General features: G+C 56.4%; 4 protein-coding genes across 14 annotated transcripts in view; 2 read left to right on the top strand and 2 right to left on the bottom strand.

Moving 5' to 3' along the window:
• The first annotated feature begins 23009 nt into the window (after window positions 1–23009).
• Window positions 23010–46140, top strand: LOC105464571 (solute carrier family 6 member 19). 3 transcript variants are annotated; one of them, XM_011712569.3, is made up of 14 exons: window positions 24556–26667; window positions 28902–29034; window positions 30737–30877; window positions 32407–32544; window positions 34120–34301; window positions 35169–35279; window positions 35664–35776; window positions 38105–38233; window positions 38336–38492; window positions 40440–40644; window positions 41047–41206; window positions 43073–43235; window positions 43624–43779; window positions 45257–46139. In XM_011712569.3, the coding sequence occupies exons 3-14, from the start codon at window positions 30745–30747 to the stop codon at window positions 45473–45475; spliced, it is 1866 nt and encodes a 621-aa protein (XP_011710871.2). In that variant the 5' UTR covers window positions 24556–26667; window positions 28902–29034; window positions 30737–30744; the 3' UTR covers window positions 45476–46139. The 3 variants fall into 3 exon arrangements, with proteins under 3 accessions (XP_070955227.1, XP_011710870.1, XP_011710871.2); XM_071099126.1 differs by lacking the exons at window positions 24556–26667; window positions 28902–29034 and adding an exon at window positions 23010–23316 and having other exon boundaries at window positions 45257–46140; XM_011712568.3 differs by lacking the exons at window positions 24556–26667; window positions 28902–29034 and adding an exon at window positions 23026–23316 and having other exon boundaries at window positions 43624–45396.
• A 1327-nt stretch (window positions 46141–47467) lies between these two features.
• On the top strand, window positions 47468–67228 carry LOC105464570 (solute carrier family 6 member 18). 4 transcript variants are annotated; one of them, XM_011712567.3, is made up of 12 exons: window positions 47468–47729; window positions 53901–54041; window positions 54412–54549; window positions 56820–57001; window positions 59525–59635; window positions 60624–60736; window positions 61682–61810; window positions 63677–63833; window positions 64537–64741; window positions 65200–65359; window positions 65593–65755; window positions 66933–67228. In XM_011712567.3, the coding sequence occupies exons 1-12, from the start codon at window positions 47570–47572 to the stop codon at window positions 67104–67106; spliced, it is 1833 nt and encodes a 610-aa protein (XP_011710869.2). In that variant the 5' UTR covers window positions 47468–47569; the 3' UTR covers window positions 67107–67228. The 4 variants fall into 4 exon arrangements, with proteins under 4 accessions (XP_011710869.2, XP_070955225.1, XP_070955224.1 ...); XM_071099123.1 differs by lacking the exon at window positions 47468–47729 and adding an exon at window positions 51420–51471; XM_071099125.1 differs by lacking the exon at window positions 47468–47729 and adding an exon at window positions 51550–51569.
• Window positions 67229–74052: 6824 nt separating this feature from the next.
• Window positions 74053–108540, bottom strand: LOC105464568 (telomerase reverse transcriptase). Of its 5 annotated transcripts, none has more exons than XM_011712563.3 (17): window positions 108243–108470; window positions 106785–108138; window positions 105249–105281; window positions 101341–101536; window positions 98987–99167; window positions 98119–98298; window positions 97487–97642; window positions 91382–91477; window positions 90362–90447; window positions 88904–89017; window positions 86859–86930; window positions 84689–84877; window positions 80868–80994; window positions 79295–79356; window positions 76144–76268; window positions 75156–75360; window positions 74053–74696 (listed from the first exon to the last, which is right to left on the bottom strand). In XM_011712563.3, exons 1-17 carry the CDS (start codon window positions 108459–108461, stop codon window positions 74465–74467), a joined length of 3627 nt encoding a protein of 1208 aa, XP_011710865.2. In that variant the 5' UTR covers window positions 108462–108470; the 3' UTR covers window positions 74053–74464. The 5 variants fall into 5 exon arrangements, with proteins under 5 accessions (XP_011710865.2, XP_011710868.2, XP_011710866.2 ...); XM_011712565.3 differs by having other exon boundaries at window positions 74477–74696; window positions 75223–75360; XM_011712566.3 differs by lacking the exon at window positions 105249–105281 and having other exon boundaries at window positions 75223–75360; window positions 108243–108540.
• A 23926-nt stretch (window positions 108541–132466) lies between these two features.
• The window catches only part of LOC105464567 (CLPTM1 like), a 23487-nt gene continuing 17400 nt past the window's right edge, over window positions 132467–138553 (bottom strand). For both annotated transcript variants that reach the window (XM_011712562.3, XM_011712561.3), the window contains exons 12-17: window positions 137969–138051; window positions 137343–137377; window positions 136338–136393; window positions 136209–136253; window positions 135232–135347; window positions 132467–133051 (exon numbers count right to left, since the gene is read on the bottom strand). In XM_011712562.3, the coding sequence (XP_011710864.1) occupies window positions 132967–133051; window positions 135232–135347; window positions 136209–136253; window positions 136338–136393; window positions 137343–137377; window positions 137969–138051 (420 nt within the window). In that variant the 3' untranslated portion in view covers window positions 132467–132966. The remainder of the gene's footprint in view (window positions 133052–135231; window positions 135348–136208; window positions 136254–136337; window positions 136394–137342; window positions 137378–137968; window positions 138052–138553) is intronic.

Raw genomic sequence — 138553 nt, 5'->3', positions numbered from 1 at the left:
AGAGGCTGGGATCAGGAGGCTGGGAGTTGGGGGGCTGGGATTAGGAGGCTGGGATTGGTGAAGCTGGAATTGGGAGGCTAGGATGGAGGAGGCTGGGATGGAGGAGGCTGGGATTGAGGGCACCTGGGTTCCATCTGGTCTCTGCCTTCTCCCTGGCTGCCTGGTTGGTCCCAAGGCCACACTCAGATTTGGAAGGTGATCTGTGTCTCATCCAGGCGTCCAATGTGGCTTCATGTTTCTGTGAGTCATATGCACTAGGCTGCATCTCACATTGTTAAGCAGAGATTTTAACATTCACCCCCTGAACAGAGCATGAAATCAGCATGAGGACTAAACTCAGAAAGAACCTTTCCTGAGGCAAAATCGTGTTTCTAGGAGCCATTTGTTGTGATCTACTTAAACTATCACTGGAATACATGGTAGACACCAAGGAAGGCCCCGGCCCAAACCTGCTGCTGCTGAGGGAGGGGGCGGGGTGAGGCCTGGAAGGGGGGTGGGAAGCACCTCTGAGTTCTGTACCTGGAGCGCCCACCCTGCATCACCCACCTTCATGCACTGTCTTTGTGGCTGTGGAAAGATCCAGCACAATAAGCACCGGGCGACTGAGTCAGGGCCTTAGAAAGGGCGCGGTCTCTGGACTTAGTCGAAGTGAATGTCTCTGCACCGTTGGGTGTCAGACGCCCCAGTGGTTCTCAGTATCGACTGGAGGCTCGACAGAGAAGCGCAATTGTGTCTGCTCTGCTGGTGATGATGAATTACTGAGACATGACTGTCTACACCGACTCCCACTCTCAACAGGGCTGAACACCTGCGGCCACTCCGTGGTCCTGTGAAGGTGCTTGTGGCCACGCTGGGGCCTGGGCGACTCCTCCTGGGCTCCGGCATCACCGAAATAGTGTCAGGGACCTCGATCTCAGGCCTCCAACCTCCAGAACAGTGGGGAAGCAATGTCAGTCACTCACCTAGGCTGTGGCATTTTGTTACAGCGGCCCAAGCTGACCAATGCACCCCCCTCGCCTCGCGGGTGGTAGTAACCGGAATCCATCGTTCCAGCCAGTCGCCTCGTGGCCAGAGGCGTGAGAGGCTGGAGAGGCCGACTGTGGTCAGAGGGACCCTCTGTGTTCTCTTGGCGGGAGAATCAAGCCTTGAAGAAGCTGCGGGGTTGGGGGGCCCTTTGCACGGGGGTCGCTGAGAGTGAGAGCGAGAGCATTGCTCACCACCACCCCCGGGACCTGTGCAGGAGGAAAGGCCCCTGCCCTGGCTCTGGCCCCAGCGTTGACTGAGAACCATCGCCCTGCACCTGAGGCAGGAGAACAGGGAATGGGGGTCACCGAGGGCTAAGGCAGAAGCAGAAGGGCAGCAGGTGTCGCTGGTTCCTGGCTGGATAGGGCGGCACACAGGCCTCAGCCTCCTTCCTGGGATAACAAGACAGGGGTCTCCACCTTAGCTTCTGATTGGCCGCAGGCCAGTCCTTCATAGGGTACAGCCAATCGGAGACTTTGAAAGGGCACCTAGGCGTGTTACCAAATTCTTTTAGCCCAGTACAAACCCTAATGGGGGCTCTGGAGCACTTGCTGGAGTTGGCGTCCCCCCGGGAGTGTATGTTCGCTGCAAAGAATCTGTGCTTTCATTACTCTGTTATTTGTTGTTTTGTGAGTTTTGTTCAGTTCTTTGTTCAACATGCCAGGAACCTGGACTCACAGTCAGGACCTCCCTTCTGGTAGCACACCCAGTAGGGCCTCCTGCCCACCCACAGCGGGGCTCCCGCCACCCCCCAGGTTGCCCACAGCGGGGCTCCCACCGCCCCCCGGGTTGCCCACAGCAGGGCTCCCACCGCCCCCCGGGTTGCCCACGGCAGGTCTCCCACCACCCCCTGGGCCGCCCATGGCAGGGTTCCCACTGCCCACCAGTGCCAAGCCCTTCTGCTCAGGTCGCCTACTCCTGAGTGGGGGGGGACACGGCTCTGGGATCCTATGGCCACAGATCTGTTCCTCACCCCTTTGCTGTAAAATGCGTTTCTTGGTCAGGAACATTGTGTGGGAAATTATAACATCTGAATAAGGCGTTCGGAAAGACTGTGGGCGACAGTGCTGAAGACAGCCCTGGAGTAACGGATGGTGACAAGTCCCAGACAAGCACCCACCCCAGGGAGAATAGCTCTGCCCTGCCCGCCAAAGAAGAGCCCAGTTTTGGCCAGGCGCGGTGGCTCATGCCTGTAATCCCAGCACTTTGGGAAGGCCTAGGCAGGCGGATCATGAGGTCAGGAGTTCGAGACAGTCTGACCAACATGGTGAAATCCTGTCTCTACTAAAAATACATATATTAGCCAGGAGTGGTGTCAGGGGCCTGTAATCCCAGCTACTCAGGAGGCTGAGGCAGGAGAATCACTTGAACCCAGGAAGCGGAGGTTGCAGTGAGCCAAGATGGCTCCATTGTACTCTAGCTTGGGAGACAGAGTGAGACTCTGTCTCAAAAAAAAAAAAAGAAGAGCCCAGTTTCCATCGGCCGCCCCTATGGCTGGGTCCTGCAGTGACGCTGTGACCAGAGCCGCCTCCATGAAATAAAACGCTTGCTTGCTGGGGAGCCCTCGTGTTCTCCCCAACGCCACTGTGGGCACCTGTCCCCAAGCTCTCGCAGGAAGGACGGGGCAGCTGGGAAGGTGGTGTATTGTCTATTCTGACACAGAGAGCCCCAGTGCCCGGGTGGGTCCTCGGTGAGCGTTCACCGGGCGCGGTGTCCTCTAGCCGTGAGCATTGGAGAGGCTGATGTGCGCCTCTAACCCGACAGCCCTGCCATGCCTTTCCAGGGATGCTCCTCCCTCCTTGATGGTCTCGTCAAACAGCCGTCCACGAGTCAGCGTGCATCCACGCTTCTGTCCGTCTCTCCTCCAGTGCAGGCGCGCAACCCACTTACGGTGGACATCCTGCCTCCCCGGGCATGTCCCTTCCCCAGCACCTTCAGGACCACCTGTGCCTGGCATGTGGGCCCTCAAGCTGCTGCAGCCGTACAAAGGCCACCCAGACACCCAGGGGCAAGTAGCACCAGTGTACTGGCAGCCTGCAGCTCACCTGCTGAGCGGGTTAGGATGTGGCACAGGCCATCACCAGAAGGCAGAGGGGCCCTCCAGCCTTGAGCATCCTTCTCGGTAAGAGGTGCAGGGGCAGCCGTTTCTCTTTCACTTCTCACCGTCTCCAGAATAGGAGAAATATCCAGAACTCAGGCCTATGTGTGTTTGTGAGGCCAGAGGTCAGTGAAGCCTTACAAACTCAGGATGTGCTCCTCCTAACCCTCAGGTCTCCTTCTCCTCCTCGCCCGTCCCCTCCTCATTCCTCCCACTGGGATCTCGGAGTCAGAGAGCTGCAGGGGTGGAAGAGATGTGGGGGTCACACGGGCGTCCGCTCGAGCCCTGCCTGGGCGCTGGAGGAGGGCCTGGCCATACTTTCTTTCCTAGAAACTCTCATTCGATTCTCTGAAGGGAGAGAAGGGACAGGAAGGAACAAAAGCCTTGGGTGTTGGCCTAATTCCGTCCCAGGGCAGCCCTCATCTGGCCAGGCTCCCAGCTCCCACTCGCGCCGTGCTTGGCCAATGTTGAACGCACACAACGTGGTGCTCTCTGCTTCATGCCTGGGGACGGATGTCACTCCTATTCCACGTCTTGTCTTTCCACAGGACTCACATACGGACTCACACGGCTCTGTGTGCGAAAGACGACTACACGGTCGTAAATGGGGCAGCCCACCCCAGCTCTCCCTCAGGTGGGGCTCAGTTGAGGGCAGACCAGGCCAGCCAAGCCTGGTCACTGGAGACACCCGGCCCGCTGGAGCCCTATGCAACCCTGACATGCCCAGGACCCCGCTCACCCCACACCCTCGCCCGGGCACCCACTCCCCTGCCTAGAGCGGGGACTTTCCTTGGGGCCTCGGGACCACTGGAGGCAGGCGCGGCCTGTGGGGCCGCGTTTCTTCTCTCCAGAATTCCTGAGTCCAGAGCACACAGGCAGAAGGAGCTGCTCCCCACGTTCCCAGGGCTGCTTCTGCAGGGGCTCAGGAGTAGGGGGCTGGGGGGTTCATCAGAGCGAGTCCCCGGGGGCCAGGCCCAGTCATCTCACTCAAGGCAGCCTGGGCCCGAGGCCCTGACCACTTGCCCTGCACGACACAGGGCCCCCTCCACACCTGGACACAGGGGCCCCACAGGCCATGCCCAAGCTGCCCCCAGCATCGGGAACACAACGCTACGCTGGGAAGTGCCAGCGCCTCACACGTAGGATTGGTGTTGCCTCTCTCTTCTCAATATCCACCCCGATATTTTCCACATTTTCTATATTAAACTGTATTATTTTGTAGTTAGAAAAATGTTTTATTTCTAAAGATGGCAGCTTCTGTCTCTGTACCCATGGAGTTAGAATCAGGAAGAGAATGTGGCTCCCCTCGCGTGGCACCTGTGGTCAGGGTGGGGGCACCCAGCTATAAGCCACGTCATTCGTGTTCAGTCCCCGTCAGTTTCATGAGAAGTGGCAGCCGAGAGGGCAGCCCCGGAGGTGCCACCTGAGCTGACGGTGACACCACGGCGATGCCTGGCTGAGCTCAGGGCGGCAGCACACCCCTCCTCGGGACCGCCCGTGTGGGTGTCCCCTGTAAGGTGGCATTGCCTGGGCCCCTGCCAGGCCACAGTTTTCCAAGGACTCCAGGGCTTGCCCGCAGCACCCGGCCGCAGAGTCCTGCTGGGAAAAGAGCTGAGGCCACAGGGAAGAAACACGACCCCACGGGGCCTCTCCAAGGCCCCGACCACGGGACGCAGAGGAAGCCGGCCTCACATAAGGGTGAGAGGGATGGAGACGGCCATGGGTAGGGCTGCCCCCAGCAGGGCGCACCCAACACTGGACTGTGGGGTCCCCTCCAGAGCCGCCCATCTGGTCCTGAGACTCAGCCCGAGGCTTTGGGTCCACAGCCTGGCTCTAAGGAGAGCCTGTGCCAGGCCTTGGGGAGCCCATTGCTGAGCACTCATGGAAAGCTCCCAGGGTCCCTGAGGCCGATCTCCGTGAAGCCTGGGGTGGTGGGTGGGGGTGGGGAGCAGGGCCCTTCCCGCTGGAGCCTGGAGCCTGTGCTTCTGGGTCCCCTGTGGGGTGGGGACCTCACAGCCGTGCATCCAGGTGCCCTTGTTCTTCCCACATGGAGCTTGTCATAGGTACAGCTGGTGTGCCAGAGTCTGAGGCCCTCTGTCCCAAGAGCCCTCGTTCTCCTGGCTCTAGGTACCAGACCTCCATCTGTGACTCCACCAGGCGCCCACACTTTCCTGGCTATCCCCCGCTCCCAACCCCACCTGCTGGGGCCCTCACAGTCCCTCCACGTCTGTTCCTCCTTCCTCCTCCCCACAGAAGCCCTAGGGATGGTCCTAAAGCCAGACCAGGTGTGAGACACCGTCTCCAGCTCCTGCGTGCTCAGGGTCCCGGGCGGGCTCAGCAGGGTGTCCAGCTGCTGCCTCTCACCCCTTCCCTCCTTCGAAAACACTGCACTGGGTCTGACATCCACCGTACGGGACAGTGGCTGGGCTTCTCTGGCCAGACCGAGGGGCCGCCCCTGCTGGCACTACGGGAGGTCACCCTGCAGCACCCAGGATGCAGGGAGGATGCCACCCAGAGGATCTCCCTTCTTCTTCTGAGGCTTCCCAGGAGCCTGGGGCTCAGCGCAGCCGTAACCCCTTGGAATCCCCCGCTCCTCGGAGCCCGCGCTGCCTCCCCGGGCTTTTCCTGAACACCGTGCCTGCTCATGGTGGGCTCTGGGGCCTTCTGGAAAAGAGGGAGCCCTTGTCTTTTCAGCGCTTCAGAGGCTGAGCTAATTCTTTGCCAACACCCGGGGAGGAGAAGTCGCGTGGCGTCCGAGGGCTGGAGAAGCCGAGCCCCTCCCCGGCCCTGGCCTTGAAGGCGGCTCTGTTCCCGAGCTGGGCACAGAAGCTGTGGTGACTCAGGGTCCACTGTGGGGTCGAGCCTCACCCTGGGCCCAGGAGAGCCATAAGGGACAGCGCTTTGAGGGCTGACCCCACGCAGGTCCTGGGGCCAGGGAGAGGCCACACCTGCACCTGGGTGGTGGAGGGGGAGGGAGGAGCGGCTGCCCCCACTCTGAGCAGACCCTGAAGGAGGATCAGGACAGGCCCTAAGGCACTGTTTCTCCCCCACCCCCATGGCCTTGGGAGAGGGTCCACCCCACTCCCTCCTCTCTCCCACGACCTCTGACCCTCAGCCCCTCCTTCCTCTGGGCCATGCTGGCTGGTAGGCTCCTCACATACCCACAGCGGCAGCTCCACTCTGCCCCTGGGACTTCCCCAGCAGTGACCCTGACCGCTGGACCTTGGCCACCCATCCCAGGCCACACCCCAACCTGGTCCCTCCGAGTGTCCACCAAACCCTGGAAGGGAAACCCTGCTCGCCTGTGCCCGGGGGGCCAGGGTCTGCCCAGAATGCCTTCTCTTTCTCGCTTCTTTCACTAAATGATGTTTTATTTTATTTATATATTTTATTTATTTATTTGTTTGTTTATTTGAGACGGAGTCTCACTCTGTCGCCAGGCTGGAATGCAGTGGCGCCATCTCAGCTCACTGCGACCTCCACCTCCTGGGTTCAAGTGATTCTCCTGTCTCAGCCTACCAAGTAGTTGGGACTACAGGCGCCCATCACCACGCCCGGCTAATTTTTGTATTTTCAGTAGAGACAGGGTTTCACCATGTTGGCCAGGATGGCCTTGATCTCTTGACCTCATGATCTGCCCGTCTTGGCCTCCCAAAGTGCTAGGATTACAGGTGTGAGTCGCCGCTCCTGGCCTGAATGATTTTTTCAGGACCACTCAGGCTTCCGGCCCCAGGCGCCCACGAGGCTTGCCTGTTTCCCACCCAGGAGCCCCCACCCTGCGTGTCCTCTGACAGCCGTGGCGACCTCACCCCAATTGGGCTTCGGCGCTGTGTGCAGAGGTGAGATCTGACCTCAGCCTCCCTCCCGGCCCATCCATCTCAGGTCCCCTCAGCACCCTGGCAGATGTGCCTGAGAACCTTGCTGAAGGGGTGCTAGGGCGGGGGACTCGACTCACGGCCAGAAGAGCTCTCCCCGCTCCCCGCTGCCCCGAGGAAGGGTGTCTGAGCCCTGCCTCTCCCTGGTCCACCCCTCAGGGCAGCAGCTCGGAATGGGACGTCCGGGAAGGCGCTGTGCTCTCGATGAGCTTATCAACACCCCCAGTTCACCTTTGCTCCTCTGCCTGCTGGTGGTTGAGGAAAAGCAAGGAGGAGTTACATTTTAACGTTTGTGATAGCGCAGCAAGCAGCTCCTGCAGACAACTGATGGGGGGAGGGTGACCAGGGAGTCCAGGCTGGCTTGGATAAACCCGGCTCCCGGAGAGCTGTGTCCTGTCGCTAGGCCTGCTCGCCCCAGGGAGGCTGTGGGGCACAGTGAGAAACGTCTCTGGCGTGATTGCTATTGGTGAACTGTGAGTTTCGTTCACCTAATAAAAATGTTCCCCGAAACAATGTTTCCTTGGAAGCACTTCCATTTCAAAATACACCTGCAGGCCGGGCGCGGTGGCTCAAACCTATAATCCCAGCACTTTGGGAGGCCGAGACGGGTGGATCACGAGGTCAGGAGATCGAGACCAACCTGGTGAACATGGTGAAACCCTGTCTCTACTAAAAAATACAAAAAACTAGCCGGGCGCGGTGGCGGGCGCCTGTAGTCCCAGCTACTCGGGAGGCTGAGGCAGGAGAATGGCGTGAACCCGGGAGGCGGAGCTTGCAGTGAGTTGAGATCCGGCCACTGCACTCCAGCCCGGGAGACAGAGCGAGACTCCGTCTCAAAAAAAAAAAAAAAAAAAATACACCTGCAAAGTGCATTGCTTGGCCCATGAAGGTCAATGAGCCTGCAGAAGGGGCAGAGACGAAAGTGGTTTTAATAACACTCCTTGCTGCCGGCAGCAGCACAGGCTCCGTAAACAAGTCAGGCTTTGTTCCTGGGCGTCCGCTGTCATCACATGGGGCAGCTGTGTAAAGACACCAAGGCCAGCTCCCAGGCCAGGCTGCGGACCCCAGATGCACAGACGCTGGGTGGGGGATAGGAGGACAAAATCCACAGGAGACCTGGACAGGGGTGAGGCAGGAATGGAGTAAACCACATGCAGCACCCGGCACCCAGCACCCGGCTCCCGGCACCCGGTACCTGGCACCCAGAACCCAGCACCCAGCACTGTGCTCAGTGAGCCCTGGAGGACACCCAGGCTGGCCCCAGGGAAGAAGGGGAGAGCAGGTGGCTCTGTGGTCAGGGCTGGGCAGAGGCAGGAAGGGACAGGGCCAGTGGCCTTTGGGTAACAGCGAAGCTCCTCCTTGCTTGGTTTTCAAGCTCTGAGATCCCTCAGGGGCTGCTGCAGGGGTGAGGGAGGGGCAAAGGGGCGTGAGGGGGAAACAGGAGACATAAGGGGAGCTCACTGCTCCCCCAACCCTTTCCAGGGCAGCAGATCCCTTCTGACCAGCTGTGTGTGCTCCACCTCCACCTGAGGCTTCCAGTCTGGGCTATTAAATGGGGAGCCCCTGTCCCCACCCCGGCTGCAGCCCCAGGCTCCCGATAGGCTGGGGAGGCTGGAGAGCCCTGGGCAGGCCCACCAAGGGTTCTGCACATCAGGGCGTGGAGATGATGAAGGGCTGGGCGCACGTGGCCCTGGGGTGGGGCAGGAGGAGCACCCAGGGTGCTGAGTGAAGGGGCCTGGATGGGTGGGACACGGGCATCCCAGCCACGGGCAGAAACCTGGAGGCCACAGAGAGAAGACTCACCTGGGGACGAGAGCCACCTGAGGACCCCGCACGGGTGCAGGTGCCAGGCAGGCAGAGCTCCTGGAATGTTCCACAGAGGTCGACCCCACTCTGCCCAGGTTCTCTTCACAGATGCTTGGCAGGGTCACAGCTGCTTCTTGGAAAACCACAGGCCACTGAGAAGACACCTCCTCAGTTGATGGTTAGTCACAAACCGTTGCTCAGAAACCATTTTACAAGATTCTGAGGTGCTTGGAGAAGGAGTGCAGGGACATCCCAGGTGCTGCAGGGTCAGGCTGTGGCCTCGGATGCCCCTTCTTTCCCGTCCACAAACTCAACTTGGCGCCTCCTGGGGCTGGGACTGGCTCCTGAGCCTCCCCTGCACTGGAGGCCCCTGTACACCCTGGGGTCAGGTGGACCGACCTGAGGACCACCCGTGCCCTGGGGTCAGGTGGACGGAGCTGAGGACCACCCGTGCCCTGGGGTCAGGTGGACCGACCTGAGGACCACCCGTGCCCTGGGGTCAGGTGGACCGACCTGAGGACCACCCGTGCCCTGGGATCAGGTGGACGGAGCTGAGGACCACCCGTGCCCTGGGATCAGGTGGACGGAGCTGAGGACCACCCGTGCCCTGGGGTCAGGTGGACGGAGCTGAGGACCACCCGTGCCCTGGGGTCAGGTGGACCGACCTGAGGACCACCCGTGCCCTGGGGTCAGGTGGACGGAGCTGAGGACCACTCATGCTCTGGGGGTCAGGTAGATGGAGGTGAGGACCACTCCCCCTCACCGGGACCCCTGGACGCTGTGCCCACATCCCAGGACCTTTCTTCTGGGCCGTGGAGGCCAGGGATGGCTGAGCTGCTAGTTTGACGATCTGGGTTCATTTGCTGACCAGGCCCTGGGTGGACGCTTGGGCCCTCAGCTGGAAGATGGGGCAGGTCCTGCCTGGGGAGGCTCCCCTGGGAGAGGCTGTTGGGAGGGCCTTAGCCTGGATGGGGCTGTGAGGTGAGCAGGGCCATGGGGCTGGGCTGGGTTGTGGGAAGGAGACCTGGGTTCTGATGCCCCCTTGGCCTCCAGCCTGAGAGGTCTTTTTGTCCCGTTACCTCATCTGTAGAATGAGGGCTGACCCAGCCCGCCCTTTGTCACCAGGTACCTGGAGTGCCTGGAGGATCTGTGGGAAGGGTTCCTCCCCCAACTCCCATGAGGGAGTATTGGCACATACATGTGATGTGTGTGTGCATATGTACACGTGTCAGGATGGAGTTGGCACGTACATGTAATATGCATGTGCATCTGCACACATGCATCAGGATGGAATTTGCACATATGTGTGATGTGTGTGCATCTGCACACATGTTGGGATGGAATTGGCACATACGTGTGACATGCATGTGCATCTGCACACATGTCGGGATGGAATTGGCACATACGTGTGATATGCGTGTGCACCTGCACACATGTCGGGATGGAATTGGCACATATGTGTGATATCCGTGTGCATCTGCACATGTCGGGATGGAATTGGCACACATGTTGGGATGGAATTGGCACAGATGTGTGATATCCGTGTGCATCTGCACGCATGCGTCAGAATGGAAAATGCTGAATTGGCTGTTTCTTGCCCCCATGGATGGTGAAATGAAGATGTTTCTCCTCTCCCTGTGTTTGTTCTGCATTTTCCAAATATGTTACAAAACTGTATTACTTTTATAATCACGAAAGTTACAAAAACACACATTTACACGACTGTTATTTCCCTGACAATAACTAGGGGTGTCCCTTCGCTTTTCCCAGCTGTGCACCGTAGAGCAGAAGGGTTCCACGGATGGGACCGGGGCTTCCAGGCAGGGCTCTGGCTCCCAGGCCTCCAGCCACAAGCTTCAAGCCGGCTGCTTCCAGGCCCAGGGCTTCTGGCCGGGCAGCCTCCCTGGATGTTGTCTCCTCAGGGCAGCCAGGGCCTCATCAGACACACGAGGTCACAGCCCTTCTCTGTGCTTCCGCTGCCACCCGCTGATCTCAGCTGTTATCTTGACACAGAAGAAAGTCAAACTGCAGCCTGTCCCAGCTTATCTCTGGGTTATTTCCGCAAAGATCCACGCTTGGGTAAGCACTGGCTCTCCTGATAACCCAGCAGGAAACACAGCCAGGAATGTGATGCCCGTGGGGGAGGGACAGTGCCGGTGCAAGGCCAGCGTCCCCTGGCAGGCAGGTGCCCAGAGCGCCACACGCACAGGTGTCCTGGGAATTCCCACCCAGGGGCAAGAGGGTCTGGGGCGCGGCCCCTCCTGGGAATGCAGTGGCCCCAGCATGGAGCACCCATGAGTGCCATGGGTGCCAGGGATGGGAGTGTGGGCACTGGCCCCCTCTCTCCCCTTCTGTCCTCTCTCCTCTCCTCTTCCCTCCTTCTCTGTCTCTCTCTCGCAATCTCTCTCTGCCTCTCTGTCTCTGTTTCTCTCTGTCTCTCCATCTGTCTTCCTGTCTCTCTGTCTCTGTCTTGCTATCTGTTTCCCCTGCCCCGGGCCTGCTGCCCTGGTGGGTGAGCAGTCTGCCTCCGCTTCCCTGGAAAGCAAAGGCAGAGGCAAGGGCACCGGTGAAGGTGACCAGGATGAATGTTGGAGATGGAGCTGACCCTGTGGATTTAGCTCCAGGCCTGGGGGAGGTGGGAGGCCTCAGGGTCTCGTGACATAGGAAGCTGCTGCTCAATAACTTGGGCCTTATAAACTCCGCTCCTCCGTGAAAACAAACCACCCCGTTCAGAACAAAGGTTACTGATCCACGATCACGAGGCTCCCCATGGCCGCCCTCTTGGCTGCTGCCTGACGCCAGGTGCTGAGGGACATGAGAGGCACCACCAATGAGCCATCAGCATCCCTGGCACCTTTCCCTGGCTGGGCGTGGGGGGCGTCCGTGCTTTCAGGAGGTCTCTGCCCTGTCCTGGTGGCTGCCCCAGGACGTGGGCACCCCCACCCCCTCCTGCTTTTCTCTCCTGGGCCCAGCCTAGCCTCACACTCATCTTGCTGCACCTGGAAGTTTCCAGAAGAGTTGGAATCAGGGCCTTGGGCCTCCTCAGGGGAGACCTGTGCTTCTCTGTGATGGCTCCAGCCACAACTCGGGTTTGACCACCATGCTCCAGCTGGCAGCTCCTCCAGGGCAGATGCAGGAGCCCTGTGGCCCCACTGGGGTGACGTGAGCCTTGGGGAGGAGCCTCCACTGATAATTCTCAGGCAGGGACGGGTGGGAGGGCTGTGGAGTCCAGGACGCAGCAGGTCCAGTCCTTGTCGGGGCGCTTGACCCTGTGCTGGGGACAGCAGCCCCGCCTTGGCTGGCTGTGAGCAGACAATGGGAGCGGCACAGGAGGACCAAGCCTGGCTTCCTGCTGCTTCCATCTCCTGAAAAGGCCCAGAGGCTCTGAAAGGGCAGTGCCTCCGGGGCGGGCCCCCTCCCCGCCTCCCTACCCAATGGGAGGTCATTCTTCTTCCCTGCAGAGGAGCGAGGACCTGAGCAATGATTCCAATGATTCCCATGTGTGTGTCTCCGCTGGGCTTGGTTCCTGTGAGATGCCCCGGGGCTCCGAAAAGCCAAGGCCAGGGCACGCTGGGACCCCTGTGGGCCTGGTGGCTTCCAGATGCTGCCCCTCAATGAGGGCCTGGCTGAGCAGCCAGGTCATTACCAGGCTGCTGTGCCTGATGAGTCCTCTGCAGACCTGAGGGTCCACCCACCACTCTGGGCTGAAGGCACAGCCGGAGGCCTCTATTGCTCAGCACTGAGAGGTCCTGGCTGGGAGCTGAGGCCTCTGCCAGCAGGCTGAGTGGGAGCTGGGGGTGGCACAGTGGTGGGAGGAGGTGCCCGTCCCCCAGGAGAGGAAGAAGCCAGAGAGTGTGTCCCAATGCAGTGCTGGGCCGGTGTGGGGCTGGGGGGGCTGTGACCCATCCTCGGTGTGCCTGGCCCCTGGCTGTCCATCCTGGCCATGTGGGTGCCTCTGACCATGCCTTCAGGCTCTCCTCCTCCAGCCTTGAGGGTGCTGTGCCTCCTTGTCCCCTTGAAGGAGCAGGTGCTTGGATGCTGGAATGGCTTTGGCCAGCACACTGTGGGCAGGGGTGGTCCATACCGGGTCCCCAGCTCTCCCCCGCCAGCCTCAGCAGCTGTGGACTCTGCAGGTGCTCTGGAGGTGCAGCTGCCTGGAGGGTCTCCGGCCCGTAGGACGTTATCTTGGTCAGATTGGGGATGTTTGTTCCTGCAGCATAGCCTCTCTTGTACCAGCTAAAATGTTGTCTCTTCCAGATGATTTGAAAGATGGAGCATCTTATGTGGGAAACAACTAACACTGACAGGGTGCCCCATTTCAATACAATCCAGGAAGGGTGCCCCATTTCAGTACAATCCGGGAAGGGTGCCCCATGTCAATACAATCCGGGAAGGGTGCCCCATTTCAATACAATCTGAGAGGCACAAACACTACATTGATTAAGGGTCAAATCCCCTTTACAAAGGATTCCAGAAGCTCTTTGGTATATTTCAGCTGTATGTTGTTAAGCTTATGAAATTAGTGAAGGTTTTAAATAAATAATATTACCTACTGCGAGTGAAAGTTCAGTGAATAGAAGATCCCTAATTCCTGCTGGCGGGAGCGTAACTCAGTTTTTTATAGAGAATTCTGTGACGTACGTGTCTACCCTGAAGATAAGGGCAGCCTGTGACCTCATAATTCCCGTCGCAGCAATCAACCCCAAGGACACTGTCGGAAATGTGGATTAAGTCTTATGGTCAAGGAACATAGATTATAAAACCCCAAGTTTATTTGTGGTGAACTGAAGCCAGTGTTGTAAAAATTATGCATGATGGACAAGTTCGGATTATTCCAGGATGGTAAAATTGGTTTAATATTTAACAAACAGTGTGCGGTGGCTTGTGCCTGTAATCCCAGCCCTTTGGGAGACCAAGACAGTGGGTCACCTGAATTCAGGATTTCGAGACCAGCCTGACCAACATGGTGAAACCCTGTCTCTACTAACAATACAAAATTAGCCGGGTGTGGCGGTGGGCGCCCATGATCCCAGCTACTCAGGAGGCTGAGACAGGAGAATCACTTGAACCCAGGAGGTGGAGGTTAGAGTGAGCCAAGATCCCGCCACTGGACCCCAGCCTGGGCAACAGAGGGAGACTCCATCTCAAAAAACCAACCAACCAACAAATAAAAAATCTGTGTAATCACCTCATGAAGATAATGAAGAATGAAGAAGAACAATGTTCGGTTACCTCAAAAATGTCAGAAAGGATTTTATGAAGTTTATCACCATTCATGATAAAAAGCGGAACATCAAGGAGGGTTGAGGGCAATGGGAATTTCTTTTTCAGTGATGAACACATTCCAGGGTTGATCACAGTGACGGTCGCAGGACGACTGAGTTCCCTGAGAGCCCCTGCATCATGGGCTTGAAGTGAGTGGATTCTATGGTGTGAGAATCAATAAAGCTTGTGAAGAAATTAAAAGAAACTCTTAGTAAACTGAGAACAGAAGGAGGAGCCTTGAATCTAAAACGAGCTTGTATGACAGTCTCCCCGGAGGTGGCTCCAGGGGTGACCTGCTGACGGCTTCCCACAGACAGGGGCGAGGCCAGGAGGCTGCCGCGGGGACCCCACCCAGCACTGTGCTGGAAACAAGGTGGCAAGACAAGAAAAACAGAAAAAGCAAAGATGACACAGTGGGAGAGAAGAAATAAAGCTGGCACCTGCAGTTGGCATAATTTTGTATTAAGATATCTTTAAAGGGCTGGGCACGGTGGCTCACGCCTGTAATCCCAGCACTTTGGGAGGCCGAGGTGGGCAGATCATGAGGTCAGGAGATCGAGACCATCCTGGCTAACATAGTGAAATCCCGTCTTTACTAAAAATACAAAAAATTAGCCAGGCGTGGTGGCGGCGCCTGTAGTCCCAGCTACTCGGGAGGCTGCGGCAGGAGAATCGCTTGAACCCGGGAGGCGGAGGTTGCAGTGAGCCGAGATCGTGCCACTGCACTCCAGCCTGGGCGACAGAGTGAGACTCCGTCTCAAAAAAAAAAAAAAAAAAAAGAGGCCGGGTGTGGTGGCTCAAGCCTGTAATCCCAGCACTTTGGGAGGCCGAGATGGGCGGATCACGAGGTCAGGAGATCGAGACCATCCTGGCTAACACGGTGAAACCCCGTCTCTACTAAAAAATACAAAAAACTAGCCGGGCGAGGTGGCGGGCGCCTGTAGTCCCAGCTACTCGGGAGGCTGAGGCAGGAGAACGGGGTAAACCCGGGAGGCGGAGCTTGCAGTGAGCTGAGATCCGGCCACTGCACTCCAGCCTGGGCGACAGAGCGAGACTCCGTCTCAGAAAAAAAAAGAAAAGAAAGAAACTATTTGCTTGGGAACAGGCGTTGTGAGGGGAGTAGGCAGACGCGGTTGGGGGGCTTTAAAGGGAAAATGAGGAGGGTCGCACATGTTGTTGTGGAACAATTCTCCTTGGCGACAGCATCAGCAATGAGGGTGGCATCAGTCCAAGGTTGGACAGGCAGTAAGCGGGCTGATGTCCGCAAAGAAGCATTTTGTGCAAGGTTGTGGGTTTCGCAGTCTTTTCTGTGATTCCTGTTGTCAGGCATTCGGGCGGGAGACCCCTCCCTTCACAGCCTTCTCAGGCTCCAGTTTCAGTGGGTTCAATCCACAGGACCGTGTTTCAAATCTGAGAGCTCTCACATGACGTCCACCAGCCAGGCAGGTTAGGAGACGGACATTTTAAAACAACACTGTTCACAACAGCGTCAAAAGATAAACAACTGGGAATAGATCTAATGAAAGATCTTCAGGACTTCCACACAAAAACTATGAAACATTACCAAAGAAAGAAAGCCTAAATTAATGGAGACATAGACGGTGTTCCTGGTTTGAAAACCTTAGCACTGTAAAGATTTCCACTTACACTGATTTATAGATCTACAGATTCAATTAAATGCATTTCCATTAAAATCCCAGGAGGCTTTTCTCTTTGGAAAGTTACAAGATTGTTACAAAATGTCTGTTCCTGAGAAAAATAAAGTGGAAGGACTTGACCACCAGACACCAAGGCTTATTGGAAGACTACAGGGAATAGGACGGTGTGTTATTGGTGCAAAGTAGACACGAAGATCAATGAACAAAATAGGAAGTGGAAAAGCCGGTGGAACAGGCCTGGACATGGGTGGGAGGCAGGGGCAGCCTGCAGAGGCAGGGGGTGGAAGAGGAAGCTCCAGGACCTGAAGGCGGGCAGAGGTGCTCATGAAGAGCAGATGATTGGTCCTGCTTATACTTGACAGCTTCTGTTCATCAAAAGGGAGGAAAGACTGAGGAGTGGGGGAGAGGTCATGGGGGGAGGAAAGGCTGAGGAGTGGGGGGAGATGTCATGGGAGGAGGAAAGGCTGAGGAGTGGGGGATATGTCATGGGGGAGGAAAGGCTGAGGAGTGGGGGGAGATGTCATGGGGGAGGAAAGGCTGAGGAGTGGGGGATATGTCATGGGGGAGGAAAGGCTGAGCAGTGGGGGATATGTCATGGGGGGAGGAAAGGCTGAGGAGTGGGGGATATGTCATGGGGGAGGAAAGGCTGAGGAGTCGGGGGAGATGTCATGGGGGGAGGAAAGGCTGTGGGGTTGGGGGAGATGTCATGGGGGGAGGAAAGGCTGAGGAGTGGGCCTGTGCTGACCAAGCCAACACCCTGGGAAGCAGCTCCCAGCCGGCAGCAGGTCAGGCCAGGCCTGCGGGAGGACTCTGCAGGGTCAGAGGCCACGCGCAGGGCAGGTAGGGCGCTGCTGGCCCTCAGGGATCATGGCCTTTGCTCTAATGAACACTGAAGGGTTCTGAGCAAGAGGGACTTGGCCACCGCCTGGGGAGTGCAGAGGCCCTGAGAGCTGCTTCCCTGGCCCCTGCCCCACCCTGGAGCCCAGAAGAGGACAGTCCGTCTTTCCCTGCCTCTGAGGAATGAAGATCACGGACAGTCACCTCCCACCTCCTGGGCACGCAGTCGACGGCCTCTGAGACCACACCGGCATCACGGAGGCCCCGTGCTGGTGACCCAGTCTCGGACTCTGCGCAGGAAGCGAGGTCCATGGTCCTTGGCTTGCCTGGTCCCTCCTCTCAGCCGGCAATGGGCAGGGCAGGCCAGCGCTGTGGGGGCTTCGGGAAGCTCAGGCGGTGGTGGTGCTGAGCCCCTCCCAAGGGCTCCCCGTTCCTCAGAGGCAGGGACAGATGAGATGCTCTTCGGTGGGAAGAAAGCTCCCGTGCAGGATCAGAACCAAAGCGGCCCCCCAGGCCCTGTGGTGGGAGCCGCTGCAGGCATCAGGCACTGGTCTTCCATCAGTCATAGCTGTTTCTAGATATTTTCTCAGGGAACAAGCATGGAGTACTTACCTAGGTACAAGGCAGTTGGGTACCGTGGGGGTTGAGTACTGTGGCAGTTAGGTACGTTGGGAGATAGATAGGTACTTTGGGAGTTGGGTACTGTGAGAGTTGAGTACTATGGGAGTTAGGTACAAGGGAGTTAGGCATTGTGAGGGTTAAGCATTGTGTGAGTCAGGTACTGTGGGGGTTTGGTACTATTGTAGTTGGGTACTGTGGGAGTTGGGTGCTGTGGGGGTTGGGTACCATTGTATTTGGGTACTGCGGGATTTGGGTACTGTGGGATTTGAGTACTGTAGTAGTTTGGTATCGAAGGAGTTGTGTACTGTGGGAGTTGGGTATTGTGGGAGCTGGGTACTGTGGAAGTTGGGTACTGTAGGAGTTGGGTACTGTGCAAGTTGGGTACTGAGGCAATTGGGTACTATGGGAGTTGGGTACTGCAGGAGCTGGGTACTGTGGGAGCTGGGTACTGTGGGAGTTGGGTACTACAGGAGTTGGTTACTGCAGGAGTTGGGTACTGTGGGGGTTGGGTACTGTAGGGGTTGGGTACTATTGTAGTTGGGTCCTGTGGGAGTTGGGTACTGTGGGAGTTGGATACTATTGTAGTTGAGTACTGTGGCAGTTGTGTAGTTGGGATTTGGGTACTGTGGCATTTGTATATTGTGGGAGTTGGGTACTGTGGGGGTAGGGTACTGTGGAGGTTGTATACTGTGGGAGTTGGGTTCTGTGGAGGTTGTATACTGTGGGAGTTGGGTACTGTGGGAGTTGGGTTCTGTGGAGGTTGTATACTGTGGGAGTTGGGTACTGTGGGGGTAGGGTACTGTGGGAGTTGGGTACTGTGGGGGTAGGGTACTGTGGAGGTTGTATACTGTGGGAGTTGGGTTCTGTGGAGGTTGTATACTGTGGGAGTTGGGTACTGTGGGGGTAGGGTACTGTGGGAGTTGGGTACTGTGGGGGTAGGGTACTGTGGAGGTTGTATACTGTGGGAGTTGGGTTCTGTGGAGGTTGTATACTGTGGGAGTTGGGTACTGTGGGGGTAGGGTACTGTGGAGGTTGTATACTGTGGGAGTTGGGTTCTGTGGAGGTTGTATACTGTGGGAGTTGGGTACTGTGGGAGTTGGGTTCTGTGGAGGTTGTATACTGTGGGGGTTGGGTACTGTGGGGGTAGGGTACTGTGGGAGTTGGGTACTGTGGGGGTAGGGTACTGTGGAGGTTGTATACTGTGGGAGTTGGGTTCTGTGGAGGTTGTATACTGTGGGAGTTGGGTACTGTGGGGGTAGGGTACTGTGGAGGTTGTATACTGTGGGAGTTGGGTTCTGTGGAGGTTGTATACTGTGGGAGTTGGGTACTGTGGGGGTAGGGTACTGTGGGAGTTGGATACTGTGGGGGTAGGATACTGTGGAGGTTGTATACTGTGGGAGTTGGGTACTGTGGGGGTAGGGTACTGTGGGAGTTGGGTACTGTGGAGGTTGTATACTGTGGGAGTTGGGTACTGTGGAGGTTGTATACTGTGGGAGTTGGGTACTGTGGAGGTTGTATACTGTGGGAGTTGGGTACTGTGGGGGTAGGGTACTGTGGAGGTTGTATACTGTGGGAGTTGGGTTCTGTGGAGGTTGTATACTGTGGGAGTTGGGTACTGTGGGGGTAGGGTACTGTGGGAGTTGAGTACTGTGGGGGTAGGGTACTGTGGAGGTTGTATACTGTGGGAGTTGGGTACTGTGGGGGTAGGGTACTGTGGGAGTTGGGTACTGTGGGGGTAGGGTACTGTGGAGGTTGTATACTGTGGGAGTTGGGTACTGTGGGGGTAGGGTACTGTGGGAGTTGGGTACTGTGGGGGTAGGGTACTGTGGAGGTTGTATACTGTGGGGGTAGGGTACTGTGGGGGTAGGGTACTGTGGGAGTTGGGTACTGTGGGGGTAGGGTACTGTGGAGGTTGTATACTGTGGGAGTTGGGTACTGTGGGGGTAGGGTTCTGTGGAGGTTGTATACTGTGGGAGTTGGGTACTGTGGGGGTTGTATACTGTGGGAGTTGGGTACTGTGGGGGTAGGGTTCTGTGGAGGTTGTATACTGTGGGAGTTGGGTACTGTGGGGGTAGGGTACTGTGGGAGTTGGGTACTGTGGGGGTAGGGTACTGTGGAGGTTGTATACTGTGGGAGTTGGGTACTGTGGGGGTAGGGTACTGTGGGAGTTGGGTACTGTGGGGGTAGGGTACTGTGGAGGTTGTATACTGTGGGAGTTGGGTACTGTGGGGGTAGGGTTCTGTGGAGGTTGTATACTGTGGGAGTTGGGTTCTGTGGGAGTTGTGTACTGTGGGAGTTGGGTGCTCTGAGAACTGGGTACTATGCCTTGTTTTACATATCCGAATGCTGGGCCTGAGGGCACCAAGAATGGTGGGACCAGTGACCCAGCAAATGTGGGTCCAAGTTGGTTTTGGTTGCTACCTAGCAACCTGGTTGCCTCTGCAGAAGTTTCTAGAGGCACTGGGGAGAGGTGGAAGCCCCAAGGCCACTGGCTCCAGGCACCCTTTAAGTTGGGCCCCAAGGCCCCTGGTGAAACTCAGGTGTGTCCGGTGGGGCCCTCCACACACATCTGGGCTCATGCCTCCAATCATCTGTGGTGTGGAGTCTCCCACAAAGCTCGTTCAGAAGACCTGCCCTCAGCCATCCCATGCTCATTCTCCCTTGCTGGTCCTTGGGGTCCAGGAGACACGTCCTCCCCATCTGCAGGCTGTTCTGTCCCCTTCGCCATTCCTGAGTCCCCACTCCAGGCCTGGGCCAGCCACTGACTCTCTCTGTCTGTTTCTGTCTCTGTCTCTTTGTGTCACTGTGTCTCTGTTTCTTCCCCTCTCTCTCTGTCTCTGTGTCTCTGTTTCTCTCTGTGTGTCTCACTGTCTGTCTTGCTCTGTCTGTGTCTTTCTCTCTCCCTGTCTTTCTCTGGTTTTCTCTCTCTGTCTCTCCCTGTCTCTCTTTCTCTCTGTTTGTTCCTCTCTATCTCTGTCTCTCTTTCTGTCTGTCTCTTTCTTCCTCTCTGTCTCTCCCTATCTCTTTTTCTCTGTCTCTGTCTCTCCCTGTCTCTCTTTCTCTGTGTCTTTCTCTCTCTTTTTGTCTGTCTCTGTCTCTTTCTCTATCTCTGTCTCTCTCTGTCTCTCTGTCTTTCTCTGTGTGTCTCTCTGACTCTATCTCTATGTCTCTCTCTGTCTCTGTCTATCCCTGACTCTCTCTGTCTCTGTCTCTCTGTCTTCCTCTCTCTGTCTCTCCCTCTATCTCTGTCTCTCCTTGTCTCTCTTTCTCTGTTTCTGTCTTTCTGTTTTTGTCTCTCTCTGTCTCTCCCTGTCTCTCTGTCTGTCTCTGTCTTTCTCTGTCTCTATCTCTCTGTCTCTGTCTATCCCTAATTCTCTCTGTCTCTGTCTCCCCCAATCTCTCTCTTTGTCTCTGTCTCTCTGTCTCTATCTCTCCCTGTCTCTCTTTATCTGTCTTTCTCTGTCTCTATCTCTCTGTCTCTGTCTCTCTATCTGTCCCTCCCTCTTTCTCTTTTCTCTCTCTGCCTCTCCCTCTCTCTCTCTCTCTGTCTCTCCTTGTCTGTCTTCTTCTGTCTATCTCTGTCTGTCTCCATCTCTCCCTGTTTCTCTTTCTCTGTGCTTTCTGTCTCTCCCTCTCTCTCTGTGTCTCTCCTTGTCTCTCTTTCTCTGTCTGTCTCTGTCTTTCTCTTTCTATGTCTCCCTCTCTCTCTCTCCCCCGTCTCTCTCTGTCTCTTTCTCTGTCTCTGTCTTTCTCTGTCTCTATCTCTCTGTCTCTCCCTGTCTCTGTCTCTCCCTGTGTCTCTTTCTCTGTGTCTGTCTTTCTCTTTTTCTGTCTCTGTCTCTCCGTTCTGTCTCTCCCTATCTCTCTGTCTCTGTCTCTCTTTCTCTGTCTCTCCTTTCTCTGTTTCTCCCTGTCTCTCTCTGTGTCTTTCTCTCTCTTTTTTCGCTGTCTCTCCCTGTCTCTCTGTCTCTGTCTTTGTCTCTCTCTGTCTCTCCCTGTCTCTCTGTCTCTGTCTTTCCCTCTCTCTGTCTCTGTTCCTGTCTCGCTTTCTCTGTCTCTGTCTCTCCTTGTCTCTGTCTCTCCCTCTCTCTGTCTTTGTCCCTGTCTCTCTTTCTCTGTCTCTCCCTGTCTCTCTTTCTCTGTCTCTGTCTTTCTCTCTCTTTCTGTGTCTCTGTCTCTGTCTTTCTCTCTCTCTCTTCCCAGGTCCCCACCCTTCCCTCCAACCTGCACTGTGCTCGGAAGCCAGACGTCCTTAAATGCAAGCGTGATCTCTTCCTTCTGGCCTCCTGCGTCCTAGGGGCAAAGGTCAGGTGCCTAAACGTGCTCATCTCTGAGTGACGGCCCAGCGCCTTCATCTCCATTACTCAGCGAATGTCCAGTGTCGGTGAGCCCGTGGGGGGCGGGAGTGGGGGCGGCCCTGGGCCCTTATCGCCCAGCAGTGCGACTGAGATAAAGGAACCAGGAGGCTAGTGAGAGGGTCCCATGCCCGCCTGCCTGCCGGGAAGGCCCCGGCTGTGGAGGGAGCCGTGTGGGCAGTGGGGGCAGAGGGCCAGCGAGGGCCCCAGGGAGCTGACCCCAGAGGCTGAACGGAGGCGACAGGAGGAAGGCCTGGGGAGGGCAGGGTGTGGCCCCGTCCCTGGCCCCAGGAAGGCCAGTCGGTCGGGGGATTCCAGAGCTTGAGGTCTCCTGGATGGGAGAGACTCGAGGGGAGGCAAGTTGGGGCCCAAATGGGCAGCGCCTGACACAGGAGGGGTCCCCCGACTCCCTGTGTGGAAAACCAGGAGAGAACCCCGCTCTGGCTTTGGAGACACAACCCCCCGGGGTAGGAGCCTCTCCTGAACTCCCCGCAACGTTCCTCCAGCCTCTCCTGGACCCCGTGGTCAGCCCTGTGGCTTCCCTGCATGACCTCTCTGCTGGGGGGCAGGGACGCCATCTCCCCTCACTGTCCCGTGCCTGGCACAGGACTGCCCCCCACGAAGTGCTCCACAGAAGGACAGAAACCCTGCAGTCCCCGAGAAGGCGGGGATCTGGGGTGGCTGCAGTTTCCATGACGCGGGACACTGCGTCCCCGGTGACTCCAGAGGGCCCATGGGGACGAGGCTGCCCCAGAGGGTGGCTCTGGGTCCTGAACCTATGGCTGGGAGCTGGACTTCTCCTGCTCGATGTTCTCCAGCTCAGCCAGGTATGGGATCTGGGCGTCCAGGCTGGGGTTGGGCAGCGTAAGCTATTCATGACGAAGTTCATTACGAACCCCAGAATGAAACTGTGGCCCCGGAGACACAGCCATGGGAACCCCACTCTCAGGTTGATTCAGGCCACAGCCCAAGCAGCCGTGGTTCTGTGGGTACCGGTGAGAAGCCAGGCCCCGTTTAGTGCCCAGAGCCCCGAGGGGCCCAGGGTCTCACTGCCTGGTGTGAGCAGACCAAGTGCTGCCCCGGGGCCCCTGCTCCTGCCGAGCTCCCTGGACTGGGGTGGGGGCCGGGGATGCCTGTGCTCCAGGGAGCGGTGGAGAGGCCCACCTGGCTTCGTGCAGGTGGGGGTGTGCGGCAGCCAGGGGGTCTGACACTGTGGGGCAGAGCCAGCGTCCTGTGTCCTGTTTGTTTGCCTCAGTTCTTCCTCCCTGGGGGCACCGGCTCACCTGTGTGCGTTTGTGCAGGGGGAGGGGTGGCCAGCGCCACAGAGCAGCCTCCGGTTGCCCGACGGCAGTGGGTGGCTCTGCTGGCCCCAGGGCTGGGCGTCTCTGCAGATAAGGCATTAACAGTCCCTCCGCGGACGCACCCTGCAGATCTGCTGACGACTGGCTCCGTTCTGCCCAGGTGCGTGGGGCGAGGTGCCAAAGGTTCTCTATAAAGTGCCCGGCTCCCAGCCCACGGCCACTCGCCCTCCAGCTTCTGCCCTGCCTGCTGTGTGCAGAGCCGTCCAGCGACCACCATGGTGAGGCTCACGCTGCCCAACCCCGGCCTGGACGCCCGGATCCCGTCCCTGGCTGAGCTGGAGACCATCGAGCAGGAGGAGTCCGGCTCCCGGCCCAAGTGGGACAACAAGGCACAGTACATGCTCACCTGCGTGGGCTTCTGCGTGGGCCTGGGCAACGTGTGGCGCTTCCCCTACCTGTGCCAGAGCCACGGAGGAGGTAGGCTGGCCGGGCGGGGCTGTGGGCCAGGCCGTGGCCAGGGAAACTCAGACACACGCAGAGACCCTGGGCGGACGTCCTCCCCAGACCCTCGGCTCCCCAAGCACAGAGGCGAGAGGAGAAGCCGCAGGGCGTGGGGGAGCTGGGGCCCCCACCTGCCCTTGTGCCCAGTTCCTAGGCTGCTGGTGAGGAGATGGGCCTGGCCGGCACGGCCCCAGGGCTTCGTGTGAGGCTCCAAGGAGGACCCCGAGTTCCAGACTGGCAGTCCTGGAAGGTTCTGGCCCGAGGGTGGGGCCGGGGAAAGGTTGCTTCTCCCGGTACAGCCCCTCCTCGGAGGACGCAGGGCCGAGCCCTCCTGGGCATCACCTCTCGTCCCAGCCCCACAGGCGGGCACCTGCCAGTGCAGGAGGCAGAGGAGGTAGCTGGGTTGGGGGCAGGTGACCCTACAGGAGCAGACTGGGTGGCCAGAGCCTGTGGACTTGGGCCTGGAGGCCGGGGAGCCGCTGTGCCCCCCCGACACACAAGCCTGGTGCTCCTCGTTCCTCTGGCTCCTGGGGCCGAGGTGGGCATGGCCGCTGCTAGCATGGAGGTGACATTTGTGCTCCTGCTCAGTGGCCCTGAGCATCTGAGAAGTGGCTCCCAGGCCCGGCAGGGGGCTGCACGTAACACCCCACACTTGGGCTCGGCCTTGGGCTTGGCGAACCCCGAAGCTGCTGCCCCCATAAACCTGCTGCTTTCTCGGTGGAAGGTCCAGAAGGGCCGGGCGCCCTCAGGAAACAGGCTTCCTGCTGCCCTGGGGCCGTTTGTGGTGGGCCGTGGGGGTCTCAGCCTCCATTCAGAGCCTGGTCTCGGTGGGCCCTGTTTTTTCTCACCGTGGAGAGCGTGGGGGTCTCAGCCTCCGTTCAGAGCCCTCCCTCGGCGCGCCCTGTTTTTTCTCACCGTGGAGAGCTGCTGTCTCTCACACGGGCTTTGTGATGGGAAGGTTTTTGTTTTGTTTTGTTTTGTTTTTTTTTTTTGAGACGGAGTCTCACGCTGTTGCCCAGGCTGGAGTGCAGTGGTGCGATCTCGGCTCACTGCAAGCTCCGCCTCCCGGGTTCCCGCCATTCTCCTGCCTCAGCCTCCTGAGTAGCTGGGACTACAGGCGCCCGCCACCGCGCCCGGCTAATTTTTTGTATTTTTTTTAGTAGAGACGGGGTTTCACTGTGGTCTTTTGATCCGCCCGCCTCGGCCTCCCAAAGTGCTGGGATTACAGGCTTGAGCCACCGCGCCCGGCCTGTGATGGGAAGGTTTTTAAAGAAAAACAGAGACGGGCTTTTCCTGAATCCGTTTTGCCTCCAGCGTTGTCGAGGAGTTGATCATGGCCTTGGGGGGCGGGCGCTTCACGAGCCTCCAGTCCAGCCGGCACTTCCCACTGGAGGCAGGGCGGGGTCCTCGGCCACTGCAATGCTATAGTCCCTGACAGTCCCCAAGTCTCAGCTCACCAAAGCCTCAGGGACTTCCTGGCCACTGTCCTCACTCCCTCCCCCAGGGCCCTGTCCTGTGGGGAGGATCCGTGCTCTGACCCACACCCCAAGTTTGTTTAGCTTGGAGGAGAAACTGAGCCACAGGCACTGGGGACGGAGGAGCAGACGTATGCCTCCTGGGAAGGGGAGGGGGTGGGACTGCCCGAGCCTGCCTGGGAAGTTACTTGTCTTTGCACAGACGGGCAAGTTCTAAGATGTAGGTTTGGGTGGGAATCTGATGGGGCTCCCAGCACCTCAGATAGTTCCCACTCTGACACTGAGAGACCAGCCGCTGTGCACGGTGGAGCCTGGGAGTGAGCAGCTTTCAAGCAGCGGATGCTGGCGCCACACCCTGGGCCAAGCTGGGGTGGGCAGGTGCGGGCAGCAGGCAGCGGGCTCCAGGCAGGCAGGCCCAGGTGAGGAGAGTCGAGCTGCTGGGGTGGGCAGGTGTGGGCAGCGGGCTCCGGGCAGGCAGGCCCAGGTGAGGAGGGCCGAGCCGGGCTCTGGGATGTGCTGGGTCTCAGACGGTCCTGTTCCTGGGGTGGACACCAGCAGGCCCTTCTCCCCAGACCCCAGACAAGCTGCCACTGACTTGGCCTTTCTGCTGGGCCACCAAGTCACCTGCTAGACTCTGAGGGCCACTGTCATCTGGGCCCCCATCAGCTGCAACATCACAGGTGGCTCCACAGGGTTCTGGCAGTGCCCCCGGCCTGGAGGAAGCCCGTGCCTTTTGGTCACGCTGTGGGGGCCGACTAGGACCCCACATACCAGACCACCGGCCTAAAAGAGCTGAAGCCTGCGTTGCAGCCGGAGGGACTCAGGCCAGCAGGGCAGGGCCCTGAGAATGGGAGACGGCTCTGCAGGCCACTGGGTTTCCCACCAGGGCACTCGTCTCCTGGTGAATCTAATCGGGGCTGCAGCTCGGCCGCCAGGAAGCTTTCAGGGAGGCAGCTGACAGGACCCGGGGACACAGGGTCCCTGCCTCCGGCTCCGGGGGCCTCGTGAGCGCCAAAACAGTGGAGCAGGCAGCATCCCTGGGAGGCCGCACCCACAGACAGCGCGCCCTCTCTCTGTGCATCTCAGTGAGGGCTCCAGCATGCACGCCGTGTCAGTGACACCAGATTTCCTAATTTATGCGGGTCATCGAGACCAAATCGAGGGGAAGCAGGCAGCCAGGTCCTCCTGGCTTCCCTCCTGGAAGCCTCCTGAGTGTTTGGGATTGTCCTTCGAGGTTGAAAACCATTACACCTCCGAGTCTCCTGTGTCTTAACAGATTTTGCCGTCCTTGGAGAGCCTGTGCCAGTTGGGCAGGCTCAAGGGACCCTTTCCCGAGGAAGGGCATTTCCAAATGCAGCCACCACTCACCTGAGCCAGCTCAAGGGCACGCTGTGCCTGGGCGTTCTCACCTGGGAAACGGGTGTGATGGCAGAGCCCCCCTAGGGCGGTGTTCAGGTGGGGGGCGGGTGTGCAGGAACAGCAACCGAAAGCCGTGAGACGTGGTCAGCCAGGGCTCACCCCACTCACCCCCACCTGGGAGCACCACGTCCCCACGGTGGGGCCCCACAGTGCCAGCGGCCCAGGCAGAGATGCATTCACGCCCCCCTGAGTCTGTCCAGAAACCTTGGCTGCCCCGTGTGTCCCCGTCAGTGGCTGCTGACAGAGCCCACCCCACAGCTGGGGTGGACAGCCCTCAGGGGCTGCCCCCCAGCTCTTCCACACACGGCAGTGACCAGTGACGATGCCCGTGAGAGAGGCGGGAGCCTGAGGAGCCGCCCCTTCCAGGACCGTGTGGCCCCAGCACAGCTGTTTCTGGCTGTTTCTTCTTTGCTGCTCAGCACCTGGCCCCGGGGTCAGCTTTTCCCTGAGTCGGTCTACAGCTATTTCTTAGCAAAAATCCAGGCAGCATTTACTTGGTGCCACAAACACCACCTGCTGGAGAGAGAAAAAAGGGGAAGCTTAGTGCCTGCATGAGAACTGCAGCTCGCTCCTCCCCGCTCCTCCCTCTCCTGGTTTCCCACTCAGGACAGACAGGAGGAACTGTGTGTCTGTGCTCAGTGTCTCTTTCCCTCTGGCTGCTTTCCATCTGGCCACGTCCCCCTTCCCCACCCCATTCTCTCCATTACCTGCTTCCACCTGAGTGAGCCAACGTCTGCAGCGCAGCAGACAGGCCTGGTTTCCAGGGACCTTTGCAACCACATCCAGGCGCCCTGCACTGCCCCATCAGGTGAAGCCACACGGTGTTGTCTGGGCGCCGGCAGCCCTCTCTCCTTCTCTCCTTCCTCTGTGCCTCACCCCACACTAGGAAGAAGTCGCTGGGTTTAAAAGACAAATGTTCATATTCTGGTGGCTTTAATTGTCGAGAATGCTTGGCTTTCCTTCAGTTTCTTGGGGCAGGACGGCCCCCTTCATTGGGAGCAAGGGAGGCCCTGGCTGCCTCCGGGCTGCGTTTGGGGTAGAGTGGGTGTGTGCCCCCCAGTCCTCTCTGTTCACTGCTCCATGCTGAGCCTGAACCCCAGGGGTCGGGGGTTTGAGGGTCTCCTGCCCCAAGGAACTTTCAGAAAGGAGAGCCACCAGGAGCAAGGGCAACAACTGAGACTCTCAGAAGAGGGGACACCCTGGTGGGGTTTTCAAGGCTGAGTAGGAGTTTTCTCAATGGAGATGGAGTGGTAGGAAGACCCAAGCATTTAGGGTTAGGGCATAGTGGAGGGAAGGGAGGAGATGGAGGACGTTTGGGATCATGCACTTGCTTTTTCCCTGGTAATTTTGTCTGGAAGAGTTTCAAATCAAGCTCTTGGGAAAAAAAATTGGAGGAGCGAATCTTTTCTTATTTTAACCCAATGAGCAGGCCCTGCTGAGGTCTTGGGTGTCCCTGCAGGTGAGCCTGCAGCCCCCACCCCCTCCCATAGAGAACCCGCTGGTGGGCGCTTCCTGCACCTGGCCTTGGGGACCGGCTGGTGGGCATCTCCTACACCTGGCTACCATTCCCCTCTGCCTTTCATCTCACGATGAATCCAGCATCCCGGCAGCCCACCCTACACACCTGGCTCTCCTGGAATTCCCCACCTACAGCTCCTGCTTCTGAAGGAACCTGTCCCTGGAGCCCCAGCTCAGAGAGAGGGACCTGTGCACAGGCCAGGACCTGTGTGGGGATAGAGGCCTCAGGCTCCAGAGGGCCCTGTTCCACCCAACAGGCAGGCACCAGGTGGACAGAGGGAGGAGGAGAGAGAAGAGGCTTGTGTTAAACTGGGAGAGGGAGGAGTGAGAAAGGCTGGCAGGGGGCAAGTAGGGAAGTCACGGCTGCCAGTACCTGGCTCCTCCCTCCCGCCTCTACCCACCCCTCCCTTCTCTACCCACCCCTCCCTCCTCTCTCTCTCTCTCTCTCCATGGCCCTGTCTCTATTTCTCTCCTTCTCTGTCTCTTTCTGTTTCTGTCTGTGTGTGTGTCTCTCTCTTTCTCCGTGTCTCTGTCTTCCTCTCTGTGACTGTGTCTCTGTATGTCTGTGTGTGTCTCTGCGTCTCTCCCTGCTTCCCTCTCTGTCTCTATCTCTCTGTGTCTCTGTCTGTGCGTGTGTTTCTGTCTCTCACACACGTCTCCACACGTGCAGTGCCATCCCCTGAGGATGGTAGTTTGGGGTCTGACATGGCCCTGCTGGCTGGGGAGACAGTGGCTGAGCCCGGGAAGGGAGGCAATGGGGAGGGAATGGGGGGAGCTCAGGGTTTAAGAGATTTGGTGGGAGAAGAACAAATAGAACACGTGTGTGGGGAAGGAGAGTGAGGGAGCCTGGCCTGGGGACGGGAGGCTGATGGGGGCTTGGTTCTGCTGGTGGGGCGGGTGCAGGCGGGCGGGTCACACATCCCGTCTGAGAGGCCCCAGGGACACGCAGCGTGAGGAGGGGCTGTTGCTGGGACCCCAGTGTCATGTGAGCAGCCCCACAGCCCTCCCTCTCAGGGTCAGTCACCACGGGACGGAAAGGTGGCCCAGGAGACAGGACCCAGGTTGGGATCAGGCTCATGGGGGTTTAGGACCTGCACACCCCCAGGCCCTTCAGCCACAGCTGTGTTTGGAATTCTTGCGCTGTTGCAGCTGCTGACCCAGGTCCCAAAGGCTGTCGGCTTCGCTGTGCTCACCCCGGCTGCAGCGCGGGCCTTCCGTCCAGCCTGGGGCAGGTGCGACGGGAGCTGCTTCCGCGTCCCCATAGCAGGGTGCTCGGGTTCAGGTAGGAGACGCACTGCGTGGTGTCAGGCCAGCCTCGGAAGTCGGGCCCCGTGGCCTGCACTCCTCTCTCCTGTTCCCTGACCCTCGTCCTTTTCCACCTTTGGGCGAAGGACCCACCGGTGTCCACGCTGCCCTGGCTGGATGGGAGTCCTGCCAAGGTCGTGTCTCTCCTCGCCCTCTGCCAAGCACCTTGGGCACTGTCACGACGCCCAGGAGTGGCTGCAGCTCATCCTGTGTGTGTAGCCTTGGGGCCTTGTGGCTGAGCTGGGAGGCTGTGCGTCCACCCACAGAGGGAGCGGTCAGGGCTGCCTGCTTGGCCGGGCGAGTGGAATTCGTGGGCGCGGCCAGGCCCCTTCTCCGGGTGCTGAGCTCTGAGAGGAAGCCAACCTATGCTTTTCAGCTTTGGTTTTTCGAAAGAGACAGAATTTAAAGACATGAGGAAACGTGAGTGTGAAATCCTTCTAAGCATCTGCGATTTTTCCTGAATCTCTTCTCCCGGTCCCAGGCTGACTCTGAGCCTCTGCATCTGCGATTTTTCCTGAATCTCTTCTCCCAGTCCCAGGCTGACTCTGAGCCTCTACGCCTGATGACCGCAGGAGCCACGTGGCTTCCTCTCAGGATCAGCACATCCCTATCTTTTATCCAGTTCAAACCAATGTTCAAACAAACAACTCTCCAGCCAGTTGAAACACTAAAAGTGGCCCTCGGTTTAGACCATGAGTGATCGCTCTCAGTGCCTGGACAGTCCCACTTTCCTGCTACAGTTCTAGCCCAGACTGAATGGCTACAATTTCACAAAGATTAAATAGCATCATATGTCAAAGGTGGTTTTTCACTGTTCCAAATTAGAGAATTAGCCCCAGAATGATGGCTGAAGCTGTCCTTTTAGGGCAAAGAGGCAGCAGAGCGGAGGTGGGTAGATCCACCATAAGACAAAACTGTTGTCACAGCAGAAGCAGAAATGTCTCAATGTAGTTCTTTTTGCAATTTTTTATTGTTACTGAATACATATATGTAAAATTTGCCATTTTAATCATTTTTACACGTACAGTTCAGTGGTATTAAAGACACTCACAATGCCATGTAACTAGCACCTGGACCCAGGTCCATCTTTAGAACTCTGTCTTAAGAACCAGAACGGTCCCCACTAAACCCTAACACCCCACTGAGGCCACACATGGTTGCCAGAAAACAGTCCCTCCCCACAGGCATGCCAAATCCACAGATCGTTCATTAAGCCAAAGAAGGACGTGGCAGGTGCAGCCGGCACAGGTGGGGCAGGGGCGGGCACGCTGCTGTTGGAAGCCCGTGGCTGGACAGGCAAAAGCAGCTCCTCCGTGGGACTCCTGGACTGCCAGGGGGTGGGCAGGGAGGTCGACTCACAGGCAGTAGCTGTGGTTGCAGGTTGGTCAGTGCACACGGGGGCATGGACCACACCTCGCTTAACGACCACAACGTCCCGAGGTCCCACAGGTGGCCTCAGCCTGTGTGATGGTCAGGAAAGGCCAGCTGCGCAGCAGTGCTTCCAGAATGTGGAGTCAGCTCTGGCCCTGATCCCATGGACTGGCTGCTCCATCTCAGCTCTGTTACCCCCGGTGGGCCAGCCACAGGGGCTGCAGGGTGCTGTGAATGGCTGCTCCTGAGGGAGGCCTTCCTGCTGCCCGGGGCCAGCTCTCAGGCATGGCGGACTTCTCCCGTTGCAGGAGCCTTCATGATCCCGTTCCTCATCCTGTTGGTCCTGGAGGGCATCCCCCTGCTGCACCTGGAGTTCGCCATCGGGCAACGGCTGCGGCGGGGCAGCCTGGGCGTGTGGAGCTCCATCCACCCAGCCCTGAAGGGTATAGGTGAGTGCCTCGGAGCCACTCCACCCGGGCCCAGGGGTCCCCTCTGCCGTGGAGCCATTCCACCTGGGCCCAGGGTTCGCCTTGCCGGTCTTAGCGCCCCTGCTCCGCCTTCCCTGTCTGTGTCTGGTGAAACAAAGGTCCCAGGTTCATCTCCTCTTGGAGGCCTTTGGAAACTCCAGGCCACTCCTGGTCACCAGGAACCAGACAGGCCAGCAGAGGCTGCCCGAGTCCCTGGGAGCCCAGGGCCCAGGAGGGTCCAGACTCTGGACAGCAGAGTGACCCCTCAAGCCCTGCCCAGGGTGGCGCTGCCCAGGGTGGCGCTCAGTGAGAGCCCAGGGCCCAGGAGGGGGCGCCAGCCACTGCCCTCCCAGCCTCCTGTGTCCACTCCCCCACATCTACTGAGGAGGTCCCCAGCACCGACACCCCCAGACATAGTCATTCATTTATAAGCTCTGGGGCCCAGGAGCAGACCCAGTGCAGCCTCACCAAGAGGTCACGGCTCATTAAGGCCTCAGAATATGGGCAGGCGGTAAAAGACGGAGGAGGAAAGGGCAGGGTCCACTCCAGAAAGGGGTTTGAGTCCAGGAAGCACCTGCCCTTCAGAAGCCTGCAGGCCTGAAGCAGAGCCCACACCCTCATGCCGGCCTCTCCCTAGGTCTCTAAGGCCTCCCTCCAGGCCCAGGGCAGTGCCCACGCCCTCTCCTGAGTCTTCAAGACCTCCCTCCTCTCTCTCTCTTCCTCTCTCTCTGTCTCTGTCGCTCTCTCTGTCCCCTCCTATTCTCTCTCTTCCCCCCGCTTCCTCCCCCCACTCTCTCTCCCGCTCTCATTCCCCTCTCTGTCTTTTTTTCTTTCCCCCTCCTATTCTGTCTGTCTCTTCCCTGCTTTCTGTGTCTCTCTCTCTCTTCCCCATCTGTGTCTCTCCCTCCGTCTCTCTTACCCATCTCACACTCACATATTCACAACACACACTTGGTTCTGAGTTTGAAACTTCGGTAAAGCCTGTAGTACACAGCACACTCTCCATCCTGCCTAGTTGTCCCCAAATAATTGAGAAGATTCCCCTCTGCAGTTCCTGCTGTCTCCCCTCTCAGGAGTCCTCCACAGGGAAGGTTTTCTTGAAGCCCACCCACCTGTCCTGGGCACAGGGGCTTCCTGGTTTGGGGCAGGGCCAAGTGGGCAGTCCCCCCAGCCTGTAGGCAGCAACCAGGCTACTGGTACATCAAAAGTTCTCTGCCAAGGCCGTGGCCTGGAGGCACCTGCTGGAGGCTGCACTGGGCAGGTGAGACCCATGCTTGGGGCCAGCCAAGCAGGCATGTGCCAGGAAGGTGTGAGCCGGGAAGGCGTGTACGGGCTGCACCACGGCATCAGCTGCACAATCCCGGCCCGCACTGGGTCTGCCCCTCAGATTCTGGGGCAGCCCCTCCCGGCCGCACCCTGTGCCAGCCCTGGGACCTCCTGCTCAGAGTGGGGACGGGTGGCCAGAGGAGGGCGTGCCTCGGCCCCAAGCCTCAGCAGTAGCCTCCCTGCAGGCCTGGCCTCCATGCTCGTGTCCTTCATGGTGGGCCTGTACTACAACACCATCATCTCGTGGATCATGTGGTACTTCTTCAACTCCTTCCAGGAGCCTCTGCCCTGGAGCGAGTGCCCGCTCAACGAGAACCAGACAGGTGAGCCCCTGCAAGCAGCCCTGTCCGCCTCACCTGTGGGCTGCCATGCCTCTCCTCGCAGGCACATGACCTCACGAAACTCAGGTCAGGCGTGGCAGAAACCAGAGCCCCAAGGCAACAGGGCATCAGAAAATGGCAGCGTGAGAGAAAAGGCCTTCAAAGTGGTGGCTCTTTTGTCGGGGGTGTGGTGGAGGCTGAGGCCCTTGGAGGAAAGTGTGGGAGCCCAGCGGGGGCTGTGCCCACTCTGAGGGCCCGTGGTCACCAGCCTGGAGTCCGGGGCTGCTGGGAGGCTGCTCCCTATTCTCCAGGAAGGGACGTGGTGTCAGGACTGCCGCCTCCCGCCCCATGCATCCCTGCGTTGCTCTGCACAGGTGGGTCTGTCCTGCCCATGTGGGCCCCGCACTGCCCTCTCACCCCGGCCCTTCCAGAACCCTCTTGCCCAGGGAGGGATCGTAGGGGACAGACCCTCTACGTGTGACATGCAGTCAGCTCACGGCGATTCACAAGTGGCCCCGGGGCCTGAATGGCTTGGTCAGCACCGGCTTCTGGTCTGACCAGCGCCCCGGGGCCAGCGGGACTTCCCTGCATGCTGCTGTTCTGTTGAGGCCAGCGAGACGGCCCCTCAGGTCGGAATAAGACAGGTCCTCTCACGTGCAACCCTCACTGCACTCTGGGACTATCGGGGCCCTTTCCTGCCTCTGGGGGTGTGGGGTCCTCTGGAATTAGACCACTTCCTCCTTAGAAGGGTCTCAGGGTGGTTCCACAAGCCCAGAGAGGCCCACGGTGGTGACAGTGTGTGGAGTGGGCAGTTGCAGGCGAGGTCCCCAGCCCAGGAGCACACACGCTCTGAGGCTGCCAGACTTGCACAGAGAAGAGGGAGCAGCGTGAGGCCCAGGGTGCACCTGAACGTTGGGACTGGAGCCTTCTAACCAGTGCACCTGTGTAGGCATGTGTGCTCGTGTGCTCACAAAGGCGTGTGCGTATGTGGGGTGTGCAGGTGTGTGTAGATGGGTATGCAAGGGTGCAGCTGTGCAAGGGTGCAGCTGTGCATGTGTGCTGTGTGTGCACATATGCCTGTGTGTGCAATGTGTGTGCACACATGTGTGTGCACATGAGCATGTGTGCTGTGTGCATGTGCATGTGTGGGGTGTAGAGGTACATGTACCGGATGTGCACGTGAGGATAGTCACGCTTGTGTGCTGTATGTGTACATGCATGTGTATGCATGTGAGCAAGTGTGCCTGTGTGCATGTGTGTGCTGTGTGCATGTGTGTGCTTTGTGTGTCCATGCATGTGCGTGCATGTGAGCACGTGTGTCTGTGTGCACGTGCATGTGTAGGGTGTGGAGGTACATGTACCAGATGTGCACGCGAGGGGGCAGCTGTGCGTGTGTGCTGTGTGTGTGTGTGCTTGTGCATGCACGTGAGCATGTGTGCCTGTGTTCATGTGCGCATGTGGGTGTGTCACTGGTGTCAAGGCCTCTGGAGCAGCTGGCATTTCTTCCAGCTCAGGGCCTTCCATTCTTCTCCCTTGGGGGACCTGCACCCTGAGGTATATGAATGGCCCTCTCCCCAGGGTACGTGGACGAGTGTGCCAGGAGCTCCCCTGTGGACTACTTCTGGTATCGAGTGACGCTCAACATCTCCACGTCCATCAGCGACTCGGGCTCCATCCAGTGGTGGACACTGCTGTGCCTGGCCAGTGCATGGAGCGTCCTGTACATGTGCACCATCCGTGGCATCGAGACCACCGGGAAGGTACTGCGTGGGCCCGGCGAGGCTGCAGGTGCTCCAGAGGGCAGGTGTGGGCAGCCCTGCATCCGGCTGGCTGCACTCTAAAACCCAGCTCTGGGGGTCCCGGGCTCCGCCTTTCCCCAGACCCCACCAAGAGAGCTGCCTTTGCCCTTTGGCTCACTGGCCTGCGCGGGAGGGGCCCTGCCTGCCCTGGGTTTCCTGAAATGACCAGACTTGGGGCCCCAGCAACTTGGCATTGGCCCACACGACATTTAGCGTTGTGTAGGAGTAATACAAACTACTGGAAAGAGACGACGACGACAATGATGATGATAAAGTAGGAAGGTGGAAATGGAAGAGTGAGGCTCCATCTTCCCTACATGGGAATCTTTGGTGCGAGGTCCAGAGCAGCCAGCCCGTTCTCCTGGTGGGCCAGCAGCCTGTGAGGCCCTGACCCCCTCCCAGCTCATCCCATATGCCCCGCCCCCTCAGGCCCGGACCGCTCCCTCCCCAACCCCCATCCCACATGCCCACGGCCTGCAGGCCCTGCCCCCCATCCCCACCCATTCCACATACCCGGCTCCCCGCAGGCCCTGCCCACCAACCCCCACCGGTCCCTCATGCCCCACCCCCCACAGTCCTGGGCCCCCTTCCCCACATGCCTCAACCCCCACAGGCCCGGCCCCCCTCGCACCATTCCACATACCGGACTCTGCAGGCCAGGACCCCATCCCCACCTGTCCCACATGCCCTGCCCCCCACAGGCCTGGCCCCCTCCCCACCCTTCCCACATGCCCCGCCCACCATCCACCTGGCCCCCTTCCCCACATGCCCCGCTCCCCCATGCCCGGCCCCCTCCCTGCCCATCCCACATGCCCCGCCCCCCCGCAGGCCGTGTACATCACCTCCACGCTGCCCTATGTCGTCCTGACCATCTTCCTCATCCGAGGCCTGACGCTGAAGGGCGCTACCAATGGCATCGTCTTCCTCTTCACCCCCAACGTGAGTCCGCAAGGCTGCCTTGGGCCCAGACCCCCGGAGAGGCCTGGCTGCCCTGTGCCCCCGCCAGCCTCAATACCAGCTCTCTCACCCATGGGGACAGGCAGGCTGCTGCCCGACCAGTCCCAGGCCTGAGGAGGTCCACAGGGCCAGCGAGGGCAAGGCCTGTCCCTGGGGCCCAGGGCAGCTCCTGGGGGCGTGGCTTTGGCCCTGTGAGCTGACGGAGTCCCCACAGGGAAGGAACTAGCTGCCACCCCAGGGGGACCGTGGCCTGTCCTGACCACCCCAATAGCCTTGACCCTCCCCAGCCTCCCTGGGACCACACCCTCCCAGGTCCCCATGGCCCCACCCACACCGCGAGTGGCTGAGGGTCTCCATGTGGTGCAGGTCACGGAGCTGGCCAACCCGGTCACCTGGCTGGACGCGGGTGCACAGGTCTTCTACTCCTTCTCCCTGGCCTTCGGGGGTCTCATCTCCTTCTCCAGCTACAACTCTGTGCAGTGAGTGCGGGCATGGCGGGCCTCAGTTTCCCTCTCAGTCCTGGGAGGATCTTGCTGGGAGGATAAAAGACAAGGTGGAAAGTGCTCTGTGGCTGTGTGGCCGGGGCCTCCGAGCCCCGATGGGCCCGTTCCCTCATGCTTAGGGACCATGTGAGCTGAGTCTAGAGTACAGCGTGTGGAGGAGGGGCAGGTCTCCTTTCGAGGATGGCCAGGAACCCGCGGCCTGCAGCTTTCCCCACACCCGTCCCTCCGCAAGCCTGGTGCGGGCCTCTCCTATGCTCTCCCCAGTTCCCTCCTCCATGCCCATATCGCTCCCAGCCCACCCCTGAGCATCCCAGGCCTCCAGACATGTGGCGCCCCCAACGACCTCCACGTCCCTGACCGGTCTGATCTTCCACTGCCCCTTCCCCACATAGCCACTGTGCATACCCTGGAGTCCCCAGCAGCGTCTGGGAGGAGCACAGCTGGTGTCAGTTCATTTCCACTTGCATTTATGAAGCACCTACTGTGTGCCCAACCGGGTGCATCAGGGCCCGCCCTCAGTGACCTGCGGCTCTGCAGGTTGACAAGCAAGCGCAGAAATTGTCCTGTGTGCAGTGACCAGAATTTCAGAGCAGAAGGGGCTGGGGGTGAGGGAAGGACTCCTAGGGGTCAGGGTGGCCCTCCAGGCTGGGAAGGTGCGATTGGAGTCAGACACAGGGGACACTCAGTGCAAGGGGGCAGGGCCTGGGCAGGGGGGGTGGGGCCTGGGTGTGAGGGGCGGGGCTGGGCAGGGAGGGCATAGCTGGAGCATGGCTGGGGCTTGGCAGGTGTAGAGCCCAGGCAGGGAGGGCTGGGGTGCAGAGAGAGGTGCACTTGGAGGCACGTGCAGGATGGGGTTGGGGGCAGAGAGGATGTTGGAGGGACAGGAAGGACCCTGGAGTCATTGTGCGAGCACTGGGTGGAGCGGCTGAGGTGGAACTGAGGGTTTTTTGTGGAGTGGCTGAGGTGGAACTGAGGGTGAATTATTTTTATAACAGCTTTATTCAGAAAACTTGTATACCACACAATTCCCCCATCTGGAGTGCCCAGTTCAATGGTCTTAAGTACATTCACAGAGCTGTGAAGCCAGTCATCACCACTGTCCAGTTCTAGAACATTCCAATCAGCAAAAGCCCCACATATGTGAGCAGCTGCTCCCCAGTGCCCTGTCCTCCTGCCCTGGGTGAGCACTGATGCGCTGTCTGCCTCTGTGGCTGTGCCTGGTCTGGACATTTCCTGCGAATGGCGTGGCCACATTGCCACAGCCTTATGTCTGATCCTTGCATGGGGCACGACATCCTCAAGGCTCGTCCCATCACAGTTGGCGTCAGAGCGCCATTATTGTTTAGGGCTCAGCAATATTTCATGGTGTGCGTGGACTACGGTTTGTGCATCATCCATCTGTGGACATTTTCCACATTTTGGCTATCGTGAGTGATGCTGCTATGAGCCCGTGTACGCACTTTTGTGGATGCACACTTTCATTCTCCTGGGTGTGCACCTAGGAGTGTAGTTGCCGCGTCATATGGGCCTCTGTGTGCAGTCCTTGGAGGAGCTGTCAGGCTGTTTTCCACAGTGGCTGCTCCACTCACATTCCCACCAGTGTGTAGGAAGCTCCAGTTTCCCTATATCTTCACCAACACTTGTTATCATCTGACTTTTGTTTCTGGCCATCCCAGCAGGGATGTGGTGAGGTCTCACTGCAGTTTGATTGGCATTTCCCTGAGGCTAACACATTCGGCTTTTGATGGAAGCATCTGGAAGGATGGTGTCAGCATCAGCCAAAACAGGAAGGGTGGAGTGAACTGGCTGGGTTGGGTCAGAGAGGTTGGGGCTTGAGTTCAGCACACACTGAGCACAGGGTGCCTTTAGGAAATGGTGAGGTCTCAGCGGCCGAGCAACTGGACAGGACGCCTAGGGTGGGGGCTGGGGAGAGCGGGTGTGATGTCTTTGGCCTGGAGCTGTCCCTAGAGGCCTGATGGAAGTTACCGCAGGCATGAGACGGGGAGGGAAGAGACCTGAGCTCTATAACCAGAGTGGTTTGGGGAGTCAGGAGCAGTCAGAGCCCCGGGCAGCCCCTAAGCTGAGACCAGGTCAGCAGGACCAGGCACTGCCCTGGGGCCACCTCTGCATCCCCCGAGCCTGCTCAGAGTGGAGCAGGGGCTCCAGCTGCCTTCCTGTGTCACTCAGTGGCTCAGCCTCTCGCTCCTGGGGCTGGCGCTCTGGGCGGGACGCGGGTGCTGCCCTGTGCTGTGTCCTGACCCGGGGCCTCATCGCCAGCCGCCATGACACTGGTCTTGTCTGCAGCAACAACTGCGAGAGGGACTCGGTGATCGTGTCCATCATCAACGGCTTCACATCGGTGTACGCGGCCATTGTGGTCTACTCCATCATCGGGTTCCGCGCCACACAGCGCTATGATGACTGCTTCAGCACGTGAGTGGCCGTCCCACCACCCAGGTGCCTTGGGATGCGCCTCCAGGAAGCCTCCCGGCCTCCCTGGCCCCAGCAGGCCATCAGCCTCGATCTGACCCACAGGAACATCCTGACCCTCATCAACGGGTTCGACCTGCCTGAAGGCAACGTGACCCAGGAGAACTTTGCGGAGATGCAACGGCAGTGCAACGCCTCCAACCCCGCAGCCTACGCGCAGCTGGTGTTCCAGACCTGCGACATCAACTCCTTCCTCTCGGAGGTAGGCCCGTTTCGGAGCTCGAGGCGGGGAGGGGACACCCCTCGCTGGCACCTCAGAGTCCGGCCACCCCTGGGCCCCTGGCCTGTGGAGGACACAGATGCTGGGCTTCCTCCGGGAGGCCCAGCTCCCACTGTCTGTTCTGCCTGGTGTCCAGGGCTCTTCCGTCTGGGGTGCTGGTGTCTGCCAGGCCATGAGATTTCACTTCTGAGGCTCCTGTTACACTCAGAGGCAGAGGCTCAGAGGCAGGAGCCGGGGAACACCATGGGCTGCCCCTGCATTCTTTCCCATCAAACACACAAAACACTCCCTGGGACCATCTGTAATGTAACAACTTCTATCAACACTGAAAGAGTTTGTGTAGCTGTTTTTGAACTTGTGAGGCCACCAGGACAGGTTTTATTTTGGACCGGCTGGCACGTCTCAGTCACGCTGATACTGAGGATACTCCATGTGACGAGTGCTTTCGCATACTCTTTCCATAGTTAATGAAGTTTAGATGCTGCTACAATTAAAGGTCGACATTTGCTGATTTTAATTATGCAGTTTTCTTTTGGGGAGCCACCCCATATTTTGCGGGCATTAGGCACTTCAGGACCCAGCGCTGCTACTCCAGTGGCCATGGGGAGAAAGCTGGGCAGAGCGAGCCATTTCCGTGCCAGCTGGAGCCAGGCAGAGGGCTCCGCGGCCTCTCTCAACCCTGTTTCACCAACTGCAGGAGGCCTCCAAGTGCAGGATGTGCAGGCAGGAGGGACCCAGCAGGGCCGTCCTGGTCTAAATGTCTTTTTTAAAAGCAACTTTAACGAGGTATAATTATGCACCATGAAATTCACCCATTTGCAGTGCCTTGCACAGCCATGTGCAGCACCCCGTCCGTGCCCGCAAGGTTTCCGTTTGCTGTTGCTCCCCACTCCTGGCAGCCCCAGGCACCCCCTCTGCTGCTCTGCCCACCTGCCTTTTCTAGAAACGCCACAGAAAGAAACCCCGTGGTGCACGATCTTCTGGCAGGGCTGCCCTTGGCAGTGCCATTCTGAGAAGCACCAGAGTTGCTACAGGTCGGCGCCTCCATCCTGGCACCTCCTCCCACCTCCTCCCACCTCCCACCCTGCACTGAAGAGCAGCGTGCCTTGTATGCACGTGCTGCCGCCTGCTTCTGACAATTTCCTTTAAACTCTTCAGAGCCCTCCACAAGCCATGTCCTGCTGTGTAAGGGGTTACTCTTGTCCCTGGAGCTCACATAGATGTGTTAAGCGGCCATGAAGGACCCTGTCTTCGGGTGGGTCCTTGAGTCCTCCCACCTCCAATCCCTGAGCCAGTACCCTGCAGGGCGCCCCACTGAGCTGGGCAGGTCTCTCAGCCTCATGGGTGGAGGTTTGCCTCCCGAGATTCCACGGCCAGGACCGCTGATCACCAGGACCGTGATGGGCCGGGGCCTGGTTCTCGGTGATGGTCTGGGACCAGACACAGGAGCAGAAGGTCAGCCATGGGGCCTCCGGGTGGCTGCACCTTGGTGGTTCTTATCCAAGAGCCTGTCTGTGGTCACAGCCTGCTCTAACTCGGCCGTCGGCCACTTGACTTCCAAGCACGTCCAGGGCATGCATTTATTAACAGGCGACTCATGTAACACCTCGTGTACACGGCTCAGCCGCGCTGGATCAGGGCTGTGTGGGCTGTGAGGTCTCAGAAGCTCCCTGTGTTGGGAGAGCCCGTCTGTGGGCGGAACGGGGCTCTGAGTGCCGCTTGGTGATGGGATCCACTTGCTGGTCGTGATGCATAGTTCAGCTTTTGAAAATACACTTTGGGCCTGAAAGATAAGATCTAGCTATTTCATGACAACTCAGACCTGCCCGCCCCGTGCTGCGTGGCTTGGCGATGCACAAAACCTCGGGCAGGGAGGAGAGGGAGTCCATGGGGGGCAGAGGCCCTGGTGACTGTGTGTCATCCGTGCAGGGTGTGGAGGGCACAGGCCTGGCCTTCATCGTCTTCACCGAGGCCATCACCAAGATGCCAGTGTCCCCACTGTGGTCCGTGCTCTTCTTCACTATGCTCTTCTGCCTGGGGCTGTCATCTATGTTTGGGAACATGGAGGGCGTCACTGTGCCCCTGCAGGACCTCAGAGTCATCCCCCCGAAGTGGCCCAAGGAGGTGCTCACAGGTGCGTGTGCAGTCGGGTGGGGTCCCCATGGCAATGGTGCCACCTGTGGGGTGGCAGCCCCTGGGGTGTGAACAGCTCTGTCCCCTGGCCGTGTGTGCAGCCCCTGGGTATGTGGGCAGCTCAGTCCCCTGGCCGTGTGTGCAGCCCCTGGGTGTGTGGGCAGCTCTGTTCCCCGGCCGTGTGTGCAGCCCTGGGGGTGTGGGCAGCTCTGTTCCCTGGCCGTGTGTGCAGACCCCAGGTGTGTGGGCAGCTCTGTCCCCTGGCCGTGTGTGCAGCCCCTGGGTGTGTGGGCAGCTCTGTTCCCTGGCCGTGTGTGCAGCCCCTGGGTGTGTGGGCAGCTCTGTTCCCCGGCCGTGTGTGCAGCCCTGGGGGTGTCAGCATCTCTGTCCACCCGGCCTGCAGGCATCATCTGCCTGGGAACATTCCTCATTGGCTTCATCTTCACACTGAACTCCGGCCAGTACTGGCTCTCCCTGCTGGACAGCTACGCCGGCTCCATTCCCCTGCTCACCATTGCCTTCTGCGAGATGTTCGCTGTGGTCTACGTGTACGGTGTGGACAGGTAGGGGCCACAGTGGGGACCGGTGCCTCTAATGCAGAAAAGCCAGGTCACAGGGCATTCCTGTGAGGAGGACCCGGGCCGTGTTCAGGGTACAGAGGGAGAGTCTATGACCTGGGGCCTCGGCTGGCCACAGAGGCTGGTGTGCACCTCTCCTGGCGGGAGCAGAGGGCATCAGCAGGGCCCTGGCCCGCCGATAATGGGAGCTCCGTGTTGCTGGAAGCCAGGAAGCCCGGTGGAGCCCAGACCTTGGCGGTGCCCATGCAGAGAGCCAGAGCTGCATGCTCAAGGCCGCTGCAGGGCCCATGGCCAGAGATGCTCCTTGTGTGTGCTGGGGGGTGGGGAGTGCCTTATGTCCCCGGCGCTCCAGGCCTTTCTAGGGACACAGAGGCTCCAGTAGTGTGGTAGAGCCTCAGACAGGGACTCTTGGTCGGAGCCACCACAACTTTAGAAATAATCGGACAAGGCCGGGCACGGTGGCTCACGCCTGTCATCCCAGCATTTTGGGAGGCCAAGGTGGGCAAATCACTTGAGGTCAGCAGTTTGAGACCAGCCTGGCCAACACAGTGAAACCCCATCTCTACCAATAATACAAAAATTAGCCAGGCATGGTGATGCATGCCTGTAATCCCAGCTACTCGGGGGACTGAGGCAGGAGAATGGCTTGAATCCAGGAGGTGTTGAGGGGAGATCACACCACTGCACTCCAGCCTGGGTGACAAAGTGAGGCTCCATCTCAAAAAAAATAAATAAAAGGAGAAGGAGAAGGAGAAGGAGAAGAAGAAGGAGAAGGAGGAGGAGGAGGAGGAGAAGAAGAACAAGAGGAAGAAGAAGAAGAGGAAGAAGAAGAAGAAGATGAAGAAGAAGGAGGAGGAGGAAGAAGAAGAGGAATAAGAAGAGGAAGAAGAAGAAGAGGAAGAAGAAGAAGGAAGAAGAAGAAAAAGAAGAAGGAGGAGGAGGAGGAAGAGGAGGAGGAGAAGAAGAGGAAGAAGAAATAATTGGACAGACTCAGTTAACATTGATCAGGCACAGCCCTGCAGGCTCCTGGCTTGGAAAACCTGTCCTGCGTCCCTGGCAGTGGGGTTTGCAGGACACAAGGGCAGTAAGCTCTTCAGCACTGGATGAGTGAGGACAGAGCTCGCACCAGCCCCGGGGAGCCATGGAGAAGGCTGAGGGACACGGCATGCTGGCCATGCTATTCTAACATCACACAGGTATTGTCAAAGAATGTTTAGGCCTGACGTGTGGGTTAGCTGCAGGCTGGTGCTGCCGGGTGTGAGGTGCATAACCGTCTAAATGTGGGACATGTGGGACCAGCTACTCCTCACATGCTTCTACAGGGACCAAGGGTACTCACCTGCACACTACAGGCCTGGGACCAGCTTCGGTGTAACCTCCCGCCTGCTCCATCCTGATTTCTGCAGACAATAAACTCCTTTGTGCAGAAGAGGGTTCAGCAGAGGACGGGAATTGAGCCGTAGGGTGGGGAAGGTGTGGGGTTTTCCAACTTCAGGGTGCTGCTAAGGAAGGCGAGGCTGCGGGTGTCTGGCGGCACTCCCTCCTCCAACCCCCCATTCTGCACCGGTGACCACCTCAGGCGTGGGTGTGGGCGGGGCACCTCTGACCGTGGGCTTGCCATCGAGCACTGGCTGGTGATGTCATAGGACAAAGACAGCTGCTGGCCGTGCCCACAGACGGCTCTGCTTGAGGAGGCACCCATGGGCAGGAGTGAGGGATGGGGCCCTGGCGAGGGGAGGCTGGGCACCTCGCAGCACGATGCCATCTGTTCAGGTAGCAGAATGCACAGAAAGCTTGGCGAGTTGAAGCCCAGCTGGTAGCAGCAGCGACAGCTGTCTCTGACCTTGGCAGGTTCAATAAGGACATCGAGTTCATGATTGGCCACAAGCCCAACATATTCTGGCAAGTCACGTGGCGCGTGATCAGCCCCCTACTCATGCTGACCATCTTCCTCTTCTTCTTTGTGGTCAAAGTCAGTGAGGAACTGACCTACAGCATCTGGGATCCTGGCTACGTAAGTGCCCAGGCCATCGCCTGGGGTGGGGAGTGGAACGGGAAAGGGGAAAGGAGGACACACATCCACACACATGGCACATGCACACAACACACAGCCACATACATGGGCACACACGCTCACACTCAGGTGCAGTCCAGCCACCACTCCATCAACTTGCTGGTTCCCCCTCCCTGACACCAGCGTGTCATGCCATCCCAGGAGGGAGGTGGGTGGGCTGGGAGTTGGAAGGCAGGGGAAAGAGAAAGCTGGAGGAGCCCCAGGCCAACCTGCCCACCCCACAGGACAGGAGGTAAGAGTCATGGGGCGAGGGGCGAGGGCCCTTTGCCCCAAAGTGAACCCCGCTGGCTCCTGAGGTGCCTACTCACCCATGGGACTCTCTCCCCAGGAGGAATTTCCCAAATCCCAGAAGATCTCCTACCCAAACTGGGTGTACGCGGTGGTGGTGATTGTGGCTGGAGTGCCCTGCCTCACCATCCCCAGCTATGCCATCTACAAGCTCATCAGGAACCGCTGCCAGAAGCCAGGGGATCGTCAGGGGCTGGTGAGCACACTGAGCACAGCCTCCATGAACGGGGACCTGAAGTACTGAGAAGGCTGAGCCCACGGCGTGCCACACACTGGTGTCAGGGAAGGAGGAAATGGCAAGACCTGTGGGGTGGGGGCTGGGCTGCACCTGCATGTGTGTGAGCATGAATGTATCCTCACATGTGTGTGTTTGTATTTTATACACATGCGCCATGTGTGCAGATATGTGTCATGTGTGCATCTACATGTATGGGCACTGAGTGTGCACATGTGTGTATGCATATACATGTGTGCGAGTGTGTTGTACATGTATGTGCCATGTGTGTGGATGTATGTCATGTGTGCATGTACATGTATGGTCACGGTGTGAATGTGCACATATGTATTCATATACATGTGTGCGCGTGTGTACATGTATATTTACTGCCCATGTGTGTGCATGCATGTATATATGGACTACATGCCTGTGTTGTGTGGTGTGCATATGTGTGAACACATGTGTATACATGCACACACATGTGCTTGTATAATGGGTGTCCACATGCATGTGTGCATGTATACCTGTGAGTGTATATACATGCATGCAGTTGTGTGTACGTGTGTTCTGCGTGTGTGTGCATGCATGTACATATGCACATGTGTATATGTGCATGCATGCCTGTGTGACGTGTATATGTGAGCATGTGTACATGGGTGTGTGTTTGTGTATACATGTGTGTTGTGTATAAGTGTATGACACATGCTCATGTGTGTGCATATGCAGGCATGTGTGTATCTGTGCATGCCTGTATGTATGTACACATACAGACAAGTGTGGATATGTGTGCGTACACATTGATGGGACACATGCCTGCCACTCAGGGCCCAGCCGTCCTCTGTGTCCGTCCTTGCCACAGACACAGGATGCATGTGCAGAGGCCTGGGGAGCAGACCACTGGGGATGTGCTGCACCCTGCACATGCCCAGGGGAAGCGGAAGCTGCAGCCGGGGTGGGGGACACCTCCGTGCTTCCTCTCTGTGGATGGCAGGAGACGAAAGCACAGGTTACTGTCTGGGCTCCTGGGAGCAACTTTTGCTGCCCACCCCCACCCATCCCCTTCCCCTTGGTGTTGACCTTTGACCCGGGGGTTCCCAGGGCCCCGTAGCCCTCGATCGGGAGCAGCCTCTCAGAAGCCAGAGTGGGCAGTTGCTGGCGATTCTGAGAAAACTTGGCTGCATCGTCCGGAGCCATGCCTCCAGTCGGCCTCTGCCAAGTCTCTGCGTCCTGGCCATTTCCTGGCTTAATGAATGCCAGCCATTTAATCATTGCTCCTACCATCACAAATAGATGAGCAGTTAAATAAAACTCAACTTGGCATAATTCAAGGCAAATACCACTCTGTGCATTTTCTTCAGAGGACATGAGCTGTGTGAATTTTTAGCCAGCCTTTGGAAAAGATGGGTTACAGGGTAACTCGACCCTGGCACCATCCTTGGGCACTCTATGTGTCCAGGGCACCTTCAAGGACCATGCAGTCCCCAGAAGCCTCCAGCCCCTGCGCCACTCAGTGAAGCCCAGCCTGGCACCTGCTCTGCCCCCATCACGGGATGGGCCCCCGTTGGGGTTCGACGTTTCATCTCAGCCACAGGCAGTTGGCACTTGGGACATCTGCTTCAACGGACAGGTCACCTCTGCTTTCCATGGAAGAATCTGGATGCTTACATTAAACTGATGTTCTGAGAATTCCTATGGGCAGGACTGAAAGCCTGGTGTGTCCTGGTGTGATGTTCCACTCACAGAAACCTGGTCACACTCGTCCCTTCCAGCACCCCATCCAGCGGTGACCGCACACACTGACAGCACCCAGTCCAGCGGTGACTGCACACACTGAATCCTCCTACCAGCCTCTTCCACCCCTGCTGACTGTCACTGGGCCTTGGGATGGGCAAGACTCCACAGCAGCAGAGGTGTGGGGAGGAAACATCACGGCCTCTGCCCCCAGCTGTGATGCCACTGAGGGGCTCGCCTGCTGATGACTTCAACAGGGTCTCACCTCATCTTTTCCTGCTCTTTGGCCCTCAGTCAAGAACATTCCCATCAGTGCCCCATTAATATGCTGCCCTGTGGCACCTGCCAAGGAGGCCAAGCCAGGCGTGCACAGGTGTGCATTGGTGTGCCCCGGTGTGCACAGGTGTGCCCTGGTGTGACCTGGCGTCCACTGGTGTACCCTGGTGTGCCTGCCATAAGATCCTGGGTGGGAGCTCCCATCTCTTCTACATCTCCTGATTCATGCGTTGTTTCGTAGGTTTCAATGTCTCTGTAAATGTGGTAGAAATGCAGGTTTTGTGGGCATAAAGTATACGTTTCTAAATAAATCCCTTCTATTTAATATTCTCACCCTAAAAGTTACTGTTGTCCAGACGTAGAGGGATGAGTGAGCCAGTGACCTCAGAGGGGATGGTGGGGACGGCAGGTCCAGCTCCTGCCTCTGGGGGTCTGGCTTTGGAGGCTGGCTCTGAGGAGGCCATGGCTCAGACCCGTGCCTTCGCAGCGGAGGCCAGTCAGCTCTTCTCATCTTCTCTCCTCACACTTCCTCTCACTCAAATAAGAACCTTCCAGAAATGTGTCCACCTGGGCCCCTGCCCTGGGACTCATGGATTTGGAGTTGTGGCTACACGGTTGAAGGGCGCAGTGTCCAGTGGAACTGGGAAATTGCGGGCCTGGGAGCCCTTGGCCTGTCCCGGGCAGGAGCATCTGCAGGGGGGAGCTCCAGAGTCCAGGGAGCACTGTGGGGAGCTCCTTAGAGCTGAACTCACCCGGTGTCAACTCATCAACCCTCCCCCCACGGGCGGGGGTGCCCCGAGCACAGTAGAGGACTCACCCCTCAGCCCCCTGCCCCCACACACAGTGGGTACCTGTCACCCCGTCCTGCCCAGTGGCCCGAGGGCAGCAGTGGGTGTGAGGGCAGCCCCCGGCCTCCCAAGAGCGGCCGAGAGGATCCCTGCGTGAATCCGGGCTTTGGGCGCGTGCAATCTGATCTGAGCTGTTTCTGACAGTGACGGAGTGAAAATCTACAAGTATCTCAAGATCAAAAGGTTAAATAAAACATAAGAAGAGGTCGGGCGCGGTGGCTCAAGCCTGTAATCCCAGCACTTTGGGAGGCCGCGACGGGCGGATCACGAGGTCAGGAGATTGAGACCATCCTGGCTAATATGGTGAAACCCCGTCTCTACTAAAAATACAAAAAACTAGCCGGGCGAGGTGGTGGGCGCCTGTAGTCCCAGCTACTCGGGAGGCTGAGGCAGGAGAATGGCGTAAACCCGGGAGGCGGAGCTTGCAGTGAGCTGAGATCCGGCCACTGCACGCCAGTGTGGGCGACAAAGCGAGACTCCGTCTCAAAAAAAAAAAAAAAAAAAAAAAAAAAAAAAAAAAAAAAAAACATAAGAAGAAATGTAAAACAATTAAAATATGCCTCAGTCTTGGGAGTCCTGGTGTCCACAACAAAAATCATGAGGCTGTCCTTGCAAATGGTCCTCATGGTGCTGGGGGTGGTGCCAGGCCTGGCATTTGCCTGGAACACAGAGCATGAGAGAAGGAGCAGAGGACGTGGGTGCCAGGGAAGGAGCCCAACGTCGGAGCCAGGGCCTGGGCCCAAGTTACCCATTAACGACGCACCACTGGTTTTCCTTTAAAGAAATGAAAAAAGAAAACTGCAGGGGGGCTGCTTGTGGCTTCCAAACGCCGGCAGAGGCTGGAGACGGCTCTCTGGTGCTGGGTGTGGAGTGAGGCACCACCCTTGCCCTGCAGCCTGGGGCATTCAGTGGCCATGGCTCATGCCCCAGAACCAGACCCAGCCGCCAGCGACCTCGGGGAGGAGAGGCCCAAGTGGGACAACAAGGCCCAGTACTTCCTGAGCTGCATCGGGTTTGCTGTGGGGCTGGGGAACATTTGGCGGTTCCCATACCTGTGCCAGACCTATGGAGGAGGTAAGCACCAGCCTGCGTCCTGGGGCAGACCCCTTAGCAGGGGAGGCCGTCTCCACCCTGACCCGCCAGGCGCCTGCCACGCATCCCCAGTGTTTGGGCAGAGTCGCTCCTCCTGGAAACCAGGGTGCACCACTGCCCACGGCAGAGTCAGTCCCCTCAGGGTCCACTGTGGTCTTCCAGGACCTCAGGGCAGCTTCCTGCCAGGCGTCAGGTTGAGTGGGCCCCCCGCCCGAAACACACTCCAAGCAGTGAATGTCGTCGGTTCTGTTAAGAACACACATCCGCTCTGGGTTTCCTCGCCACAGCCTTGGTGTGTCCAGACAGGTGCTCAGGAGTTTTTCCCGGAGGTTCTTTGCGGGAAGTTGGGGGCCCACCCCTCGCCTCCCTGGCTTTGGTTCTCTGGGAGAGCCCTGCAGGGAGTACCGGGATGTTCGGAACTGTCTGGGTGACTTTACCGACCCTTGGACTCACCACCCCTAGAAGTGCGTTTTTGACTGAAATGGGCTCCCGCATGCCCCGAGCCTCCCCTCACCCTGTGCCTGCTTCTCTTCATGCAGGGGTCACACTTTGCTCTCCATGTGGGGACACAGGAGGTAGGGACAGGCATGAACCACCCCTCTCAGGGAGCCAATGTACAACATCACCCATGGACACCAGAGTCGTCCCCAGGTGCCACGGGCAGGGGCTTCCCAGGCCGCAGAGTCCTCCTCAGGCCAGGCCGGGCTGCTTGGTCAGCCTGTTCCCGGGGCCTCAGCTCCTTTCCTGAGAGCCCTGCACAATTACCCCTTGTTATAAGGTTACTCCTTTAAAGGGTTTTTCCTCCTGGTTAAGACAAGATTCTCAACCTTCAGAAAATGCTGGAAATGCGGACAAACAAAAAACAAAAAGAAACACCCGTCACTGCTGCCCTCGGGGCATTGGGGTCTCAGAGGCTGGAGAGTGCGTGTTGGGCCTTGGATATTCTCATCATGAAAGAGTCCCCTTGAAGGCATTTCTGAAAGCACCAAAGCCCTAAAGTAGAGGACAGAGGCGTCCCTGGCTCCCGGGGCCCTCACTGCCTGGGCTGCGGCTCAGTCTGCTAAGAGTCACTGGAGCTTGCAAGGTTGTGCGGGCAGCAGGCTTCACACAGAGCTGGAAATGCCGGCCAGCGATTTACCCGCCGACGCCTTGTTCGCCAGCGCCTTGCCCGCCAATGCCTTGCCCGTCGACGCCTTGTTTGCCAGCGCCTTGCCCGCCGATGCCTTGCCCGCCGACGCCTTGCCCACCGAAACCCAGTTACCATTGCTAAGCACCTGCAGTGTGTCAAAGTGTCTGGCACTAGCCTCCCTTAAACTCAGCTGCTCCACGCTGGGGCAAAGCTGGGGAGGCCCGCACCTGGGGTGCTGCTGAGGAGGGAGAACAGCCCTGCCCGCCAGCTGCGTGGGGACCTCAGGGCTGCTCCACTCACGAACGACTGTACCATCACCTTCCCGATGCAAGCCACCGGGTCGCACGTCATGGAACATCCAAGTTTATTTAACTTGCACGTTTCCTAAGGGCTGTGTGGTCAGCATTCTCACCCTGTGTGTGAACGTGCCCTTCACTTTGTCTCACTGTGAGGATCACTCATTGATGATTTTGAAAATAAGATATAATTAAGAAGCAGGTACTGTGCAGCTTTTAAAATTTGCATATACTCATGACTACCAAAGGCGAATATTATTTGCTCTCCCATTCATAAGTATTTAACTACATAAATGTTCTCTTCAAAGCTAAGACTTGTAAAGCAACATTGTAACAGAATGTAGCAAAACATTGCGGTAAAGATTTACAGTGATTTTATCACATCTATGACACTTCATGGCACCTGCTTTATTACATATTCGGCGCCTTTAAATCAAAGGAGCGTAGACCCATAAATGCCAAGCAACGGGCTCAGGCCAGCTGCCTGGGACACTCTAACGCTTGTTGTGGTTTAAGGCTTTAGCCCAGGAAGTTTGATGACTAAGCTGGTGGCTCTGGGCTGGCTGTGTCCACACAAGTGAGTTCACTCATCAAGCACGGCCTCCTCCCCACTACCTCCGTGTTCAGCCAGCTTCCATATCCGGTAGGTGCTGTTGAGATCTGTGGATTCTTGCACCAAAAAACGACACTATATTAATTACCATGGCTTTTTCGTAAGTCTCGATGCCTAGTAGTAGAGCAAGGCCTTCTTTTTTATTCTTTGAAATTTTGCCAGCTGCTACTTTTCCTCTGAGCTTTACACCAGGTTTTCAATTTCCAGAAGAGATTCTTCGGCACTGCCTCAGCCCTGCGCTGCTTTCCACACTGCCTGGGGGCAGTTTCCTCCTTGACGGTTTCACCCCGAGGCAGGGCCCAGGCAGTGGGGGCCGGCACGGGAGCACCGTCTCGGTTTCCTTTCTGCCTTCCTGTGGGTCTCTCCACCATGACCCTGGGCATGTCTCTGGTCCCATTCTCAGCAATCCCTGGCCTTTGCCGCTGCTCTGAGCAGAGCCTGCTTCTCCTCTGCATTTGCTCAGTGGCTGGACTGCCGCCTCTGCCTCTCACAGCCTCGGTGCGGTGGGGTGCACATTTCTCCCGATCCTGCGTGGACGACTGGAACAGCAGCCACCTGTTCACAGCCACCTTTCCCATCTTCAGCAGACACCACTGCGTCCTCCATGCTCGTGAACGACTGCGCTAAACTTCACGTAATTGTGAAAACTAGGAGCTGCAGCCTGGGCAACACGGCGAAACCCCGTCTCCATAAAAAAAATATAAAAATTAGCCAGGCGTGCTGGCATCTACTTGTAGCCCTGGCTACCCAGGAGGCTGAGATGGGAGGATGGCTTGAGCTTAGGAGGTCAAGGCTGCAGGGAGCCATGCCTGTGCCGCCGTACTCCAGCCTGGGTGACAGAGCAAGATGCTGTCTCAAAGCAAACACTCAAAAAGGAGTCGTGTAGATACTTACCATGGAGAATCAACCCTTCTTCTTTCTTCAAATTCGGAAAAAAAGCATGGACTCACTGTCTCTTCCTGCACGTTCAACGTAAAGGCTGCCCGGTGAGAGCTGGGTCCACGCAGGCCACATAAAGGCTGCCCAGTGAGAGCTGGGCCCACGCAGGCCATGTAAAGGCTGCCCAGTGAGAGCTGGACCCACGCAGGCCAGGGAAAGTGCCCACCATGCTGGGCTTGGGTTGGCCAACGGAGCCACCACCCCCAGCCGCAACACTCTAGTTGGTTTTTAATTTACATTTATGCCCACGTGGCAGTCTAAATACGGCTTTAAATGCATCTGATGTGCCACAGAGTCGATGTTCCTGTTTCATGAAGATCCTAGCTGTGGCCTCAATCTCATATTCACAGAAACCCCTCCCACCTCTTCTCCCCTAAACACAGCAGATTCAACTTCCCCAAACCAGTAACAGAGAGAAGCTCACTTCTCCCCAAATCTTTCCCTTTGATGATCTCATCAGGGTGGTCTCTGCCAAACTGACCTCAGCCTGGTCACCTGAGGCCCCAGCCCAGGCTCGATGGCCCTCCCCACAGAGCAGGGTCACTGGGACCCGGGGCACCTGCCGGCCTGGAGTCTGCAGTGCTCCCTGGACAGTGGATCCCACATCTGGAACCCGGAGCCCCAACCACTGTGATGCGGTGCCTACACCACCCACGTCTGTCCTCCACCCTGCCACTATGCGCCTGTGGCTGTGAAGCCCCTCCTCCGGGATGGGTGGCTGGTCACACACTGGCTGCGAGACCTCAGGTGCAGGCTGGAGGTCAGGGAGGGGAGAGGGGCTCCACGGTGCAGGTTGGGGGTGGGGGGTAGTGATGTTTTCACAGTGCAGGCTGAAGAGGGGAAAGGTAAGAGGGGCTCTCATGGTTCAGGCTGGAGATGGGGGAGGGAAGCGGGGCTCTCACAGCGCAGGCTAAAGGGAAGGGAAGAAGGGCTCTCGAGGTGCAGGCTGGAGGTGGGGGAAGAGGGACTGGCTTGGGTGTGTCCCCCATTCACACGGGAACCTGGCCTAAGAAAAGCAGGTGTGGGGACTCCCTGCCATGAGCTCCCTGGGGTGCCTGGGTTTTGTTCCCCTTTGCTCCAGGCCCTGGCCACGGCTGTCCCCACTCTCCCAGGAGGCATCTCCGGGTGTCAGGTGCCTCCACCTGAGGCTGAGTCCGTAGACCTCAGCTTCCCCTCTTCAATGCTTGTCTTTCTGCCCCTGTGTAAATGACATGGACAAGAGCCGTCCCACCCCCACATGCTGGCCCTGGAGTCCTGTGCAGAAACCAACGGGGGTGAAGGCTCCCCTCCCGCTCTCGGGCTTCCCTGTTCCCGTGGCAATCACAGAACTTTCTCATGGTGACACAAGCCCAGAGCAAGGTTGTGCTGATGACCTGGAAACGAGCTTGTAGAAGCCGGACCCTGCCTGGCAAAGTGGAGCTGACAGGAGATGCCAGGCGTGGAGGAGCACGGCGTGGAGGAGCAGGGTGGGGAGGAGCGCGGCGTGGAGGAGCGTGGCGTGGAGGAGCATGGCGTGGAGGAGCATGGCGTGGAGGAGCAGAGCGGGGAGGAGCGCGGCGGGGAGGAGCAGGGTGTGAAGGAGCGCAGCGGGGAGGAGCCCGGGGTGGAGGAGAGCGGCGGAGAGGAGCGTGGCGGGGAGGAGGGGATGAGCACAGAGGGGAGGAGCGTGGTGGGGAGGAGCGTGGCAGGGAGGAGCGTGGCAGGGAAGAGCATCGGCAGCCGGCACCCATGTAGGTCAGTCTTAGGGCAGAAGGCCTGAGGTCAGTGCCACCCTGGAGCCTGTGCCAGCACCTGTGCATACGCAGTTGGGGAGGAGTCAGCAGCCCTGGGCGTGGAAGTGGAGCTGCACAGAGATCCGAACTCGTGCACAGAAGGTGACTCGCTTTGGGAACAGTGCAGCTGCCAGCCCGGTGAGGCCACCAGGAGGACCGAGACGCAGCACGCAGACACAGGGGCCTCCTCAGCAGCGTAGGGACGCCCACAGAACCGGAGCCCGGGAGAACCAGCATCCTCCCAGCAGGTCTTGTAGGCAACAGCTGCACTTAGAGGTCAAATTGCAGGAATCGATCATGCCCAGCTCTTTCACTGGGGCCAGGAGGGTCTGTGGACTCCACAGGAAGCCAGCCCTGCTCGAATCCTCAGCACCAGGCCCTGGCACCTTGTCTGCCCTTTCCACTGCGGGTGCCCCAGGCAGAAGGCACAGCCACTCGTCTCTACTGGGTGCTTCTACTGACTCCAGGAAGTAGAGCCGGCCTGTTCCCCCTGCCCTGGGGCCCGTGGGGCCTTCATCCTGCTGTGCCTGTGGGCGACCCCATCGTGGCGCTGGATGGAGATACAGAGGCCTGAGGTGCCAGGAAGTGGGGGGACAGGTCCAGCCCTGATGCAGTTCTCAGGGCCTTGGTTGGAGACAGCACTCTTCTGCAGCATCCCCATGAGTAAAGATGGTTCCAGTTCCCAGGAGAGCCGGCCAGCCGCCCCGGGATCCCCACAGGAACAGAGCAGCCCTCCGCCCTGGGGTCCCTGTGGAACAGAGCAGCTCGCGCCATCTGCGGCATGAAGCTCCAACAAGAGCAGCGTGAAGCCTGGGAGCCAACAGGCGGCCTCACACAAAAGCAGCCAGACCTCCTCCAGTGACGGGGGTGTTTAAAAAACATGCTCAGTCAGCAATTTATTTCTGCAAACTCATGAATTTTCTGAAAATCACGTTAATGAAAGGAGCTGTTTTCCCATGGGGAGGCTGATGGCAGAGGTTTTGAGTGTGATTCTGCCAGGCCCCTGCATGCCTCCTTCCCACAGCGACTGAGTCCCCACTGCCAGCCACAGCAGCCCCCAGGAAAATGTGGGTGCCTCTAATAATGCTGGTCCCTCAGTAAATGCAACACAGGGGTCACATTTAGACCCCAAGTCCTCGTCCAGGGCCGGCTGCCTCCTTTTGGGCCCCCTGCTCCCCTCCAGGGCCCTACCCTCTTGATCAGAGGTCTCAGCAACTGAGCCGAAATCAGAGACAGGGTTTGCAACCCGACAGTGCCCCAAGGGTGTCTCCGCCACCCAAGTGGTGCCCCCAACATTCAGGTTCCTTCTGTCCCTTGAAGACCACAGGTGGCTCCCCCTGGCCTATGCCACAGTCCCTCCCTGCCCTCCAGCCTGGGCAGATACTGAGCACCCCCTCCTCACAGGGGCCTTCCTCATCCCCTACCTCATTGCACTGGTCTTTGAGGGGATCCCCATCTTCCACGTCGAGCTCGCCATCGGCCAGCGACTGCGGAAGGGCAGCGTCGGCGTGTGGACGGCCATCTCCCCGTACCTCAGTGGAGTAGGTAGGCTGCCGTCCTCCCGTGTCCTGACTGCGGCTGCCTGGGACGGGGCAGTGGGGCGGGGGCGGGTCCGTGCCTGTGGTACGCAAGTGGCCAGGCGAAGCTGGCGGGCGGGGTGGCAGGGAGCCCTTGGGTGTGTGTGAGAAGCAGCGGTGACTTGGGGAGAATCAGAAATGGAGACGGTGTGTGCCGGGACATCCCGGAAGGACCTGGAAGCAGCTGGTGTTGCCATTCACGTGTAAGGTGTGAGGGAGGCCTGGCTTTCAGTCGTGCCCCTCAGCATGTGTTATGTTTTTTGTTTTATTCTCACTGCTTCTGGGCAGAGGGAGCTGGGAGGAGCCCCGGGGCCACCTGACATGGTCCCTGTCTGCAGGGCTGGGCTGTGTCACGCTGTCCTTGCTGATCAGCCTGTACTACAACGCCATCGTGGCGTGGGTGCTGTGGTACCTCCTCAACTCCTTCCAGCACCCGCTGCCCTGGAGCTCCTGCCCACCGGATCTCAACAGAACAGGTGAGCTGGGCACCGCCTGCTGTGTGGGTCTGGGCACGGCCGAGAGAGGCATGGGCTGCAGCGTGCCCAGCATCAGGGCAGCTGTGGGCGGTGGATGCTCACTGGGGAGGGCTGGGGAACCAGTCGCTCTGTGTGCACACACACACGCCTTGATCTCCCCAGAGGCACACGTGCAGTCCAGTTCTCATGACCTCCACGCTGCCTTCTGCTTTCCTCCCAGGCCTGGACCACCGAGGTCCCCTTACAGCCGTGTGCATGGCATGGTCATGCAATGGCACTGCTGTTGTTAAATTTAAGACTTTAGGCTGGGCGCAGTGGCTCATGCCTGTTGACCCAGCACTTTGGGAGGCCGAGGTGGGCAGATCACTTGAGGTCAGGAGTTCAAGACCAGCCTGACCGATATGGTGAAAGCCCATCTCTACTCAAAATACAAAAATTAGCCAGGCATGGTGGCGGGCACCTGTAATCCCAGCTAGTCAGGAAGCTGAGACAGAACTGCTTGAACCCGGGAAATAGAGGTTGCAGATAGCCAAGATCACTCCACTGCACTCCAGACCGGGTGACAGAATGAGACTCTGCCTCAGAAAAGAAAAAAAAAAAAAACAGACTTCGGGTCCAGCCTTCAGCCAGGAGCTCCCTCTGGGGAGATCCTCGAGACATGAATGACAGTTATAGTTTCGTTTTTTTTTTTTTTCTTTTCTAAGACAGGGTCTCCCTCTATCGCCCAGGCTGGAGTGCAGTGGTGTGATCACAGCTCACTGCAACCTCCAACTCCTGGCTCAAGTGATTCTCCTACCTCCACTTCCCCAGTAGCTAGGACCACAAGCAAGTGCCTCCATACCCAGCTGATTTTATTTATGTTTTGTAGAGACGGGGTCTCAATATGTTGCCCAGGATGGTCTTGAACCCTTGGGCTCAAGTGATCCTCCTGCTTCAGCCTCCCCAAGTGCTAGGATGACAGGCGTGAGTCACTGCACTCAATTGACAGTTGTATCTTTCAATGACTTGCTCAGAAGCAACTCTGACTTTCTTTCCTTCCTCTCTCTTGCTGACTAAAACTCACGCTGGGCTGGTACTGGATGAAACCAGCCTTGGGGACCAACACTGAGTCTGCACCTGGATGCCCTGGGCCAGAGCTGGGCACTCTGGGGAGGCCAAGAGCCCTGACAGTGACATCAGCCTCCTGGCGCCTCTCTGAGGGTGGGTGGTCCTGCCAGGGTTCCTCCCAGCCACACTCCGGAAGTGGTCTCAGGACAGGCTCTCTGCAGCCCGAGTTCCAGGATGATGGTTTGTGGGTTCCAAATTCCTTCTACCTTGTCCAAGGGTTTCCTTTTGGGGTCACTTAGGCCAGCTCTTCGATTTTCAGGCAGGCCTGGAGGGGTTAAGTCCTCTCTCAATGCACACGGCAGGGCCCTATAATTGCCCTTCCCACATCTGCCCCACGCTCCCCTGAAGGAAAGTTTCCCCAGAAAAGGGCCCGGAGGGGTCAGCTCTGCCCACGCCCTTCTCTCAGTCAAGTGTGGGGCAGGCAGTGCCCACTCAGAGCTGGGCTGTGACAGTGCTCGGGTCAATGACTGGCAGGGCCTTAGAAGGGGACTTGGGGCCAAAGGACAGTGTGAAGGGAGGAGCCTTGTGACATGGGCAGTGGCCTGGTTGGGATACTGGTAATCCTCAGACTTTTCCATGAGTGCCCCCCAACATTTCCCCAGTCAAGTGTCCCAGGAATGGGCTGCAGTGGGTCCTGAGAGATGTCGAGGGAGCCTGCTGCTGTCAGACACTGTCTCTGGCTCCCTGCATCGGCTTGTGGCCCTGTCAAGGAGGAAGTGGGAGTCACAGGACAATCTGCCTGCCTGGCCACAGCCTCACTTTCTCCCCAGGCACCAGTCAGCCACACACTTGACACATGCAGCCACTGTCCGTCCAGTGCCTCTGTGCCATCCTTGGGGGTCTGGGACGGTGGGTGGCAGGAGAAAATGAGGGGACCAGCTTTACACCATGACAGTGATGTCCAAGGGGCTGCAGGCTACCCAGGCTCAGCAGGGCTCATAAACCTTCTCAAAGTAGAGCTTCCTTTTGAGGTTCACTCAGCCTGTTCATTTTCATAGCCACGTCTGTTTCTCCATCTCAGCCCTGGGCCCAGAAAGAAGTGAAAGGGCACCTCAGCCCAAAAGGGCCGTGTTGAGAGCAGCCCAGGGAAATTGAGCTCAAGAGCCACATGGTGAGTGTGCCTATGCCCCATAGCCAGCCTGTGACAGGCTCCCTGGTTGCAGGGTTCGTGGAGGAGTGCCAGGGCAGCAGCGCCGTGAGCTACTTCTGGTATCGGCAGACACTGAACATCGCAGCCGACATCAATGACAGTGGCTCCATCCAGTGGTGGCTGCTTCTCTGCTTGGCAGCCTCCTGGGCAGTCGTGTACATGTGTATCATCAGAGGCATTGAGACTACAGGGAAGGTGAGAGCTGGCAGGGCCTGACCCCCTCTCTTGCTTCCTCTGGCCCCGAGGACCCCTCCCCATCAACCTGTGTTTGCTTTGTGTCTACAAGCTCTTATGAGGGGCATAAACATTTAGGATTGCAATGTCTTCTTAGGGTATTGATCCCATTATCGCTGTGAAGCAGCCTTTTTTTTTTTTTTTTTTTTTTTTGAGACGGAGTCTCGCTCTGTCACCCAGGCTGGAGTGCAGTGGCCGGATCTCAGCTCACTGCAAGCTCCGCCTCCCGGGTTTACGCCATTCTCCGGCCTCAGCCTCCCGAGTAGCTGGGACTACAGGCGCCCGCCACCTCGCCCGGCTAGTTTTTTTGTATTTTTTAGTAGAGACGGGGTTTCACCGTGTTAGCCAGGATGGTCTCGATCTCCTGACCTCGTGATCCACCCGTCTCGGCCTCCCAAAGTGCTGGGATTACAGGCTTGAGCCACTGCGCCCGGCCAAGCAGCCTTTTTTATCCTGGTGATATTCTTGGCTCTGAAATTGACTTTGTTTTAAAACAGCCACTCCAGATTTCTTTGGGCTATGTTAACAGAGTGTACTTTTTTCATCCTTTTTCTTTTAACCTTTTTGTGTCTTTATGTTGAAAGTGTTTTTCTTGTAGACAGCATACAATTGGATCTGGCTTTTTTAACCAATGTGAAAATCTCTGCCTTTTATTTGGGGTGTTTAGAGCATTTACATTTAATGTGATTATTGATATGGTTGGGTTTAGCTCTAACTTCAGATGTATTCCCATTTACCACATCTGTTTTTTATATTCTTGTTCCTCTCTTTCTCTAGGTATTTTTCAGGATCCCGCTCTATCTCCTTGGTTGGTTTAGCTTTAACTGTCTCTTGTTATCCTAGTAACTGCTTTAGAGGTTACAGTCCATGTCTCTAGCCTGTCATGGTCGATCACTAAGTGATCTTGGGGTATTCTATGGTCATTTAAGAATGTCATTGCATTTTATCCCATTTTTCCCTCCCAGGCTTTGCACTATTGTTGTCATACATTTTACTTATAACATGTTATAAACAACAAATGCATTATTGTCAGTTTTGTTTTAAACAAGCAATTATCTTTCAAAGAGGCTTAAATAATGAGAAAAACTGTATGGATGTTCACCCATGTGGTTTCCATTGGAGGCAGCAGAAAGGACCAGTAGAACCTGAGCCTCCTGCTTGCCTGGGCCCCTCAAGCCAGAAGAGTTCTCGTCCTGTATTCTCTGGTGTGTGCTATCATCTCTAGTCTGGTATCACACATGTGTGAATTCTTTTCAAATGATGGCACCCAGTCCACGCACCCTGGACCGTGCCTCCTGACCCACGGGCCTCAGACCCAGGACCCCAGTGCCCCATGCCCTGGGCAGTGTCTCAGCGTACTGAGGTTGTCATTCCTCTTATGTGGAGGGTAGGGGTCTTCATGCTTGAGAGGACTGGAATTACTAAATTAGACAAAGCAGACAGCCAGAAATTCCAAATAATCCTATTATAAAGGTCCTTAAAAATGCATCCCAAGCTGGGCACAGTGGCTCACACCTGTAATCCCAGCACTTTGGGAGGCTAAGGTAGGCAGATCACATGAGGTCAGGAGTTCAAGACCAGCCTCGCCAACATAGTGACACCCCATGTCTACTAAAAATAAAAAAAAATTAGCCAGCCGTGGTGTTGGGAGCCTGTAATCCCAGCTACTTTGGAGGCTGAGGCAGAAGAATCGCCTGAACCCAGACAGCACAGGTTGCAGTGAGCCGAGACTGGGCCACTGCACTCCAGCCTGGGCAAGAGAGCGAGACTCTGTCTCAAAAAAAAAAAAAAAATGCACCCCAGATAATTCTGCAGTCAGTCTGTGTTGGGGGAGCTGAGAACGGGAGTGAGACAGGAGTCTCCACTTGTAGATGCTTTTCCATGTGGACACCTCGTGTGCAGACCCTTGTCCACAGCTGATGGGAGCTGGGAAATAGCTCTATGTGGGCAGAAGGGTCACAGGGTAGGTGCAGCCAGGCAAGGGCATCAGGGTGGGAGGAAGAGGACTCCAGCCACACAGTAGGGCTGAGAGCTTGAGAGAGAACAGGAGGGAGGCCGGAGAGGGGACCAAAGCAGGGAAAGGACACAGTCGGAAACGAGGGTGACCAGGAGAGAGGCAAGTGGTGGCTGGAGGCTTGGGAGAGGGAGGCCAGGGAGGGGCCACGGCTCAGACCCCTCTTCAGGGCCCAGCCCCTGTGCTCAAAGGAGGCCTGACTCTCCAGATATCCAGTGCTCGATCGGGCACAAACGTGTAAACGAATGTGCATGTGACTGTTTCTGGTGAGCCCCAAACCCTCCGAGCTTAGCCTGAGCCTGCACCCCACAATCCCCCAAGGTGCCCCCCAATCCATCCTGGTCGATCCCACACCAGAAGCGGCTACTGTGACCACCAGGGAGGTGTCTGGAGGCTGCCTGCTTCTCTAAGGCTTGTGGACGGACCAGAGGCCATTTCAAGTCTCACCAACTCCCACCTTTTGTTTCAAGGTGATTTACTTCACAGCCTTGTTCCCTTACCTGGTCCTGACCATCTTTGTCATCAGAGGGCTGACCCTGCCGGGGGCCACACAAGGACTAATCTACTTGTTCACTCCCAAAGTAAGTGAGTCTTGGATCAAAGTTCAGGGCTTCCAGCACACACATTTCAGGGCGGTGGCCAGCAGCTCCCTTCCTTACCTGGAGGCGTGAGAGGCCAGGAGCCACACATCCAGCAGCTGTGCTGTCTGGTGGTCAGGGGTGAGGTTGGCCCAGGATGGCGCAGAGGGAGGGGGGCCTTAGGAAAGAGGTCAGGTTTGGAGTGAGCCTGGAGGAGGACCTCGATCTGGGGCAGGTGGACTTTGGCACCTGTGGGACACCAAGTGGACATGGATGTGAGGGGCCAGGGGAGGAGGGCCAGGGTTCAGGGAGAGGCTGACTGGGGACCAGATGTCCCTGCTCTGGGCCTGACACCACCAAGGGCCTTGTCCAGCTGCACACACCCCCCCCCCCCCGGGAGCCACAGGAGCCAGTGCCCGCTCCAGGAGCCTGCACGGCTTCTAGAGCATTCTGTACTATCCAAGATCGTGGCATTGCCTGCCCATTGTCCTGAGGCAGCTTCCGGGGGTTGGTGTGGGAATGGGCACCTGGGTATGGGCATGGCTGCCTGGAGTCCTAGCAGAAGACAGAGGACACCTTCCCAGGTCCCGCAGAAACAGGAAAGCCAGGCTCCGTGCATGGGATCCTTGCCCTCGGGCCTTCAAATCGCCCAGAACTGCCAGGTTAGAGAGGGCACAGTAAACATGCCCAGGCAGGAGCTGCTCAAACCCATCTCCAGCCCCGAAAACCCTGCCAGCTACACTCTCAAGTGGGTCTGACAGCCACCGGCTCATTTGGCCACATCCCGGACAGGGGCCTGGCATCTGCCATGTCCAGAGCTGCCACTCCACACCTGCACACCTGCGTGGTTCTACCCTGTTCCTGGCGTCTGTACAGGTCCCACTTGCTCATGAGTGTCCCCAAAGCCGCCTTGGGAACGTTCTGGAACAGTCAGGGCCACCGGCTGGTGTGGTTTGCCTGCTGAGTGAGACGCTCTCCCTACTCGTTCCAGATGCACATTCTCCAGAACCCCCAGGTGTGGCTGGACGCAGCCACCCAGATATTCTTCTCTCTGTCCCTGGCCTTTGGAGGACACATCGCTTTCGCAAGTTACAACTCGCCCAGGTAGGCAGTCGGGCTCAGGTGTCCAGCCCGAGAAGCTTTGGGGAGATGCCCCAAGCACTTCCTGATCTCAGGATCACACTGTGGATCCCAGGGTGGCCTTGTGTGAACCTGAGATAAGAACCTCATGCCACGGCCTGGGCCCTCGCGGCAGCTCCCAGCACGTCCGGAGCCGGCTGCAGGAAGACGGCCTGGATAATCACACCCAGGAACCAGGGTGTAACTGGGCATGACACCAATCAAAATGCACATGACACATGGGGCCGTAAAAGCCTCGACGGTCACCTGAAATAGACTCAAGGCCCCTTGGTGCCGACGTGAGCGGGTGCTGCTTTTATGATGTCATAATATGCACAGAACCCAACAAAGTGCAATTCCACAGATCATAAAATGCATAGCCCAGTGCACTGTGATGAACCTGAAACAAACCTTATTTCCTGTGGCTGCCAGGATTTCTGCCCCCTTCAGAGGCAGGCAGTTTGCATGAGATGGGAGGGGCAGGTTGGTCCCTGGGCAGTGCTGCCTGCTGGTGGCCTTTAGGGAAGGGAGTGCCAGCTGGGATGCCACTGAAGTTTTAAATGTTTGTGATTGACACCTTACTTCCTTGACCTCACACTGGAGCTGAGCTTGTGTGTGTTTCTCCTTTGGAGATGATTTTCCAAAACGTCTACATTTCAGACCCTCCATGAATGCCCTGCCTCTCAGCGCCCCGTGGGCCCAAAGGCCTTGGTGGGGGTGCAATGAGCTGGGGCTGCTGGAGGAGACTGTAGGGAGGGGTCCGAGGCCACCCTGAGACTCCAGGACTGGCAGCAGCAGCCCCTGGGTCAGAGAAGGGGCATCCCAGGCGGAAGGGAGGGCCAAGGAGGGAAGCCCCCTCCTCACTTCGTCCCCTGGGTGAGGCCCAGTTACCGCCTGCAAAGCCCGTGACAAGCGTGCATTTGTGCCCAGGAATGACTGCCAGAAGGATGCGGTGGTCATCGCCCTGGTCAACAGCATGACCTCCCTGTACGCGTCCATCGCTGTCTTCTCCGTCCTGGGGTTCAAGGCAACCAATGACCATGAGCACTGCCTGGACAGGTGAGCGCAGGGGCCACGCCAGGCTCTGTGGGGCATGGCCGCCAGGCAGGTGCCTGCTGCACTGAGACTCCCACGGCATGAGGAAGGGTGGCGTGGGCACTTTTCATTTCTCTAGGGGTGTGGAGTGAATGGTGTCCCCAGAAGGTCACTTCCACCCAAACCTTCAGAATGTGACCTGGTTGGAAAAGAGTCTTTGCGGATGTAATTAAGTAATTAAGTAGGATCGGTCCCCCTGGAGTAGGGTAGGCACTAAATCCAATAACCGGTGTCCTTATAAGAAGAGGAGACAGACACAGAGGAGGCGGCCACGTGAAGACAGAGGCAGAGGTCGCAGCGCTGTGGCCACGGCCCAGGGACACCTGAAGGTGCAGAAGCTGGAAGAGGCGGGAGGAGTCTCCTGTGCAGGCTTGGGAGGGGCCACACGGGGATTTCAGACACCACAGTTCTCCAGAACGGGAGAGGATGAATTCCTGTGGTTTAAGGCACCGTTGCTGGTCGTTTGCTGTGGTCCCAGGTCGCTCATGCAGTTAGGGTGTCCCCTGCACAGGCAGCGGCCTCATCAGACTCACGGCCTTCTCAGGGCACCTGACTTGCTTGTGAACTACCTTCAGGTGGGTCCTTGAGAACCCACTGGCCAGACAGCATGTCCCTACAACATGGGGTGACTCTGACCCCACCAGGGGACGTCTGGCAGCATATGGAGACAGTTTTGGTTGGCCACACTTGTGTGAGAGGTGTGCCTGGCACCCAGTGGGTGGAGGCCGAGGATGCTGCACAGCACCCTACAGTGTCCAGGACGGCCCCACCCAGACAGTGACTGGCCCTGAGTGTCCACAGTGCTGCTGCAACTCCGTGTTCCACCCCAGCCTCCTGCGGTCGGGAGCACGGCAGCACGTCAGCACTGCACCCGACAGCGCTTTTCAACAGGGACGCCACCAAGAAAAGGCACCTAGAAGTGGAAAACATGGCACTTGCAGGCCACGGAAAGGACGGTGATTTATAGGATGAGCTGGGTCAGGGAGGACGGTGATTTACAGGATGAGCCGGGTCAAGAAGGCAGAGCTGGGCTTTGTTCAGCCCCAGCCGGGGAGGTGCAAGTGACGACTCTGATTTCTGTTCACTCTTTGAATGTTGCAAATAACCACAAACGTGCACAAATATTGACTTGGGGTTACAAGCACATCTTAGTGAGCAGGCGGATAAGGACCAGCTGTGTGCACGACAGCCTGCGCCGCACAGCCCAAGCCAGCCTCGCATGCCACATGCGGCTGGAATGAGGGGAGGGAGGCCTCTATCGTCAGGATTGTTCTAGGAACAGCTGGAGCCCCAAAAAGGTGTTTGCTGCTATAGACGTGCCCTGCCCTTGGGTGACTGTGTTTGAACCTTAAGCCCTGAGGACAGAATGAGCCTTTGGCAGTGGAGACAGAAGGGCAGGCGGGTGGGCTGAAGTCACTGCCGCAAACCGTCAGAAACCCAGGTCCCTGCCTGCAGGGCGGCCCCTCAGGGCGAATCAGGACCACCCTCGAGGTGAGGAAGCTGCCACCACCTCCACCCGCTTTGCACCCATGGGGGAGCGCTCCCCGTCCAAGCCCAGGGGCTTAGAGAACAGCTTCTCCCCCAACCAGCAGTGTGCATGGAGTAAACTGTGCCCCCACCAGTGCCGCCCTGTCATAGCACAGGCGTCCACATGATCCCAACAGGGGCCGGAGGCGTCCACATGATCCCAACCGGGACTGGAGGCATCCACACGATCCCAACAGGGGCAGGAGGGGCCCAGCCCTCCCAGGGACACTGTTCTTCCCAGCACCGACCAAGGGTTTCTCTGGATGTGTTTGGGAACCGGGGCCGTCCCCTCTGTCCCCGCAGAAACATCCTCAGCCTCATCAACGAGTTTGACTTCCCAGAGCAGAGCATCTCCAGGGACGACTACCTGGCCGTCCTCATGCACCTGAACGCCACCTGGCCCAAGAGGGTGGCCCAGCTCCCCCTAAAGGTCTGCCGCCTGGAAGACTTTCTGGACAAGGTACCTGCACACCCACTGGGGTAGCCAGGCGGGGCCGCCCACAGGAGCGCCAGGGCCGTACTGGCTGTGCCTCACTGCCAAAGGCTGCAGACAGTTCCCACAGACCGAGGGCCAGGGCCTGTGAACCGAGGACCCCAGTCTGTCTTTGTCTCGGCTTGCCAGGCCTCCTGGAAAGCCCGAAACCCCGGAGGCAGCTGTGTCCTGCAGACACCCAGACACCCAGCAGTCCTGGGGGTTGGGCTGACCCGAAAGAGTGGGCACTGCTGGTGCCCAGACCCCAGGAAAGGGGGTGACCAGCATGAGGGTCACAGTGCCAGGGCATGGCTGGAGTCCAGCCACACTCAGGGCCAGTAGATGCCTGGACCTGGGGGCACCAGGCAGGGGTGCACAGCCAGGAGGCAGGTAGGGGATGCATCTCAGGGTGCCTGACCCAAGGCATAAAAGGCCCTGCGTTCCAGGCCCAGCTGCCTGCTGTGGGTGTGGGTTATTAAAGGGGAAGGACCCTCCCCTGCAGAGATCACTGGCAGCCTGGTCTCCCAGAAGGCAGGGCCAGCCCTGAGCCACCTCAGCCCGACACGAGGAGGGGCGATGTGCACTTGTGCCCTCAGCCTGGGAGACAGTGTGTGCGTTCTGCAGGCAGGCGTGTGTGTGTGGTGGAGTGCGTGTGTGCGTGGTCCGAGGCCTGGGGCTCCATGTGTTGCAGAGTGCCTCGGGCCCGGGCCTGGCCTTCATCGTCTTCACGGAGGCCGTCCTCCACATGCCGGGGGCTCCTGCGTGGGCTGTGCTCTTCTTCGGGATGCTGTTCACCTTGGGGCTATCGACCATGTTCGGGGGCATGGAGGCAGTCATCACACCCATGCTGGACGTGGGGGTCCTGCCCAGATGGGTCCCCAAGGAGGCCCTGACTGGTGAGTGCACAGCTCGGCCGCCCTGGAGGACCCGTCCCCAGCATCCGGCCATCCACTCCCACCTGCTGTCCAGACGCCCCTCCTGGATGGAGAGCACAAGGGGCCAAGCCTGAGTTCAGGAGAAGTCTGAGCCAGGCTGCTCCTCGCTGACAGCCATCACCAGAGAGCCGAGGGTCGAGGGAGGTTCAGGGCTGCCCCTCCCCCACAGCCCCAGAGGCCAAATCCCCCATCCAGAGCAGGAAAGCAGGTCCTTCCGGCTCATTGAGCACAGTACAGGAAAGAGACAGGCGAGGGCAGGGATGGAGGGTGGGAAGCCAAGAGAAGTCTCCAGCCCGGGTGCCCTGGCCCTCCCCACTGTCTGTCCCAGGGCAGTTCTGCCTGACTGGCTTCCTCCTGACCCTCCCCACACTTCCGCCCCCCATCCCCTTACCCCCCACACCCCTCTCCCGCTGCCCCAGGGCTGGTCTGCCTGGCCTGCTTCCTCTTCGCCACCTGCTTCACGCTGCAGTCTGGGAACTACTGGCTGGAGATTTTCGACAATGTTGCCGCTTCCCTGAACCTGCTCATCTTGGCCTTCCTCGAGGTCGTGGGTGTTGCTTATGTTTACGGAATGAAACGGTGAGCTGCTGCCCCACGAGTGCTCCTCTGGGACCCACCAGGGTGGGAAGGGGAATGGGTGCCGGGCACAGGCACGACCCGCAACTGCCCAGACCGGTGAGAACGTTCTGCCCCAGGGAGCTGCCGAGGCACCAGAGGGTGCAGGCTGGACGCCAGTTAGGGTCTGGTCCTTAGCTTGGAGTGTGTGGACCTTCCACAGGCCATATGGAGCCTGAGCCCAGCATCTGGTACAGGTTCTGCGATGACATTGCATGGATGACCGGGAGGCGGCCCAGCCCCTACTGGCGGCTGACCTGGAGGGTGGTCAGTCCCCTGCTGCTGCTGACCATCTTCGTGGCTTACATCACCCTCCTGTCCCAGAAGCCACTGAGCTACAGGGCTTGGAACCCCAAATACGTAGGTCCTTCCGGCGGGAACCTGGGGAGTCCTGGGACCCCTCGGGCTCGGTGTGGCCCCCATGGTGCCATCCAGTGCCCGACAACCCATGCGGTGCACATTCACGCCCCAGTGACAAGGTGGCACGGTCACTTCTGCCTGGCAAACCGGGGATGTGAACAGGACGGGCTTTGTGTGGCATCCCTGAGTGCCCGCTGGGATCAGAAATGGGATCAGGGTGACTATGGGCAAGCGCCTGGTCAGTGGAGTGAGGACCTGAGCAGTGCCCAGAGCCCAGGGACCCCACAGGGCCCTGGAGCTCCTTCTTGGGGATGTGGCTTCACCCTCCCTGCCTGTGTCCTGCCCATGTGGCGTGGGGACGGGCAGCTGGACAACCGCCCATTCCTCGTCTGTGACAAGAAAGGTCCTGCACAGACCCCTACTGCCACCCAGTGGGTCAGTTTGGCTGAGGCCATTTCCACACAAGAGCCTCCTGAGGAGGGATCGGAGTGCCAGCCACACTGTGAAAATGCCTCAGGGGCTCTGAGCAGTGCCAGCCCCTGACATACCCTGAGTCCCCACTGGTGGCCGCTCGAAACCTCTCCATGCCACCCCTTCTCGGGAATGTGGACGCCACTCCTCTCCGAACGTGTCTCGGGAATGTGGACGCCACTCCCCTCCAAACGTGTCTCGGAAGTGTGGACGCCACTCCCCTCCGAACGTGTCTCGGGAATGTGGACGCCACTCCTCTCCGAACGTGTCTCGGAAAGTCCCTCCCTAGCAGAACACCAAGGGCAGGTGAAGGAGGAGTGACCATGTATTTTTGAAGAATTTCCATGGTACCTGCAGCCAGGTGGGTGGTGCCACCAGTGTATAGGAGAGAAAACTGGGGACATGGCCTCCAACGATGCCCAGTGGGTTGAGGCCATGTAGCCCCTCTGGTTCCAGAACATGATACCTAGGCTTACCTTGGGGAGTCCCCAGCCCCAAGAGAAGCTCAGCCCAGGTTCCCAAACTCCTGGCCCAGGGGAACCGTGGTGAGCGGCCACAAGTCCTGGCCACTGCTCTGGCCGCACCTTTTCCATTCCCATCCAAGTCCGGGTGGGCAGGTGGCTCTTGCCCCTTGGATTGAGGAGCGAGGGGTCAGCCTCAGGGCCCAGGGTGGCCGGCGTCACCTAACGAGGCTGTGGTCCCGCAGGAGCTGTTCCCCGCGCGCCAGGAGAAGCTCTACCCAGGCTGGGTGCTCGCCGCCTGCGTGCTGCTGTCCTTGCTGCCCTTGCTGTGGGTCCCGGGGATCGCGCTCGCTCAGCTGCTCACCCGGCGGAGAATGTGGAGGGACAGGGATGCGCGCCCGGACACCAACACGAGCTGAAGCCGCCAGGAGTGGGACGGGGCCGGGGCCTGCATGGGCAGGTCTGGTGGTGGGCGGAGCCCCGCCCACAGGGCCCACCCCAATACACCAGGGACGCCGCCCAATACACCTTGATACCGCTGTGTCTGCGTGGTTACTGCTTTCCCGACGCCCGGGCAGGGCTGCAGACCTAGTCCCCAGCGCTGCTGCTTGGGGCCCGCCCTGAGGAAGGTCTTGCAGGGCCCCAGCATCCCTGGTGAGCCCGCGGCCTGGGCGTCCTGCAGCAGTTGGGGGCCCTGCACTTGGCTGGGCTGGCTCGGGGATCTTCGCAGGTGCGGGGCTCCCAGTCTCACAGCCTCTGAACCTAGCCTGACTGGTCTCTGGGGAGCAGTGGCTGCCCGGGTGGCTCAGGAGGCCGCCTGCAGCCCGGCTCCAGGTCCTGGGCGGACTGTCCCCCTACGGCTCGCAGGCAGCAGGGTACCCAGGACAGATGTTCCCTCCAGCCTGGAAGTGGGGGTCTGGGGTCTGGAGTCTGCGGTCTAGTTGACTCTTCCTAACATTTCTGAGAAACACTGTAGGTTGCCACTTTTATTTTTCCAAACTGTTGAATTGTATTAAGGAGGTACCAAAAGGCTACTGCTGTCCCGGGGCAGAGGGGCGACAGGCAGGAGCTCGAACACGTGGGGCAGTCATCTGTGCCGCAGGCGCCAAGCGCACTGTGCAGCCCCCGTCCAGCCTGCCCTGCTCCGGAGTACCCCGGCTCCACGCGCTATGGGCCTGCTTCCCTCTTCTCTCTCCCTCTGTTTCCTCCTCCCTCCTGCCCCCTTTCCTCCCCATCCTTTTTCCTCCCCTCCTTCCCCCGCAAAAGCACCACGGAGCCAGGGATCAGGTCTCTGACTTGCCACACGGAGGGAGGCCCTGCAGGTCCTGGCTTCCTGCCGCCTGGAGAGGCCCTGTGAAGACCCAAGGCACCTGCTCCCGCCTTTGAAAAGAGCTCCTGGCCAGGCAGCACTGTCCGTGGTGCTGAAAAATCCCGGCAACAAGGCGCGGCCGTGGTTCCCAGGGTCCATTACACGCATTCTTGTCGGGAACCCGTCCTTGCCCACGGCCAGCCCAGGTCCAGAGTAAACAAAAGCATGTGCACCGCTACCCACCTGCAGATAAACTGAGTGCTAAACATGCAATTAACGCCAGTGCACCCCACCTAAGCACCTAAGCACGTCCTGAGCCCATGGGGCTGGGGGGAGCTGCCCACCCAAGCACGTCCTGAGCCCATGTCAGGGGAAGCTGCCCACCTAAGCGTGTCCCAAGCCCACGGCAGGGGGAGCTGCACTGCGTCCCTCTGTCCTGCAGTTGTGATGCTCCCCACACCCGTGGTGAGGCCGGGGTGCTTGAGGACGAACATGTCACAAAGGGAGTCAGTCCGCTGTGAGATGGGGCTGTTGCAGAGGACAGTCTGACATCCCCCAGTTCAACCTCACAATCTTGCCGCAACTCCATGCTTGGGTCTACCAGTCAGCCTTTTCCGTTGTAACTGACATAAACAAACTCAAACCGAATGTCCTTCACCAGCTCTCAGAACTGGCCAAGTCCAGGGTGGGCTTCAGGACTCCAGGAGTTCACAGGATCCACGGGACTCTCTGCCCACACTGTTCAGCTTTTTTAAGTAGGGCGTCTCCGTGACCATTCCAAAATCCTTTTGGTTCATGATCTGGGTGAGATGCTCCCCCTTTGGGGTCTAGACGTCAAATTGCAGGGAAGAGTGATCGCAGAGCCTGGAGGGTGGGGTGGAGAGGGGGTGGTTCCCCAAAGGAAAGCCCCCAGAAGCCAAAGCAACAGCTGTGTTCCATGGTGTCAACAACTCACACATGCAGAAGGTGGAGTAACCTGCTCAGAAGCCAACACTGCCAAGGGGCATGTGTCCCCAAAGGTAGCTTTTGGGACACCTTCCCCCACTCACCATAGAGCCTGCAAGTCCTTCATTGACCCGGACAAGAAAAACAGGCAGCGGTTGGCAGCAGGGGTGCTGAGAAGCCACTCAGACTTACCCGAGCTCACATTTTCATCAATACCATACTTAGAAAATAACTAGGATGTGAGCAGGTGCTCCCTGCTCCCATCCTGGATCAGACTTTTGGGTGTAGCACATCCTAACGAGGGCTGGGGCTCTGCCCAGCACTCTGTATAGGGGGAGCTGGAAGCAGCAGCATCCTCTGCCGTGGGCTCAGGGCACACTTAGGTGGGCAGCTCCCCCCCCGATGTGGGCTCAGGACATGCTTGGGTGGGCAGCTCCCCCCCCGCCCCACCTTGTGGACTCAGGACACGCTTAGGTGGGTAGTTCCCTCCTGCCCTGCCCCACCCCATGGGCTCAGGACATGCTTAGGTGGGTAGGTATCCCTGCTGTGGGCTCAGGACATGCTTGGGTGGGCAGCTCCCCCTGCCCCGTGGGTGGGTTCAGGACACGCTTAGGTGGGCAGGTCCCTCAGCTGTGGGGTTGGGACATGCTTAGGTGGGCAGCCAGAAAATGCCACTCTACCCATGTGCCTGATGCAGCCATGGATAAAAATGGGTAGAAAGGAGGAGGGACAGAGGTGGCCCAATAGGTGATGATGGGTGGACAGATGGATGCCCCAAAGGGTGGCAGAGGTGCGTCTGTCCCATCACATTGCCAGGGTTGTTCAGGGCCAGGGGTTGAGGCCTCATGGGCTGCGGAGGTACCCGAGCACCATCCAGGGAGCGGGCACAAGGGCCAGGCTGTGAGAGCAGAACTGGACGGGCTGACCCTGCGTGGCCACGCCCCACACTCAGCTCCTTCAACTTGTCCTCCACCCTTTTGAGAAAAACATTCCAGGGGCGGGTCTCTCAGACTGGCTAGTGTCGGGACAGGAACAAAATGCTCATATCACCTGACTGGAAGTGGTTGGAATACAGGATCTGTAGCTCCACAGGGGCTGTCCCCTCCCAGGGGCAGCCATGTTGAACTGGAAATAAAGCCAGCTGCAGATGAGGCTAGCCGACCCCAGAGATGGACACAGCTACCATGACTGTGGTGGTCACATGAGAACAGGCTGTCCCGTGAGCTGGTTCCTGGCAGAGGGTGAACCCAGGGCTGCTTTGCCAGGCACGGAGAAGTCAGAGAGCACCTGACGGGAAAACAAGATTCAGGGTCCAGTTTTCAAAAGCCTGATGGGGCTCATCCGTAGGGTAGAGTCTGAGGTCACTAAGAACCAGGGGAGGATGCGTGAAGGACTAACAGCAGGAGAAGTGAGGCGGGAGGTCATGGAGGGTGCAGCCAGCACTGGAGCTGCCCCAGGACTCACCCACCCGGCTCCAAGGGAAGCAGCCCCTTCCACCAGGGGTGGGACTGGGACCTGACAGAGAGGACCCCACTGCCATGGCCAGGGAGCATGAGTCTCCCGTCCACACAGGGGCTGGGGACACACAACTCCAGGTGGCGAGCCCAGGGCTTTGTGCCGTGTCAGAGAGGAGAAAGCCCGCCAGTCCCCCTCCTGCAAGACTCGGTTCTTTCATGCCTGCATGAGGCTGAGGTGAGGCCCAGGCCTGTCGTGATGCTCGCTCTCCGGGGCCGCAGAAATGGGACCATGGAACCTTTGCCTCCGGATGGCACCTTGGAGACCTGTCCAACCCTCCTGCAGGCCACAGTGGAATGCCCAGCACCAGGCTCCACAAACCTGGGGGACCTGCACTCGCCAGGGGCCGTGATCAAAGCTGGATCCAGGGTGAAGAGGCTCCATCCCTGCCCGTCAGTGCGAGGACCCGCCAGCAGCCTTGGCCATTGGAGCTGGACGGGCACAAGAGCTCTGCTGTCCCAGCATGCACATTTCATCATGACTCCAGGTGACCAGTACGCAGGGAGGCTAGAAGCCCCACTCTGTTTCTCTCTCCCGCTCGGCAGCAAGGCCACCTGAGCTGTCCCACACGATCCCCAGGGGTGGGCCGGGAGTCTCATTCTGAGACGGTCCCTGTGTTCATTTCCCTGCACTGGTATTCCATGTGCTGCTGTAACACATCACTGCAGCTTAGTGGCTTCACACAAACAAATTATCTTACAGCTCTGGAGGCCAGAAAGCTGAAATGGGTCCCGCTGGCCTGAAATCGAGGCGTGGGCAGGGCTGCGTGCCCTCAGGATGGGGGAGGATTGCTTGCTTTTCCAGCATGGAGCAGCTGCCCCCATTCCTTAGCTGGGGGCCCCTTCCTCCATCTCAAAGCCAGCAGTGGTCAGTGGTCTTTCTCACGTCCCCTCTCTGACTCTTCCCTGCCTCCCTCTCTCACTTCTAGGGACCCTTGTGGTCACATCAGGCCCACCAGATAATCCAGGATGACCTTAAGATTGGCTGACTGGCAGCCGTGACTCCACCTGCAGCCTCCACCAGCCTCTGCCATGCAGGTGACACATTCACAGGTCCCAGGAGAAGGACGTGGGCAGCTTTGGGGAGGGACTGTAATTCTGCCTACCACAAACGCCTGGGGCCTCTGAAACCCACCAAGGATTGGCAAGCACCCTTCCCAGGTGAGCACCTGGCACCAATCCACATCGAGGGTTACAGCAGGTGCAGGACCAGCAGGAGCGTGGCGCTGATGCAGGAAAATAACCACTCCCTTTCAGGGGTCCTGGCTGGCATCCCCCACAGCCTCCATCCTTGCCTGCTTCTCCTCCCTTTCTGCTTGGAACTCACTTGCTCCATACATGCTTGTCTGTGGACGGAAGCTGCTTGAGATGAAGTTCAGGCCTAAGGAAGTCCAAAGAGCTGGGGTTTTCCTTTCCTTTTAAAACTTCATTATTTTCATTTTGCCTTGAGGTTTGACAGTCTACCCAGCACCTCGAAGGCCTTCTTCTCCTTTTCTTTCTTCCTCCTCCTCCTCCTCCTCTCCTTCTTCCTTCTCTCCTTCTTCCTTTTCTTCCTCTTCTTCTCCTTCATCTTTTTTTTTGAGACAGGGTCTCACTCTGTTGCCCAGGCTGGAGTGCAATGGTACAATCACAGCTCACTGCAGCCACGACCTTCCAGGCTCGAGTGATCCTCCCACTCGGCCTCCCGAGCAGCGGGGACTACAGATGCTGGACACCACACCTGGCTAACTTTTTGTATTTGTTGTAGAGATGGGGTCTCTCTATGTTATCCATGCTGGTCTCAAACTCCTGGCCTCAGACAATCCTGCCTCAGCTTCCCAAACTACTGGGATGACAAGTGTGAGCCACCATGCCTGACCTTACATAGTGGTTTTTAAAAGTGCCAGGCAGGGGCAGTGGCTCACACCTGTAATCCCAGCACTTTGGGAAGCTGAGGCGGGAGGATCACTTGAGCCTGGGGGTGTGTGGCTACAGCGAGCCATGATTGTGCCACTGCACTACAACCTGGGTGACAAAGTAGACTCCATCTCTAATAATAATAATTAATAAGTAAAAAGAGACAAATCAAAAAGTAGGTGCTTAGTGAGTTAAGCCATATCAAAGCAAATACCTTTTTCAAGGGTCTAATACTTTAGCAAAAAATGTAAGTAATTCTGAGTAAAATTTCAACAAAAAGCACCTGGAGAAACAGGATTCTGGAGCTTTGTAGAAAATGGATAACTGAACAATGGCCTGACCCGTTGGTCTGTGATTCAAACCCAGGTATGCCTGAGCAGCGGCCTCTGCTCCCAGGAGTCCCCACCGTGTTCTGTCCAACCTCCCACTGAGGTCGTCTGCCCACGGCACCCGGGGCCACTCCCTTCCGGTTTGCAGGGCAAAGGCGCCCCCAGGCTGCCAAGGGCCCCTCCTTGTCACAGTTCCTATACGGGGGCTCCAGGCATCAGTGTGCATTTATGACACGGTCTGTGGACGTGGGCCCACCATAAACACATTAGGCTCGGTCACTCGGACACTCGCCGAAGCAGCAGCAATAAATGAGGCCATATCCAGCAGCCATAAGCCCCCACCTCGGCACCAGGCACGTCTGGGCTGCACTCACACCAGAAGCCCTGTCCAAGGCACACTCAGCAGGACCTGGCCGTACCATAAGGCCCCACCAGGGACCTGCTGGAAGGCTCCGGAGTCGCTCACGCCGGGCCCTCGGTGTCATGTGGCCCAAGCCAACTTCCGAGGAGGGGCTGTTTCTTCACCCCAAGATTGTGTCCCTCTGAGCTGCCCCTCCCGTTCTCCGCAATCCTTCCAGTTCCTTCTGTCTGCTGAAGGACGGGTGTCCAGCTCTACTGCGTGCCTGGCGCCCGCCCTGGGATGAGACTGGGAGATAAGAGGATAAGAGGATGAGAGACGAGATAAGAGGATGAGAGACGAGATTGGGAGATAAGATAAGAGGATGGGCCACCATCACCAGCCCCACCTTGAAGACTCCTGTGTCCACACCCTCCACTGCCCCACCCTACCCACCCTTCAGAGATCAGAATCGCCTGGTCCACTCTGAAGAGAATAGCCAGAGGGGGAACGTGACTTTCAACCTGAGTTGGGGGGCTCAGGAGGAGGAATCCTGGATTTTATACAGGATGGTGTCATGCTCCTGCCCCCCACTTCCATGAATGCTGATGGCCCAGAGGATGTGCACCAGGGAAGCACGTCCAGATCCACAGCTGCAGGTGGGAGGCAGGGGAGGAGGGGGCCCAGCCAGGTTTCCCCATCATCCTTGCCACCCAAGCTGGGTCCCTATCATCCCCGCCACCCCAACTGGGCCCTCCGTTATCCCCTCTGCCCAAGCCAGGCCCCCCCATCATCGCCACCCAAGCTGGGTCCCCATCATCCCTGCCGTCCTTTGGGCCTGGACTTACTGTTCCCTCTTCCAGGGTGGGGGCTCCCACCATCTACCCCCGACCCTCCTTCCCCTCCTGCCTCACAGCATCAGAAACCTCCCAGGCCCAGCCAGGCCACGGGCCTGCACTGATCACCATGCCATTCACTCATACGCTTCCATAATCGCATACAGTGGAGTCTATGCAGTGCACATTAGGATTCAAACATGAGGCTTTTTTTCAAAACTGAAAAACGCGTATATTGAGTATTTTACTCCCACAGCCCCCCAGTGTGGCCCACGGGGACCCCCATCCAGGTGCAGAGTTCTCGCCTGTGAACAGGGCACACCTTTGGTCACTCCAAATTCCCAGAGCTCCCAGGCTCCTTCCCAGGGTCTCCACTGGCACGGTGGGGGCGGAGGGCAAAGGAGGTCAGGGTGAGGGGTGGACAACGGCAAGTAGGGGACGGACTAAACCTGTGAGGGGAGTGGAAGCCAGGCTCATGGCGAGGAAGAGCTGGCCCTCGGGTGGAGTCGAGTGCCAGCCTGCGGGGAAGTGAGGACGGCAGGTGTGCTGGACACTCAGCCTTCAGCCGGACACTTAGCCTTCAGCCGGACATGCAGGCCTCGGCCAGACACTCACTCAGGCCTCAGACTCCCAGCAGTGCGGGCCTGGGTGTGGGCCGCCCCTCCCTCCCTGGGATGTAGAGCCCAGCGTGACACGGCTGCTGGTGTCCACTCTCGGCCCGGCTGTGGGCGGGTGGCCATCAGTCCAGGATGGTCTTGAAGTCTGACGGCAGTGCCGGGTTGGCTGCGGCCTCCAGGGCAGCCAGCGTCGTCCCCGGGAGCTTCCGACTCAGCTGCGTCTGGGCTGCGGGGCCAAAATCAGACTCTGTTCAGGAAGAGGCCAGAGCGGGCATCCTCCAGCCCTCCTGGGACGTGTGGGCGGCCGGGCAGGCAGGGCCTGCACCTCGTGGCCTTGGGCGGTGGGAACCTCAGTGAAGGGACAGACACCCCTCCACCAGGGTGATGCTGGAGCGCCAGGGCGGGAGAGAACTTAAAGAAAGACCCAGGAGCTCAGGACCCCATGGGGGTATCAGGGCAGCAGCCAGGGCAGAGGCTGTGAGAGGACACAGGTCAGGGGTCAGAAGGTTCCCACGGGTGGGGATCTGCCCTGAGATGGGAGGCAGGGGTTCAGGAAGTCGTGGACCCTGCCAGGCTCCATGGCCTGGGGACACAGGCATTTAATCACACAGGGCCGCCAGCATGGCTCCAGCCCCAAGGCCAGGCCCGGGGCATCTGCATTGCAGCAGCATCTGAGGCTGCTCACCCTGCAAAGGGCGTTCGAGGATGGTGTCTGGGCAGGTGGGCCCGCACTGGCCGCCACCCACACTTGCCTGTCCTGAGTGACCCCAGGAGTGGCACGTAGGTGACGCGGTGTTGAGTCAGCTTGAGCAGGAAGGCTTGGTGGCACAGCCACTGCACGGCCTCGGAGGGCAGAGGGCCGGCGGCGCCCTTGGCCCCCAGCGACATCCCTGGGGGACAAACAGAGGCTGAGGAGTCCACAGGCCCAGCCCAGCTCCCCTCCCGGGAGACACCGGAGAGCTGCGCACACCCGACGGTCTGCAGGGCGGCTCCATCTCCAGCTGCCCCGACCCAAGCACCGCAGGAGTCACTACTGAAATGTTTCCTTCAGCTTCTCCAAGTGAAATTTCCACAACACAGAAATAACAGAAAGTAGAAGCTCTTAAGCTCAGGACGGCAGGTTCGACGTGGCTTGAATTTCAGACGGATCAGAAACCTCCCTGAGGCTGGACAAAGTGTCCAGAGGCAGAGGATGGTGACCGGGGAGCAGAGGACAGCCCGGGGCTCTGCGGTGGGGACGCACGGCCTCTGCTCCTGAGAGGGGTGGGGTAGCCTGGGCCCAGCCTCCTCCTAAGCCCTTGGCCTAGGTTTGCACAGGGGCCCTAAGTGCCATGGACAGGAGACAGCCCAATCCCACCACAGGGCAAACGGGAGAGGCCAGGCCCCCCGAATCCCACCATGGGGCAAGCAGGAGAGACCAGCCCTCCCGGCACTTCCCCAGGCAGAGCAAAGTGGGAAGGACGGCAGTTCCCAGGCAGCTCCTGTCCCTTCCATCGGGTGCTCTGCTCACCCCACGAGAGGGCAGGCAGACGGGCCTGCCGGTGGTCGGGTTAAACTACTTCCCGATGCGAAAAGGGGTGAGAATGTCCTAAGCCCGGATTCACTCAGTCTCCTGACACACTAACACCAGCAGGCAGGCACTGCTGCCACTGAGGCCAGGCACCTGTGCGTACCTGCGTTCTTGGCTTTCAGGATGGAGTAGCAGAGGGAGGCCGTGTCAGAGATGACACGCAGGAAAAACGCGGGGTTCTTCCAGACTTGCTGATGAAATGGGAGCTGCAGCACACACGCGTGGAACCTGAGGGGATGGCGGACATCGTCAGAGGAACGGCCTCCTAATTAGACGGTGCTCACGGGTGTGGGCAAGGGCCCGCCGGTGCGTGTGTGCAGGCATGAAGGCATGTGCCTGGGTTTCCTCGTGGGCACAGGTGCACACACACGGATGCATGCGTGCATGTCTGTGTGTGTGTGCTTGTGTGTGCAAGTACCTGCGTGTCTGTGGGCGTGCACAGGTACTCTGTGCGTTTCTGTGCACCGTCTGTATGAACGCACACACATGTGGAGGCTGAAGCAGCTCCATCCTGGATGCTAACCTGCCATGCTGGCTTCTGATTAGCTCCTGTTCTGGGAAGGCCTCTAAGGTTTCCAGCTTATCCATTGTTCCTTGTGAACCAGAAGGTACTTACCGTAAATCCTGCCCTTCGTCAAACAACCTTCATGTCATCGTGTATCAACGTCCTGCGCATCCCTTCTGAGCCACCCCACCCCTGTGGTGCGTAAACCCTGTGTCTGAGGCGATGGTGCGGGGACCCATCGTCTCATCTCACTGCCACCGAGACACCGACTTGGCTTCTGTGTGTAGGTTAAGTCCCTACTAAATGTTTCTTTCCAAGAAACTGCATTTGTCAGTCTTTTCTGTTGCTGAGATGGGGTCTCGCTCTGTCACCCAGGCTGCAGTACAGTGGGGTGATCTCAGCTCACTGCAACCTCCACCTCCTGGGCTCAAGCCATCCTCCCACTTCAGCCTCCCAAGTACTGGAACTACAGGCGCACTCCACCACACTCAGCTAATTTTTGTTTTTATTTTTCATAGAGATGGGGTCCTACTATGTTGCCCAGGTTCGCCTTAAACTCCTGGGCTCAAGCGATCCTCTCACCTCGGCCTCCCAAAGTGCTGGGACTACAGGTGTGAGCCACCGCACCAGCCCTGTCAGCCTCCTTCTTTGGCTTCGCAGCTTCCTGGGACTTTGGGGCAGGTGTGCATGGACCTGGCCACCATGAAACAGCACATGTGCACATGTGCCCACGTGTGTGTGATCAGGACACCTGTGTACCTGGTCTCACCGACTGCCGAAGCCCCTTCTGGAATGACCTGAGATCCCACCAGTTAGGCCAGCACTCGGGTTTCAGCCTCTGAATAACTCTGCTGAGGTGGGATGTCTTCTCCCCACTTAGCAACAAGGGAAGCCAGGCCCAGAATGTGTTTTAAACAAACAAATGTGCCTAAGGTACCGGGGTTGCCACAGGGTCACACTCCTGACCCAGGAGGGAAATACCTAGCATGGGTGAAGGGCTCTCTTCCAAAGGGAGAAAAAGCCACCTGCTAGAGGTCAGGGCATCCGTCCCCCGCCCGTGTGGAGGCGTGGCCAGCAGGGGCCGGGAAGGCTGAGCCCCAGCGGATTGGAGTCAGGTCCCACCCCCAGTGCCACAGAGACCACCACAGCCTCGCCTGCTACAGCCTGGCTGCTGTGAAATCGGGGCCCAGCTCTCCGTTCTCCCACTCCTGCCTCGAGGGAAGGGCGTTCCTGGGCCTTCCAGGTGCCTGGCTCCGTGTCTGGAAATGGCCCGTGGCTCATCGCACCTCTGCCTCCTCAGGGCTACCCAATCAAGCAACTACCCAAGCGCCCCCACGTGGGTGGGAAAACTCAGCCACCTTGCCCGAGCCCAGGCCCTCTACGGGAGCTCCTCGGAGCCAGGGACCCTGGTGGGGAAATGACGACAAGGCTGAGCTGAATACGGGAGAAGCAGGTGGCAGGTTACATGGCCCATGCCTGGGAAAACTCTTCTGACCTCATCGTGGCCCAAGGAGGCCCCAAGCACGCCAGCTGGACCCTGGGGTCGACCACGGTGTCAGACACCTCCCGTCCTCAGCGGCTCCTGTCTCCAGCACACTCCACGGGTTTCCAGAAGGATCTAAGCGGCTTGCATGAGGGCCCAGGCACACGTCAGGGAGACGCAAACGAGGGAAGACTCGAGGCAGAGAGAGAAGACAGAGGAGGGCGGCCTGAGCCGGACGCACCCAGGAACAGAGAGCCTGGTCCCGAGTCTCTGGAGCCAGCGCAAAGGCGGTAACACACAGCTGCGGCTCTGCTCTCCCTGCCAGAGCACGAAGGCACAAGCACTCGGGTTAAAAACCACCTTCGTGGGGTGACCTTGTAACGGAAAATCTCTCCCGTGAGCCCTTGCTGGGTTCCCACGATAGACAACCTCGTTTCACATCAAGTGTGCACGGCCTCAGCCCTGGCCCTGGCCCTGGGTAACACAAATTCTCACACTCATTCTCAGCCCTCATGGGGCGAGGGCTTCGGACTCCTGGCACTCGGCTCCCAGTGGCTCGGGAGGCCTGTTCAGGTGGAGGCCCGGGCCTGTGGTGCCCGACTACCATTTGGTACAGCCCAGAGGTTTGTGCCACCACCTGCCCTGACGCCAGGCAGAAGCTGGCCTTGTGGCCTCCACAGATTGGCCCTTTCTTTTGTGATAAAGTTGTTGATTCTTGACAGGGGGGCCCCCTGACCAGCCATGACAGGGAATGTTCCAGGAGCACAGCCATGCCCGGAGCACAGGTGCCGGCCGGGCTGTGTGGGGAGCCACAGCTCTGCTGCACCTTCCCGGGGGTGGGGACAGCAACCCTCATCTGCACCCACCTCGGCCCTCTTTGCTCTCTGAGACCCCAAATCCTCCCGGTGTCTGATCTCCCACCTACTGTTCAGACACCTTCCCGGCCTCCTCTGCTAAGACTCCCCACAAACATCTCTTTACTCCATGCCCCTCCTGCCCTGGGTTGGCCTCCATGAGGTCCCACAGTCAGTGCACAGGCACAGCGGGGACACCTGGGGCCACGTCGGTTCCTAGCACTACCCAGAGACGGAGAACAGGCGCTTTGCACAGAGCCACGCGAACACAGAACAGGGCAGAGGCAGCAGCACCGCTGAAAACATAAGACACTCCTTGCCCCTAAAACCCAGGTGTAGCCCCCAGTCAGAGGCGAGCAGAGCGCGGCGGGTCCCTGGAGGCTGGGCCTGCGCCCCCTTGGTGGCGGCTCACCTGTAGGCCTGCAGCAGGAGGATCTTGTAGACGTTGGTGCACACTGTCTGGAGGCTGTTCACCTAGAATCGCCAGGAAAGAGTGAGAAACGGCAGAAACCTCTCTGGGATTTTAAGTTTTTACTTTTTACTTTATCATCCATTCAGATGGCACAAGAAAGAGGAACATTTTGACAAGAAACCATCCCTCTCCCCAGTGAAATCCGGCCTGACCCTCACCCGGCAGCTGTCAACCACCCTGGGGGAGTCAATACTCCCTGTCGTCTGCCTGCCTCCGAGGCTTGGCCAAAAAGGGAAGGCACCAGGAGAGGGAGTGAACGCAGATGCCCACAGGAGAGGGGAGTGGACACAGATGCCCACAGGAGAGGGGAGTGGACGCCCACAGGAGAGGGGAAGTGGATGTGGACCCTCACAGGAGAGGGGGAGTGAAGGCATGGCAGTGTGTACACAGGTGTGCAAGGGCACAAGTATGAATGTGCACACGCAAATGTATACCTGACATGCATGTGTTCGTGTGCAGTCATGCGGCATTCACGTGAGGTGCATGCATGTAGGTGTGCAGTGTGAGTAGCATGTGTGCACATAACCTGTATCGAGGGCCCCTCATGTTCACCCTGATAGGTCCTCAGCACCAGCACCCCTCCTTACAGGGTGAGACAGGGTCCCAGGCCCCAGTGGGCTGTGGCTCTGAAGTTGCAGTCCTGAGAGCACTGTCCCGTCTGGACATCTGCGTCCACTCCCTCTCCTGTGGGTGTTCACTCCCCTCTCCTGTGGGCGTCCACTCCCCCTCTCCTGTGGGCATTTGCATCCACTCCCCTCTCCTGTGGGCGTCCACTCCCCCTCTCCTGTGGGCGTCCACGTCCACTCCCCCTCTCCTGTGGGCGTCCACGTCCACTCCCCCTCTCCTGTGGGCGTCCACTCCCCCTCTCCTGTGGGCGTCCGTGTCCACTCCCCTCTCCTGTGGGCGTCCGTGTCCACTCCCCTCTCCTGTGGGCGTCCGTGTCCACTCCCCTCTCCTGTGGGCGTCCGTGTCCACTCCCCCTCTCCTGTGGGCGTCCACTTCCCATCTCCTGTGGGCGTCCGTGTCCACTCCCCTCTCCTGTGGGCGTCCGTGTCCACTCCCCCTCTCCTGTGGGCGTCCACTCCCCCTCTCCTGTGGGGATCCACCCCATCTCACCCTGTAAGGAGGGGCGCTGGTGCTGAGGACCTAGCAGGGTGAACATGAGGGGCCCTTGATACAGGTTATGTGCACACATGCTACTCACACCGCACACCCACACGCATGCACCTCACATGAATCCCACACGAATGCACATGAACACACATGCACGTCAGGCATGCATTTGCATGTGCACATTCATACTTGTGCCCTTGCACACCTGTGCACACACTGCCATGCCTTCATGTACACACACACGTATGGCTCGCGTGCATCTGCGCACATGTGCACTCTTATGTGCAGCCAGTCACCGTCAGCCTTGCAGGCACGCACACACACACGTACACATGCGTGCACACAGTAACACACATGCCTCTCGAACTCTGAACTCTGTGCTGACCGTCAGCCTGCTCACCTGCAAATCCAGAAACAGGCTGTGACACTTCAGCCGCAAGACCCCAAAGAGTTTGCGACGCATGTTCCTCCCGGCCTTGAAGCCGCGGTTGAAGGTGAGACTGGCTCTGATGGAGGTCCGGGCGTAGCTGAGACACAGGGGGGACGTCAGACACGGGTGCCTGCCCCACACCCAGCCCCCTCCTGCAAAGCTTGCTCCAAAGAGCCTCCTGCCTTCCTCCTGCTTCCTTGTCCTGCCTGGGGCACGCGCTGTAGCCTGAGGGAGTTGGGTGCTCTCTCCGTGGACTCAAAACACTACACGCCATCCGGACCCTGCATGGCCAGACTCCACCAGGACGTGGCTAGTGATGTTGAGTGTATCCAAGCCTTGCACGGCCGTGTGTGTGCACTCATCATCTGCCCTGATGAGATCTGCACATAACTCGGCCAAAAATACATAATAAACTATGGAGCCCTGACTCCCAGGCGTCCCTCGAGCGGACACGGGTGTGACTCAGCTTCTCTGTGGGAGAACACTGAGTCGGGCATGGGGAATCTCACTGTGTTTGAATCTCATGGATGGAAGAGCCAGGTGGCGCCAGCTAAAGAGGGCTCCAGTGAGTGCACGTGGCACACACAGGGTATCTCCAGAGGGGCAGGATGGAGGCATCCCACCGACGTCCTCCAGGGCCCTGCCACCACTCACTGCCCGTGTACATCCGTGTCCAAAGACGAACACACGTGACATCCACAGCGGGCTCCCTGGGCTGCGTTCTTTTACATCCAGCTTTGAACACTGCTACATTGAAATAAACGTTTTGTGCCATTAAACATTCTTCAAAAATTCTTTGAAAACATGTCTAACGGCAGAGTAAGTTTTGTGATACATAGTATCTGCTTAGCCCTGGATTTGGGCGGGTTGGCGACTTGCTGTGGCAATCCCCCCCTCCCCCATACCTGGAGCACTGGAAATGGGAAATAAGACCCGTGATAATGTCTGGTCACTTCAGAAGTGGAATTACTGGGAAAACACAGGACATTGTAAGGACTTCCATGCAAACAAGCTGCTTTCCAGAAAAGTCTTTCCAACTTGCCTCACCCTGATGCTGGCTCTTGGGAAGCCCAGAAAAGGAGCCAGCACAAAGGACGGGTCTCGCTGTCAGTTTCACACGCATTTCTTTGATGCTGCTGGTAGAACCTTCCCAAGTGTGCATCAGATGTCCATTTCTTCCTTCACAGTTGTCACCAACACAACCTTGGGCTCCGGCTCGCCCCGAGCCTGTGGGTCTGACCTGTGTGGGGTCCTCAGGCGGAGCAAGGGCCCCAGAGCAGCAGGCCAGGCTGCAATCACACACGCCCCTTGCCAGCTGGGTGCTACCCTGGAGGCCTTCTTCATCTACCTCTCAGGTGGTCAGGAGAACAAAGTGAGAGGATGAATGTGCAGGACCTCACAGAGTGCCTTAAATAAATCATGTGCACAAATGCTCCAGGGAACAGCCATTTTCACTGCGGCTCAGGCAAGCTGAGTTCCTCTGCGTGAAAGCAATAGCTGTTGCCTCACTGGTTTCATCTACCTCCCTCCGTGTCCTTCCCCAACACCAAATCAGGGAACGTTCACCTCCCTTCCCTTTGAGTCTTCCGTTTTGTTTCTGTTGCTGCTGTTGTTTGCACGTCATTCCTCTTCTACCTAGAATCTGCTCTGGTACATGTTGTAAAGACACAACTTATTTGCTTCCAGTCAGTTTTCTCAGAAAACAAAATTAAACACACACTCTCTTTTCCGTCAGCTGTGCCACATGCCACATTTAACACACGTTTCTGAGAGGTAGGGCTTCCGTTTTGTTCTATTGTACTGTCCATCACTTCTCACCACATTCTGCCATCTGAGCTGTGGTTTGGGAGACTAAAATCTGGACAAGAAAATTCCCATCTTAACACACTTCCTTTTTCACTTTTCTTAATCATCTTGCCTGTTTTCTTCTCCCAGATGCCCTTCAAGCCTTTGTATGCTTCAGACACAGAGGAAGTGTGTTCACCCCGAGTGCGGCGAACCACTGCCTCTACTGCTGAGCTTTTACAACCACCTCTGCAAGCAGGCACTCTGACCAAGTGGCCTTTGGGAGCACAGAATATTCTGGCATTGAACCCACATCTGATGACCTGATGCCCACCCATCCTGCACTAGCCTTTGTGGCTTTGCAATGTGTTCAGAGAGAACCCATTTTCCTGATTCGTTTGTCTGTCTGCTTTGTCCTTCAGTAACATTCACTGATGCTGTGCCATAGGCCGGAACCAGGGGTGCCTGTCCTAAAAAATACATTTCATGGGGAGCAAAATAAGCAGTGGACAGTTCACGGCTGATGGTATGGCCAGTGCTGCAGAGGCGCCTAGGGAGAGGCAAGGAGGTGCCGGGAGCCCAGGAAATCTGCAAATCACCCAGACAAAGCCAGCAGAGGCCAGGATCAGGTGAGGCTGGGAGGGGGAAACAGGGACTGTGGGGAGCACAGGGGACCGGTGTCCTGGTGGGGAGGGAGCTGCAGCAGGGATGTGCTGGGCACCATGCACGAGGGCATCTACACCTGCCACTCCCCCAACACGAGGGTGTCTGCACCTGCTGCTTCCCCGTTAAGCAAACCCCAGGGAGCATTCTGGAAAGAGGCAAAGTCCAGATCCGGACTGTTAACTCAGAATGACAGGACCCCAGTTTAAACCACTGGTTTAACAATCATCCAGTAAGGGATTTAAAAATCCCTTATTTCTCTTCCCATGAAGCCGTGCCTTTTAGAGGAAGGCACCCCCAGTTCCGGCCTCTAGCACAGCACCAGTGGATATTATTGAAGGACAGAATAAAAAGCACCTGTCCACCATGGTTTTGGAATGCTGATACTTTTTGCCTTTTTTTAAGATGAAGTCTCGCTCTGTTGCCCAGGCTGGAGTACAGTGGTGTGATCTCAGCTCACTGCAACCTCTCCTGATTCTCAATGATTCTCAACCTCTCCTGAGCCTCAGTGATTCTCCTGCCTCAGCCTCCCGCATAGCTGAGACTACAGGCGTGCGCCACCATGCCAGGCTAATTTTTGTACTTTTTAAGTAGAAACGGAGTTTCACTATGTTGGCTAGGTTGGTCTCAAACTCCTGGCCTCAAGTGATCCACCCATCTCGGCCTCCCAAAATGCTGGGATTACAGGTGTGAGCCACCGCGCCCGGCCTGGAATGGTGAGAAACAGCACAGATTTCTGCATCTGTGTCCATCTTCAATCCATCTGTGTCTGAGCCTGAGGTGGGGCCATGAGCTCTCAGGCTCGGGAGAAATGAGACCCCAGATTTTTGTAGAGACCCCCACACACCACAGCCCTGTCCCCTGATGCGTCACACGTGATCATGAACTCATGGCATCATGTAGACTGTGGATGAGCCTCGGAGTGTGGGCCTCACAGTGGAGAGACTCACGTCCAGCAGGGCCCCAGTGTCTCAGGTTCGCAGAGACTCAAGCCCAGCAGGGCCCCAGTGTCTCGGGTTTGGAGAGACACACCCAGCAGGGCCCGGGCGTCTCGGGTTCAGATCCAGATTGCTCTCTGAGGACACCTCAGTGTTCCCAGGTCTGGTGCACAATTTCCTTTTACAAAAATAGCACAGAAAACCTCTCCCCTTGTGACACCCTCACTCCCACAGAAAGACGCATTTCTGCTCAGCCCTGGATGGGACGAGGGGCACCCTGTGGCCTCCGACCCTTTGGGATTGGCAGTCGCCTGCCCCACACGGAAGCAGGGGTGGACGGGACGTCCCTGCAGCACCATCTGTCCCTGCCGGGCACAGGCTCCGCTTCCGGCCAGGTGTGCTCACCTGGAGTAGTCGCTCTGCACCTCCAGGGTCCGGGTGTCCAGCAGCAGTCCGCACCAGGGGAACAGGCCGTGCGCCGGCAGCTGGACAAAAGCTGCGCCACCCAGGGCCTCGTCTTCCACAGGGAAGTTCACCACTGTCTTCCGCAAGTTCACCACGCAGCCGTACTCAGGGACACCTCGGACCAGGGTCCTAAGGCAGAGGCGCGACGTCAGCCCCCCGATGCGGGGCCGTCACCCAGGAGGTGCCCTGACGCCCTTGTTAAATGCTTTGGAAAACCCCGGAGAAGTGGTGATCTGGAGAGGGGTGCTGGGCCTGGCAGCAGCTCTGAAGGGCCTGGACTCAGCCCTGCTCCAGACTTCACGGTGCTTGCCCTGTCTCCTGGGCAGGACAGGTAGGTGAGCGCGCAGGAACCTGGCCGGGACCTGGGACAGCCAGGACTCAGACGGGAGGTGCAGCCCCAGTGGCCTCTGTGATGGTCCATCTCATGTGTCCCCGTGGCAAGACCACGATCCTGTTACAAAGACTCATCTGTGATCTGGGGCAGACTAAAATCTGGACAAGAAATTCTCACCACACCACTCTTCTTTTAAGACATTGCTCAATGACTTTGCCTGTTTTCTCCTAGAGGCCCTGAAGGCATCTGCTGTGCTTCAGACGCAGGGGAGGGTTCTGACTTCACGCTCAGGCGTGGGACCCGGCTGGGCTCTGAGCTGGGCAACACCAACCATCAGCTTCACATCAAGGAGGTTCCCTCACCGGACGTCAAGGAGGTTCCCTCACCGGATGTCAAGGAGGTTCCCTCACCGGACGTCAAGGAGGTTCCCTCAGCAGGTCATGATCCTGCCCACCCAGCTCAGGGAGACCCCCTGTGCCCAGCAGCCTCTGCTCTGGCCCCGGGCGTCCCCCTGCCCTTCCTGCAGCCTCTGCTCTGGCCCCAGGCGTCCCCCTGCCCTTCCTGAGGCCTCTGCTCTGGCCCCGGGCGTCCCCCTGCCCTTCCTGCAGCCTGGCCCTGGGACCTCGGCCGGCTGCTCAGCTCCCCTGGTGCATTCCCAGCTCCCCACGGCCACCCCTTCCTGTGATGTGGCTGCCGACTCATCTCCTGAGAGAGTTCTGTCCCCGGGGGGACCCCAGCGTACACTCTGAGCCACCTCCCGGGCCAGCACCCTCAGGAACTTGCCACACAGAAGCAGCGTTCCCCATTGGCTCCGTCCCCTCAGCAGCCTCAGGACTCCTGAGCCCTCAGTTGCCTGGGACCTGGGTTGGTCCTGAGTGAATCTGAGTGGATTTAAATGTGCGCGGCCTGCTGTGATTTAAATGTGCGCGGCCTGCTGTGCTACAGGCTGCAGCACTAACGGGAACGCGGGGCATGCCCCCAGCCCGGGCGGCCCTGGAGGGTGAACTTGGAGGGCGGTTCGAACGGGTTTTCACAAACACAGCCCAGCAAAGCACCCACAACCACCCCCGGCGGCCACATTTTCCTAGGGTTCCGTTTACAGCTTTCAAGGTTTCTCATCCCTTGTCAAATCGCACTTTAAAGCAAGCTCTGTGGGGCGCCCTTGAGGGGGACCACCTTGGACAACCCCCTGTGCTGAAACCAGGTTCCCTGTGCCTGATTTTAGTTGGAGCCACAAAAATCAACTCTGAGACCCACTCCTCGCCATCTCCGTGGTTCAAGACAGCACGACTCGGCGAATCCAAATTCTCCCGCCAATCCCAAACCACCCCACGCGGGAACGTGACTGCAGCGAACGCTGTGGGCCAGCTCACTCGGCAGCTCCTGCTCTCCGCAGGCTCGGGCGCACCCTGGGGAGGAGGCTGCCGTCTGGGTCCGCAGGCTCTGTGCACAGCTCCGGGGGGTCTCACTGGGGCCGCAGGAGCCGCCACGCTTGAAGACTTTCCAGAGAGTGGCAGGAGCCAGGATACCGCCTGCACTCACCATGTGCGTAACCTGGGTGCATCTCCGCGGGACCCACTCTCTCCCGAAGGTGCCCCTGTGCCCCCAGGCCGGGGTGCACGACCAGGCACCTTTGCTCTTGCGGATCCAGCACCGGCAGAGAGACAGGACCCAGCAGAGACAACGCTGCGGTGCCAGGGGCAGGACACGGAGGGCTCAACTCTGCAAAGCCCACAGGCCGTGGAGGTCGCCACAGACACACGGCACGGGCCTCACCTGAGGAAGGCTTTCGCGTGGGTGAGGTGAGGTGTCACCAACAAGAAATCATCCACCAAACGCAGGAGCAGCCTGAAATAAAGTAAAATACACGGGCAAGGTTAACTTTACACTTTTTACGTAGTATCTGTCTACGAGGGACTGAATGTCAAACAATTTACACAGGCAAAAATAAAGTAACATTCTCCAAAGCGGTTAAATCAAAAACTTAAATTTCTTTCCAACAGACGTGCTCTCTGCAGTTCACTGACAGAGCAATTCCTCATTCATTACAAGCACTCGGTGCTCAGCACTGGCTTGTGCAATTCCGCACCAGCTGGAGGTGAACAAAGGCCGCCAGGTGCGGCCCCAATTCTCAGACTCTTAGGGAAAAATAACTGAAGATGGTAAGAATGTTGGGCCGGGAACCTCGCCCCTTCTGAGCCACATGGTGCCCTTTACCAGCAGGGCAACTGTGGTTCTCAGCATCATCCGAGACCCAGATCCTGCCCCCAGGAAGCGGGGCACGGTGCACTGTGCAACCCTCAGGCCCAAGCCCGGCGCCCCGTGACCATGTACCAGAGGCGTCCCGTCCCAGAGGGCTGACCAGGGTGCCGCCAGCTCAAGGACACTTCCCTCCAAGTCTCAGAGCAAGCTGTGTATACAAGAAATTTTTGTTTCTGTTACATAAACGTATTTCAATCTATAACTTGAACCTTAATGAAGAAGAACCTTGATCCGCTATACATGCTATAATAGGAGCTAGAGTTTCAAAAGAAGCACAGGAAAAATCCGGAGACTTCGAGAGAAATGGCCGTATGGCCTGCAGGCTTCCTGACGCATCCTTCACTAACTGCTTGTTCAATGATACTATTTTCATAAAAAAAGTAACTGCTGTCCACATCCTCTCCAGCACCAGAACACTTCTACAGTGTAAAGTAGTTCAACCGTTGTAGAAGACAGTGTGGTAATTCCTCAGGGATCTAGAACTAGAAATACCATTTGACCCAGCCATCCCATTACTGGATATATACCCAAAGGGTTATAAATCATGCTGCTATAAAGACACATGCACATGTATGTTTATTGTGGCACTATTCACAATAGCAAAGACTTGGAACCAACCCAAATGTCCATCAGTGACAGACGGGATTAAGAAAACGTGGCACATATACACCATGGAATACTATGCAGCCATAAAAAAGGATGAGTTCATGTCCTTTGCAGGGACATGGATGAAGCTGGAAACCATCATTCTCAGCAAACTATTCCAAGGAAAGAAAACCAAACACTGTATGTTCTCACTCATAGGTGGAAATTGAACAATGAGAACACTTGGACACAGGGTGGGAAACATCACACACCGGGGCCTGTCACGGGGTGGGAGGAGGGTTGAGGAATAGCATTAGGAGAAATACCTAATGTAAATGACGAGTTAATGGGTGCAGCACACCAACATGGCACATGTGTACATATGTAACAAACCTGCACGTTGTGCACATGTATCCTAGAACTTAAAAGTATTAAAAAAAAAAAAAAAGTAATTGCTGTCAACAAAAGCCAGCTGAGTTGAACCACATTAGGTTGGCACAATATTTAGGCATGTGACGTCCTTGGGTGTAGACCCCATGCAAGTGGGATGGGCAATGGGCTGAAGGGGCACCCAGTCCAGGCCACCTGTTGAGGGCCTGCCGGGAGATGCGGAGCCTCAGGCTGCACCAGCCTGTGTCCCCGAGGACCCTAAAGGAACCCGGGTGGATGTGATGGAAGCTGGTGTGCTTCCTCGGTGTTGAATTCACACGTGCGTCATGCAGGGCAGTGGCCCTCCTGCCTGCTGAGCCCCGAGGCCTCTGGACACGGCCGCTGGACAGAGTCCGCATGGAGCCCGCAGTCCTCGGGCTGTGCAACCCCTCCTGTGTGGCTTCACACCAAGGAGGGGCTGCAACCTTGTCTGGTTCCTCAAGACAGAGCAGTCATGATATCCAGAGCACCAGGAATATTAATACTGAACACGTTAAAAGCAAATCGTCCCCCACCCAAGACCCCTGGGGAAGAGGAGGCCTCACCCGTCCCGCCGCATCCCTGCAAACAGCTTGTTCTCCATGTCGCCATAGCACAGGCTGCAGAGCAGCGTGGACAGGATGGAGCCCTGCGGGATCCCCTGGCACTGGATGTAGGACCTGGGGCGGGAAGACGCAGGTAAGCGATGGGTGGGGCATGTGTGGACATGTGTACACTCACACAGAACCACACACAGACCCTCATACACATCACCTCCACACACAACAACACGTCTACCATTCAGCCGGCAAACACCTCACAAACACACCAGATGAGACCTCTGAACACAATCCCCGCGCCCACTCTCACTGCGAACTGGGGCGGCTTAGCGCAGATCCAGCCACAGCTGTGACCACATCCTTGTTCTCAACCATCAAGGCTTTCTTTCATTAAGGTTTCTTAAATCTTCGAGTTTATTCACAGAACCAGACACTTGACCCGGAAGGAATGCTTAACTGGACTCCTTTCTTTTCAAGGAATTTATCCACAGTGAAAGTTCACAGCCCTACATGTAGCAGCTGTGTGCCAACCCATACAGCCTTGCCCCTGGTTTCACCACAACCAACGAGACGCAGACACTCTCCAAACAAACAAGGACGCCAAGGGTGCGTTTTCAGACAAACAGTGAGAGCAGAATAGCCCCTTGGAACCTGAAGGTGTACATAGAAGGCATGGCTGCCACGTGACCCTCAGCCATCCCCAGAGCCCATAGGATGCCCACTCCTGTTGCTAAGAGACACTTGCAGCCTATTGCAAAAACAAGACCTGTTATTTTCGGGAAGTGCTGTAGGCGGTCACCTTAAAAAGAGGCTTTCCGGCCAGGCGTGGTGGCTCACGCCTGTAATCCCAGCACTTTGGGAGGCCAAGGTGGGTGGATCACCTGAGGTCAGGAGTTTGAGCTATCCCAGGCCACCTGCCCCATGGCCAGCACAGAGCCCCCGAGAGGAGCAAACTACACGGTCAACCCCCCACTTTCCAGATGGGAAATCTAGCCACAGAGAGAAGAGCCCGTGCCCTTGCGGGGGTCACGCGACAGGGACGGGAATGAGAATCAGATAAAATCCTCTTGTATATGGAGAGAGAGATACAGCGTGTGACAGCGGGGTGTCCAGCGTCAGTAGTAACTTGGAGCTGACAAGCTGCAGGCTCAAACGCTCAGCCGCACCCCCAACCCAGACACACCCCACACCCCTCGTCCTCCGCACAGGAGCAAGTCCACGCCCCGCTTGCCATTTCCAGGCCTCACGTAGCATCTGCTCTGCTCCAGCAGCTGCAAGCTGGGCCATGTTCCCGGGGCCTTGGGCACCTGCAGCCCAGGAGCCGGAGGGGTGGGGGGCCAGAAAAGGAGACCCTGGTGGCCCCGGGAGAAGGGCAGTGGGGAAGGGGCAGGGCAGAGGTGAGCAGAAGCCCTGCCAGTCTGCCCACCCACCCGCTGGGCAATGGCACCCGGCCACCCGACTCACTTGCCCCCGATGCGCACGGCGTGGTGGCACACGAAGCGTAGGAAGACGTCGAAGAGGCCACTGCTGGTCTCGTTCAGGGAGGAACTCTGGGAAAGCAGAAGACAGACACACGAGAGTGAGCCGGTGGGTACCGAGATAGGCAGGACCACGTGGCCAAGACCCTCCATCCCTTCTGGGGTCGGTGTTCGTGATGAAGCGTGGGCTGGGCTGGAATGCAGGGCCATTGTGGGCTGGCCGGGCCGAGTTTGCAGACACACAGGGGCTTAGGCAGAGTGTGTGACACAGAACATCCCCTCTGAGCCACCTGTGTGTCCAGCTGGGCTCAGACCCACACAGCCCACCGTGGCCCAGATGGCACACGTGATCCATAAGTTGCTGCCCGGCTGCCGGGCACTGGGTCTGGGTCCCAGGAGCCCACGCCACCCCCACCCCCACTCTGGGAGCCAAGGAAGTTTGCCCAGAGGTCTCTGAGCCTCACTCAGTGGACACGACTGTCCCTTAAAGTGGAACAAGCGTTAAACGGGCATCTGCAAAGAGCCACAGGGTCACGTGAACAGACCCAGCACTGAGGGGCCAGCTCAGCGGAACGCGGCTCAAACACGGCCTGTCCTTCTAAGAAGGGGCACACATTTCCGTTGGCCTCGCACCCAGCACTGAGGGGCCAGCTCGGTGGGATGCGGCTCAAACATGGCCTGCCCTCCTAAAGGAGGGGGACACCTTTCCTTTGGCCTCAAGATCAAAATTGCCAGAGAAGACGTTTAGCAAATCATGAATAAAGTCACTGCGGGGCTGGAGAGAGGCCAAGTGGTCAAACGTGAGCAGGTGCCTGAATGCAGCAGCTGTCACGGCCCGGCCCAGCTTAGATTCCGCCAAGGCACACAGCTCCTCATGCCCCCACCACAGCTCATTCCCCCGACCGCCCCCCAGGGCCAACAGTCTGCCTGGTGATGAGCCCAGTGATGCCCCAGGTGAGGACCCACTGCTGGGGTCCATGCCCAACCCTGGGGGCAGTGCTCAGACCTGCTCAATGACGACGGCATCTCTCAGCGGGCTGGTCTCCTGCAGGTGAGCCACGAACTGTCGCATGTACGGCTGGAGGTCCGTCAAGGTAGAGACCTGCCGGCAGAGGAGAGGGCATGAGCCACAAATGTGGCCCACCCTGGCCAGAGCTGGGCACTTGTTTCTTCCAACCAGGACACGTGGACCTGAAGCCAAGCCCAATGGCAGGAGGAAGCCCAGGGAGCCCCCGGGGAGCTTGGGAAAGGGGAGCTGAGGGGCCGGGGACACAAAGCAGCTATAGACACACCTGGGACTCCACCTGCAGCCACCACACATCAGACCCCCGTGACCGACCGCCATCCACAATCACCACATGTCAGACCCCCACGACCGTCCCACGACCGTCCGCCACCCACAGTCACCACACATCAGACCCCACGACCGACCACGACCGACCGCCATCCACAGCCACCACACATCAGACCCCACGACCGACCACAACCAACCGCCATCCACAGCCACCACACATCAGACCCCCGTGACCGACCGCCATCCACAATCACCACATGTCAGACCCCCACGACCGTCCCACGACCATCCACCACCCACAGTCACCACACATCAGACCCCACAACCGACTGCCATCCACAGTCACCACACATCAGACCCCACGACCGACCGCCATCCACAGCCACCACACATCAGACCCCACGACCGACCACAACCGACCGCCATCCACAGCCACCACACATCAGACCCCCGTGACCGACCGCCATCCACAATCACCACATGTCAGACCCCCACGACCGTCCCACGACCGTCCACCACCCACAGTCACCACACATCAGACCCCACGACCGACTGCCATCCACAGTCACCACACATAAGACCCCACGACCGACCACGACCGACTGCCATCCACAGTCACCACACATCAGACCCCACGACCGACCACCATCCAGTCACCACACATCAGACCCCACGACCGACCACCATCCAGTCACCACACATCAGACCCCACGACCGACCGCCATCCACAGTCACCACACATCAGACCCCACGACCGACCGCCATCCACAGTCACCACACATCAGACCCCACGACCGACCGCCATCCACAGTCACCACACATCAGACCCCACGACCGACCGCCATCCACAGTCACCACACATCAGACCCCACGACCGACCGCCATCCACAGTCACCACACATCAGACCCCACGACCGACCGCCATCCACAGTCACGTGGCACAAGTGGCACTCAAGCTCCTGGGCCTCTCCAGCCCAGCGCTGAAGGGATTGCAGGGAGGCAGGTGCAGCCACAGCACAGGCAGGAGAAGAGTCTGGAGACGTGGGAGAGAGACCGGCACCCCCACCTCCTGTTCTGCAGAATCCCCCAGGATGCTTGCCATTTACCACAGGACCCACCAAGCCCCTGCGTCCCCAAGATAGGATGTGAGAAGGTATGCAGCTCACGCTAACACCGACACAGGAGACCTTGAACTTGTGAGGCATAAAAGAGGCACACGGATGGCCGGGCGCGGTGGCTCAAGCCTGTAATCCCAGCACTTTGGGAGGCCGAGGCGGGCGGATCACAAGGTCAGGAGATCGAGACCACAGTGAAACCCCGTCTCTACTAAAAATACAAAAAATTAGCCGGGCGCGGTAGCGGGCGCCTGTAGTCCCAGCTACTCAGGAGGCTGAGGCAGGAGAATGGCGGGAACCCGGGAGGCGGAGCTTGCAGTGAGCCGAGATCGCGCCACTGCACTCCAGCCTGGGCAACAGCGTGAGACTCCGTCTCAAAAAAAAAAAAAAAAAAAAAAAAAAAAAAGAGGCACACGGCGACTTTGTGCTTTGGCATGTTCCCCGGCCCCCAGGAGCTGGCAGCAGGGCCATGGGCTAAAACCACATCGAGTACAATTCAACCCTGAGAACCGACCTGGAAGGCAGTAACAGGAAGGTACACGGGGGCCCTGCACCCTTCCCAACCCCAGAGCAGGTAACAGGAAGGTACACGGGGGCCCTGCACCCTTCCCAACCCCAGAGCAGGTAACAGGAAGGTACACGGGGGCCCTGCACCCTTCCCAACCCCAGAGCAGGTAACAGGAAGGTACACGGGGGCCCTGCACCGTTCCCAACCCCGGAGCAGGTAACACTCCCACAAATAGCCCATGGGTCTGAGGTCAGCGGAAATCATCCCAGAAATCTGTAATTATTTTGGACTCAATACAGAAAAGCCAATATATCAAAACTGGCAAGATGCTGCTGAAGCAGGTCTCCAGTGCAGGGTCCCCAGCCACTGTGGTACCAGGGAATGGTTTCATGAAAGACGGTTTTTCCACAGGACAGCAGTGGGGAAGGGGATGGTTTCGGGAGGAAACGGTTCCACCTCGGATCATCAGGCATTAGATTCTCATAAGGAGCACACAACCTAGACCCGTCTCGCACAGTTCACAGTAGGGTGTGCACACCTCTGAGCACCGCGTGCCCCTGCTGATCTGACAGGAGGTGGCCTCAGGCGGGAACGCTGGCTCACCACACCCCACCAGCCTCCTGCTGTGCGCCCGGTTCCTCTCAGGCCCCAGACCGGTGCCAGTCCATGGCCAGGGACCTGGGGACCCTTGCTTTAGAGGGAAAATTACAACTTCAGATGCTTCTTTAGAAAAGAAAGTTCAAATGTCCATAATCAAAGCTTTTCCCTCAAGGAGCCGGAAAAAGAACAATAAACAAAGCCTAAAGGAAATGGAATGAGGCCATTGATAAATAGCAGACACCAATTACGCAGGAAACAGCCGGGAAATCAGCACACGTGAAACTCTTCTGTGAAGAGAGTCATGAAACTGAAAGACTCCTAGCGAGACCTGGAGAAGGAAACGGAGACCGTCAGCACCAAGGCTGGAGGCAGCTACCGCTGCAGATCTCACGGAACCTGCAGGAAGCGAGTCTCGGCCGGGTGTGGTGGCTCACACCTGTCATCCCAGCACTGTGGGAGGCCGAGACGGGCGGATCACCTGAGGTCAGAAGTTCGAAACCAGCCTGGCCAACATGGAGAAACCTTGTCTCTACTAAAATTACAGAAATTAGTTGGCATGGTGGTGGGCGCCTATAATCCCAGCTACCTGGGAGGCTGAGGCAAGATAACTGCCTGAACTCAGGAATTGGAGGCTGCAGTGAGCTGAGATCGCGCCAATGCACTCCGGCCTGGGCAACAGAGCGAGACTCCGTTACAAAAAAAGAAAAAAGAAAGAAAGCGAGTCTCCAACTCGCAGAGGAATTCCAAGGACGGAGCCCAGCCAGGGCCACATCCAGGCCAATGAGCACAGGGAGGCCTGGAAGTCCTGCCCACCGGCCACACACCATTGCAGGCACCTCATGACCCAGGAGTGGAAGGAACAGAATGGGGAGCCAGGGGGAGGCCCCCACACCCTGACTTACTATAAATACGCTGAAGGAGTGGTCTCCTCAACAAAGCTGTCAGAGCAACTGCAGACCTCCTCCAGGAAGAAAAGCTCGCCTTCAACTCTGTGTTACCCCACGCATGAAAACCAGTCCCACAGATCCCCACGCATGAAAACCAGTCCCACAGATCCCCACGCATGAAAACCAGTCCCACAGAGCCCCACGCATGAAAACCAGTCCCACAGATCCCCACGCATGAAAACCAGTCCCACAGATCCCCACGCATGAAAACCAGTCCCACAGATCCCCACGCATGAAAACCAGTCCCACAGATCCCCACAGATCCCCACGCATGAAAACCAGTCCCACAGATCCCCACCTACCCCACGCATGAAAACCAGTCCCACAGATCCCCACAGATCCCCGCAGATCCCCACCTACGTTTGAAAGCCGACACAGTAAAGGCTGTTCTAAAAGGAGATGCAGAAGCAATGTCACCACAACCTCAAGGTAAACAGAGTTCCTGAAGGGAACACAAACAGATTTAGCCACAAACAGCTGCTAAAGTGGACTGCGTTAGTGGACTGCGTTAGTGGACTGTGTTAGAAGTACAAATTTCCAGTCCTCAAAAGGCTTGACTTAAGAGCACAAAAGCAAGACACACACGGCACAGACATTCACAGTGCACACATCTGATGCCAGACTTGCACCAGAACACAAAAAGAGCTCCTGCAAGCCGATGATGGCAGGCAGGTGCCCCGCACAGAGCAGGGCAGGATGGATGGGCACCCCCCGCAAGAGCCCCGGGGCGGCCAGCACGGGAACAGTGTGGACACATGGGCATCAAGAGAGCCCCCTGCACAATCCCACGAGGCGGCTGCGACACCATCAGGCCGGCGGCCACCGGAGGCACCACCCTCGCAAGCAGCCAGCCACCCCCCTGGAAACTCCCACAATATCCATAAAGCACGTCAGCGACCCAGCAACCCCACTCCTGGAATTCACCCAGAGGTGAGGGCCTCTGACCCCTGGGACGCCCCCAGAACCCAGAACACTCACAGCTGTGCAGTCCGCACCCAGGAGCCTCCACAGCAGCAGGAAGGATACATCCACGTGGCGTGTTCCACAGCAGATGCCACACGTGGACAGAACACGCAGCTGAAGCGTTGAGCACAGCTGAGACTTGGACCCCCAAACCCACCTCCTGCCTGATCTCACTTGTGGAGACCAGAAGAGGGAGACCATGGAGGTCAGCACCAGGGTCACGGTGGGGGCGGCACCTTCCGCTGCGGTGGGGGATTCTCCTGGGCTCTGGTGACTTTCTGCACCTGGGCACGGGTGGGTGGCGGGGAGGGGGGTCTCCTGGGCTCTGGTGACTTTCTACACCTGGGCACGGGTGGGTGGCGGGGAGGGGGGTCTCCTGGGCTCTGGTGACTTTCTACACCTGGGCACGGGTGGGTGGCGGGGAGGAGGGTCTCCTGGGCTCTGGTGACTTTCTACACCTGGGCACAGGTGGGTGGCGAGGAGGGGGGTCTCCTGGGCTCTGGTGACTTTCTACACCTGGGCACGGGTGGGTGGCGGGGAGGAGGGTCTCCTGGGCTCTGGTGACTTTCTGTACCTGGGCATGGGTGGGTGGTGGGGAGGGGGTTCTCCTGGGCTCTGGTGACTTTCTGTACCTGGGCATGGGTGGGTGGTGGGGAGGGGCGTCTCCTGGGCTCTGGCGACTTTCTACACCTGGACGCAGGTGGTAGCCATCAGGTTTCCACGAGTGTAAAATTCTGCTGAGTCATACATGAGATTTGCAAATAGCTGCAGTAGCCTCAAGAAGTCAGAGAAAGAGGTCCTTGCAGGTCTCCACATGCACCTTTCCCCAAACTGAAGCTCCAGGGACACTTCACCTCTGCACCCTGGCCTGGCACTACTCTGGGGGCTTACCACTCCAGCGTGCTCATGACCATTGGGTGGGAACCCAAGCCCAGGGCCCCTTTCACCCCTGCTGAGCCCCAAGGCCTCCAGCCGCTCTGGGAGGAGTGTGTCCCGGGGAGCGAGGCCTGAATCAGCCTTCCTGTCTCTCATAGAACCGGCACGGGCCAGGCTGGGGTCCTGGGGGTGCCGGGGGTCCAGGAAGGTACCATCCAGCGTCCCTACTCTCCTCTCAAACCCGGCTTGGAGTCTCCAAGGCCCAGCCCTGTGACAGGACAGGGGCACCTGTGCTGGAAGGGAGGACCCTGAATGTGGAGTTCACCAAACCAGCACCCAAGAGCGTGAGGACAATGGTACGGACCATGCCCGGAAGAGGAAGGAGGAAGGCCAAGGGGCCACACACACCCACGCCACAGACACAGTGTGGACATGCATGTGTCACGGACACATGCGCACACACACACCACAAATATGCACGTCACAGACACGCAGCACAGACACACGCTCATGCATACCACAGGCACACACACCAGAGACACACCATGCACACACATGTGCCACAGATACACACACATACATCACAAATATGCTCATCAGACACATGCACCACGGACACGCCTGTGCCACACACGTGCCACACACGTGCCACACGCGCATATCACAGATACACACACATATCACTGACGTGTAAATCATGGAAGTACCTCCATCACAGAAACACATCACAGACATGACTGCATCCTAGACACATCCAGATCCCAGGGACACACATCCTGGACACAACTGTATCACACGTGAGCCTTACGTGGCTCTTGAAGGTCTTGCGGACGTGCCCGTGGGCGGCCTTCCGGACCACAGCATACCGGCGCACGCAATATGTGTTCTGGGGCTTGATGATGCTGGCGATGACCTCCGTGAGCCTGTCCTGGGGGATGGTGTCGTATGCGCCCATCACATCCACCTGCGTGAGTGAAGGCAAGGAGGCTGAATATGGCCGCCCAGCAACTCAGACGCCACCTCTGCCCTCAGGGCCTGGCCGCAGCCCTGTCCCCCCATCTCTCTCTGAGCCCCACCTCTCCAGACCCCAAGGGCAGGGCGGGCTGTATGCCCTCTCTGAGCCTCAGGACAGGAGGGCCCTAGCTCAGGACTGGGGTGCGAGGCACCGGGGCCTGGTGGCTGAGCTGGTGCGGTTCCTTCTCTGACGGGAACTGGAATCCAGTGGGACCCTCCCTGGGAGGAGGAGCCCGGGGCAGTTGGGGTGCAGAGTCGGGGCCCATGTGCTGCAGGAAAGGCTGAAGGCCTCCCTGCCAGGTGCCGGGTGTGTCCCCAACAGTGACCGGGTCACCTGCACTCCCTGTGGCCCACCCAGCATGAGGTGTCAATCAGGCAGCCACCCCCAAGGTCCAGCAGGGCTGCTGACGGGGTCCCAGCGCCCACCTTGACGAAGTATAGCTTGGGCGGCGGGTCCTGGGCCCGCACACGCAGCACAAAGTTGCGCCAGGCCCTGTGGATATCATCCAGGCCCAGCACAGAGGCACCCAGGAGGCCGGGGCGCCGTGCCCGCTCGTAGTTGAGCACACTGAACAGTGCCTTCACCCTCGAGGCGAGACGCTCGGCCTGGCGGGGACGGCACGGGAGATGGTCAGGACAGTGGACCTGGCCAGGTGCCCCGCCCCACCAGAGGGACCCAGGGGAGAAGCAGCCCCACCCCAGTGTCCCCAGCTGCCCAGACCTAGGTCCTTGAACCCCTCCCAGCTTCCCCAGACCCTGTTTGAAACGTGGTCCCGGCTGCATGTGTGTTGCACATGGGATGCTCATGCCATACCTCTGTCCACCTCACCCCACACTCCCCTCAAATGACGGGGTCACTACAGCCACAGCAGCCACAGGGGTGGGGTGCAGGAGCCGTGGGGTGAGGGCCCAGGGTCCTCAGAGCCCGGTGGGGTCCTGGCAGCCATGGCCTGGTCCCTGGGCCCACATACGGAAGCACCCGGTGCCCGAGCACCACGGCAGGACACGAACCTGGGACCTCGCGCTTTGCTGCGTCCAGGCCCCAGCCCAGCCGCTGCTTGTGGTCCTCAGAGCCTGTCCCTGCCCCAGGACCTCCCCCAACACCCCCACACTGCTTTTCTGGAGGCACCAGCACCTCGGCCACCTCACCACGCCCACAAATGGGTGTAAGCCGTGCCGTGGGCCGGGCTGGGTCCCGTGGCCCCTCCTCCGGGCCCTGCATCTAAGCTGATAAAAAATGTGGGGCTCAAACACACTTCTGTTTAAAAAGGACACTAAACCAAAGCACAGTCACCCTCTTTTCTCTGCGGAACGTTCTGGCTCCCACGACGTAGTCCATGTTCACGATCGGCCGGAGCCCGTCAGGCTTGGGGAGGAAGCGGAGTCTGGACGCCAGCAGGGTGGGCCTGGCTTCCCGATGCTGCCTGGCCTCTGCTTCCGACAGCTCCCGCAGCTGCACCCTCTTCAAGTGCTGTCTGCAACAGAGAGCCCCTCAGGACACGCTCAGCCAGGCGCCAGACTAGGGGGAAGCTCACGGGAAGCCACAAGCCCCCATCGACTCAGTGAGGGCTCAGGACACCCACAGCAGCACACACTGAAGGCCATGCCCGGGGCCACGTCCTCCCACACCAGCCAGACGCCTCCGAGAGCCCTCTACTTGCAGGGCACCTGGACACCTGGTCCTACAGTCAACCCTAGGAACGCACAGTCCAGTGGTCAACCCCCAGGGTGACTGTCCCACCATCAGCACCAGGGAACCTGGTCCCATGATCAACCCCCAGCCTGCCTGTCCAGTGGCCGCCACCCAGGATGGGGTGCAAGGCTGCATCTGGGGCCACATGAACTCATGCTCCCTTCACACAGGATGCCTGTCCCTCTGGTACAGCCACTGGGTAGCCCAGGTCTGGCCCCAGGCAGGACCCTCAGGCAGAAAGAGCCGCATCCCTTCCAATGGAGAGGGCAGGTGAGGCTGCTCAGGGCAGCTCAGCCAAGGAGCAGAACCAGCTCCCGTGAGCCCACCAGCTCCCTGACACCTCTGCCCTTTGGCGTTTTCTCTCAAAACCACCCATGGGGGAGTGGGGAGCTGGAGTGGCCACACCTGGACCTGGGCATCTGCGGCTGATGGCCTAGTGCTCTATGGTCGCTGGGCCCGAGGGTGCTCTGGGGCTGGTGCCCTGACCCCAGGCCGCAGGCCCAGCCGAGCACAGGAGAGGCACAGTACCCTGTCCAGGGAGGAGGGGCCTCCGAGGCCCCTCAGGCAGAACATCAGCTCCAGCCGTGACAAGGAGCGACTAGTGGACCACCACGTCTGTCTGCTCCTTCCTGTCATCCCAATTAAATTCTTCCCAAAACACTGGTCAAATGACCACGTTGGGTCACACACCATTCACTATGTGCAATGTCTAAGTAGGGCACATTGTGTATTAACTCGTTCCCACAAGGAAAGCCCTGACTCTCCCCCAGATACAGGAGGAAACGGCCCCAGCCCCACGTCGGGGTCCCCAGCCCAGAGGCCGTGTTACCTCTGATGAGGTCTGCTGCCAGCTTCCTCTGCAGACATCCTGATTTGGGGCATGGGGTGTGAGAAGCCCCCCAGGGACTCGAGTGTGCAGAGGAGCCGGGGAAGCCCTGACCTTGTGACTAAAGAGTCCTCACCGAGCCCTCTAGTCAGCCTGGGTGGGACACAGAGAAGCTAATATCATGGCCTGGGCTCAGCCAGGCTGATGTCTCCCAGCCCAGCACTCCAGTCCCTCACTGACGCAAATCCAGCTTGAATCTGCCACAATCCCTCACACTCTTATCAGCTGAACACTGCAGACAAAATCTCGCAGCCATTCAAACGCAGCCACCTAGAAGTTAGCTCATGATGGACGTCTCCTACCCCGGGTGCTCCCCACACAGGTGCTCCCCACAGTGAGTCACCAAGAGGGTGGGATTTTATCCTCTCGTGACCTAAATCCAGCAGATTAAAGATTCATGCAGACCAGCATGAATTAAAAGACAATCGGGGGCCAGGCACAGTAGCTCAGCCTATAAACCAAGCATTCTGGGAGGCCAAGGTGGGTGGATCACCTGAGGTCAGGAACCAGCTGGTTCGAGACCAGCCTGGCCAACATGGCAAAAGCCCATCTCTACTAAAAATACAAAAATTAGCCAGGCGTGGTGGCAGGTGCCTGTAATCCCAGCTACTTAGGAGGCTAAGGCTGGAGAATTGCTTAAACCCGGGAGGTGGAAGTTGCAGTGAGTGAAGATTATGGCACTGCACTCTAGCCTGGGCAACAGAGCAAGTCTCCATCTCAAAAAACAAAAAAAAAAAAAAAGAGAAAGAGAGAATCGGATCCACATCCCGAGGAGGAGCAAGGAGGCTGGTGGTAGTGTTTCCATCCAATATAAACCGCTTCTGCTTTACAGACCCCAGAGACCACTTGGCATAAACTCCTGATTTCACAAGTAACAGAAAGTGAGCTCCGGGCAATCAGAGCCCCGCACAGAATCCACTCGGGCCAGGCCTGTGACGGGGGCCCTGGCTCCCAGCCCAGAGCCGCACAGCCAGGGAAGCACTGGCGCTGGGACGACAGGCGCACGCTGAGGCCGGGGCTGGTGCTGCAGGACTTCGAGAAGCAGGGGACCGGCGTGGGGGTACACTACCTGATTCCAATGCTTTGCAACTTGCTCCAGACACTCTTCCGGTAGAAAAAGAGCCTGTTCTTCTGAAACGTGGTCTCCGTGACATAAAAAAAAGACCTGAGCAGCTCGACCACATACACACTCATCAGCCAGTGCAGGAACTTGGCCAGGATCTCCTCCCGCAGGCGGTGCTCCGCGGCCGGCACACAGCCCACCCCTGAAACGAGAAGGACACCGCACATCCAGCTCACCGCAGGGCTGGCGACCTCATCGCAGACCTGCACCATCTGGTACGACAGCCATGGCCACGGGGAGCCCAGCAGGTCCAGGCTGAGATGGCCGCACACGGGACCCACACACGGGATCCCGCAGATCAAGCACAAAAAATGTCACATGTCCTGTGAGTGACGCTCCCACCAATGACACCCTAAATGATGAGCTGTGGACGTGCTGGGCTTCAGTAAAATTATTATTACGTTAATTTCACCTTTTCTTTTTTACTTTTTTAATGTGGCTGCTAGAATTTTTTTTTCTTTTTCTCTATTTTTTTTTTTTTTTTTTTGAGACAGTCTCCCTCTGTTGCCAGGCTGGAGTGCAGTGGCGCAATGTCAGCTCACTGCAACTTCCAACTCCCTGGTTCAAGCGATTCTCCTACCTCAGCCTCCCAGGTGGCTGGGATTACAGGCACCCACCACCATGCCCAGCTAATTTTTGTGTTTTTAGTAGAGATGGGGTTTCATCATGTTGGCCAGGTTGGTCTCGATCTCCTGACCTTGTGATCCATCTGCCTGGGCCTTCCAAAGTGATGGGATTACAGGCGTGAGCCACCGCGCCCAGCCTAGACATTTAAAAATGATCCACGTGGCTCACGTCATGCTCCTGTTGGATGACAATGGCTCGGAGCCTCATCCTTTGTCCTGGTCCCTAAGCAGAAGGGAGAAGGCAGATACTTCCCCGCCAGGCAGCACATCGGGGCTGGCACCAGACCGTAGGTTTGTGTGATTTCAAACTCGTCACCACGGAGCCCAGATCCCAACGTGCCTGGGGTTTTCCAGGCTGAACCCAGGCCGAGCGGACGCTGCTGTCACCCACTGGCTAAGGAACGCCGGCCACGTGGTGCTCCAGACACTCACGGGCCAAGATGACCGCCCTTCTCGTGAGTCTCCACATCTTCATCTGTGCATAAGCAGAGGTCCCCGGACGTCACTAGAAGCCATGGAGGCCACAGTGCAGGTAAAGCTGGGGTTTACCAGCAATAACAAGACAGAAGAACCAGGCACAGGACAAGGAAGGGGACCCCAGAAGGCAGGCCTGAGACAGAAGACAGACGGGGAACAGAGGAGGAAAAGCAGGGCAGGGACAAAGCTAAAGAAACACCGAACACGGAAAACAATATTAATAATGGTTACCTTGTGGGTGTGTCAAGATACCCAAGATAGAACTAAGTCAGCAGGGAAAATAGCACATAGGCTGGGGGTGGTGACCAGAGTTAAAATATACTTAAGGCTCTTACTGCTCAGGACAAGGGTAGCAATGTTTCAGACTTCATTTTAAAAGATCAGGGTAGGCCGGGCGCGGTGGCTCACGCCTGTAATCCCAGCACTGTGGGAGGCCGAGGCGGGCAGATCACTTGAGGTCAGGAGTTTGAGACAAGCCTGGCCAACATGGTGAAACCTCATCTCTACTAAAAATACAAAAATTAGCCAGGCGTGGTGGCGGGCACCTGTAATCCCAGCTACTCATGAGGTTGAGGAATGAGAACTGCTTGAACCCAGGAGGCAGAGGTTGCAGTGAGCCGAGGTTGCGCCACTGCACTCCAGCCTGGGTGACAGAGTGAGACTCTGTCTCAAAAAACAAAAGCAAACAATGACAATGAAAAGATCAGGGGGTAACACTAAGCAAAGGGAAATAAAAGCAAATGCCCAGTGACCAGGAGGCAACGACAGGATCCACACACACTTGGCAGGAAACGCACACAGCAACCCAAGAGGTAGTGAGAAACAAGAGAACGAGGACACGCAAAAGGCAAATGGAGAATCACAGTGCACCAGACGGGTCTCTAGTGACAGAAAAATGAAAACAAATCAAGTTATCCAGTTAAACAACAACTGTCAGACTGGACTGGAAATTCACCTACATGCTGTTAACAAGACATACCTACACGGTAAGAACAAAAAAGTGTTGAAAATTAGGCCAGGCACAGAGGCTCATGCCTGTAATTCAGCACTTTGGGAAGCCGAGGTAGGTGGATCCCTTGAGTCCAAGAGTTTGAGACCAGCCTGGGCAACACAGCAAGACCCTGTCTCTAGAAAACATTTTAAAATTAGCCAGGTGTAGTGGTGCGTGTCTGTAGTCCTAGCTGTTCAGGAGGCTGAGGTGAGAGAATGGCTCACACCGGGAGGTAAAGGTTACAGTGACCTGTGATCATGCCACTTCACTCATCCTGGGCAACAGAGCAAGACTCTGTCTCAACAACAAAAATACATATATATATATAAGGCAGAAAACAGATACAGCAAGAAAATACTAATCAAATGAAGCCCAGTGTGGCAGTACTAAGGGCAATTTAAAAAAAGAATCACTAGATGACTAGAGACATAGAAGTCTACAAAAGATTCACTCATCAGGAAGATAAAAATTCTACCACGTGCATGCACCTAATAATGCCCCATATAAATGCCACCAAACAAGAAGAAATGAACAGACCCATCCCCCATGTGATGGACTGTGGCCTCCTTCTTGGAATTTCATGCATCTAGGAGACAGAAGCTTTGCACAGGACTTAATAAGCTAGATATAGTGAACATGCCCTCTATTGGCAGGACGTCAAATTTACCATGGCTGATTCTGGAAACCATCCACACACTAGATCACAAAGCAAAGATCCACAATTGGTATTATACAGACCACCATACAACTGAGTTTGAAATCAATAACAAAATGATAACTTAAAATACTCTACATATCTGGAAAATAAACCATGTTCAAATAACTCACTGCTCAAAGAAATCACAGAATAAGTTAAAGAATACTTAAAAGTGACTGATATCAAAATGACTTCACATCAAAACACAGGGTGCGCAAAGAAAAAAATCACAGTGTAAGAATATTTAAAAGAAGTATTAACACGTATGAACACTTTTAAGTATTTTAAGAACACTTAAAAGTGGCTGATGTCGAAATTCACATCAAAACACAGGGTGCAGCTAAGGCAGCACTTAGAGGGAAAGGCATAACTAAACTAAGAAGTTAGAAAAGAAATGAAACAATAAACCAAAAGAAAGCATATAATGGAAAGATAGAAATATTAGAGGTAAGTCAGTGAAATTCAAAACCAAGACCCAAGAGAGAAGTCTGACGAAGGCCGGCGGAGACACCAGCCCTCCACGTAGGTCTCAGAGCAGGAGACAGATGGAGACACTCCAACCTGTGGCTGGATGTCAATCCACATGAGGGGGCGACTGGAGGCAGAGCCCAGCCTAAGCAATGACCGGCAGGTGCCCAGAATAAGGTGACAAGGGTTGCCACCCACCCAAGGGAGCCAAGCTGAGGGGCAGCTTGGGAGAAAATAGGACAAGTGAGGGGGTTGGGGTGCCTTGTTTTCCTTCAGGCCACAGAGAATCCTTTCTGGGATGTCTCCAGCAACACTTGGCAGCAGACACAGGCAGCCCAGAGTCCAGCCTCAGCATGACAAGGACACCCGGGGACCGCGCCTCACTCACCCTGCATGACAGGGACACAGGGGACCACGCCTCACTCACCCTGCATGTGACAGGGACACCCGGGGACTGCGCCTCACTCACCCTGCATGTGACAGGGACACCCGGGGACCGCGCCTCACTCACCCTGCATGTGACAGGGACACCCGGGGACCGCGCCTCACTCACCCTGCATGTGACAGGGACACCCGGGGACCGCGCCTCACTCACCCTGCACGAGACAGGGGCACATTGTGACCTCATCTGAAATCAGAGAATAGCAGTGATGACAGGCAGAGTCCTGATCAGAGAACTCAAACTCTCCTCCACGAAGGAAGCTGGAGCGCAAAAAAGCAAAAATGGGTTGCATGACGATTATCTGACTCGGCGTGGTCCACCTGAGCTGCAGCAGGTGTCAGGCAGCTGCTGTTCGATGGGTAGGGACTTCCAGTCACGCAAGACACAGCAGTTCAAGCAAACTGCTGTAAACACTAGGCCGACTTAGCCATTCTGCACTGTACACAGAAAACCGTGTTAGGAGAGCCAATCTCATGTTATATGACTTTTGCCACCATTAAAAGAAAAAAAAAAAAAAGAGCCCAGGAAGGTCACCCTCCTTGTCTGCATGGCCAGAAGTCTTAAATGTCTCGGGAGTTTGTGGGGAGGGGGTGAAATCGGGACTTCTTCTGGCTGCCACTGTAGGGCCTGGGAGCACTGGGAGCCAAAAGGAGGCTGGAGCGGAGGTGCCTCAACATCAAATCCAGAAAAACAGAGTGGGGACACGGCAGGGCTCAGCAGCACCATCCCCTGAACACCTACAAGCACTGTCCCTTCCCTGAGCAGGTGGAGCCATTTGCTGTCCTCTGCTCCCACGTGGCCCTCTTCATACCTAAAGACCAGACCAGGATCTGTGCTGGAGGACAGTCTCATCTCCCTCCTTCTACCCTGTCCTGGCATAGTCAACAAACAATTTTTTTTTTTTTTTAAGACAGGGTTTCACTCTCATCACCCAGGCTGGAATGCAAGGGCACAATCTCAGCTCACTGCAACCTCCACCTCCTGGGTTCAAGTGATTCTCCTGCCTCAGCCTCCCAAGTAGCTGGGACTACAGGCACACACCACCATGCCCAGCTACTTTTTGTAATTTTAGTAGAGACGGGGTTTCATCATGTTGGTCAGGCTGGTCCTGAACTTCTGACCTCAGGTGATCCACCTGCCTCAGCCTCCTAAAGTGCTGGGATTAAGGCGTGAGCCACAGTACCTGGCCTTCAACACACAATTAAACTTAAACACAAACCTGCATATTGGCTGACCACGTGCACCTGCAACACCCTTACCTCCCACCCCCAGGAAGAGGGGGTTCTCCTCCCCACCACTCATTCCCATCCTTGAAATTTCAAAGGGGATTACAGGTAATCCGCAGGGACCCTCGCCAGAGCGTCTGTGCTTCCAGACGCTTCTCCCCATTGCCGGCAATCCGGCTCCACTGCCGTGCCCAGCCTCCTCTGTTTACTGCTCTGGCCTCAGTGCCTGGAAACTGTGTGTCCATCAAAACGTGAAGGTGAACCTCGTAAGTTTATGCAAACTGGACAGGAGGGAGAGCAGAGGCAGAGATCACCTTGTCCACTCGACGTTCAGAGCGAGAAGCCACATATGCCCACTTGACAATGGAGACTGGGGGACCAGGGCTCTGCCTGCCCCCTTTTCTGAGCCCCCTACTGCATTCAGCTCTGGGGCCTGGGCCCTCGACGGCCACCACCTCCTCACCTGGGCTCCTGCGCAGCCAAGCACAGTCCCGCACGCTCATCTTCCACGTCAGCTCCCGCAGGGAGAGCTTGGCGTGCTTCCCCAGAGAGATGAACTTCTTGGTGTTCCTGAGGAAGCGGCGTTGGTTGTGCCTGGAGCCCCAGAGGCCGGGGGGCACCAGCCGGCGCAGGCAGGCCCGCACGAAGCCGTACACCTGCCAGGGGCTGCTGTGCTGGCGAAGCAGCTGCACCAGGCGACGGCGGTCTGTGTCCTCCTCCTCGGGGGCCGCCACTGAGCCCTGGGGCTTCTCCCGAGCACAGACACCGGCTGCTGGGGTGACCGCAGCCCGCAGCGGGCAGTGCGTCTTGAGGAGCGCCCCGTAGGGGCACTTCGCGTGGTTCCCAAGCAGCTCCAGAAACAGGGGCCGCATTTGCCAGTAGCGCTGGGGCAGGCGGGGCGGCCTGCGGGGAGTCCCTGGCATCCAGGGCCTGGAACCCAGAAAGATGGTCTCCACGAGCCTCCGGGCGCCAGTCAGGCTGGGCCGCAGGGAGTTGAGTAGGAAGGAGGGCCGCAGCTGCTCCTTGTCGCCTGAGGAGTAGAGGAAGTGCTTGGTCTCGGCGTACACCAGGGGACAACGCGTGTCCCAGGGACTTGGTGGCCGCGATGTGGATGGGGGGCCCGCGTGGTGCTGGCGGCCCACGGATGGGTGGGAGTGGCGTGTGCCAGACAGCGCACCCTCCAAAGAGGTGGCTTCTTCGGCAGGTCTGGCAGGTGACACCACACAGAAACCACGGTCACTCGGTCCACGCGTCCTGTCCGGGTGGGCCCAGGACCCCTGCCCAACGGGCGTCCGCTCCGGCTCAGGGGCAGCCCCACGCCTGGGCCTCTTGGGCAACGGCAGACTTCGGTTGGCACTACCCCGGCGCCTCCTCGCACCCGGGGCTGGCAGGCCCATGGGGACCCCGGCCTCCCTGACGCTACGGTTCCAGGTCAGTTCGCAGCCCAGACCCCTTCGGGTTCCACTCGCGTGTGGCGCGGGCCGGCCCTGAGTGGCAGCGCCGAGCTCGTACAGCGGCGGCCCGCACACCTGGTAGGCGCAGCTGGGAGCCACCAGCACAAAGAGCGCGCAGCGTGCCAGCAGGTGAACCAGCACGTCGTCGCCCACGCGGCGCAGCAGCAGCCCCCACGCCCCGCTCCCGCGCAGTGCGTCGGTCACCGTGTTGGGCAGGTAGCTGCGCACGCTGGTGGTGAAGGCCTCCGGGGGACCGCCGCGGGCCCCGTCCAGCAGCGCAAAGCCGAAGGCCAGCACGTTCCTCGCGCCGCGCTCGCACAGCCTCTGCAGCACCCGGGCTACCAGCTCCTTTAGGCAGGACACCTGCGGGGGAAGCGCTCTGAGTCGCCTGCGCTGCTCTCCGCATGTCGCCGGTTCCCCCCGGCCGCCCTCAACCCCCGCCGGACATGGACCCTGGGGAGGCCCACCTGGCGGAAGGAGGGGGCGGCGGGGGGCGGCCGTGCGTCCCAGGGCACGCACACCAGGCACTGGGCCACCAGCGCGCGGAAAGCCGCCGGGTCCCCGCGCTGCACCAGTCGCCAGCCCTCGGGCCCCAGGCGCTGCACGAACGTGGCCAGCGGCAGCACCTCGCGGTAGCGGCTGCGCAGCAGGGAGCGCACGGCTCGGCAGCGGGGAGCGCGCGGCATCGCAGGGGTGGCCAGGGCCGGGGCCTCCCACGTGCGCAGCAGGACTCGGCTCTGCCTCCAACCCGCGCCGCGAGGAGAGGGCGGGGCCGCGGAAAGGAAGGGGAGGGGCTGGGAGAGCCTGGAGGGGGCTGGGCCGGGGACCCGGGAGGGGTCGGGAGGGGGGCGGGGTCCGCGCGGAGGAGGCGGAGCTGGAAGGTGCAGTGGCGGGACGGGCAGCGCGGTCCCGGACGTCTGCGCCCGCGAATCCACTGGGAGCCCCGGCCTGGCCCCTACCGCGGCTCCGGGCGGACCCCGGGGTCTGGGCCGCGCTTCCCCGCCCGCGCGCCGCTCTGGCTCCCAGGGTGCAGGGACCCCAGCGAGGGCCCCAGCGGAGAGGGGTCGAATCGGCCTAGGCTGTGGGGTAACCCGAGGGAGGGGCCGTGATGTGGGGGCCCTGGGAACAGGTGCGAGCGGCGACCCCTTCGCCGCTTTCTCAGCTGGGCCTGATCCCGAGACCCAGGGCTGCCCCCAGGTCCGGACGCGGGGCGTCAGGCTCCGGGCACCGCGAATGCCAGGCGTGAAGGGGAGGACGGAGGCACGTAGACGCGGCTGGAGACTAACCTGAGGACACAACAGCGCTCCCTGGACGGGCACGCGGGGGCTCCCGGAGCGCCTCCCTGCAACACTTTGCCGAGACTAGGGCTCCTTGACACAGGCCCGTCATTTCTCTTTGCAGGTTCTTAGGCGGCGAGGGGTCCCCACCATGAGCAAAGCACCCCAAATCTGTTAATCACCCACCGGGGCGGTCCCGTCGAGAAAGGGTGGGAAATGGAGCCAGGAGCTCCTGCCAGCAGCAGGAGCTCCTGGAGCGCCTCACACCCGCGACAACTGCCTTGACCCTGGGCCCGGGCACTCTACTAGCAGATGAGGCCAACCCCTGGTCACATCCCGCCCGCACAGGGAGGAGAGCAGCTCCGGGGGGTCCAGGCACCTGGCTCCAAGCCTCGGACTGCAGAGCCGGGAGGCCCGACTTCCAGCCCAGCAGTAGAAGCCACACGGCTGCTGGGCCCCTCCAGACCTGGGGCCATGGCACATCCGCAGGACAGCTGAGGACTTCCCAGGAACCCAGACTCTGGATGCTCAAGTTTGGATCTAAGGGGCGAGAAACTTCTGAGTCTCCCGAGGCCTTGCAGGGATGCTGTAGCTGAGGACGGCAAACACTGAAATGCTAACAAATGCAACCTTAAATGTAACCTTTCCTACTTTCAGAAACTGGCGGAGGAAATTGCTTTATTTATGGAGCTAGCATTTGAACAGGCCTGGCACCCTCCCTGGGCCGTCACACTCGCTGGAGGTTAGCCTCGTCTTGTAAATACTTGGGATTACAGGTCGCTCTTCCAGAAATCCCCTTAGTGAGCCCGAAGGCTTTTTAAAAGGCTGTGTTTGTGAACTGGCTGTGCCACTAGGGCAAAGGGGCGGTTTGGAAAATTTGTTCCAACAAAAGTTAAGGTTGTAGCTTACTCTGGTTCCCCCCAGAGAAACCAACATAGAAAACATAATTTTAAAAGAGGGAATAGAAGAAATGGAGGCAGAAGGTTACACTGGAGTAATTAACACCATGTCCATGGTGAGGAAACGCCTCCCAGCGTTCGATGAAGATCGCTGACACCCAGATGACACCCCAGTATTACGGGCGCAGTTAGTCTGTCTTTGAACAATTGATGATGTCTTAGTCATCACAGTGTAAAACATCAAGAATGTTCTAACAACAACAAAAAAATTCTATCATTGGCTTAAAACACGACACCTGAGTGGGGTGAGCTTCCTACCTCAGACCCAGATGTTTCTAACCAGAGTAAATTCTGAGCTGGGCGCAGTGGCTCACGCCTGTAATCCCAGCACTTTGGGAGGCCAAGGCTGGCGGATCATCTGAGGTCGGGAGTTCGAGACCAGCCTGGCCAACACGGTGAAACCACATCTGTACTAAAAATACAAAAAATTAGCTGGGCATGGTGTCGCGTGCCTGTAATCCCAGCTACATGGAAGGCTGAAGCAGGAGAATCACTTGAACGTGGGAGGCAGAGGCTGCAGTAAGCCAAGATCGTGCCACTGCACTCCAGCCTGAGCAACAAGAGTGAAACTCCATCTCAAAACAAACAAACACACACACGAAACAGAGTGGATTCTGTACCAGCAGTGAAAAATAAAGTATCATTCCTTCCTCCACAGGAGTGAGAGGAACTCCTCTGCCCCGGGGGGATGGGGAGGGGACGCATCACCTGTAGAGTAGGAGGGATAGACTTCAATTTCTACTTTAATTTCAGTGTTTCAGCACACACGGAGACATGGAGATTCAGGACGGTGTCCACACTCATGCCCTGATTCTACATCGGGTTTCTCCTGGCAGATGGAGACCCGCTGGGACCTGAGGCCTGCAGCCTCCCAGCTGCTGGCAGAGTGGGGGGCATCCCCTGCAGTGGGTCCCACGGCATAAAAGGCGGTCACAGAAACTGTGAATACGTCAAGAGATGGTATATCCCCAGTCTGTGAGGAATTAGAGAAAATATCAAAGGAGGGTAACTCCTGAGTAAAGGGGAGATTGAACTCCATGAACTCCCGACCAGTGGGTGTGACTTGAGCCCAGGGAAGTTTTAAAATGGTTAAACAAGCCGGGCATGGTGGCTCACGCCTGTAATCACAGCACTTTGGGAGGCCGAGGCGGGCAGATCATCTGAGGTCAGGAGTTTGAGATCAGCCTGACCAACATGGTGAAACCCCATCTCTACTAAAAATACAAAATTAGCCGGGTGTGGAGATGCACACCTGAAATCCCAGCTACTTGGGAGGCTGAGGCACAAGAATTGCTTGAACCCAGGAGATGGAGGTTGCAGTAAGCCGAGATCACGCCACTGCACTCCAGCCTGGGTAATAAGAGCAAAACTCTGTCTCAAAAAGTAAGTAAATAAAATAAAATAGCTAAATAAATCACTCGTGCCTGCCCTGCCCCTGCCCAGAGGTGCTTCGGACCTGTCCTTGGATGTTTCTGTAAAGTTTTGTTTTGAAATAATCCTAGATTCGCAGTGCATGGGTCTCCTGCGACTTCTGCAAATCCCCACACACTTCATGCTAGAAGGCAGCACGGGTGCCCTCCTGTGGCACAGAGGCCGGAGGTCCACGATGGGCCCTGGAGGGCTAAGGGCCAGCCGTGCCCTCCTGCTGCAGGCTCCGTGGAGGGTCCCTTTCCCGCTTTTTCCAGCTTCCGGAGGCACTTGCAGGCCTGGGCTCGAGGCACCTCCTCCCTTTTCAGCCTCGGACTGGCTCTGCCTCCATGTTCCGAGGCTACCCCACTCTGACCCTCCTGCTCGCCTCCTCCCAGAACCCCTGGATTACTTTTCGGCCCTGCAGGTAATCCCAAATGATCCTGGACCTCAGGTTCCTCACGGTGATCACACCTGCAAAGGTCCTGGGGCCGGGCGGGTTCTGTCCACAGGTCTGGGGGAATCAGGATGCGGGCGTCTCTAGGGCATTATCCTGTCCAGGACATTCGGGCATGGCAAAGATGGCACAGCCTCCGGGTTCCCCCATCCCCACTCCCCCATGGTTAGTCTCCCATAACTGAGCCAATACTCTATCAGAACCAGGAAACTGGCTTTAGTAAGTTTAGCAGTAGCCCCCTCCTCCTGCCCCCACCGTCCCTAACCCCTTTAACCACTCCCCTGCCCTGGGGTGAAATTTTCTCATTTTGAGCATGTTGTGTATGTGGAGTCCTATCCCGTGGAGGTGGCAGTTTTGACTCGGCATAATTCCCTTGAGACGCCTGAAGGCTTTGTACACGGCATGTTCCTCTTCACTGCGGAGGAACTGTCCACGGCCCGGATGGACCAGTTTGTTTAACCAGTTTGTTAAAGACGTTTTAGCAGGGCTTTCCCCACTTTGTAACTATTAAACTAAAACTGCAGTGGTCGGTCGTGGACGGGAGTTTGCACATGATGTGCGTAATCACGTGAATTCCCGGGGCTGTGGGATAAATGTCCAGTAGTACAATTGCCGGGTCTTTTGGGAAGAGGATGCTTAGTTCTTGTGGAAACTGCCACCCTGTGTTCCAGAGGGAGGAGGGCAGGAAAGTGCTGGGCAGAGAAGGGCGGGTCCCTGGCAAGGGCTCCATACCCAGGCCTGTGCCCATGGACCTGGGTGAGGACAGGCACTCCTACCTTCACACCCAAATGTTGCATTTCCCAAGAGCACCCTGGCCTGCCACACCCCCGTCCTGTGCCTATAAAACCCCGAGACCCTAGCGGGCAGACACACGCGGCTGGACGTGGACAGGAGCACAGAAACAGAAGACACACCGGCAGGTCCCGGCAGATGACAGGATCCGGGAGCGCCTGGAAATGGAGGTCAGCATGCAGCCAGACGCCAGGAACCTGCACCAGGGGCCACGAGCCAGCTTCAGGCTCAGAGGAGCCGGTCTGGGAGGTGCAGAATCTCCTCCCTTCAATGCGTGTGAGTGTTGGGGAAGGAGACAGACACCCCATGTAAGGAGGAACCATGCGAGCTGCGCTGCTGAGACAAGACAGAGGAGACAGCAGCCCTGGAACATGGCCCACCCAGGGTTTAGGAAGCTGCTGGAGAAGCTGAGCCCTGGAGAAGCTGAGCCCTGGAGAAGCTGAGCCCTGGAGAAGCTGAGCCCTGGAAGCAGGGGGTGTGGGGACAGGGCTGGCCTCAGTGTGGTACCCCGGAGTAAGTCTCTAGGGCAGATGGCTCCGTTGGGAAGCAGCAACCAGGCCCTAGAGTCTGGGGGATTGCCTGCCAGGGCAGCCTCAGGGTCCTGTCTCCCAGGGTCTCCTACTCTAAAGAAACAGATTGTTCCACTCACTGTTGTCACCCCAGCCTGGTGACTGAAAGCAGCCTCATCTCTCTTAGACTCTGATACATCAGGGATGTGGGCAGGGCTCTACGGGCCTCGTAAAAGAATGGTGTTTGTATTGAGTTTTGTCATGCCTTGTCATGCCTGAAGAAGTTGCTGGAGTCGTTCATTCCTTAAGGGTGCAGACAGATAATGATGGAAGTAACGGTCCCCATCAGTAGGGAAGTATAATTTACACGGCCATTCCATGCACACGACTTCATTACCCTTGGCCCACCCAGGGAAGCAGGCAGGCAAGGGTCATGTTCGTGTCCACAGGTTCAGGGCCCCGTGACTTCCTGGGTTAGTGTGGGTGGGCCCAGGAAGCTGGTGTGGGGTCCTGAGTCGCACACAGCATGGCCGCGTTCGCATTGCCCAGTGCGGCAGCTCCCAGGGAGGACGGTCAGCAGTCCTGCTATCAGCCTCCCAGGCTGGGGACACGCTCCCTGGTGGCTTTGCCGCACTTATAGTCCTGCCGCCCGGTCCTCTCCTCGTGTACTTTCCCTTGCACCCTAAGCCACCTTATGAAAACCAATAAAAAGTACTTAGGGTGAAAAATCCCTCTGAACGTGGTTATTAAATCTTGGACCTTGGCAAACATAGCTCAGTTCCTGTTTTACGCCTTTGGATTTCTGCACTCCTGAATGTTATTTGATGAAATCTAAGAAAATAGTAAGATAAAATTATCCATTCGGATGTGGAAAGGTTGAATTTACTCATGGAATTAAGTCTTTCAATCCCGCCGTCACTGTCCGCCCCCGGCCGCATCCCGGTTTGTTATTAAGCCAAGTTCGGACTCCTCTCTCCAGGGCGGGGGTCTGTGCAGCCCTTTGCAAGAGGTTCCTCTGCAGGGGCTTGGAGAAGCTCCGCGGGATCACCCTGTCCCGAACAGAAACCACGAGGGCAACAGAGGGAGAGAGGAAAGAGGTAAAAGACCGCAGAGCCAGGTGTCTGGTTTTCCCTTGAGAAGGGTGTTTCCATGACTTTCTGTTTTAAAGAAGGCACCTAACTCAAGCTTCCTTCAGAATACACCTCAGTCACTGCTTCAGATGAAAAACCGATTTAAGCCATACTGCGAGGAGCCTTGACTCCTCTCCCTCCGGCACGTGCCCGGGTGAGCACCCTGGCTGCTGGCTTGGGTTTAAGCAGGTTTCTGACTCCTTCCATTCCTGCCGGCCGCCTTTTCCAGGTGGTATCCAGAGCAATCTTTGAAAAGCATAAATAAGGGCACTTCCTGCGCTGCTCACCACTCGAGGCAGGCTTCTCATCACCCCTTCCCACCCTAGCTTTCCTACCCTCAGGTCATCGGGCCTCTGCCTTGCACCTGGGTCTTGGCCAGGGAGCCTTGAAGATCTGAAGTGGCTCAGGTCCACAGAGCTACCTGCTTCCTGCCAGATACTTTAATTCTTCTGGAGGAAATCACCAACATTTTTGGCTTCAGGATTCATACAGATTAAGTTTAACTAAACGTGAACATGCAATCAAAAATCTCCAAGCATACAAGAAAAACAGCACCATGAATGAGAGATGGAAGACACAAGACAAACACAAGAACACAGTATAATCAGATATGCCAATTCTGCAGCTCGATTTTAGAGATATCTGTAATTATCGGTAATTAATAAAGATTACTTTTCACCATTATTAGCGATTGCTTTAAGGTTTATAGAATGCCTCTTTAACTTCTGCCAGCCTGTCTTTGGTTAAAATTAAGTCACTTGCAGAGAGTATGAGCGTCTAACAACAGTAACTTCCACCACTCCCTCCTTACGTTTCTGCCACTGTGGCCATAACCTTTACTTCTTCAGAAGCTAGAAACCCCACAATACGTTGTTCTTATTTTAGATTAAGTGGTTACTCACCTTTTATAATTGTTTTACTTTTTAATTTCTAATATAGTAGAGTATAGATTTATAGGGTACATAACAATTAAAATTTTCATTTTATTTTTTTTGCTTTTGTTTTGAGAGGGAGTCTTGCTCTGTCACCCAGGCTGGAGTGCAGTGGCACGATCTCAGCTCACTGCACCCTCCGCCTCCCGGGTTCAAGCAATTCTCCTGTCTCAGCCTCCTCAGTAGTTGGGACTACAGGCATGCACCACCACGCCTGGCTAATTTTTGTATCTTTAGTAGAGACAGGGTTTCATCATGGTGGCCAGGCTGGTTTCGAACTCCTGACTTCAGGTGATCCACCCGCCTCGGCCTCCCAAAGTCCTAGGATTACAGACACGAGCCACCATGCCTGGCCATTCAAATTTTAATTTTTAATATAGTAGGGTTTATATTTATAGCGTACATGAGATATTTTGATACAGGCATATGATGTGTAATAATCACATCAGGGTAAATGGGGTATCTATCACCTTCAAGCATTTATCCTTTCTTTGCGTTACAAACAATCCAATTATACTCTCTTAGTTATTTTAAAACATACAATAGATTATTGTTGACTCCAGTCACACTGTCTGCCACCCCTCTGGAACCACCATTCTACTCTATTTCCATGTCAATTGTTTTACTTTTTAGCTTTAATTTAATGAAAAGTTTGTCTTTCTGTGCTTGACTAATTTCACTTAACATACTGACCTCCAGTGCCACCCACGCTGTGCAAATGACAGGATCTCATTCTTTTTTATGGCTGCAGAGTACTCCATTGTGTGTGCACCACAATTTCTTCATCCGTCTGTTGATGGACACTTAGGTTGCTTCCAAACCTTGGCTGCTGTGAAGAGTGCCGCAGTAAATGTGGGAGTGGAGATAGCTTGTTGATACACTGACTTCCTTTCTCTGGGGTATATACCTAGCAATGGGATTGCTGTATGGTAGCTCTATTTTTAGTTTTTTGAGGAACTTTCAAACTGTTCTCCATAGTGGTACCAATTTCCATTTCCACCAACAGTGTCCAAGGGTTTCCTTTTCTCCACATCCTCACCGGCATTTGTTATTGCCCGTCTTTTGAATAAAAGCCATTGTAACTGGGGTGAGATGATATAGTAGTTCTGATTTGCATTTCTCTGATGATCAATGACGTTGAGCACGTTTTCAGATGCCTGTCTGCCATTTGTATGACTTATTTTGAGAAATGTCTACCCAGATCTGTTGCTTATTTTTTAAAAATCAGCTTATTAGGTGTTTTTCCTATAGAGTAGTTTGAGCTCCTTTTATATACTGGTTATTAATTCCTAGTTAGATGAATAGTTTACAGATGTTCTCTCCCGTTCTGTGGGTTGTCTCTTCTCTTTGTTGATTGTTTCCTTTGCTGTGCAGAAGCTTTTTAACTTGACATGATCCCATTTGTCTGTTTTTGCTTTGGTTGCCTGTGCCTGCAGGGAATTACTCAAGAAGTCCTTGCCCACTCCAATGTCCTAGGAGTTTCTCCAGTGTTTTCTTTTAGTAGTTTCAAAGTTTGAGGTCTTAGATTTAAGTCTCGAATCCATTTTGATTTGCTTTTGTATATGGTAAGAGATAGAGTTCTAGTATTGTTATTTTGCATATGGATATCCAGTTCTTCCAGCACCATTTGTTGAAGAGATTATCTTTTCCCCAAAGTATGTTCTTGGCACCTTTGTCAAAAATGAGTTCACTGTAGATGCATGGATTTGTTTCTGGATTCTCTATTCTGTTCCTCTGGTCCATGTGTCATCTGTTTTTATGCCAGTACCATGTGGTTTGGGTTACTATAGCTTTGTAGTATAATTTGAAGTCAGGTAGTGTAATGCTTCCAGTTTTGTTCTTTTTGCTCAGGATAGCTTTGGCTATTCTGGGTCTTTTGTGTAGTTCTATACAAATTTTAGAATTGTTTCTTTTATTTCTGTGAAGAACATCATTATATAGGGATTGCATTGAATCTGTAAATTGCTTTGGGTAGTATGGACATTTTAACAGTATTTATTCTTCCAATCCATGAACATGGAATAACTTTTCTTTTTTTGTTCCCTCTTCAATTACTTTTATCAATGTTTTATAGTTTTCATTGTAGAGATCTTTCACTTCTTTGGTTAATTCCTAGGTGTTTAATTTTATTTGTAGCTATCGTAAATAGCATTGATTTTTTGGTTTCTTTTTCAGATTGTTTGCTGTTGGAATATAGAAATACTACTGATTTTTGTACATTAATTTTGTATCCTGCTGTACCAAATTTCAGTTCTAATAGTTTTTTAGTGGTGTCTTAAGTCTTTTCCAGATGTAACATCATATCATCTGCAAACAGGATAATTTGATTTCTTCCTTTCCAATTTGGATACCTTTTATTTCTTTCTCTTATCTGATTGCTCTTGCTAGGACTTTTAGTCCTATGTTGAATCACAGTGGTGAAAGTGGGCATCCTTGTCATTTTCCAGATCTTAGAGGCAAGGCTTTCAGTTTTTCTCATGATACTACCTGGGTCTGTCATATAGGGCTTTTATTATGTTGAAATATGTTTCTTCCTCTTCCTCTTTCCCTTCCCCTTCCCCTTCCACTTCTCCTCCACCTCCTCCTTCTCCTCCTCCTTCCTTCTTCCTTCTGCCTCCCTTCTCCTTCTTTTCCAATGGGATCTTGTTCTGTTGTCCAGGCTGGAGTACAGTGACATGTTCGTGGCTCACTGCAGCTTCAACCTCCCAGGCTCAAGTGATTCTCCCACCTCAGACTCCAGAGTAGCTGGGACTACAGGCATGTGCCATCATGCCTGGCTAATTTTTTAAAAAAGTTATTTGTAGACCAGGTCTCATTATGTTGCCCAGGCTAGTCTCAAACTCCTGGACTCAAGCAATCATCCTACCTTGGCCTCCCAGAGTGCTGGGATCCCAGGTGTGAGCCACTGTGCCTGGCCTGTGTGTTTCTTGTATACCTGGTTTTTTGAGGGTTTTTATAATGAAGGGTGCTAAATTTTATCAGATGCTTTTTCTGCATAAAGTGAGATAATCATATAGGTTTTGTCCTTCATTTTGTTGGGATGATGTATCACATTGATTGATTTGCATATGTTGAACCGTCCTTCCATCCCTGGAATAAATCCCACTTGGTCACAATGAATGATCTTTCGAATGTGTTGTTTAATTTGGTTTGCTAGTGTTTTTTTGAGGATTTTTGTATCAATATTCATCAGGGATATTGGCCTGTAGTTTTCTTTCTGTTTTTTTGTTTCTTTTTGATGCGTTTTTGTCTGGTTTTGGAGTCAGGGTAATACTGGCGATGTAGAATGAGTTTGGAAGTATTCCTTCCTCTATTTTTCAGAGTAGTTTAAGTAGGATCGGAATTCATTCTTCTTTAAATGATTGGTAAAATCCAGCAGTGAAGCCATTGGGTCCTGGGCTTCTCTTTGCTGGGAGACTTTTCATTATGGCTTTAATCCCATTATTATTGGTCTGTTCGAGCTTTGGATTTCTTCGTGGTTCAATCTTGGCAGGTTGTATGCATCTAGGAATTTATGTATTTCTTCTAGGTTTTTCAATTTATTAGTATACAGTTGCTGATAGTAGCCTCTAGTGATCCAGTTGTAATGTCTCTTTTGTCATCTCTGACTTTATTTATTTAGGTCTTTTTTCCTTTTTTCTTAGTCTAGCCAAAGGTTTGTCAATCTTGTTTATCTTTTCAAAAAACCAACTTTTAATTTTGTTGACCTTTTGCATTGTTATCTTTGTTTCCGTTTCATTTATTTCTGCTCTGATCTTTATTATTTCTTTTCTTTTACCAATTTTGGGTTTAGTTTGCTCTTGCTTTTCCAGTTCTTTAAGATGCATCATTAGGTTGTATTTTTAAGTTTTTCTGCATTTTTTTTTTCTTGAGACAGGGTTTCACTCTTGTTACCCAGGCTGGAGTCCAATGGCACGATCTCGGCTCACCACAACCTCCGCCTCCTGGGTTCAAGCAATCATCCTGCCTCAGCCTCCCGAGTAGCTGGGATTACAGGCATGTGCCACCATGCCCAGCTAATTTTGTATTTTTAGTAGCGACGGGGTTTCTGTGTGTTGGTTAGGCTGGTTTCGAACTCCTGACCTCAGGTGATCTGCCTGCCTTGGCCTCCCAAAGTGCTGGGATTACAGGCAAGAGCCACTGCGCCCGGCTTTTCTACTTTTTTTGATGTAGCTGCTTATAGCTATAAACCTCCTTCTTAGTACTGCTTTTGCTGTATACCATGGGTTTTGGGATGTTATGTTTCCATTATCATTTGTTTAAATACATTTTTCAATTTCCTTTTTAATTTCTTCATTGACTCACTGGTCATTCAGGAGTATATTATTTAATTTTCATGTGTTTGTATAGTTTTCAAAATTCCTCTTGTTGTTGATTTCTGGTTTTATTCCATTGTGGCCAGAGAAGATGCTTTATATTATTTCAATTTTTTTGAATTTTTTTTTTTTTTTGAGACAAGGTCTCATTCTATCACCAAGGCTGGTGTGCGTTGTTGCAATCATGGCTCACTGTAGCCTTGAACTCTTGGGTTCAAGTGATCCTCCCACTTCAGCCTCCTAAATAGTTGGGACTACAGGCAAACACCACTATGCCTGGCTAATTAAAAAAAAAAAAAAATTGTAGAGACAGGGTCTCACTATTTTGCCCAGGCTGGTCTCAAACTCCTGTACTCAAGTGATCCTCCCAACTCAGCCTCCCGAAGTGCTGGGATTACAAGCATAAGCCATCATGCCTGGCTCAATTTCCCTGAATTTTTAATGGCTTGTTCTGTGGTCTAATATATGGTCTATCATTGACAATGATCCACGTGCTGAGGAAAAAAATGCGTGTTCTGCAACTACTGGATGAAATATCCTGTAAATATTAATTAGGCACATAAGATCTATCTTATAGATTAAGTCCAATTTTTTGGTTGATTTTCTGTCTGGATGATCTGTCCAATGCTAAAAGTGGGGTGTTGAAGTCTCCAGCTATTATTGTATGGTGATCTATCTCTCTCTTTAGCTCTAATACTATTTGCTTTATATATCTGGGTGTCCCAGTGTTGGATGCATATAAATTCATAATTGTTATATCTTTTTGTTTTATTATTATATAATTACTTTGTCTCTTTTTATACTTTTTTTTGTCTTAAAATCTATTTTGTCTGATGTAAGTATAGCTATTCCTGTTCTTCTTTTGGTTTCCATTTGCACAGAATATTTTTCCATCCTTTTATTTTCAGTCTATGTGTATCTTTTTTTTTTTTTTTTTTTTTTTTTTTTTTTTTTTTTGAGACGGAGTCTCGCTCTGTCGCCCAGGCTGGAGTGCAGTGGCCAGATCTCCGCTCACTGCAAGCTCCGCCTCCCGGGTTCACGCCATTCTCCTGCCTCAGCCTCCCGAGCAGCTGGGACTACAGGCGCCTGCCACCTCGCCCGGCTAGTTTTTTTGTATTTTTAGTAGAGACGGGGTTTCACCGTGTTAGCCAGGATGGTCTCGATCTCCTGACCTCGTGATCCGCCCGTCTCGGCCTCCCAAAGTGCTGGGATTACAGGCTTGAGCCACCGCGCCCGGCCTCAGTCTATGTGTATCTTTATAGGTGAAGTGAATTCTTGTAGGTAACAGATCATTGAGTCTTGTTTTTTTCATCCATTCAGCCACCCTATGCCTTTGGATTGGAGAGTTTAGTCTATTTACATCCAGCATTATTATTGATAAGTAAGGAATTACTCCTGCTATTTTGTTGTTTTCTGGCTGTTTTGTGGTCCTCTCTTCCTTCTTTCTTTCCTTCCTGTGTTCGTTTTAGTGAAGGTGATTTCTTCTGGTGGTATGATTTAACTTATTGGTTTTTATTTTTGGTGTATCTGTTGTATGTTTTCTGATTTGAAGTTACCGTGAGACTTACATGTGCCATGAGACTTGCAAAGGTGCCAACAATTCTCTCTATATATGTATTTTGTTTGTTTGTTTGTTTTTGAGACGGAGTTTCACTCTGTCACCCAGGCTGCAGTGCACTGGTGCAATCTTGGCTCACTGCAACCTCTGCCTCCCAGTTCAAGCGATTCTCCTGCCTTAGCCTCCTGAGTACCTGGGATTACAGGCATGTGTCACCTCACCCAGCTAATTTTTGTGTTTTTAGTAGAGATGGGGTTTCGCTATATTGGCCAGGCTGGTCTCGAACTCCTGACCTCAAGCGATCCACCCACCTTGGCCTCCCAAAGTGCTGGGATTACAGGTGTGAGCCACCAAGCCTGGCCTCAAATATATTTTGAAATATACTTTCAGTGGGTAAAAAAAATTTAATGTAGCATTTTTTTCCTTTTGGTTTTAAAAAATGTTTTTTATATTGTGTTGTTTCCTACAAGAAATCTGTATTGTTTTCATTGTTTCTTGGTCTATCATTAATCTCTTTTCCTCGATACTCTTAAGATACTCTCTTTGTTGCTGGTTTTCAGCAATTTGACTGTGATATAACTTTTAGTTTCTTCTTGTTTCTTGTTCTTTGTTTTGTTGAGCCTCTTGGATCTGTGGTTTTATGTTTTTCCTCATACTTGAAAAATTTTTGGACATTATTTCTTGAAGTATTTTCCCCCTGCCTCTGGTCCTACAGGGCCTCTACTTACACATATTTAAGGCCAACGGAACAGCTGCCGAGGCTCACTGATGCCCTTTTCTTTTCATTTCTTTATCTTTTTTTTCCCTGCATTTCACTTCATGTAGTTTTTGTTGCTGTGTGTTCAAATCCATTAATCTTTTCTTCTGCAATGCCTCATCTTCCATTGATCTAATCCAGTGTATTTTTCTTCTCAGACATTACACTTTTTTCTGTAGAAGTTTGGCAAGGATCTTTTGCGTCTTCCATATCTCTGCTTAACATTTTAATCTTTCCTCTAGCTGCTTGAACATGCAGAATAAAGGTTAATAACGGTTTTAATATCCTTTTCCACTAATTCGGTCATGTCTGTCATGCCCGGGTCAGCTCTCGGTGGTTTTCTCCTCATTGCAGGCGTTGTTTCCTCACTTCCTCACCTGCCTGGTAATGTGGACGCATGCGGTGTGAGTTTCATCTTGTTCGGTGATGTATATTTTTGTGTTCCTAAAAATATAGTTTAGTTTTTCCTGGGAAACAGTTACATTCCTTGGAAAAACTCGAGCCTTCTGAATCCTGTGCTTGGGGTCCAGTAAGTGGGACCAGGGCAGGGGATGATCCATGAGGAAGGTTTTTTCTCCACTACTGAGGCCAGACTCTTCTGAATAGCCAGTCAGTACCTTGTGAATTGAGCGTTTCTCACTCACAAGGTATTGACCGGAGTACTCAGAAGAGTCATCAGGCCAAGATAATTGACATTTGGGCTGGGCGTGGTGGCTCACGCCTGTAGTCCCATCACTTTGGGAGGCTGAGGTAGCTGGATAAGGATCACTTGAGCCCAGGAGTTTGAGACCAGCCTGGGCAACATGGTGCAACTCTGTCTCTACAAAAAATATAAAAATTGGCCGGGCGCGGTGGCTCAAGCCTGTAATCCCAGCACTTTGGGAGGCCGAGACAGGCGGATCACGAGTTCAGGAGATAGAGACCATCCTGGCTAACACGGTGAAACCCCGTCTCTACTAAAATACAAAAAAAATTAGCCGGGCGAGGTGGCGGGCGCCTGTACTCCCAGCTACTCGGGAGGCTGAGGCAGGAGAATGGCGTGAACCCGGGAGGCGGGGCTTGCAGTGAGCTGAGATCCGGCCACTGCACTCCAGCCTGGGCAACAGAGCGAGACTCCGCCTCAAAAAAAAAAAAAAAAATATATATATATATATATATATATATATAAATTAGCCAACTGTGGTGGCAAGTGCCTGTGGTCCCAGCTACTTGGGAGGCTGAGGTGAGAGGATCACCTGTGCCCAGGGAGGTCATAGCTGCAGTGAGCCAAGGTTGCACCCCTGTACTCCAGCCTTGGTGACAGTGAGACCCTGTCTCTGAGACCAGGCTCTACTGAGTACTCCAGTCAATACCTGGTGAATTAGGGTTGGGTGTGGTGGCTCATGCCTGTAATCCCAGCACTTTGGGAGGCTGAGGTGGGTGGATCACTTGAGGCCAGGAGTTCGAGACCAGCCTGGCCAACATGGTGAAACCTTGTCTCTACTAAAAATACAAAAATTAGCCAGGCATGGTGGCATACACCTGTACTCCCAGCTACTCAGAAGGTTGAGATAGGAGAATTGCTTGAACCTGGGAAGAAGAGGTTGCAGTGAGTCAAGACTGTACCACTGCACTCCAGCCTGGGCAACAGAGTAAGATCATGTCTCAAAAACAAGCAAAAACAGGCCGGGCGCGGTGGCTCAAGCCTGTAATCCCAGCACTTTGGGAGGCCGAGACGGGCGGATCACGAGGTCAGGAGATCGAGACCATCCTGGCTAACACGGTGAAACCCCGTCTCTACTAAAAAATACAAAAATCTAGCCGGGGCCGGGCGCGGTGGCTCAAGCCTGTAATCCCAGCACTTTGGGAGGCCGAGACGGGCGGATCACGAGGTCGGGAGATCGAGACCATCCTGGCTAACACGGTGAAACCCCATCTCTACTAAAAAGTACAAAAAACTAGCCAGGCGAGGTGGCGGGCGCCTGTAGTCCCAGCTACTCGGGAGGCTGAGGCAGGAGAATGGCGTGAACCCGGGAGGCGGAGCTTGCAGTGAGCTGAGATCCGGCCACTGCACTCCAGCCTGGGCAACAGAGCAAGACTCCGTCTCAAAAAAAAAAAAAAAAAAAATCTAGCCGGGCGAGGTGGCGGGCGCCTGTAGTCCCAGCTGCTCGGGAGGCTGAGGCAGGAGAATGGCGTAAACCCAGGAGGCGGAGCTTGCAGTGAGCTGAGATCCAGCCACTGCAGTCCAGCCTGGGCAACAGAGCAAGACTCCGTCTCAAAAAAAAAAAAAAAAAAAAAAACCAAGCAAAAACAAAAACAAAACAAAAAACAACAACAACAAAAAAATGGTGAACTAGAAGCTTAGCTACTCTGGCTAATTAGAACTGGCACTATTCCTGTGCGAACACCATTCCTTCCAATCCTGTTGGGTAGTTCTTGGATCTTTTCCTGTAATCCAGTCGTTTTTCTGATACACATGCTGATCAACCATCAGCCACATACTGCAGGAGGACCGTCCGCCAGTTCCCGAAGCCCAGTCTCCACACAGCTCTCTCCTCCAGTGCTTTCTTGGACCTCAGCCACCTTGGCCTCCCTGGTCTCCAGCTCCATCTCCTCACCCCAGGGAGACGACCAGGTCCAGCCTCAGGCGGGCACCATTGCCTGGACAGTCTTCCCAGGTAGGCGATTGTAGGCTTGCTGCATTTGGCTCCTGCCTTTTGAGGTTCACCTTCCTTGGCCGAGGTTCAGGATCTTTAGGGCTGTGATTTCATACATTTTGTCTAGTCTGTTGGTGGTGGTGTCATGTCAAATGGGAGGACGAATCCCGTTCCTGTTGCTTTATTTTGTCCAGAAGTGAAAGTTCCTAGAGCAAGGCTGAAGATTAATGAGCTCATTAATCAGCTCCAAAGGTAAGAAACAAAATATGAAAATAGGCCAATGAATGTACAAAGAAGCAAGCAATGGATCTGAGCAGAAATTAGTGAAAGAGAAAACAAAATGTCAAGAATCAGCAAAGCTAAACATTTACTCTTCTAGGAAAGACTAATAATAATGAAAATGACAAAAACAAATCATTCAAGAAAAATAAAGATACAAATAACTACGTAAGTGATGCAGGACAGGCAAGCCCCAAAGTGGGGCTTAGCAGGTGAGGGTTCTTGGCTTCACCCAGGGCAGAGCTCAGCACTGCCGGTGGCAGTGTTACCGGTGGACGGTGTCCAGGTTCTTGGTGTTTTGAACAAAGAATTGGACAAAATGCACAAATGAAAAAAAAGAAAAAGCACAGATTTATTAAAACAAAAGCACACTCCACAGAGTGGGAGTAGGCTCAAGCAACTGGCTCAAGAGCCCAGGTACAGAATTTTTGGGGTTTAAATATCCTCTAGAGGTTTCCCATTGGTTACTTGCTATATGCCCTATGTAATTGAAATACTGGCCCACAATTGGTTGGCTCAGTTGTGGAAAGCGACCAATCAGAGGCTGAAGTGAAGTTAAAGTGTTATACTCGTATGCAGATGAAGACTTGGCCCTAGACCAATCTGATTGGTTGCAGGAGGGGACTAATCAGAGATACTTTCAGTTTTTCATCTGCCACTCAGAAAAAAGGGGGAGGGGTGGCAAAGGGTGTAGCCTCTGGTCCTTTGGTTACTTGAGCTCGAAAAGTTGGGGTTTTCCTTTTGATTTGGTTCTAGCAAGTCAGCGCGAATCAGCCTTAGGTTCCCCTTCTCCAGACCCTATTCTCCTGCCTCAGTAGGGTGGAAGGAAACAGCTGTATGGAAGCAGCAGGGTTATAGGTCAGGCAGTGTGACAGCCCCAGGACTGCTCCCATGGGGGAGTGCTCCCCACAGGTGGCATGCTGAGGGCAGGGCTCCCAAAGTCCGTGCACCCAGAGCAGGGCTCCCCATGATCGGCATGCTGAGGGCAGGGCTCCTGAAGTCGGTATGCCCAGAGCAGGACTCCCCACAGGCGGTGTGACAGCCCTGGGGCTGCTCCTGCCAGGCAGGGCTCCTCATAAGTGGCCTGCTGAGAGCGGCAGCTCAGGGCAGGTCTGCAGTTAGGTTTGTAACCACTTTTAATTACATGCAGATTAAGTGGCGGTTTATGCAGACATTTCTAGGGAAGGGGTAGTAACCATTGGGTTGGGGTCATTGCTATGACGGGGGTGGTAATGCCCGGGGGTTGCCACAGCAATGGGAAACACTGGCGGGCATGTCTTATGGAAAGCTGCTTCCACCCGGGCCCTGTTTCAGCTGGTCCTCAGTTCCCTGCTTCAGCTGGTCCTCAGTTCCCTGTTTCAGCTGGTCCTCAGTTGAGTCCGGGGTCCAAGTCCCACCTCTAACCTCATAAGAAGTTGTTATGGGATGTACTGTGTCCTCCCCAAAATCTATGTGTTAAAGTCCTAACCCCCAGGACTTCAGAATGTGCCCTTAGTTGGAAATAGGATCTTTGCACTTGTGATTAGTTAAGATGGGGTCATTAGGGTGACCCTAAGCCAGTGACTGGTGTCCTTATAAGAAGGATAAATCTGGACACAGAGACAGACGGGCATCAAGGGAAGATGATGTGAAGACACAGAGAGAAGACAGCTGTGTGCAAGCCAAGGAGAGGCTGACACAGGGCATCCCTCGCAGCCTCAGAGGGAGCCAGTCCCGCCCACACCTGATCTGGGACTGTGGCCTCCAGAACTGAGTTGGCCAATGTCTGCTACTGAAGCTGCCAGCCGCAGTGCTTTGCTGTGGCCGCCCCCACAAGCTCACACAGGGGTGGAGAAGCAGACGTTGCCACAGGTGTCATGTAAATCAAGACAGTGCTATGCCAACGTCATGCCGAGGCAGTTGATATTTGGGCTGGGTGCAGTGGGTGCACACCTGTAGTCCCAGCATTTTGGGAGGCCGAGGTCGTGGTAGATTGCTTGAGCCCAGGAGTTTGAGATGAGCCTGAGCAACACAGCAAGACCCCATTGCTACAAAAAAATAAAAAAATTAGCTGGGCATGGTGGCTCAGGCCTGTAATCCCAGCAATCTGGGGAGCTGAGGCAGACAGACCACTTAAGGTCAGGAGTTCGAGACCAGCCTGGCCAATGTGGTGAAACCACCTCTGCTAAAAGTATGAAAATTAGCCAGGTGTGGTAGTGTATGCCTGTAGTCCCAGCTACTCAGGAGGCTGAGGTGGGAGGATCACCTGTGCCCAGAGAGGCTGAGACTGCAGTGAGCTGAGATTGCACCGCTGCACTCCAGCCTGGACGACACAGTAAGACCTTGTCTCTAAAAAAAAAAAGATAGTTGTCATTTTAGGTCAAACGGACAAATTATTTAAATAAAATATTATAATAAAACTTCAAGGGGAAATAGAAAATCTGCATGGTATTATTATCACAGAATTTACAGAAATTAAAACAGTAGTGAAAAAAAAATCCCACAAAGGAAACCGCAGACTTAGGCGGTTTCATCAGTTGCATCTACAAGTGCCTTAGGGGATCATTTTAGACAACAGGCGAAGAGGAAATGCTCTCAGCCTCACCGTCTGTGGTCGCGGCAGCTTCAGTGAGCCAGCCCTGCACGATCGGCTCTGCACAGTGTGATTGGAAGGAACAGGAAACGGAAAACACAAAGAGGGGCCTCCCAGATGGTCAGTGAGGATACAAAAAGGTTTTCAACACCGCTAGTCAGCAGGGAAATGCATGTTTAAACCTCAGAAAGACTCCACTACACATCCACCAGAGTGGCTAAAATTAAAGACAGCAGCGTTGTGTGCTGGAGAAGGGGTGATGCCAGGGGGCTCACATGCCATGGTGCCCAGCCAGAGTGCACAGCCTCCTTAGAACATGGGTGACGTGTACTGGAGCTCAGCACACATGCACCACAACAGCCATGTCCCTCCCCCGGGTCTGTGCCTCAGAGGCAGGCACAGCCACGTGCACGATTTGATCCATAACGTCCCGGGTTCATGCCATGGAATGCCACATGGAAGAAAGTTACAAATGAGCGCCGCTTGCGACAACACAGATGGACACCAGACAGAGCCCAGCCCGAGAACCTGGGTACCAGAGCTCCCAGTGTGACTGTTCCAGTGTGAGCCTTGGACCCAGTGACCCTTGGGCGGGGTTCACCTGCGTGGTTTCCACCGAGAGGACCCTGTGGGGCCGGGGTCTGTGTAGCCTGACTCGGGTGCTCGGTGCTGGAGTGTGGAAGCATGGAGGGCTTGTTGAGCTGCACAGGGTGTATCTGCTACGACACTGTGTGGAAACTGTACGGTCACAAGTTTTTAAAAAGTGCCTGCCAGCCGGGTGCAGTGACTCATGCCTGTAATCCCAGCACTTTGGGAGGCCGAGATGGGCAGATACCTAAGGTCAGGAGTTCAAGACCAGCCTGGCCAATATAGTGAAATCCCGTCTCTACTAAAAATACAAAAATGAGCCGGGCGTGGTGGCAGTTTGTAATCCCAGCTACTTGGGAAGTCTCTGAGGCTGGAGAATCGCTTGAACCTGGGAGGCGGAGGTTGCAGTGCCAGCCTGGGTGACAGAGCGAGACTCTGTCTCCAAAAATAATAGTAATAAAAGAGTCCGCCTCTCAGTGCACCAGCTGAGTCCAGCCAGCAGTACAAAAGCCACCGGGACATCACAACTGAAGGTTCAACAAGGGAAATGGCAGGATGAGGGGGAGGTGGGCGTGTCCCGCCAGACATTGGGGTCCAGCCCTAGAACCACGGATGTGACCCCACGCACTGGAGTGGCCTCTGCAGCCACCATCACACTTGGGATCTTGGACGGGAGATGATGCTGGGTAATCGTCTGGGGCAGATGGAACCACGGAGGGTAGGGGTGAGAATCAGGGATATGACCACGGAGGCAGAGGTCAGGTGAGGTGAAGAAGGGGCCACGAGCCTGGGAACGCAAGGAGCACAGCCCTCGAGGTGGCGAACGCGAGGACGGGAGCACCTGTAGCCTCTGGAGGGCACGGCCTGCCCACACCTCAGCGGCCGCCCAGGGAGGTCTGGTCTGGACTTCTGGCCTCCAGAACCACAAGAGAACAAATATGCTGCTTGAAGCTCGGAAGCTGTGGGGATTGTGGCCGTGGCTGCGGGACACTGGCTGGGGGACACTCAGGCGGTGGCTTTTCCAGGACCAGCGTCTCTGCAGAGGCTGCTGCTCTGAAAGCTCGGCGGGCCACAGGGCGCCATGCCCCCTTGGGTCCTGTACCTGCTTCAGGACAGGGGTAAACAGTGTGGTATGCCAAGACCTCCTCCTGGTTTCCCTCCTCCGCGTGGATCACTCCTTGAACACAGCCCCCTTCGTCGGGGTTCCATAGCCTCACCTGTCGTGGGCTGCACCCCATCCTTCCTCCAGACCCCTGGCCTGCGGGGCTTACCGAGGCCGAGGCCAACAGACTGATCTTGATGCCAAACACCTGACAGCCATCAAACTGGCTTCTATAGGGCTACGTGTGGCAGGTATTTCACAGGGGTACGAGTTCTCATTTTCCTGGGCTTTCTAATAAACTCTGGTCTAAAGAAAATCTCTTCTATAAAATGAGTGGCCAGCGCCAAGGGGGAGAGACAGAAGCTCCTTCTGGACACTGGCTGCTTTGAGCCTGCCCCGCCCAGGTACGGAGCCCACCAGCTGCGATCCGGACACTGCAGTTCCACCGTGGGAGACCCCGGGCCCTCGCCATGTCAGTCCTGTTTCACAGATGCTGGCAACAGCTTCGACGGCTTTGACGCATTCTAAAATCAACAGGTGGCCGGGCGCGGTGGCTCAAGCCTGTAATCCCAGCACTTTGGGAGGCCGAGACAGGTGGATCACGAGGTCAGGAGATCGAAACCATCCTGGCTAACACGGTGAAACCCCGTCTCTACTAAAAAATACAAAAAAAAAACTAGCCGGGCGAGGTGGCAGGCGCCTGTAGTCCCAGCTACTCGGGAGGCTGAGGTAGGAGAATGGTGTGAACCCGGGAGGTGGAGCTTGCAGTGAGCCGAGATCTGGCCACTACACTCCAGCCTGGGCGACAGAGCGAGACTCCGTCTCAAAATAAAATAAAATAAAATAAAATAATTTAAAAAATAAATAAAAATCAACAGGTACTTAGAACATTTCTCCTGATCAATCATAAGACATGGCCTTGATGTTATGAAGAAATACCAATGAAATCCAAGAGGAAAACAGAACTAAACTCATCGGGATGAAGGATAAACCCTTCAAGCGTGTTTCAAGTCACTCAGCTGGAGCCTCCGTTGGGCAGTGAAGCTTCAGGGTTCCCACGAGATGGGATCAGCGTAAGGCTCAGTCCTGGCCTCTCTTGAAACACTGCGCATTTGCAGGAGTGCCGGCCCACAGGGCAGGAAGTCAAGACTGTCAGAGCAAGTGCTGATCCTGAAGCTGGAAGGACTTGCAAGGCCTCATTCCCCAAACTCCTTATTTTTTTTTAAACCTCTGCTTATCTTAAAAAATGGAGAGGCAGGTGCCTTAGCAACCTCTCAGGAGTAACTGACACACGTGACTTGCGGTGTCTTCAAAGGAACAATCTGCAACTTGCTACTGTTTACACAGATCAAGACTAACAGTCGCCAGCAGCTGGTTCACGCATAATGTCCTTTGCAAGGGAAAGAAAACGGCACTGGAGGGCCGACTACAGAAGCAGACAGTGCACGGTGGACCTCTGCCCCTTTTGGGAGCCCTCCCACGGTGCTTCCTGAAAACTCAGGTTAAGCTGACTCTGCTGTCCGGCTGATGAGGCTCCCTTGCTCAGCACACCAGCCCAAATAGAAGAGCAGGTGCTATGGCAAAAATGAGTTCTTGTAGCGACTATTTTTCATACTGAAACTGAAAAGCGAGACCAGCAGAGCTGTCCACAGAGCCCCTGACAGTTAGGCCCGGCTTTGGCTGCTGATGCAAGTGCTGAATGACGCTATTTCTGCAGGAGCTGGCTGCAGGCGCTGATCCACCGCGGGATGTGCCCCAAGAGGCAGAAGAAACGCTGGGAACCGCACACCTGACCTTGCCAGCATCCCCCAGGCAAAGCCAGGCACTTTGGGTTCATCGGTGGAGTTGGGCGATACTCCTTTCCCGTTTGTGTGCTTAGCTGCTGCCAACAGGACGCTAGGTGAAGCCTTACAGAACACAGCCAGTTGTGTGTTTTATAAAGCAAGGCTCCCCTCCCCCAAAGACAAATAAAACCGCGGGTATGGAAGGGACACCCTCCACCACACCCCGCCCTAATAATGTGGCACCGCAGGCAAAGGCACGGCCTGTGTGGGTAAGGTCCATTGTCGACGTTTACAACTTCCTGTTCCCTGATGCCTCAACTTCCCCACAGACCGACACACCTGTGATGGGCAGGGCCGTGACCTCGTGACCCTCACACACCAATGCAGCCCCTCATGTCTCCTGCTCTTTCCCCCACCGCTGACTTGCCCAAGGGTCCCGACTATCTGCCCTGCCTGTGGAGCTGCCTCCCGTGTGCCCCCCCAGGCCCCTTGAGGTGCTGTGCCTTCCATGGGACCTGCACATCTAATAAACCCCGGCAGTTCACCCGCTCTCCCAGCCACCCTTCCAGACCCCACTTACGACACACGACTAAGTAACGCAGTATAGGCCGTGTATTCATATTTGTTTTCCTGTGCCAACTCATCTGGTATCTTCGTATTTTAATGGATAAAACTAAAAGACGACAACCTGAAAGCCCAGTGCATTCCTCTCAAATTGAGTGACGTTTACAACACCTTAATTATAAAAGACTTATCTGATCTGCAAGAAAGCAGAGTGCACAGAAACTTCACTGCCAACTGCGGATGGCCTGAGAGCATCTGGATTTGGTTCTCAGCCTGAAGGAGCATCCTGGAATGGCATGTCTCGTCCATTGACGTGGAGACACATGGAACAGGCTTGGGGCTCTGAGCAGGGCTCCTGAAGCCCCTCAGCCGGGAGGAAGCCAGGCCCACGAGAGGGGCGCCTATTCCAGAAACACACGAGGATGAAAGCTGTTATTGGCAAAGGAGACTTAGAGCAAGGAAATGCCCAGGAATAAAAAAAAGATTACGTATTTAGAGGCCAGGTGGGGAGGCTCATGCCTGTACTCCCAGCACTTCAAAAGGCTAAGGCGAGTGATCACTTGAGTTCAGGAGTTTGAGACCAGCCTGGCCAACATGGCAAAACCACATCTCTACTAAAAATATTAATACAAAAAAGCTGGATGTGGTGGCGCACACCTGTAGTCCCAGCTACTCAGGAGGCTGAGGCAGGAGAATCAATCACGTGAACATGGGAGGTGGAGGCTGCTGTGGGCTGAGAACAACAAACCCCACAAGAACTTCAGCAAACATGAAACTTTACTATACACTGAGTCCAGCAGTTCTCTATCCATCTTTCTATTCCATTTCTCCCTCTCTGCCTCAACCTAGGGCAAGATAGGCTTGACCCGACGGGTCATGGCTCTGTACAATAATTTAGTCTTAAATAACTGAGATGCTAAGTATGTAAGAACACTCATGACTCAAAGGCTTGGGAAGGGCTCTTTAAATTTGCTCTTTTAATGCATAAATAAATCCATATTATGTATTACTTTCTGGAAAAGGGTTAAACTCAAACATCTGAAATACTTTCATTATACCAGGTCAAGAAAAATGCCACAGCCAGAAAAATTTATTTTAAAATAGAAACATACATTAAGTTTTAAAACAACCAACTCTCAAACAAAAGAGGAAAGAGCCTTTGATCCCAGAGTCCACGCGGAATGAATTCCGTATGTGTTTGAAATTCACATAAGGAGCACTTAGAAAACCACCTGAAATGGAACTCCCACAGCCCCCTTGCCTGTGAGGGCTCCCGCACCTGCCAGTGTGAGGACATGGCCGACCCCCGGACACTCGCGCGCCGGGAGCCACCACAGCTCAAGGTGACTGGCAGCGCCCAGCTCTGTGACCAAGACAGACGTTCACACGTGGGGGCACCGTGAGCGCCACCAGCTCCAAATCTGATGTGAGGGATGTGGGAGATGTCTGAGAAATGTCCAAAGCGATTTTGGCAACACAGAAAATGCAATGTCTGGGAATTCCACCAAATGCTTCCAAAAATACTCATGGACAATTCAAGTCGCACGTGGCCAGCGGCAGCCCGGGCGGCCTTCAGTCTGTGTGGGGCGCCCGCGTGGCCTTCTCCTCGTAGGACTCCCCGAACTCGTTCACTCTGCGTTTATCCACAGGATAAAGCCTACAACGACACAAATGAGCACATCAGCAAATCCCACTGCAGGGCCTATTTTCCTAAGAGGAGGACTTGGCATCCTTGATTTATTTTCCAGTGAGCGGCCACAGTGAGCAAATTAACTAAAAAGTCGAATCCTCAGAAGTTTTACTGCCGAGGGCTGAGGAGGGATTTCTGAGTTGTGTTTTGTTCTGCATGGCCAGGCCAATGCACTGCTCTCTAGGAAAGGGAAGCTTGGCCAAACGGAGGACCCGGAGGCTGCACTGGCTGCCTTCTGGGAACTGCGGAATCACAGAGACCCGCGCAATCAGAACAGGAACTGCCATGTTCAGGGAGCGCATCTCCTCAGCTGTGAACACTTGGCAGGACACTGCCGCCACCTTTGATCCTGAGCCCCCGAGGCTTTGCCAACATCACCCCTACGTATGGATGAGGAAGCTGTGGTGTGAGGGGCAGCTCCACACAGCCACGAACAGTAGACGTACAGGGTTTCAGCTTAAAAACGGACCTGCTGCCCATCAAGGGCCCTGTGGTCCTGGCCAAACACCGTTTGCAGGTCTGGAACCAGAAACACACAGAGCCCGAGTGTAGCACAGTTTCAGGCACGCCCTGGGCCACCTGCGAGGACTTGGGAGCCACCTGAAGGGCTCACGGTTGAGATGGGACCCTGAAGAGTGACAACCACGCCAGGCGCAGCAGCTTCCGGGGCTCCATGGCTTGGACAACCTCAAGCTCTGCAGGGGTCAGGAGGCCAACTGGGGGATCTGAGAATGGTGAATGGGGGACGGGAACCAAGCCCCATGTAAGCGTGAGTGTTGCTTACAGGGAAACAGCCCTTCCTGCTGAGACCCAAGCTGGAGCTCCAGTGCAGGGGCTGCACGAGACATCAAGGGGATGGGTGGGCAGCCGGCGGCCACGCCTGGAGAGCTAGGCAAGGGCGGCCATGCGCCACTGTGTGGATGTGCCAACTGCACCTGAACAGAGTTAAAACAGACCGAACAATGCCAGCCTCACGCTGGCCGGGACAGAGGCTCCGAAACACCCGGCGAAGCTGTGTGGAGACAGGCGGGGATGGGAGCACTGCGCTCCCCAAGGGCCGGCAGCCCAGACCGAGGCAGGACCCCCCAGGACGACCTGGGGGAAAAGGCTCTCTCTCCAGCACTAGGAGGATGCCCAGGCCTTGAGGGGGGCCATGGCCTGGGAAGGGCGCAGGGAAGTGTCACAGCCATGGTGTATGAGTGGTGGCTTCCTGGTCTGGGCGGGGGGAAGATGGGAAGAGGGATCTCGAGGGTCAGAGAAAGGACACAGCCAGGAGGCTCTGAGACACTTGGCAACAGGCCTTGGGGGTGACACACACTCCTTCCACCCCTGCACAAGGCCTGGGGCCGGAACTGGAGGTGAGGGCAGTGCTTGCAGTGGTCCGGATACAACCCTCCTGAGGGGAGCCCCAGATCCCTGGCTCCTACCCTGGCACAGCAGAGCTGAGGGAGCTCTTGCTGACTGAGAGGGCAGATGTCAGCCCTGGAGCCTCTGCGTTTAGAAAATTCCGAGGCCCGGGGCAGGATCTGAGCCTCTGCGTTTAGAAAATTCCACAAAGCCTTTTCCTTAGCCCTCAGCCTTCGACCTGAAGGCCAAGCCGGGAGGTCAACACAATGTCATCTTCAGAGGCCCAGGTGGCTGGTTTAAGGGGTGTGGCCAATGCTGAGGTGAGCGCGGTCTCCAGTGACATTCTGCCCTGCAGGGACACACAGCCCAAGAGTGGCCCAGAGCCTGTTCCCGACGCTGGAGACCTGGACGCCAGGACTGCCAGCTGGACACCTCAAGGCTAGTGCCAAGTACGGATTAGTCGTGCTACGATCTCTGTTCTGCTCAATAGCAATGACTGTGAATAAGTAAATAGCTTAAGGAGAGAAATTTGCTTTCAGTGGCTAATCAATAATTCACATAGAAACAAGCATTTCTAAAGCACAATGAGGAGACAAAGCTGCAACAGTTTCTTGTCAGGTTGTATCATGGGCAACTGGAACCCAAGTTTAGGCAAGACAGGAAAAACCACCACCCGCAAATTATCTTTGCCCTCAAATGGACACACAGGCGCAGGGTGCTGTGAAAGCCGTCATTCTGTTCAGCAGCAGCGCCACGCCGCTGAGACGGACCAAGAGCTGAGCGTGCACAGCCGCACTCACCACCGCTGGTACAGGTAGACCAGGAACACCACGTCGTCCCGGAAGCAGGCCAGCCGGTGAGACGTGGGCATGGTGATGATGAAGGCAAAGACGTCATCAATGAAGGTGTTGAAAGCCTGCAGGGCCAGATGGGAGGAAAGTGAACCCCAGTTGCTGGGACTGGAATCCTATTGTTTCTGGTAACCTAACCAAGCAAATGGCTTTTGGCAGACACTTGGAACTAACTAACTGGAACTCTTCACAGCAACAATGAAAAGAGCAGAAAGCCGGCAAGTGGAGACACAACGCTCTGTTCCCTCAGGGGCTCCCCACAGCCGCTGGCACCTGACACAGTGCAGGTCTCGCCCAGGCTCCCACCCACATCGGGGAACCCAAAGAGAACGGCCTGAAACCAGAGCCAAAGGGAGAGCCAAGGGCAGAGCCGCCTGAGACAGAGCCAAGGGGAGAGCCAAGGGGAGAGCTGCCCGAGCATTGCCCTTTCCTCTGGGAGCTTGTACTTGACTTCAGAAAAGTGCAAATCACGTCCCATTAACTCAGCTCCGCCTGCAATGCTGAGGCACTTCTAATCCCACACGGAGCCAAGGGGGCCTCCACAGCTCCACCCGCGGGGAATGGCCACGGCCCACTGGGGATTCCATTCCTGCCTGGGAGGCCTGAATCCACTGTCCCCAGGCACCAGTTACTGGGCCACAGGGGTCTGTGTCTTGACACACATGCTAAGAAGAAACATAAAAACTAAAAAAAAACAAACCAAAACCAAATCTGTGACAAGTGAGAGAACCCCAGTCTTTCAGGGTCTGAAGTTCTCTACAGCTCTTCGCTTTTTTTTAAAGGAGGCTCCTTAATATTTTTCAGTGAAAGGGACGGCTGCAGATGCACTCTGGGCAGAGACTGCCCCGGTAATGCTGGGGCTGGAAGACGCCCTCACTCATGCTCTGTTCAGTGAGAGGGGACTCCTCGCCAACTGTCACACTCACCTTGTAGGTGAAGGCCTTCCAGGGCAGATGTGCCACTGACTTCAACTGAAACAGGAGAGACAGGCACAGGTCAGCTGCAGGCAGCACAGGAGACAGGGGCCGGGCCGCAGGCAGCACACACCACCTTACCTTGTAGTTCACAAAGAGCTGGGGCAGCATGAAGAGGAAGCCAAAGGCATAGACCCCTGCAGAGAGACAGACAGCACTCACCAGGCGTGGAGGGCCGGGCTGCCACGTCTGTGCATAGCGGGCAGAAAACAAGGTCTGCCACCCAGACAACTTCAGAGTCTGTCATTGTGTGAAGCAACTTTCTGGCTGGTAAGTTTATCAAGAGTCTACGACAACTTTGGAGAGCAAAGCTCTTCTATTTATTAATCAGTGTAACTGCTGCCCATGGGGTCAAGTGAGTGAGGGCGCTGGAGCACCCTGGGGCTGAGGACACGGCCTCCTGACCCACAAGGTCCTGCCCCAGGGGTCAAATGTGGGGCTCCAACCAGGGAGGACGGCAGTGCGGGACCCACCTGCTCTGCACCAGACAGGCCCTCGCCCTTAATGCTCACGGGACCACTTCCCAAAGAGACCACAAAGCTGCGATCAGGGCTGGTCTGGTGGGGCGGGGGAATGGACACAGCAGCCCATGCAGCTGAAGGTGCCACCTGGGGCAGGTGGGGGCGGGCGGGCCTCCCAGGACATGTGGCCCCGAGCACAGGGCCCTGCAGGGTCCCCACAGTGCATCGGCAGGAGAGCCTGGTGCTTCCATTTGCTCTAAGGAACCAGACGTGGATGGTGTTGTTTTAATGCTTACTTGTTTTCATGAAGAAAACAGACAACAGTCCCGTACCACACAACACTGTTGTGATCAGCGACGCACACGGATACCAGGCGGCTGCACCACACAGCCTGGTGTGGAGTGGCTGCCGCATCTGGTGTAAGCACTCCCTGTCGCTTGTACAAGGACCTATTTCTCAGAACCAGTCACTGTTGTGAAGCTACGCAGGGCTTTATCTGCTCACAGCCTGGGGGGAGCCCTGGACACCGCAGAGGCACCTGCCACACTGGGTTACAATGTGAGAACAATTAAATTGGTGCCTGCTGTAAATACTATTACTGAAGTAGGGAAGCACAAGGACTCACCATTGACAAAGCTGTTGATTAACCAGGAGTACCAGCTGAAATGGAAAAAAAAAGGAGAAGTCCCATTTCTTACATAGCTTAGCATCTGTATTAAATTGACGAAAAATAATTCTTTCATTAAAAATTCTCTAAAAAAAACCCCAGGTGTTCTCACTGCAGCTAGGCAGCCAAGAGCAGCAGTGCTGAGCCTGGTTCTCAAGCTGGAGACAGCGCTGAGCGCCCCCGCCCAGGCAGCAGAGGCCAGGGGCTCTGGGACCCCTCTTGGCTCAGAGCCAGCACCCTGCTCGGGCAGCAGAGGCCAGGGGCTCCGTCGCCTCTCGGCTCAAGGCCAGCATCCCACCCGGGCAGCAGAGGCCAGGGGCTCCAGGACCCCTCTCAGCTCAGGGCCAAGCTTCCCATGAAGCCTGGTGGCCAGAGTCAGTCCTCTCAGCTACACCTTACCGGTGGGGGGACACTGAGGCCCAGAGCCCACCGTGCGCAGCTGCAGGGTCGGGATCCCTCCCAGGCACTCGCCCAAGTGCCCCGGCCCCTAGCTTGCCCTCCAGCCACACTCCGCTCTGGCTCAGTCATCCAAATGGCTTTCTCAGGGGAAAGACGGCGCAGGTGAAGCATATGCGGCCTCCTACCTCTTATACTTGATATTCAGGAGGGAATAGACAGCACCCCCGACACAGAGAGGGTACAGCAGGTATGACAAGTACTTCATGGCCTGCGGGGAACAAAGGGAGCTTCCAGTCAGAGGCCCAAATGCCAGGCCTGTGTAAACGCACTGCATGGAGCTCACTACGACAGGGACAGACAGAACGAGCTACAGCACTCGGGGCGGCAGGGCTGCTCTGAAGGGGGCAGGCGGTGTGAGGGGCGTACGTAGGGCTTCATGCACTCGCCACAGCCCAGGAGGCACCGCACGCGCCACAGCCCGGGTGTAACTACAGGCGCTAGTTAACAATAATAGATCAATTTGGGCTGGTCAAAACCAACCAATCCACAACAAATCAACAAACATAATGGAAAGACACCTGAAAAAACTGTCTACTAAGTAATGTAGTTACATCGCCAGCTGTATCTATTGATTTCAGCTTTACAACTCCATGAAAGTTAGATAGAAGCTGGTGAACGTTAAACCAAACCAAAATCACTCCTGTGCAGAAATGTTCCTTTAACTTGAACTGAGACTTCCAGCTCCCCCAGCAGCACTGGGGAAGGCGATG

The sequence above is a fragment of the Macaca nemestrina genome, chromosome 6 (genome assembly GCF_043159975.1).
Source record: "Macaca nemestrina isolate mMacNem1 chromosome 6, mMacNem.hap1, whole genome shotgun sequence".
NCBI classification, from domain to species: Eukaryota; Metazoa; Chordata; class Mammalia; order Primates; family Cercopithecidae; genus Macaca; species Macaca nemestrina.
The sequence above is the reverse complement of the archived record's forward strand: the minus strand, read 5'-3'. Positions and strand labels throughout refer to the sequence as shown.

What these genes read in the sequence shown, in the direction of transcription:
- LOC105464571 (XM_071099126.1), top strand. Translation starts at nt 23,115, where the DNA reads ATGGTGAGGCTCACGCTGCCCAACCCCGGCCTGGACGCCCGGATCCCG. An exon ending in GCATCGAGACCACCGGGAAG is followed by an intron (nt 34,302 to 35,168) that starts GTACTGCGTGGG and finishes GCCCCCCCGCAG; the next exon opens with GCCGTGTACATCACCTCCAC. An exon ending in TCTTCCTCTTCACCCCCAAC is followed by an intron (nt 35,280 to 35,663) that starts GTGAGTCCGCAA and finishes CATGTGGTGCAG; the next exon opens with GTCACGGAGCTGGCCAACCC.
- LOC105464570 (XM_011712567.3), top strand. Translation starts at nt 47,570, where the DNA reads ATGGCTCATGCCCCAGAACCAGACCCAGCCGCCAGCGACCTCGGGGAG. An exon ending in ACCGGATCTCAACAGAACAG is followed by an intron (nt 54,550 to 56,819) that starts GTGAGCTGGGCA and finishes CCCTGGTTGCAG; the next exon opens with GGTTCGTGGAGGAGTGCCAG. An exon ending in GCATTGAGACTACAGGGAAG is followed by an intron (nt 57,002 to 59,524) that starts GTGAGAGCTGGC and finishes TTTTGTTTCAAG; the next exon opens with GTGATTTACTTCACAGCCTT.
- LOC105464568 (XM_011712563.3), bottom strand. Translation starts at nt 108,461, where the DNA reads ATGCCGCGCGCTCCCCGCTGCCGAGCCGTGCGCTCCCTGCTGCGCAGC. An exon ending in GTGCCCCTGTCTCGTGCAGG is followed by an intron (nt 101,537 to 105,248) that starts GTGAGTGAGGCG and finishes TTCTCGTTTCAG; the next exon opens with GGGTGGGCTGTGTGCCGGCC. An exon ending in GCCTGTTTCTGGATTTGCAG is followed by an intron (nt 79,357 to 80,867) that starts GTGAGCAGGCTG and finishes TGGCGATTCTAG; the next exon opens with GTGAACAGCCTCCAGACAGT.